The 144,179-nt window shown below is 46.0% G+C and overlaps 1 protein-coding gene, 1 long non-coding RNA gene and 1 pseudogene across 2 annotated transcripts; 1 reads left to right on the top strand and 2 right to left on the bottom strand.

Moving 5' to 3' along the window:
* Positions 1-23,022: 23,022 nt before the first annotated feature.
* On the top strand, positions 23,023-27,639 carry Ppia-ps3 (peptidylprolyl isomerase A, pseudogene 3; annotated as a pseudogene).
* A 29,399-nt stretch (positions 27,640-57,038) lies between these two features.
* Positions 57,039-62,156, bottom strand: LOC134481151 (uncharacterized). The gene is made up of 2 exons (XR_010056460.1): positions 58,121-62,156; positions 57,039-57,669 (listed from the first exon to the last, which is right to left on the bottom strand). It is a non-coding gene; the product is annotated as an uncharacterized LOC134481151 (long non-coding RNA).
* A 12,692-nt stretch (positions 62,157-74,848) lies between these two features.
* Ubl3 (ubiquitin-like 3) lies at positions 74,849-119,485 on the bottom strand. The gene is made up of 5 exons (NM_001015030.1): positions 118,671-119,485; positions 81,921-82,029; positions 79,425-79,511; positions 76,720-76,797; positions 74,849-76,455 (listed from the first exon to the last, which is right to left on the bottom strand). The coding sequence occupies exons 1-5, from the start codon at positions 118,695-118,697 to the stop codon at positions 76,403-76,405; spliced, it is 354 nt and encodes a 117-aa protein (NP_001015030.1). The 5' UTR covers positions 118,698-119,485; the 3' UTR covers positions 74,849-76,402.
* Positions 119,486-144,179: the final 24,694 nt, after the last annotated feature.

Genomic DNA, 144,179 nt, shown 5'->3' with positions numbered 1-144,179 from the left:
TACAAGGGAAATTGAAGTGTTTAAGAACCATCATTAAAAATATGTTTTGAAAAATTTAGTTACACACACCACCAGCATCTCATGCCCCTTTCTTTGGCGATTTATGACTTTCCTGCCTATTTAAACACACATCCAAAGGTTCACAGCTAGCACCGTTTATCTTTCCAGGGCAGGGTTACCTCCCTTGGAATGATTATTTCCAGCTCTATCTGTTTATCTGCAAATCTCACTTTTTTTTTCTTTACACCTAAAATATTCCATTAGGTGTATGCAACACATTCTTGTTGTCCATTCACCAGTGAACGGACATTTGGCTGTTTCCGACCACTGTCTACTGTGAGTGACTGTGAACGGGCAAGTCTCTCTGTATGTAATCGGATATCGTGTCCTTTGGGAGTCGGCTGGGTGTAGTATGGATTGCTCAGGGGGTAGATCTATTTTTAGCTTTTCGAGGAACTTCCTCACTGATTTCCACAGTGGCTGGACAGCTTGCGATCTCGCCAACAGTACATAAGTGCTTCCCTTTCTCCACATCCATACTGACATGCTAAGAAAAAAATCTTAGTCATACTGATGGAGGTAAGATGTAATCACAAATAGTTTGACTATAGTAAAGGGTGTTGAACATTCCTTTTTCAGTAGATAGGGATTAATACAGAGACCCACAACTGGTCAAGGCATAGAGAATAAGACTGAGCTGTGCTCATCTTTAAACGAGACATCTATAGCCCACCCTTCCGCACAAGGTTCGAGGATCGTCTAGGAAGAGAAGTGGGAAGAGTGAACGAGGCAGAGGTGGTGGACATCTAAGGTCAAAGAGGATTTACTACATATGATAGGACCATTGCATGCAAGAATCTGAGGCAGCTGGGACTGCTTGCACAAGGCCTGAACAAGAGCAAGCCAACCAAAATCCCAGCATGGTGGGGGGATGGGCTCACGACATTCCCACCCCTAGTGGAGGAGCCATTAGCAACTGAATGCTGCCGATGAGGGAGAGTCAGTTCTCTGCAGGGTTGTGCTCCATGAGAGGCTACCCATGCCCCAGTAGATGGATCCACATCCATGCACGCACGTGTAGGCAGCACTAAGTGGACTCAGGTTTAAAACACAGACCCCATGATATTCGGAGGGAAAAGTTTTGGGGCTATGGAGGAAGAATTGAAGGAATAAAAACAGGGCTGGGCAGTTTTAACCAAAACACGTAATGGCTGCCTATGAATTTCTCAACTGATAATGATAATGATAATGATAATAATAATAATAATAATAATAATAATGATAATAATAATAAAGATGTCGAGCATAGCACCATCCCAGCGCTCCAGAGGCAAAGGCAGGTGAGTATCTATGAGTCTGAGGCAAATTTGAGGCTAGCCTGGTCTACATATTGCGTTCCAGGATCACAAAGGCTATGTCGTGAGACCCTGTGTCTCAAAACAAAAGCAAACAAACCAACCTCTGGTCTAAGTAGCAGAGTGAGGTAGACAGTGTGATGCCTTCTTGTCCTCTGACTGTTCATGTACTAACCTGGGACTAACAGTGTGTACAACCTCAGATACGAAGCTGAGCTGATTGTCCAGAGATGGGGGTGGTCTCTTGGGTTATCTGGGTGGTCCTGTGTGGTGGTGAGGGGCGCTTCTTAGAAGAAAAGAAGGAAGCAGGAGAATCATTGCTTGGTTTCAGACCCTGGACAAGGGACTGAGGTGCATATTTTACATACAGAGTAAACCTGACCTCCAAGTTCACCCAGCATCCCATCCCTCAATTCCTACCTGGCAGACCCTACCTGCAACCCTGAACTTTCCAGCCCAGGGCCCTTTTCACAGAGGGGCTCTTCCCTATATAATCCAGACTTTGTGAGCTCTCTCTCTCTCTCCTCCTCCTCCTCCTCCTCCCCCTCCTCCTCCTCCCCCCCCTCCTCCTCCCCCTCTTCCTCCTCCCCCTCCTCCTCCTCCCCTTCTTCCTCCTCCTCCTCTTCCTCCTCTTCCTCCTCCTCCTCTTCCTCCTCCTCCTCTTCCTCCTCCCTCCTCCTCCTCTCCTTCTCTTTCCCTTCTATTTCTGTTCACTAGTGCCCTATCTCTTTTCCCCTTCTCTCCCTTCTCTACCCATGGCGATTTCTTTGGCTTCGGTCCTTGGGGTCAGTGAACTCATCCAAGAGCAGCTTCCCAGTAAATATATTTTTTAAATATATTCTTTAATATATTCTTCTTCTTTTTTCTTTTTTCTTTTTTTCCGGAGCTGGGGACCGAACTCAGGGTCTTGCGGTAGCTAGGCAAGCGCTCTACCACTGAGCTAAATCCCCAACCCCTCTTTAATATATTCTAATCTGGTTTAAAATGGGTCGTTTCACCAGCGGCAGAGAAATAACTATCAATCAGTATCAGATGCGCTGGAGAAAGTGGAGCCACGTTGATGAGGTCACTACCTCAGACTTGGACTGCAGAGAAAAGTCCATAACGAAGGACAGTGGTTGACTCGTAGAAGGTGTGGACTCGGAAAACAAATCTGTCCTAAGCAATCCAACGGGAGCATAGGCCGTCCACATCTCAGTTTTATTCCATTACCCTTACGTTTCTGCCTCCTAGAACTCTGGGAAACTCAGTACGTGCTGTTAAGCCACTGACATCGCTGCTGTATTTGGGTTTCTGATGAGCAAACACAGCATGCGTTTTTGTGTGTGCACAGCACAACGTCCCATTTGTTAAATCTGACATCCTTAGTCCTAGCGTCCACATTGCCTTAGAAACACCCAACCATGACTCCTGAAACTTTCTCAAGCGATGCTGAGAAGCCAAAGAGGGTCATGCGGAGCAGCCAGGGCCAGGCGGTAGCACAGCTTCCGGGACAGTTCCAGCCCCTCAGCCCACTGATTCCACCGCGCCCCTTCTGCAAAGCATCGTTCTGGGTCTATTTTTTAATGCTTGTCTTTTAAATGCAGCCCTCATCAGTCGCCCATTGTGTTGGCGGACTCTAGCATTCACTTGTTGAGCATCTGAGACACTCGCACAGAGAAAGCACAGTAGTATTTTGCACCTCAGGCAAAAACTCATGAAACCTGTTCCAATGGTTCCGTTTCAGTGGAGTTTTGCTATTCCAGGCCAGTAGCAACAGGCAGGCACTATCTGCACATACAACTTGAATAATTACCTAATTACAGAGTCCCATTGGGCAGGGATTGGGGGTGCTGGAAACTGTTACAAAGGCTCAGATCCCTCAGGGCAGAAAAGGCTTCACAGTCCACAGCGATTTTGTTAACTGAGTCATGGGCGTGGAATTTGCTGAGTGTTAACCTGCATATAGGAGGCTAGCAGACCAGTTTTAAGTACACCTCAGGCTTGAGTTTCATTGAGAAGATTCTTCCCCAGAACGTTCTTTCTGATGGCTGAAACCCTACCTGTTCAAACCTGCATCAGTGGCAAAACCCAGGCAAGAGCAGAGCTAAACCCAGTGTTCATCCTGCAGTTTGTCTAGGACCCTTGAGCAGCCTGCTTTCCCTTTGGGGCCTGGGGACGCTAGATTCAACAAACAAAGCCTTGCGAGGGACACACACCATAAAAGCACACTGAGTTTATAGAAATTCAAATATAACTGGGCATCGTGTGGTCAGTCTGGGGTTTTCTGGTCTAGCATCTGAAGCCTGAGGCTGCTGAGTGACAGAGAGTCTTAGCTGGTCACCCTGGTTCCAGTCCCTCCCCTATTTCACGTTTTCCCTGTAGGGTTTCCAGAGATACCTCAGAAAAATATCAAGCTGACCTGGATTTTTAAAATGCTTCTTAAAATCTCCTACAGGTCAATTCCACACTCCTCAGACTGGTGTGACTGTCAGGGCTCATAGCCCTGCCCTTTCCAACCTGCGTCTCCACTTCTGGTACCCTTCAGGCAGTGGGTGTCTTTAAGCAACCCCTATAGTCTGCCTTTTTCTGCTGTCTCGGTGGTCCTCCCTGACTTTTAGGGATGCTTCTCGGTGCAGTGTTTAGTTGAAAGTCTAAGAGAAGATACAATGTAGCCCTCACCTGTTTGTTGACTCCTGTGGCAGAGCCATAGAGGAAGTTTCTCTGTGTACCTCTCTCTGTCTCCCTCCCTCTCCCTCCCTTTTTCTCACTCCTCTACTCCTACAGGGTCTCACTTCTTACTTTGTTGGCAAGGCTGAGCACGGAACCCCCAGCCTCACACACTTGACAGGCAAGCCCACAGTTCGAGTCACCCCAGCCTCTTGCTCTCTCATGTACCACCTGTTAAGAAACAGTTTGGGGGGCTGGAGAGGTGGCTCAGTGGTTAGAGCACTGACTGCTCTTCCAGAGGTCCTGAGTTCAAATTCCAGCAACCACATGGTGGCTCACAACCATCTGTAATGGGATCTGATGCCCTCTTCTGGCGCATCTGAAGACAGCTACAGTGTACTCATCAATAATAAATAAATCTTTAAAAAAAAAAAAAAAAGAAGCAGTTTGGGTGGGAGGTGACTGTATGCTTCGTAGTCCCCCTCGTCTCTTTTTTTTTTTCTTTTTTCTTTTTTTCAGAGCTGGGGACTGAAGCCAGGGCCTTGTGCTTGCTAGGCAAGAGCTCTACCACTGAGCTAAATCCCCAACCCCCACTCCTAGTCTCTTAAAGCCATTACCCTTCAAGAAAAAAAAAAAAAAAACAATTTGGCAATCATGAAGCCAAATTACAGTCTTGTAGCCAGCCATACGAATCCCTCTGTGGAGGAGCTCGACAGTGGGGGCTCTGAGTCTTTCCTCTGGGTGGTTTTAGTCCCTCCCTTTTCCTCGCTTTGCTTGGAGCCAACAGAAGTAGTCGTCTAAGAAAGTGAGAAAAGGAGATTCCACGTCTGAGGCAGCTTTGAAATGCCAAGGGGGAACTTAGACCCATGGCTGATTAGAAAATATAACCAGGCTAAAGCTGACTCAGGCAAGCCAGGCTGAGGGGGGCTGACCCTGAGGAAACATTAAGGAAACCCAAACCGAGAGATGTCCTACAGAATATCAGACCAGAGGCTGTCAAAACTGTCAAGGAAAGAGAGAGACTGCCGGGTGGAGGTAACTGACAGGATTTGATGCCTGAATGCAGTATGAATACAGACAAGACCCTGGAACAGGCGAAGGCATCAATGGGAACGCTGGCTGAAAGCAGACAATGTCTCTGCTTCCGCTGTTTTTTGACAAGGGTACTGCCATGTAGGAAGACGTCAGTCTCGTGGAGCCCCATAAGGCACACAAAAATGTGTGTTATTGCAATCTCACTCTAAATTGAAGACTCAAAATGAGCTATTTATTTAAACAAGAAATTAGTCTAATGCATCCTGGCTGAGACACCAACCTGGAGCCTGGAGAGTACCGGGCAAGCGCTCTGCCACCGAGCTAGGCCCCCAGCCCAAGAAATAAATTTTTTTTCTTTTTTTTTCTTTTTTTTCCGGAGCTGGGGACCGAACCTAGGGCCTTGCGTTTGCTAGGCAAGCGCTCTACCACTGAGCTCAATCCCCAACCCCAAGAAATAAATTTTAAAATAGAGTTAAAGAGCTGGGGAGGTGGCTCAGTGGATAAAGCATTTGCTGTGCAAGTGTGAGGAACCGAGTTCGGATCCACAGAATCCAGGTCAAAGCTGGGCATGCGTGGTGGCCATCTATAACCCTAGAGACGGAGAGGCAGAGACAGGAGATCTTTGCAGCAAGCTGGCTAACAAGACAGGGGTGAGCAAACTCCTGGTTCAGTGAGAGACCCCGCCTTAACAAATAAAGGGGTAAGTAAGTTAAACAAAGTCAGATGTCAGCTTCAAGTCTCCACATTCATGTATAACTACATACATGTGCACACATACACGCAGACCACATATATACTCACACGCAGTACACATAGATACTCATATACATTCAAACTCACTCTCTTTCTCACACACACACACACACACACACACACACACACAAAATAAATAAATAAAATAGAATAAAGATACATATTTAAATGGACTCGTTTTAGAAGTAAGGAGTCTTGCTTGTGACAATAATGAAACCAAAAGAACCAGCAAGTGGCACATACACAGAACCACCTAGATCTTGAAGCCTACATTCAGGCTGGACCCAGCCCTGACTGCTTGCACCCTGTGCCCCCCACCCCCCTCAGCCTGGCTTGCCTGATACACTGTATGACTTTGGTCACTGGGTGTCAGCCAGCTAGATTAAAAACTCAGCGTTGCGGCTGGGGATTTAGCTCAGTGGTAGAGCGCTTACCTAGGAAGCACAAGGCCCTGGGGTCGGTCCCCAGCTCCGAAAAAAAAAAAGAACCAAAAAAAAAACAAAAAGCAAAAACAAAAACTCAGCGTTGGGGGTTGGGGATTTAGCTCAGTGGTAGAGCACTTGCCTAGCAATCGCAAGGCCCTGGGTTCGGTCCTCAGCTTCGGGGAAAAAAAAAGAAAAGAAAAGAAAAAAGAAAAAACAGCGTTGGGAGAAATGTAGCAAGCTCACTGGGACAGAGCATGAGAGACTGAAGATCCACAGACACCATAGCCTCCAACCCTGTTCTGGCCAACGTTGAAATAAATTCCACCGCATCACCCCGGAGGGCCCGTCCCAGCAATCAGCACACCATGAGGAATCAGCTGCAGTTGCTGAATGGTGAGATTTTAATTTTTTTCCTCTCAATGTCTTTTCTGATTTTCCTGGACCCGTTGGTTATTTGGGACTATATTATCTAGTTCACGCAAACTTAAACACTACCCAAATGTCTTCTGTGAGTTTTATTCCTAAATCTACTCAATTATGGTTGGGCAGACGCTGTACCATATGACTTTGGTGATCCAAAAGTCATTGGAACTTGTTCTGAGGACTAACATAGTTTATCCTAAGTCCCTAAAAGAATACATATTCTGCCTTTGCCCTGTGCTGACTTCTACATTTAGTGTTCCACACATGACTAATAGTACATGGTATCCATTTTTATTGTAAGTGGATTTTCTTAGTCTCCAACCACTGTGCTGTGGTTATCATAGTTGTTCTTGCTTGGTTTTTGTTTGTTTGCTTTTCAAGACAAGGTTTGTTTTTGTTTTTGTTTTCTTTTGTTTTGTTTTGCTTAGCTCCAGCTGTTGTGGAACAAGTTTTGTAGACCAGGCCTGGAACTAACTCTGTAGACCAGGCTAGCCTCAAACTCATGGAGATCTGCCTGCCTCTGCCTCTTGAGTGCTGGGATTAAAGGTGTGCATCACCATGGCCCAACTTCCAACCACTATTGTTAAGCTGACTCCCTTCCCGTTCAATTTTGACGATTTTTAGCACACATGTCTTTCTGTGGTCCTTTTTCATTATTGCCTAGAGGTTCACAGTGTTTTCATACAAGGTTACAGATTGGATTCGTCCTATTTTCTGTTCTTCTGTCCATTTTGGTACTCAGTGTCTTTGGAAGAATTTATTCAGTTCATTATGTAAATTGTGAAATTTATTGGCATCAAGTCCTTCCTGGCCTTTTCTTGTTGTCTTCCTCCTGATATAGGACTGGCGATGGGTATGCCCTGTTCCCTGCCATGCTATCATCTCATTTCTTTGTTAAATAACATAGCCAGAGACCTATCAGTCTTCCTGTTTTCAAGGAGTATAGGTTCATCTCATTTTTGTTGTTGTTGTTGTTGTTCCCACTTTGCCATCCACTTGCTTTCTACTGCCCTAGTTTGCTTTCTGTAGCAAGTAGAGCTCTATGAGTTACAGACAGCCAGGGCTACAGAGAGACACTGTCTCAAGAAAGAAAGAACAAAAGAGAGAAAGAAAGAAAGAAAGAAAGAAAGGAAGGAAGGAAGAAAGGAAGGAAGGAAGGAAGGAAGGAAGAAAGAAAGAAAGGAAGAAAGAAAGAAAGAAAGAAAGGAAGAAAGAAAGAAAGGAAGGAAGAAAGGAAGGAAGGAAGGAAGGAAGGAAGAAAGAAAGAGCTTAAATTCTGCTATTACTTACTAGCTATTTTTTGCATGTCATTATCATTTAATTAAAACACTTTTCATGGGCATGGTGGCTCCACACTTTTAATCCCAGCACTCAAAAGACAGAGGCAGGCGGATCTCAGTGAGTTCGAGGCCAACCTGGTCTACAGAGTGAGTTCCAGGACAGCCAGGGCTACACAGCGAAGCCCTGTCTCAAAAAACCAAAACCAAAACAAAGGAAAATTCCTCCTGCTATTTTTCCTCAGTTCGTGAATTCTGTATAAGAATTATTAAATCCTCAAGTATCCTGGGTTGCTTTTACCTAACTTATTGGTAACCTTTTAGTTCTATGTAATAGGGGAGAAACCTCACACAGTGTTGACTGCATCTGGCATCAATGCCTTGAAATCTGCTGAGACTTGTTTTTTGCCTGCCTCTGTGACTGTTCCACATACACCTAAAAATAACATATACTTTGAATATTTCAGGGATGAGTTACTAGCTGAGCTTTAACTGGTTGGTAGACACTCAGATTCTTATCTTTGCTGACTTACTGTAAGGCCTTACATAAACAAGCACGCTAAAGTCTCCGACTATAATTACACATCTGTCCATTTCCCCATCAGACTCATGGATGTTTCAGTTTTAGGTTCACACATTATGGCACACAGATATCCCCAATACCATAGTTTATTTAATTAGAAAGAACTCAAATGTTTATCAGCTAGTCACTGGGAAAACGAAACTGGCATCGTCATCAAGTGTTGTTAAGCCATAAAAGGTTAGGAAAGTCCATTACAAGGTGGACTGACCTTGAAGAAGTCATGATAGGTCAAGTAAAGGCCAAAGTCAGCTGGGCAGTTGCATGGTGTGCACCTTTAATCCCAGCACTTGGGAGGCAGAGGCAGGTGGATATTTGTGAGTTCGAGGTCAGCTTGGTCTACAGAGTGAGTTTTAGGACAGCCAGGGCTACACAGAGAAACTGTCTCTAAAAGGGGGGTGGGGTGGGCAAAGGCTATTTATCCTATAATTTTATTTCTTTGAAACAGAATAGGCAACTCCATAGAGACAGAAAATAGATTAGTGATTGCCAAGAACCCGGGGAGGGAGGGATGACTGGGAATGAGTGTCAGTGGCCACTGGGGTTTCTTTTTTGTGATAAAATTTTCTACAATTGGGGTCTGGGGAGAGGGCTCAGCAGTTACGAGCTCTTGCCGTCCAAGTTCAGTTCCCAGCGCCCACGTCACTGAAGCTCACTCCCGTGTAACTCTAGCTCAAGGGATCTGATGGCCTCTTCTGAACTTCTTGGACACACATACACATACCCACACAGAGACACATAATTCTAAAATAATTCCTCACAGAGTTCTAGAATTCGTAACGGCGGTGGAGTGTCCATGTGTGTGCACATCTTCAGTAAATCGCTGAGTTTAGATGGTGAACTTGGGACTAGGGAGATGGCTTACTGCTCACACGGAAAGGCTTAACTCAGCTCCCAAGCGTCCGTGTGGACAGCCAGGTGCTGTGCACACACCTGCGACCCCAGCGCTGGTCAGTCAGCGACAAACGCATTCCCAGAGCTCACTGCCAGCCAGCCTAGCTAATGAGGGAATGTCATTCCAGCGACAGATCCTGCTTCAAAAGGCAAGGTGGACGGCCTCTTAGGATCGCTACCAAAAGGCTGACCTCTGGCTTCCACGTGAATGCTCACATACATGCACACGCATTTACATGTGCACGGATGAACACGTGCACACATCTACTCACACACATCCAACATTTTTGTCTCGCTTCTGGGGATCTAATCCGGGTCTTGTGTGCGCTGGGCCACACCCTCAGGGCAGATGCTTGCCGTGACGTAAGGGAGATGGTGTGGGAACTCCACACCCAGCCTTGCTCTTCCGAAGAATTCCACCTGTGCACCTATGGTAGCTTTGGCGTTTGCTCGGGTGTCCCATCTGCAATTTCTCTGGCCTGCTTCCTAAGCTGCTCGCCGGCCTCCAATCAGTCCTTTTAAATAGCTCTAGTTGGTTATAGCCCTCTGATCCAAGCCTGAGAGTATACACTACTATTAAGATAAGATTGTAATATTACTGAGAAATAAGTCAAATGACAGACCGACAGCCATTATAAACACAGATGCAAAAAAAAAAAAAAAAAAAAAACCCTCAGGGCAACGTGTAGGGAAAGAGACTTGAGCCATCTGCAAAAGGATGAGGCTTGAACCTTCCCCCAGGAATGACGAGGAAAGCAAGCATTGTAATTCCCTCATTCTCAACGGGGAAAGGGGCCAGCATTTGGAGAGACTCCCCTCAAGTTCAAATTCAACACAGTTTGAGCTGGGCGGTGGTGGTGCACTTTTTAAATCCCAGCCTGGTCTACAGAGGGAGTTCCAGGACAGCCAGGACTACACAGACAAAACCAAACCAAGCAAACATCCAAACAACCAAACAAATATTGATGAGTTTAAAACACACACACACACACACACAGAGGGGGGGGCGGGGGATTTGGGGCTGGAGAGATGGCTCAGTGGTTAGAGTCCTGGCTGCTATTGCAGAGGACCCAGGTTTGAATCCCAGCAATCCCTATGGTGATTCACAACCACCTGTAAGTCTAGTTCCAGGGGGTCTCGTGTCTTTTTCTGGCCCCCATGGGTACCGCGTGCATGTGGTACAATAGACCTACATGTAGGCAAAGCACCCATACACATAAAATGAAGATAAAGATAATTTGTTTTTAAACTGGGGGAAAAAGGAAAACATGAACTATTTCCCTCAATCTGAAAAAAGAAAAGTATGTATGAAGTTATTCCCTATGATGCTTGTTGGGCAAACTTGAGTGTTTTTCCCCTAAGATAGGAATACAGGCAAGAGTTTTTACTCACTGTTTCTGTTCGGTTCTATGACGAAGGATGTGGAAAGCACAGGAGAAAACACAGAGAAGGAAAAAGTAAAACCGCCTTTCTTCAAGGCTGGCATGACTGTGCACACAGAACACACACACACACACACACACACACACACACACACACACACACACACACAGGATTAACAAAGCCCTTATCTAAAATAACATCGTCCATACGTCATAAACAAATTTACTAAATTTGTGGGGGACAAAATTAATAGCAAAATCAAATGTGTTTTCTAAAGTAAAAATGCAGAGTTGGATATTAAGGTTCAGTAAAACCTAGGATTGCCTAAAAATCAAAACTAATTTTAAACACATGTTCCAGATGTCTCTACTGAGAGACCCAAGAACTTCTGAGAGAATTGAGTTTAAACGAACAAAAGAGTATGGCAGATCGATCTGGGTGTTAGACGATAATACTGTTAAGTAGTTCTTCCACCTGTCATACACTCCGTGCGACCCACTCAAAACACTGATGAAATACAGACAGGCTGCCCTTAGGATAGAGAAGGACTGCTCTGCCAGAGGTCCTGAGTTCAATTCCCAGCAACCACACAGTGGCTCACAACAGTCTGTAATGAGATCTGATGCCCTTGAAGACAGTGACAGTGTACTCATATACATAAATAAATAAATCATTAAAAAATTCTGTCTGTCAATAAAGAGTTAAGAAGACTAATGTTGCGGCTGAAGAGATGGCTCAGCGGTTAAGAACACTGGCTGCTCTTCCAGAGGTCCTGAGTTCAAATCCCAGCAACCACATGGTGGCTCACAACCATCTGTAATGGGATCCGATGCCCTCTTCTGGCACACGGGTATACATGCAGATAGATAGAGAACTTGGATACATAAAAATAAACCCTTTAAAAAAAAAGCAGAATGGGGGGCTGGGGATTTAGCTCAGTGGTAGAGCACTTACCTAGGAAGCGCAAGGCCCTGGGTTCGGTCCCCAGCTCCGAAAAAAAGAACCAAAAAAAAAAAAAAAAAAGCAGAATGACAAAGAATTAAGAAGCACTAAGCAATTTTAGCCAGATTCAAAATAAATAAACCGACTCTAGAGTAAGAACTACTAAGATAATTAAGAAAGGATGGCATCAGTTGGGCATGGTGGCACACGCCTTTAATATTAGAATTTTGGAAGGCAGAGGCAGGTGGATCTCTATGAGTTTGAGGCCAGCCTGATCTACATTGTGGATTCCATGCCAACCAGGGATACGTAGTCGGACCCTGTCTCAAAACAAACAAAAAAAAAAGGAAAAGAACAAAAAAGAAAGGAAGGAAGGAAGGGAGGGAGGAAGGAAGGAGAAAGGAAGGAAGGAAGGGAGGGAGGGAGGGAGGAAGGAAGGAAGGAAGGAAGGAAGGAAGAAAGGAAGGAAGCTAGCATAATACCGACATAAGAAAGTCCTTCTGGCTCAGTAGACCAGGATTCAAAGTCCAGACACAGACCCATACCTACATGATCAATTTGCGCCCAGTAGCTCTGCTTCAGCCATTCGACAAGGCGAACAAATAAATCAGAACAACTATTATTAGATCAACTGGATTTCTATATAGAAAAACCCGAATCTTGACTCCTTACTTCATCCTGTGTGCCAAAATATTTCTGCATAGATTATAAGTGTAAATGTAAAACCTAAAACTATAAAGTGTGCGTGACAGGTCTCCTTCAGAAAGCTAGAGTAGAAGAAATCACCCGGGTAGGAGAGAAAGACTGTCAACCATCTAACGGACATTCATAGGTCCCCAGAAGAGCACTTGTCAAGCATCTGTAAGAATGAAACAAAACCAAAACAGTAGTAAACTGGACCTTAAATTCTGTTTGTCGGGCTGGAGATATGGCTCAGCGGTTAAGAGCCCTGACTGCCCTTCCAGAGGTCCTGAGTTCAATTCCCAGCAACCACATGGTGGCTCACAACCATCTATAATGAGATCTGATGTCCTTGAAGACAGTGACAGTATACTTATATACATAAATAAATAATTCATTAAAAAATTCTGTCTGTCAATAAAGAGTTAAGAAGACGAATGTCAGTTACAGATTGAGGAAACACTGTATGGGCGCACAAGTGCCATACACATATTTATCTACCCATCATCTATCCATTTATCTACCTAGCTATAATCTAGCCACCATCTATCCATAATCTAGCTTTAGAACATATCAAAAATGTTACGGCTTAAAATCAAAAGATTAACAATGAATACATGAGCATTGTTAATGGCTGAGAAAAAGAAAAAAGAAAAAGAAAAAAAAGAAAGAAAGACCTGACTGTTCCTAGGTTTGTAGAGGACAAGGTTTATTGTAGATAAAAGAGAGAGACTAGCCAGAGGAAGCGACGTCTGGGAAAGTGGATATGACCTTGAACCATGTGAGAGAGGGAGGAAAGAGAGGGGAGAGCCCCACTGACCGAGAAGGGCAGCTTGGGCCGGGAGACTGGCCAGGAAAGTAGAAGAAAGAACCAGATAATCACAATGGCTGGATTATTCAGCCCATGGCCTGGAGAAGCGTAGGGCATGCCAGCCAGGAGGGCCCTGTACCAGAAAGGGACTGAGGAGAGCAAAGAGAACCTGAGAGCCAGCATCCACTCGGATGTGTGAAATGGGTGCATCAGCCATTTGTCCTGAATTTGAGACCTAACACCCAAGATTCTGGCTCACCTTTTATGTTTGGAGGATAAGAAATAAAAGTTGTCACAACCCAAATTAATACATCTACAACACAACCCCACACCTCCACCTTTGAGAACATTGCAGAAGAGAGTGCAGGAGGACTGTAAAACCCAAAGGACCAGGACGTCTGCTTTGAGAGAGAATGTACCCATGTAATCTCAACAACATGACTGCATGTGTAGGATCTGCACAGTGACGTGTCGGGTGAATGCCAGTGTGGATGGGGGAAATGTTACAAACCCTGCCCTAGATGAAGAGCTGCAGACCACCGATCAATGACTAATGGCTGCTGAAAGAGAATCAGTCTTCTCCGAGATGAGCCCCCTCATAGGGTATCCAAGCCAGGGGTTACCCCTAAACATATAAGCACCACTAAACAAACTCAGGAGGGTGTGTGTGTGTGTGTGTGTGTGTGTGTGTGTGTATGTGTGAGTGTGTGTGTGTGTAAGGGGGGGAATAGAAACAATGTAAACAATATACCCATGCATAAACTTCTCAATCAGTCAATCAATAAATAAACTTTAAATGGAAAAAATAAGAAATTGCTCTATATTGTAGAAAATCCTCCCCGCCTTCTGTGCTATTCCATAAGGGTTGCAAAAGAACATCGCGGGCTGGAGAGATGGCTCAGCGGGTAAGACTGCTCTTCCAGGGGTTGGGGATTTAGCTCAGAGGTAGAGCGCTTGTTTACCGAGCGCAAGGCCCTGGTCCCCAGCTCCGAAAAAAAGAAAAAAGAAAAAAGAAAAAAAAAAAGACTGCTCTTCCAGAGGTCCTGAGTTCAATTCCCAGCAACCACATGGTGGCTCACAACCATCTGTAATGGGATCCGATGCCCTCTTCTGGTGTGTCTGAAGACAGCTACAGTGTACTCACAAATAAAATAAATCTTAAAAAAAAAAAAAAAAAAGAAAAGAAAAGAAACACTCAAAAGAACATGGACGTGTAAATGTGAAATGTAGTAACACTATCCCAGAAAGCAACATTCGTGTATGGATGGCCCAAGAGCTAGGGTTAAAGATAACCCTTGCAGCTTCCTGAAGAGAGGAAGGGTTGTGCCCTGAGCTGCAGCAGGAAGCCAGCAGGCACCCCGGGCCCTGGGCTCCTGGCAGATGGACAAGCGCAGCTTGTGGGCTGGGCCTCGGAGCAGCATCTCAAGCCTTCCCATGCCTTTACACTGACTCACTGGCCTGTCAGCAGTTGGCTATTAAATGCTGCCTGCCTGTCTGAAGTCAGGGCTTGCAGCTTTGCTGTAGGCAATCACTTCAGAGGCAGTCTGGTTCATCCACCACCCTAGGGCGCCTCCTGCCCACCATCCCTGGGCCCCACCATCCCTGGGCGCCTCCATTGATTCACTTCCTGCTCCCCGGTTTATGCTGGGACTCGCAGCCCTGACCCCAGGGGCTCTTCTCCTTCCAGGTGCTATTCCTTGGCCTCTCCCAGGTTTGCAGAGCGCATTCCTCCCGTTTGCTCCCATTGCCCTTTGGCAGACAATGCTGGAAGGAAGGTTCCGGAGCCAAGGAGCAAGTTTCCTTTGCTAACAGCGCTGCTGGCTACCTCTCCTGAATACTCTTCCCAGCCTCGGCTAGCCGAGCACTGCCCACCATCCAACACACACAGCACGCCCAAAATCCTCCCTCCTCTCTCTCACCTCTGTCTCCCACCTCGGCAGGGAACTGCCGTGTGGACCATTAACACTTTATATCCTTGGTTTCTGGTGGCATCATCGGGAATCGGGGTAGGGACTCGGGATTTGAAGGAAACGAGAGAAAAATAGTGTGGGCAGGGATGGCAAGAAAATGTTCAGGGTCCCAGGTCAAATCACGCATCAGTGTGGAGGTGAAAGGGGTAAGCGTTATTAATGGATTTCCTATTGCAGACTAAGGCCGGGCGCAGATTTGTCGTGTGCTAGGCTATCCTGCTGAAGTCATCCGGAAGTCACTTGCAAGAGTTAGTTAGTCTTCTCTTCCTTAAAACTGTCCAATGTTCCATGGACCTGACTGGAAACTTTTGTTGCAAGGAAATTTAGTTCCTGCTCAGGGGACACAGAGTGAGAGTTGCACACTGAGGTACTATGTAGAAATCCTTTCACTGCCCAGAATGATTGTCTAGAGACAATGGCAGGGTGCCGTGCAATAAATTCCTTCTGCCCGGTTCCTATTATCTAGAAACCCAGCCTTGCGTTTCACATAAATTAGATCATCTGGAGAAAGTCTTCACCGGGCATTGAAAGGCCTTTGAGATGACACATAGGCTAGAAAGTGGAAGAACTAACCCCCGTACAGGTGAACAGTTCACAGTCCTGGTTATGGTTTATTGGTGTTGAGTTTCGTGAGGTCAGATCACGGGTGTGAAAAGTCAGTATCTTCTTTTTCTTTTTAACCTTATTTTATGCAGATAGGTGTTTTGCGAGCATGCATGTGTGTGCAGTACCTATGGAGGCCAGAAGAGGGCATCAGATCACCTGGCGTTTACAGATGGTTGTGAGCCGCCATGTGGGAATCTAACCCAGGTCCTTTGAAGAGCAGCCAGTGTTCTTGACAGCTGAGCCATCTCTCTAGCCCTGAAAACATCATCTCAATGAGTTTCCTTGACAGTGAACACCTGCAGAGCATACACTGTGAGCCAGGCTCAGAATGTCAGGGTCTACCTAGATACTTGTTCAGTTCACTGTATCTACTTTTCTTTGTTTACAGAGCTGCAGAGCAACCCCAGGCACTGATGGATACTAGGGGAGTCTTTCAAATGAAGTCAGAGAAGGTTAGCAGTTTAACCACCGTCCTGATTACTTTTCTTCTTTTGTGGAGAAGCACCATGACCAAGGCAACTTATAAAAGAAAGCGTTTAATTTAGGGGATCATGTAGCAAAGTCTAAATGCTCAGCAAGGCAGGAAGCATGGCAGCGGGCAGGAGCGCTGGAACTGCAGCTTGAGAGTGTACATCTGATCTCCAGGGAGGAGGCAGAGGAAAAGAGCTTACAGGGAATGGCTTGGGCTTTTGAAACCCAGCCCAGTGATTCAGCACCTCCAGCAAAGGCCACGCCTCCTAATCCTTCTCAAACAGTCCCACCAGCTGGGAACCAAGCATTCAACTATTAGAGCCTATGGGAGCTGTTCTCATTCAAACCACCACACCCACCATTAATTATATGCATGCCCAGTGGAAGACCTAGGGTTCAGACCTTGAATCTGATCTCATATCTCTGGTCCAAACCCTTGGATAACTTGTTCATTCCCAAGTTTCCAGGTACTCCAGAGCTGGCTACTGCTTTTTTTTTTTTTTTGAGCTTTTCCCAGCCTGGCAGTTAGCTGAGGCCTGTCTAAGGGAGAGTGCGATCTGCATTGAGCAAAATGAGAATGGCACAAGCCTTTAATCTCAGCACATGAGGCAGAGGCAGGAGGATCTCTGTGAACTCCAGGGCTTCATAGTGAGATGTTATCTTACCCAAAATGAAACAAAAACCAGAATGAGAGCCAAGCAGATGGCTGATGCAGGATGAGCTGACCCAGACTGAACCTGTCACGGGTTTCCCTTAGGGGAGAAGATGAGGAAATTATACTTTGGGCAAAATGTGCGTAGCCCTGCCTGCTTTTGACTCATGCCTGCGTGTATCCAACTTCTCTGAGATAGTCTTTCTAGGTTGATAAGAGATAACAACTTCAGAAGGGGGATTTCCCGGACTTGTTTATTTTTGTTTTTAGCTTTTCCTTTTTGTTTTTGTTGGTTTGCCTTGGTTTTTCAAGACAGGGTTTCTCCGTGTAGCCCTGGCTGTCCCAGAACTCAAATTGTTGACCAGTCTGGCCCCAAAAAGGTAGTAAATGCGTCTTCACAAGTGTGACTGAGCATCTTGAGATAAAATGATGGTAGCCTTAGAACGCGCCTTCCTTCCGTGATGAGTTTCCTTACCGGGGGGAAGGGGGAGGTTTAATACAGGCTCCAGACCTTAGCCCAGCTGAAGCCATGATGAGAGTTCCATTCAGGCCAAGGAAACCAGAGTGCACGCCACATCACCTGCCAAAAGAGAGCAAAGACCTGATCCATCCAAACCCGTAGTTCCGGGACAGTCCCTGAGTATACTAACCGTGCTTTTTGGCTTCTGCAGTTCTGATCCTGGCTAACTGTTCTTGCTCACTGAAGTGTGTCAGCCAAGGGTGTGGGTTTTGTGCTGAAAAGCTCATCCTAAGAAAGACTCAGGGCTACATTAAGGAGTCCTATTTGGGACCCAGTGTAGTCACTGTCTGGCTAATAATGAGTTCCTATTGGCTTACAACTGTTTACAGGTCATCTTCTCTGATGGACACCTCCCAACATTTCAAGAGAGGCGCTCTGAAGGCAGTCATGGAAAGATAGAGTCAGAGCATTGAACAGCACCAAGGTCACCTAGAGACACCAGAAACTGGAAGAAGCCAATGGGGTTACTCCATCTAGAACCTTCCAAGCTTCCAAGAGGGAACAGCCCTGATGACTTCTGGCTCAAGGCCTCCGGAAGCGTAGAAATGATTCACCTCTGTCGTTTGGAGCTGCCAGTTTGTCGTTGTCACTGGTTACAGAGGCCCCAGTGGTAGCAGAGAGGCCATTGCTCTGTCCATTGAACCTACCTCTCTGTACCCAAGCTAGAATTGGTCATTATGAACTTACAGTCAGTCAGGCCCAGGGGCATCCATACATAAATAACGGGCCAGCATAGAGAGGAGGAGAACCAGGAGGGGGACAAGAGCACAGGACAGAGAGGGAGAAGCCACCATGGATCAGGAGTAAAGAAAATGTGGCCCTGTGGGCTGGCCAATTGGAGTTGAGAGCATCCCAGACGGAACCTAGTAAGTAATAATGTGGGGTTACCAATAGAAAAGTCGATTCTAACAGCATGGAGGGTAGTTATCAGCCCAGCATTTGTGCTGTTTAAGGCCTATTGTAGATATAAAAGTTGTGTGTTTTTCAGCCAGGATCCTAAATACAGAAGGCGGGGTAGAAACCTCGGGCCGGGATTTAAATAATTACTACAACAAAATGGTATGCCACTGGTCACGCAGTCCAGTGGGTTTGACTGTACAAAGGTCAACAGATTTCACACATTTTAAACAATCTGTCAGACCATCTTAGAGCATGGCACAGAAGCCCAGACACGAGTGGACCAGTAGTAGGTAGGACCAGAAGGACTGGGTCTCCTTAGACATGCCTGTCCCTGGCTCTCTACCTGAACTCTGCGATCTCACTCCAGGACCCCAGAGATGAAGACAGCTTTGGGGGAATCTCTTTATCCCTCTTCCCAGGGTGGTCATGTTGAATAAGGCTCCTTCTACTCCTGATTTCCACTTTTAATATGACATCTTTAATTGGCTTATTGAGGACAGATAACTAGACCTGGTCACAGGCCATTCAGTAGCAAGGTGTCCCCAGAGCTGGTCCCTGTAGGCTTTGATTTTTTTCAAAACCTACTTTAATAAGGGTACTTAAGGGCTGGAGAGGTGGCTCAGCAGTTAAGAGCACTGACTGCTCTTCCAGAGGTCCTGAGTTCAAATCCCAGCAACCACATGGTGGCTCACAACCATCTGTAATGAGATCTGATGCCCTCTTCTGATGTCTGATGACAGGGACAGTGTACTCATATAAAAAAATAAATCTTTTTTTTTAAAATAAGGGTTCTTCAGCACTTCAACTTCCCTTCTAACCCACTACCCACCAGAGGTAATGGAAAAGAAAGATTAGGGAAAAGGGAGATATGGACCTGTTTAGAAATAATTCTTTGGGGCAATTCCAGTGTTTGCTGTCAGCAATCCAGTCCTCTGGCAAAACACTGTCAAGAACCAGCAGTTACAAGGGCAATTTAATCCAGACGAAACCATGCATGAGGCTCTGCCAATCAGCCTGCGTCAGCAGAAGCCACCAGAATATCACAAGAAGTTCTTTGGCGAGTTACTCTCTATGAAGTGACCACAAGCAAAGATCAGCAATGAGATGTAAGGTGAACCAGTACAAGAACCTCGTCAGCAAAGCTTAGCAAGGCAGAGCAAGGCAAACCAATGCTCTAGCCTTCATCCACTGCCTGTAAGGTCATATTTAAATTCTTTCTACACATCACCCATCCTTTCATCTGTCTGATCCAGCAAAACATCCTATGACATAACTGAGTTTCCAAAGAAACCAGAAATTTCCACTTCAGGTCCTCCTGAAGAAGCGGTAATGATTAAGTGCGATACCTCTGTTGATCATCTTTTTTTTTTTTAAGATTTATTCCTTTATTATATATAAGTACACTGTAGCTGTCTTCAGACAGACCAGAAGAGGGCATCGGATCTCTTTACAGATGGTTGTGAGCCACCATGTGGTTGCTGGGAATTGAACTCAGGACCTCTGGAAGAGCAGTCGGTGCTCTTAACCGCTAAGCCATCTCTCCAGCCCATCTGTTGATCATCTTTAAAGGTCTTATTTTCTCCCCTCCCTTGGCCCTGAGATTAAACTCTGCAGTATATGGGTAATGGAAGATGTTGGTCGTAGGTGTTGCCATAAAGAAAAGAAACTCACCAAGATGCTAAGCCTTAATTTTCTGAAGGAGCAGGAGGCTCAGTCTTCTTGGAAAAGACTGATCCCAACAAACTTACTTTTATTCAATAATTACACAAAATTAATTGGGGCTGGGAAATGTTTCAAGTACCAAAGTCACCTTGCTTCCTGAGAGGTGACACCTTGCGTCACCCACGCAAATCACAGTCCCTTCCAACCATGGCCAGCCATAATCAAAAGCAAGAAGATACACATATCGCTACAGAGGGTGATCACCACAGGAAATTACAAAACAAAGCCAAAAAAAAAACAAAAAAACAAAAAAACCCTTCCTGAGTTTCCTGCTCATTAATTCACAGGATTCCTCTCCTATCCCTTTCTATGATGCTCACCGGCTGAGCAACTCAATCCTTTTTTTCGGAGCTGGGGACCAAACCCAGGGTCTTGCGCTTGCTAGGAAAGCGCTCTACCGCTGAGCTAAATCTCCAACCCCTGAACAACTCAATCCTACACACACCAAATCACTCATTTTCTCCACTTGTCTTTAAACAGCCTTCTAGATGCCAAGATGGCCGCACACCGAGGACGATGTGCCTGAGGGTGGATTTATCCTTCCCTGTTGGACCCAGGGCAAGAATTTCTTCAGGGGGCTCCGAAGAACACCCTCCCCCATCCCCACCCCCACTTCCACCCCCATTTCCACTCCATTCCCATCGATTCCTGCCTGGCATCTTCTTTGGGGAAGACTTTCTGATCACATCAGAGAGACACGCAAACCCAAGAACTGAGGAAAGAACAGACATTTGGCTGGAAAAGAATCAGAAAAATGGCTCCACGGAAGATGCAGCTGGCTCCACTTTATTACTCATATTGCTTCTAAATCCAACAGTCGGGCCTGAGACTCCTAGGGTATCAGAGTAAGCTCACGCCTGCAGGCAGTGCAGCCCAGTGGTCAGGAGAACACTAATCTCGTTTGGCACTCTTATTTCCCTACCTACCCTGGTGTTTATGGATTCTGTTTCGGGGGTGGGAAGAGCGTTGATTTGACAGAAATACTGTTCCATGCAAGGCTAATCCTTGAGGGATTAGCCTTGAGCTCTGTCCAGTTGGGCAGCCAGCCCCATTGTGGACTGACTCTACCTGGGGGGTTACAGAGATTTATGGCTAACTCTGGCTTCTGAGACTCGCCAGGCTGGAGATAGAGGTCTAGCTCACAGTAGGGTTTCCCGGATTCATTTCTTTTCTTGACTACCTTCTCTGTGAACAAAACCTCAGTCCGTCAGGTGGCTGGGTTTCCTTTCTTGATACTGAGGGGACTGCTAAGCAAGGGAAATGCGGTCTTTTCCCTGCACCTTGCATGTGTATGTTGGGATTCTGTGCTGGCAGCAGCTCCGGGTTGAATTGCGCAATCTCTGCGTTTGTTGCAAGCAGAACAGAAATCTGAGTTTGTCTCTTCGGCCCTGCCCTGGGAGCTCGCCTTGCTCCTCTAGGTGTATAGCGCCCTCTGGTGGTCACATGGACAAAATGCCCAGGGTCTGCAAATCGCCCTCTGCACTCACCCAACTGCCCATTGCTAAGTGCAAGGCTCTGTCTGTTTGAAAGTTCAAGATATAAAAATGCACAGAGTGAAATGTTTTTTTTTATTTTTAAAATATATTTCACTGTTGAGTATTTTTTAAAAGATTTGTTTTATTTTGAATTATCTGTGTTCGTGTATGTCTCTGTGTGGTTACATGCGTATGAGCACAGGTCCCCTGGAACTGGAGTCATAGACAGCTGTGAGCCACCGGATGTGACTGCTGGAAACTGAATTCTGGTCAACACCTTGTCTTTCAAAGGTGATACCAGTGCTGGTTGGTATCTGGATTGGAACGAGCCTATTTTAAGTCATTAAACTGAAGACTGAGGCTGCGGAGGTCTGAGTGTCAAGTTGTCCCTTAAGGAATCATATTTTGCTTTCCAGTGGCCAGACTCTCTAATGCAGTGTTACATTATGACCTTAGCTCCTCAGGCGTGGGGTGGGAGTAAAAAAGCTCGCTATGTCCCTCTTCCTTGCCCTGTGGCTCTTCCCTTCCCCTCCCGAACTGGAAACCCTCTGCACTGGGTTGAACCACACACCTTTGGTTCCTAACAATGGCCATAGAGAAACATTGATTTTTCTTGCCCCAAACAAATTTATAAAAATCTGGTTGTGTTCCAGGGGCCCCCTGGAGGCAGACAGGTGTCATTACATCCCCTCCACCCAGCCATTAGGTAGGGGTACGGGAAGCTATGGTCACTGGGAGCACAAATGGAGCACAATCTTTTCAGTTTTTTGTTTGTTTTTGGGGTTTTTGGGGGGGCTTGGTTTTTGTGGGATTTCAGTGTCCTAATTATTTTTAAACTTCTGCTTCTGACAGTTTTGTTGAACCACAATTTACCTACTTAAAGTGCACAATGTAGGTATTAGCATAGCCACACTACCACGATCATTGCCCTCTTCCCTAAGTAAATCCCACACCCCCGGAAAAGAAATCCTACCCATTAAGGGAATTCCCTATCTCCGGCCTCGTGTCCCCATTAATACACCTTTTCCTATGGACTTGTCTGTTCTAGACATTTTGTATCATAGGTGGCCTTTTGGTCTGGCTTCTTTTACAAAACAAGCTTCTGTTCCTACTTTGTTTACACTTCAGTTTGAATTACCATATCACCCAAAGTGCAACATTTCCATAAAGATGCTATTCGTGATTTTTATACCACAGCAATTGGCAGGGCCTAGGGCTACCCTGGTCCAGCCAGGGAGGCATCCCCACGTTCAAAGAGAAGAATCGAGTCATTCACGTTTCTCCCCAACTCCTCAACTGCCCACCACCCCTCCCTAAGTCACAATTACCAAACCTTGCTCCGTATCCTCCAGTCTCTTGGAGCACCGCAGTTAATCTACTTCCAAGGCTGCTAATGCTGTTTACAGCTGAAATATGCTTATGATTTATGGGAAGAAATAAGACTAATTTCCCCCAAAGAAATGAGAACCGGCAGTTTTGTTTTTCATTTTTGGGAACCATGAGATTTGACTGCGTGGGAGCGGGGCAGACTAGGAAAGAAAGCATCGGCAGAAAGCGAAGCTGGTATGATAAATGGGGAAGGGGTGTTAGGAACGATGGGCCATCAGGAAGTGACTCTGGGAGGCTTAATTGGGTGGTGGGTGGGCCATGCATGGCGCCTCTGAAAAGGGCAATGTAATTACTTATTGTTGTACTGTTAAACGCACCTGCCTCCCTGGCATCTCTCAGCATGGCGATGGTTTTCACTGCACAGAAGACTCTCACTGTTTGTAAGGAAACGTGAATCTTATTATTCTTTAATTATAAGTGTGTGTTGAGCCAACATAGAAGTTATACCGACGTTGAAGTGTCACTCGCTTGGTGACAGCCTGTCCGTCTGCTGCTGACAAGAAAGCTAAGGTACTTTTCAACAGACACTCTGACTGCCCATTCTTCCTTGCTGTGAGAGACTTCGATCAAACCCCAAGATTTGTCAACAAAGTTGGCACTGTGGGGTCACAGGTATAATATATGCTACCGTAAGAAAGGCGTCCTTGTCCTCTGTCACATTGCAAAGCAGAGACAGGCTGCCTTGGAATGCAGCTATGTAAAGGGGAAAATTGTATATTGTAACCAAAATATCACACACACACACACACACGCACACACACACACACGCACACACACGCACAACACACCCTAGACTCTTAGCAGACCACTGTGTCCTCCTGGAGCCTCAATTCTTTAAGGAATTGAAAAATTAGACCAAGAATTTGTATTCTGAATTCACTAAGGAGGCCATTTTGACCACCTGCCAGCGCGATCCCCCTTTGTGGAGCCTGACTTCTCAGGGTCCCAGGAGCAAACTGAGGACCTGCAAGCCTCCCAGCCAAGGAGTCCGGTTCTGGTCCCCGCATGTGAAAGCGCCCTCCTGGTGTCCCTAGCAGCCTTTGTTTGTGTGTGTTTTGTGTCTGGGCTCATCCATCCGGCTCCCCTTCTGCCACCTGTCCCTTCTGTTTACGCCCACCATTCTCAATTTGTCTTCCAGCTCTTTCTGCACCAATTACACCATAGACAGATTTAGTCGATTTCTGGGCCAGCTGCTCAAATACGCCCTTTTCTGCATTGAGAAATACTCAGAGCAGGCCCCCCCGGCCACCCACGAGGATTCCCAGCCTCGGAGTCTGGAAGAAATTCACCGGAACTTTTCCGATTCCGGTGCTATCCCCCAAATTCACTCATTAGGAACAAAGAAAAAAAAAGGGTACTGATTTTTCCAAGAGTAGAAAGAAGATATGGATGTCAGTTAGAGGCCCAGGGGGTTGTGCAGCCAAAAGATGGGAGGACTAGACCCACTTGGAGCGTGTCTTTTCTGAAACTGTACTCGGCAAGAGTTTGGCCACGCCCTCTGGGAACAAGGAGCCACTGACCAGCACCTTGCCGGAAGAGCTGGGTCCCACCCTCAAACTCATGAACTCTTGGCGCTTTACCCCTGGTGCCGTTTGTGCAAAATGCCTTTGTGTTTTCAAGCATGCTTAAGATGGGACCGTCTTTAAGGTCTTTAAGGTCTAGGAAAAGGAGGGCTTTGAAATGGGTGTGATGTTCCAAAGAAGGGAGCCCCTCCATCACTACTGAAATGGGTTTAGAAGAGTTCTGCCAGGGTAGGAGCCTCATGCTACAGGATGGCTTGTTCGTGGGAGAGCTGCACATCCCTTTCAGAGCCACGCATGCTCACAAAGATCCCCTGGCTCCCCCACAGAGGAGCAGGCCTCAAAATCCACCGTGCGAAACGATTTCAGCAGGACCCAGGAATCTGTACCCTGCTGAATTCCATGCAAGGGACGACCTCTGCAGCATTGGTTCTCTGACATTCCAGGTTCCCCAGATGGCTGCTCTTCAAGCTGCCTGGGGAGCACACGCAGAATGTTCCACAGGTCTCCGGGTATGGGAAACCTAGTCTAAGGCACCACAGCAGAAAGGGAGCCATTATGCTTGGGGGCAGATGGAATATCTACAAGCTACTGACATACAAAAGTATCTATTAGTCACCCGATGTCATTGCTGTCCCCTATGCTTTCTGCCTCAGTCTGCTAACCTAGGCCTAATCCTGGAAGCTTCTAGCCTCCATACAATCTAATCTAGGCCTAGAAGGTTTTCAGCCTCTGAGACTTGCAGCTGAATAAGCTCACACTTTTTGTTTTCTGAATTCTAGCTGGCTGGTTCAACTCAGCTGTTGTGTCTCAAGCTCTTCTCCCAGCTGACTTTTTAATCTGCCTTTTCTCTCAGTCTCTGAATTGCTCTGCTTGGCTTCAAACTAATTCTAGCAATCTGTTCTAAACTTCTGGCTCCTTCTCATTCTCTCTCTCTCTCTCTCTCTCTCTCTCTCTCTCTCTCTCTCTCTCTCCCTCCCTCCCTCCCTCCCTCCCTCACCCCCCTCAAGATTTATTTTTATATGAGTACACTGTCTCTGTCTTCAGACACACCAGAAGAGGGCATCAGATCTCATTACAGATGGTTGTGAGCCACCACGTGGTTGCTGGGAATTGAACTCAGGACCTGTGGAAGAGCAGCCAGTGCTCTAACCATTGAGCCATCCCTCCAGACCCTTCTCATTCTCTTGCTCATTCTGTCTTCACCTGCGTCTAGCTTGTTCTCTCTTCACTCTGTCTCTGTAAAACTGTCCTGGTAACACTGCCTCCTTCTCCCTCTTAACTCTACTGCACTGTCTCCATGAACTCTACTGTCCTCTCTTCCTCCCGTACTGTCTGTCTTTCCTTTAAGTAGCTTCCCTTTTCTCTCTCTTCTCCTAAGAGCTGGGCATACCCTATTCTGTCAAATCTTTCTCTGACCCATCGCTTTGTCTGCCTCTCAATTAGACATCCCTTTCAATCACAGGGGCCTCGTCCTGCAAACTAACTTTAGCCTCATTGTCTGGCATCCAAGGTGAGTACCAAGGGAGTGTCTGTATTCCAGTCAGAGGGATTAAAGGTGTGTGGCAAGGGTTGAGTCGCGTCCTAAGTAGAAGCAGGTTCAAAGAACCTGTAACATCTATGGGTGGCATGAAGACCTCTGGTCAAGGCTGAAGGTAGAAAGAATCTGGTCCAGGAGCAAGGACCTCTGGAGGAGAAGAATGCAGTATCACTGACTATAGGATAAACCCAAGGGTCAAGCCTCCTAAACTCCAGCCAGCTCCTGTGCACCCTGATCACACACACACACACACACACACACACACACACACACACACACACACACCTGGTATTATTCGTTCTAAGCCACAAGGCGCCTCCTGCATCAGGGAGGAGAGCAGCCTCTGTGAAGACCCTGCCTAAGACAGATCTCTGATACCAGCTTCTCCAAGTGACACGGGAAGTCAATGGCCACGTGAAGTGTCAGAAATGCAGGCTCCCAGGCTCCACCCACACCTCTGAAAGCACTCGGTCCTCTAAGGAGATGCTCTTGTGACTTATGCACATTTAAATAGCTACACTGTGCTAGAGGTTCTGTTCTGCTCCTAACAAACTCCGTGATTCCCTAGGCTTCGAGAGTTCAGAGAATTCGCCTGTAAGCTCTGCAGGAGAGAAAGCTGAAGCAATGGGATTTGATCCTGGAACCTAGGGCTGTTTCTTTAATCAGAGCCTTTTCTAGTAAGGTGTATGTGGCTCAGTTTGAACCTTTTAAAGGCCAGTGCACGGTTTTTTGTTTTGTTTTGTTTTAACACACACACACACACACACACACACACACACACACACACACAGAGAGAGAGAGAGAGAGAGAGAGAGAGAGAGAGAGAGAGTTTTTTAATGGGCTGGAGAGGTAATTTGGAGGTTAAGGATGATACTGGCTATACCGGCTATTTTTCCAGGGGATCTGGGTTCGAGTCTCAACACACACTGTAGCTCACCACCTTCTGTAACTTTCTGTTTGAAGGGATCTGTTGCCCTCTTCTGGCCTTCATGGACACTGAACTCATGTGGTATACATACATACATACATACATACATACATATATGTATATGTGTGCACATATATATGTGTATATAAATATATGTCTATACAAGCAAAACACCCATATACATAAAATAAAAACAAAAGTGATTTCTAGGCTTTAGCTTGGCAGATGTCGCTGTCCCCTGCTCCTGCTCGCTGCAGCCAAGGTCAATCCCATCCTGTATCTCGATGTTTCAGCCCAGGGTGAGCCCTTAGGCTGTGACTCCTTCCAGCTATTTGCGGGAAAAGTTCCAAGGACAGAAGAAAATATTCATTCTCTGAGCACCGGGGAGAAGGGTTAGGATAGAAGAGTTCCTCTTTTCGTGGGATTATTTCAGGCCTCGTGACGTCACACACCACGCTGGTGCGGGGGCAGGTCCATCTACAGAGAGAAATTTGAGGACGGGGACTTCATCCTGAAGCGTACAGGTCCTGGCTTGTTGTCCGTGGCAAATGCTGGACCAAACACAAATGGTTCCGGGGTTTTTATTGGCACTGCCAAGACTGAGTGGCTGGATGGGAAGCGTGTGGTCTCCCGGAAGGTGAGAGGCGGCGTGAGCATTGTGGAAGCCACCGAGCGTTTGGGTCCAGGAATGGCAAGAGCAGCAAGAAGTTCACCATTTCCAACTGCAGACAGCTCTAATTCTTTTGACTCGTGGGGACATAGGAGATCACAAGTAGCTCAGGAAAGCGCCCCCATACCATCTGCTCACAGTACCCTGTAATCTCTGCTCTCACAGAAGTTTTTGGGGTTCCATATTGTTCATTCCCCTCTAGCTGGGTTGTAGACTTAAGTTTATTATTATGAATACAAACTAAATAAGAAGATGAAACAAAACAGAACAAAACAAAAAGTGGCTTCTGAAGAGTAGTGATACTTTAGCGGGGAAGGGCTGGAACGCAAGACAAATTCCAGCTCCTTGGCAATCAGAAACAATGGCCCCCGTGTCCTTTTAGCAAGCACTAGGGTTTCTCAAGGGAAGTCTTTGCAAATCACGTACCACTCCACTCCTCTCATCCCAGGAGCCACCCTGGGCCTGGGACAGTGACGTCACTTAAAGAAATCGTCTGTTCACTGGCTGGTACCACTATGTGGGCAAGGGGTGATAAGATGCTTCAGTAGGTACAAGTGTCTGCTGGTGGCTCATGCCTTTAATCCTAACATTTTGGAGGCCGAAGCAGATGGATCTCTGTGAGTTCAAGGCCAGCCTAGTCTACCAAGCAAGTTCCTGCCAAAGCTTTGTAAAGAAACCCTGTCTCGAGAACATAAAAACAAACCAACAAACAAACAGTGCTTGCTGTCAAGCCTGGAGACTTGAATTCTCTCTCAAAATCTCACATAATGGAAGGAGAGAATTGACTCCCACATGTAGTTCTCTGACCTCCACATGTATGCCACAGTGGACATAAGACAAAAACCACAGTCTTGGGGCTGGAGAGATGGCTCAGTGGTTAAGAGCACCGACTGCTCTTCCAGAGGTCCTGAGTTCAAATCCCAGCGACCACATGGTGGTTCACAACCATCTGTAATGAGATCTGATACCTTCTTCTGGTGTGTCTGAAGACAGCTACAGTGTACTTATACATAATAATAAATAAAAAAAAATCTTTACAAAAAAAAAAAAGAACTCCAAAAAAAAAAAAAAAAAACCACCACAGTCTTGGGGTATCTGGTTTCCTTCCCTCAAGAGAATACACACACACACACACACACACACACACACACACACACACACACACACCAGGTACACGATCCTCTAGAGAGCACCTGACACACGTACAGGCTTTGACCACTGTGGAGAAGCAAACAGCAAAAGATGGTTCTGCCCCGAGGCTGCGGCCTGGACTCCATGGAAGGGTGTGTGTGGGACTTCATAGACTGTCAAAAGGTGGGGTTTTCTCAGACTGAAGCAGCCTCCCCCATACCCTTCTATCCAGATCTCCATTCTCACTTTTCCGGATTGTGCCCATGGTTTTGCACATGCTAGACAAATAACTCTGTCATTGAGCCGGGGATTTCCTTGTATATATTTGGTTTTGTTTGTTTTAGGTTTATTTGTTTTTCTGTGTTTGAGTGTTTTGCTTACATGTAACCATCTGTACTGTGTACGTGCTCGGCGCCTCTAGAGGTCAAAAGAGGGCATTCCATCCCCTGGAACTAGGGTTACAGATAATTTGGAACTAAGCTGGATCCTCTGTAAGAGCAACCAGAATTCTTACTCACCGAACCATCTCTCCAGCCCCAGGAATGGCTTTGCCCCTTCTCCTTGCACCCCAGAGTTTACCTTTGAAAATTCGAGTAGCTGCTGCCGTAGTCGCCCCTCTGCCTAGGGAACCCATTGAGCAGGGATGCTCTACTAGTGTCTCTCCCACATGCAGACTCCAGGGATGCCCACAGCCTTAGGCACAGGCTTGCTAAACAGCCATGGCTCCCCCTTTAACCTGCTGCCACCAAAATGCTCAGCCACCACAAGTCCTGTGTCTCCTGACACCACCAATGTGTAGGGAGAGTGTGGAGAAACACGCCCACCCGAGCACACAGCCTTCCATACACTGCCCCGAAGTTCTGAAGGTCCGGGTGTTGCTGGAGGAGTATTGAGATGGGAAGGGCTGAGTCATCAGCTGAGCAGTGATGGGATTCCCGCCATCCAGAGTTCTGCTTCAATACTTCATCCAGTGTAGAGCATTTGAGTTCTCACCATCTTCCTAAATAACAACCACACTAAGTATGACCAGTGAGTTGATGAGCGAACTGTAAGCTGGCAACAAAAAGGTGTCCAAGTTGTCTTTGAAGCTAGAGCAACTTTTCCTGAGCCATCTGCCTACATCCGACGCTTTTGTTTGACCTCCCAGCTGTCCTGTGGAAGGACAAGAAGTTTAGCCCAGTGGTGGTGGCGCAAGCCTTTAATCCCAGCACTTGGACGGGCAGAGGCAGGTTGATTTCTGAGTTCCAGCCTGGTCTACAGAGCAAGTTCCACAACAGCCAGGAACACAGGGTCTGCCTGGAATCTGCCTGCATCATGTACCATGTCTTTGGCCCACTAGGCCTGTTCTGCCTTTTTGGGTTTGGTTTTGCTGGGTTTTTTTTGTTTGTTTGTTTGTTTGTTTTTCAAGACAGGGTTTCTCTGTGTAGCTCTGGCTGTCCTGGAACTCACTCTGGAACTGAGATCCGGCCTGCCCCGTGCCTCCCAATTGTTGGAATCAAAAGTGTGTGCCACCACCACCTGGATTCTGTTCTGCTTTTCACAGGAGTCAAATGCGTGTGATGTGACAGCCTGCTGAACACTGGGAGATGATCCGATGTAGACAGCGGTTGCTGTAAAGAGGGATTTGATGCCCTCTGTATGTGGAAGGGTTAATCTATTCATCCCGGCGGCATTATTTCAGCATTTGGGGAGTTCGTGCTCATTGGATAGCCTCACTGCTTAAGAGGAAAATTAAACATGGTTTAATTATAAATGTGCTTTGAAATGCTCAAGGGAAGCTAATTAGCTATATTCTAAAGCCCTTTGACAAATGATTGTCTGGGTTTACACAGGATATTGGTTACTTTTCTGTTGCTGCGACGCCTAAACAACCTGGAGGAGGAAGAGTTCATTTCACTCATGGTTCCAGAGGCATGGTAGTGCAAGGCTCCAAGTGAGTCTTAACTCCCGGGAGACCCCCAAATAAGACAGGAGAACAGAATTCGATGCAAACGCAAGAGGTTTATTTTTCCAGCATGTCAGGGTTGACCCTCAATCAGACCCTTGTGGCAAGTGACTAGAAGGCGACCCCGAATGGCTATAACAAGCAGTTTTTATACTTTTTAGGGGTACGGGTTACACCAGCAAGGTTACGGTTTAAACTTATTGGTTAAGCATATCGACCTTTGAATTTATTGGCTAACAAACCTATGACATGCACTCGAACTTTGGGACCAAAGGGTCAGGTGACTATCAGACAGTACATTCTGTGGATTTTCAAGAATGCCCCTGCTCCTCCCGAGAACTGTGGGTGGAGAATGGAACTTGGCCTAGCCCTGACCCTAGGTGGGAAGCTGGTACTTGGCCTAATCTTGACCTGAGGAAGTGGGTGTAAGGCTGTCGAAAGCCCCTAGGGTCTTTCAGTAGTAAACATGGAGCAGGAAACTGACTGCTTGTATCCTCAGCCACAAGCCTGAAGCAGAGAGCGAACAGGAAGTGGGACTAGACTATAAGTGGTCGAAACCCACCCTCAAGTAACATACTTCCTCCAGTAAGGCTCTAACTCCTAAAGGTTCCACACCCTCCCCAAACAGTACCACCTACTGGAGACAAAGTATTCAAATGGAAGAGTCTACAGGGGACATTGTCCTTCACACCACCATGAATAGATTTGCAAGTAAATCAATATTTATTAGGTTTTGAAGGGATCAGTCTAAGTATGGCAGACAAGATTCTCAAAGGCCTTGCCCCACCCTTCTCCCCTATTCACTCTGCCTTGCTAAAAAACCATTAGGTCACATTCCTGAGGCTAGCCCCCAAGATCTATTCCCTTATTTGGCCACTTCCTCCTCCCGAGGCTGACCACCAGGGTCCAGCTATCAAAGTATTGAAGTCCAGCAATCAATAGCCCCCTTTGGCTCACCTGATTAATGTGTCCAATCATAATTAAAGACCTCATTATAACCCAGCATAGTGGTTTGAATATGCTTGGCCCAGGGAGAGGCACTATTAGGAGGTGTGGCCTTGTTGGAGTAGGTGTGGCCTTGTTGGAGTGGGTGTGGCCTTGTTGGAGTAGGTGTGGCCTTGTTGGAGTGGGTGTGACCTTGTTGGAGTGGGTGTGGCCTTTGTTGGAGTGGGTGTGACCTTGTTGGAGTGGGTGTGGCCTTGTTGGAGTGAGTGTGGCCTTCTTGTAGAAAGTGTGTCACTATAGGGTGGGCTCTGAGAACCTCTTCCTAACCTCCTGGGCTCAGTCTTCTGTTTTGTTTTAGAACAAGGGGTGGAACTCTCAGCATCTCCAGTGCCATGCCTGCCTGGATTCTGCCATGCTTCCCACCATGATGATAATGGACTGAACCTCTGAACCTGTAAGCCAGCCCCAATTAAATGTTGTCCTTTATAAGAGTTGCCTTGGTCGTGGTGTCTCTTCACAGCAATGGAACCGCCAACTAGAAGACAAATGGGGTTTCTCCCTTTACCTTTAGAAACCGCCATTTTCCTATGGACCATGTCCTCATGGTTTAACTCTAAAACTTTTGAAAATTTGGGTTTTAGGCCACGGTGCTTTGAAGTTTTTGAAATTTAATTTTTACACCAAAGCCATCTTTTCTGTGCTTTTAGGTCAGGAGAGGAGTGTGTGTTACAAAGGCAGAGAGAGGAAAGTAGGTTGTATAATTCCCTGGGCACATTTTAAAAATCACTCTACTGAATCCCCTTCTATCACTGTCTCACCATTGGAAAGAGAGACAGCAACTTGTGAAATCAGTGTACCAGGGACGGCAGCTGTCACCAGCTGAGATCTGATTGTTCTTGGGGAGAAGTTTCTCCCGTTGATTCTGGCTAATGAGTGACATTCTTCTATCCTGTGGCCTGAGCTAGCTCATCTCCTCTGGCCCTGCCTCCGGCATGAAATCCCTCCCTCCCTGTGAGCTGCTGTCACCTCAGGTTCAATGCCTATGACAATCTTCTCCTGAGCGACCATCCTGTCACCTGCCATCGATAACATCCTTATCATCATCCCCACTTTTATCCAGTCAACTGACTCTTCTTTAAAGGCTTCCTTGCCCCAGTCAGGGGCCCATTTCTTACTTCCAGACCATAGGGGAAGGAGAGAGTTTAAAAATGGAGGTGGTTGGGTAGTGGTAGTGCATGCCTTTAATTCCAGCACTCATATAGAGGTAGGTACATCTTTATGAGTTCAAGGCCAGCCTGGTCTACAGAGTGAGTTCCAGGACAGCCAAGGCTACACAGAGAAAGTCTGTCTCAAAACCACGCCCTCTCCAAAGAAAACTGGAGATGGAAGTTCCCCCGAGATGAGGTTCACCCTTCCAAAGCAGTTTTATAGTACAATTGTTCCCCGCCATTTTCAGGAGATTGGTTCTAGAACTTTTCTGGTACCCAAGTCTAAGAGCGCGAGGCTCCTTGTTAGGAGATACCCAGCTCTTTGCATAAAGCTGGTGTACACAAACCCTTCTAGACCTTACGTCATCTGCAGATCACACCCACTGCCTAATGAAGTGGAAGGCTAAGTGTGAACTCTTCAGTTCAGGGGCTGATAACAAGAGAAACATTGTAAATGCTCTACAGACATGTTTGCACGGTGGTTGGTGGTTGGATGAATCTGTGGATGTGCGGGGATGCGATTCTTTGCAACAATAACCAATATCTAATTCCAGAACATTCCCCTTGCCCCCAAAAGGAACCCTGGACAGTGTATGGTCTTGATACAATGTAGCATACAATGTCCAGAGGAGTCTCCGTCCACATCCCGACAGTCACACTGGATCAGATTGAGCTTCAGGGATCCAAGCTTCAGTTCCTTTATCTCCCGTTTTGTGGTCAGCTTCGTCGTAGATGAGAATTATGACATGTAAAAGCCAGTAGGCTAAAGCAGATAGACGAACTGGTATGGTCGGGGAATCAACAAGTTTAAATTGGTGTTTTATAACTTCCGGTGTAACCAGAGAACTCCGCTGTGCCTCTTTGAATTACAGTTTCAATTGGGAGATTTGTACAAATTTGCAATCCACAAGAAACAACGCTCAGGGATCAATGTCACAGCTGGGATATTGCCATCGGCAACCCGGATACTGCAGTCCACAACCGGGTATTACCACTCACAGTGCAGTTAGTACCCCAGCATCCAGGATCCCTCCCACTGTCCTTTAGAACCCCATCTTTCCAGGAATCCCCAGAAACACCCCGACAGCGCCTTTCCTGCACCCGAGTCACCTCAGTGCTACCTTTCCAGAGCAGTTTCTCCACTCAGCAGTTGGATTTCCATTCGTGTTGCATGGGTGTCCACAGCTCACTCACCCTCCCGCTGTATAGACACAGCACAGCTGATTCAACCATCCTCCCATTCAGGCTGTTTCTGGCTTGTTTTGTTTTGCATTCGGGCTCTTCCTATAGTGTGAATAAATGCGGACTGCTCTGTTTAGAAAGAACTCACCAGCGAGCTTGTCCATCTCAGAGGGCTCACATCTGCACCTACCGTGCAAAAGCTTTTTTGGGGGGCAGGGGGTGAAGCTTATTCATCTCATTTCAGAGTTGGCAAAATAAGCTTGCATGATGTCCTAGAGGTCACATGACATGGCCAGCAGTTGGGTCAGGCGAATAAATACTTCCTGCCTGTTTCCTCATAGACATGCAGTCACAAATGGTTCCAGATACTAGATTCTAGGGCTGTAAAAAGGGAGAGTTTTTTGTCCTTAGAGGGCTTGCAGGAGAGTAGGGAATCAGGGGCCCAAAGCATTGATACAACACGTGCACTGACCAGAAACAGAAACATTGTAACTGCACAGGGTGGGGCCTAAGCCATAGGGGGACCGTGCCTGGGCATGGGGAGGTGTGACTGCAGTGGGGGGAAGTTGGTGGGAGCACCATGCTGTACAGAAGGGTTTCGCTGAAATTTTCCACTGAGGAAAAAAAATGCTCTCTGGAAAGATTTATCGTCCTAGGCAGATGTTGGGTAGATAGTTTTATTTCCGTGACTAGTCAAATCTACAGGATCAGCAGAGCCCAGTAGAGAGAGAGAGACCCGGAGAAATGCTTTCTTCATGAATCAGATGGAATGAGGAAATCGTGTCCTTTGCTAATAATACCCCAAGAGCCAAGTGTCAGGGGCTACAGTATAAAGGAATGCAAATAAATATCACGCATGCTGACTCCCAGGCTGACACTGGAAAGCAAACACTGCAGTGTGGTGAACGTGCTGGCCATGTTGTCAGCACCGTGGGAGCCACCCAGCACACACTTCCAAGACAACCGCTCCTTTCTCTGCCTTGACTCGGGGAGAGGTGGGTGGCAGTGATTGGTACTTAAGGGTGTCTGTGACATGCGGGGGGTGGGGGGAGTATACAAAGTGCTTCTCATGAAATCAGTGTCACCTTCCCCTAGTTCTCGAAGGAGAATGCGGACCGCCAGGGAGATGAAGAACTTACCCAGGACTGCCACAACACACAGGGCTTTGGATCGCCCTGATGGGGGTGGCAGGGAATGAAGCCACACTGAGATTGGGTGGGTGCTGGGCCCTAATGGAGATGTACCAAAGGCCAGGAAATCCAGTATGTTTATTCTACTGGAGCAGGTTAGCTAGTCTCTGTAGGAGGCCTGTGTAGGGAGCAGTCTCAGGTGCAGTCATTCTGGTGAAAGAAGCTGTTGTTGATACGTATGGCACATGCTGTCCACATCTGCACTGGACCAGGAGAAGACCTAGTCATTCCCAGGGCTCTAAGGCTCTGGGGTCCCTGGCATGGCTGGCTCAAGTCAATATACACTCACTCAGGCCCTCATCCATCCCCCACACAAAACCACTTAGGCACTAGGCCCAGAACTCTATGTCTTGGAGGGAACTGTGAAATGTTGTTTACCTAAGAAGGAAGTGGAGAGAGTCAGAGGTCAATGACACTTGGCTGCTCCAGTCTGTTGGTGATGTTGGAGCCACAGAGAGCAAGGGCTTATTCACTAAGGCCTTGGCGATAGAGCCTCCATGGAAAGAGTTGGTAGGGACATCAGCAAAGCCAGGATCGTGGAGAAAGGTGCACTGTACCATTTTCAGACCCAGAGAGGTCTTCTGTGGGACAGACAGGCAGACAGAGGCACAAGCCAATAAGGCCCCCGGGGCACCAAGATGGATACAAAGGCAGTCACTGGGTAAGGACTCCGAGCTATTCCGGAACAGATTTTGGAAGCTTCTGGCCCTGCCGGGAGGATCTGGGGAGACACTGAGCCTAGAGACTAGAGGCTCCATCGTTATCCAACAAGCGGATCTAAGAGCCACACAGTTGTGTGTTCCTGCAGGCATATGTATACAACATCAATACCACCAGCATCTGTCTGCTCACTAAACGCGTGCTGTGGACATCCCGAGTACCAGGTTTAGAATTTATCCCAGGAGTATTTGGGTCATCTCAGCTTGAGGAGACAGACTGGCTTGAACGCAGCAAGTGCGGAATGGTGGATGCCAATCGAGAGCGTGTGAATTCTAGCCAGTGAGAAGGAAGGTAGGAGGAGCTAAGAGATAGGGCAGTGACACTTTGGGAACACTGTGTGAAGGGTGTCTCGCTCCTTCCTCACCTGCCTAAGGAATTCTCTGATTGGTTTCAACAAAGAGCTGACGGCCAATAGCTGGGCAGGATAGGAAAGGCAGGACTTCCGGTCTAAGAGAGGCTCTCTGGGAGAAGAATCTGAGACAGGAGGATTTACCAGTGTGACGCGGAGGGAGCCGGACGTACTGCGTGAGAGAGGGGGCACGTGGCAGTCGTGGTCTAAAATAAACAGGTTAATTTAGAGTTCGCTGGGAGGTAACCTTGCTGTAGCGCTTAAGCTTTTCTCAATCACAATGTCTCTGTGTCTTTATTCAAATGCTGGCTGATCCAAGAAAGTCCAGCGATACACACTGCTCCTCACGGGCCTTGGTTGGCAGAAAAGCAGCAACCTGAACTTCCCCGGTTTCTAGGACACACATGAACCAGCTTTAGGACACCGCTCAGCAAAGCCACACAGGAAAAACAGTGCTCTCGCCGGACAGCGGACATTGCCTCATCCTGGAGTCTACTGAATTCTGGCCTCAGCTTTTTGGGGAACTGGAAACGAGCGGCTACTGGCAATGTCGCCAAGAGGAAATCACAGTTTGGTTGTGTATGCAGGCCAAAGGTGCCTCAAACTTCTATTCAGATGTGGCAAGGGAGGAGACCAAAAAAAAAAAAAAAGAAAAGAAGTGGTCTGAGGAGAGTTGGCACAGTCTCTGTGAAGTGACCTCAAGCAGTGCCCATAGCGATGCCTGCTGTGAGCAAAGGGCTGATACTCCCTGCACATGTGGAATTAGCATGGACTTCAAAGGCCCAAAGGCCACCAGGGTGGACGGCTCCCACAGCAACTGCCTCGAATCATTTGCACAAAAAATTCCACACACCTGTGTTCATCTGAGAAAAACCAAAGTCTCTCTCGCAGATTGGAGAGAGGCCCAACCTCCTCCAATATCCTGAGGGTGGGCTCCAGCTAGCAAAAGCCTCAGTGTTTGACTTTCCCCGGGGCCAAGCTGCCACCTCCCCAGATGCTACCCTGACCACTCTGGGACTTCCGAGTCCCAGAGTGCCTGGAGCTCAATGAAAGAAACTAAATTTATTTCAGGAGCATGTCCCGGGGGCTTTCTTTCATCTTAAGGATACTATTGTTCCTCAGGCAAAAGGGGAGACAGAGTGGTGGCCAAGTCTTTCTTCTCTCAGCTTTGGGAGGAGACACGGAGTCAGATGTGTTTTAGAGACACAGGAAGTACACACTCTAGCACTTCCTCCTCCCTGCTCCAGTGGGAGACTGACAGCAGTTCTTGTCCCCGTCTTTCTCAAAACTGTTTTTGTTTGCTTGCTTGCTTGCTTGCTTATTGGTTAATTGAAGCAGGGTTTCTTTGTGTATCCCTGGCTGTCCTGGAACTCGCTTTGTAGACCAGGCTAGCCTCAAACTCATAAATCCGCCTGCCTCTGACTCCCGAATGCTGGGATTAAAGGATGTGCCGCCGCAGCCACCACCACTACCATTCCCGGGTATACTCTGTTGTAACCTAATGCAATAAGCTCTCGTGCCTGTGAATAAAATGCCAAGACAAGCACAATACCAAGAAATACCAGTGGAGAAAGCCATTGCTACAGCAGGTGAGAAGAGAGTGGAGGGCTGTTCTAGAGCGTCGCTCTCAACGCGCGGGCTGTGGGTATTTTACGGGGCTGTCTGTGCTCGTATCAGAAAGCACTCCAGGGGTGGGGGCATCCCTGAGCAAAAGCTAAGGTTTAAGGTAGAAGAAGGATATCAGATAGCTACATTCTGGCGCCATGTTTAGCTTGAGGTTATAGAGCATGCGTGCGTGCATACGTACGTACGTACGTACGTACAAAGGGTTAAAATAGACAGGCAGCGGCGCCTCTGGGCGTGCTCAGCTCGCATCATAAAGATGGCAGACAAGCAGCTTTTTGTCGTAAAGTTTTAGTTGAAAAACATAAAATGGGAGGGACGTTCCTGACTTACAAGCTAACGCTGACTCCTTATTTTCTTTCCATGTGGCAGTCAGTCGTTCCTGGTCGTTGGTCAACCTTCCAGTTTAAAGAAGCCCCAGTTTGTTACTGTATCCAGGGATGTTTCCCACAGGCAAGGCTTGAGTCTGAGGTTGAGCCCCCTGTGGCAAGCTCCGGATTATGAATTAACCTGAGACGCCTTTCCCCTCAAGGGGAAAGAGGTCTGCTGGAGGCGTCTTGATCACTTTAAAACAGAATTTCTCTCCATGTCTGATACATGACTGCTGGATGTGACGCCTGGAGCTCCGTCTCAGAACAGTGAGATTGCCCTGAAAGCAAAGAGAAATCACACACACACACACACACACACACACACACACACACACACACACACACACACACTCAAGAATAACGGAACAGAAAGGAGGGGGCTTGAAAACCATGTTCATCCGATATTAGCTTACTGAGCTTACCAACCACCTCGTGATGAAGGAGTGGCAGGCAGGCAATGCAGAAGCGTCAGAGAGAACCACACCGTTGCGGTTGTATTTGGAACTATCACAGTCTGCCCTCTGGGCATGATTAAGTCACATCTTGTCATGTTTCCAAAGCCTTATGGGAATGAGGTTGGAAGGCCAGGATCTTGTCTTCTACTTCAGGCTAAGAAGCAAATGAGGGCTGGCTTCCCTTCCCTGTGTGGAATAGAAATAGAAAGGACAAGCTACCTGCCCCTCTCTCCATCTGCACCCAACACACAGCGGGGTATCCAGGGGGGTGTACATAGCTTACGTCATGGGGCGGGGGAAGGCAGTGCAGAGGCACACAGCAGTCACTTGGCATAGTATTCCTGAAATCAAGTCAGACATGTGTTTGGGCTCTAAGTTGGGGCAGCATCTTGCTCCAGGGAGTCCATCTCTGTGGTCCTTTTCTGCCGTTATAAGAGCAGCTCACACACACTGGTGTGAATAACTTCTTTGTCTTGCCTTCCACCCATAAAACCTCAGAGGCCAGAGTTTTCTTCCTGTTTCGGAACCACCCGTCTCTCATCAGGCCGGGGGTGCACCTGTTCAAACCTCATTCAATCACGGATTTCTAGGGAATCGCTCTGGAGCCAGCAGAAGCCACACTCACAAGCACTTCTGATTCGAGGCCCTGTCTGACTGGCTTGAAGTCAGAGGAGGCTGTAACGACAGCCTTGAGGGACTGAGAGGTCTTCTGACCAGCTGAGGGGCCCCTGGAGGTTGTCTTCAAATTCTCGGAAGCCTTAAAATAAAGCTGCATCTTGAGGAGAGAGAGTCCTTTTGGCTTTCCAGGCCGTCTCTGTTGAGGATAGGGGGTGCGAGTATGAAGCCCGCTAACTCGAAAGTGACATCTCGGTTATGTATATATTTTCTTTAAAGTGTGTTGAAAAGCAGAACTATGTATAACTTAGCCCACTTGTTTCTACTTATCCTTTAACACAAAATGCAGTAGGTCAATGCTTCCTAACATTTTGCCCCAAAATCTCATTAGCCAAACCCATGGCCCACAAGATTTTGTCTGCATTCCCACTACCGGTCTGGCAAAGCTTTGCTGAGATCTCTGTCACCACACTGTGCAAATCCTTTCTTCGGCTTTTGGTAGCTTCTGTCACTGTTCTTTTAGTGGTTCGTTAACACTGGAGACTCAGTGAGCCTTGGCCTGCTTTAGAGCTCACTCGTGTACATCTGTCGTGTGTGTGTGTGTGTGTGTGTGTGTGTGTGTGTGTGTGTGTATCAGGAAATGCATGTGAAGGTCAGTGGACACCTTTTGGGAGTCAGGTCTCCTCTCCCACCAGGCATGCTCCGAGGAATTGAACTTGGGTCATCAGGCTTTGATGGTAAGTCCCCTACGAACTCAGCCTTCTTGCTGACCTGATGTTTACATTTTTATGACCTCTGACACCAATTCTGATGCTGATTATCTATTGCTGTGTAAAGTCCTACCCAGAAACTTCATGTCTTAGGTAATGTTTTAAAAATGGGTACTAGGGGGCTGGAGAGATGGCTCAGCAGTTAAGAGCACTGACTGCTCTTCCAGAGGTCCTGAGTTCAATTCCCAGCAACCACATGGTGGCTCACAACCATCTGTAATGGGATCCCATGCCTTCTTCTGGTGTGTCTGAAGACAGCTACAGTGTACTCATATATAATAAATAAATTTTTAAAACTAATTAAAAAAATTGGTACTAGGAGTCAGGTGCACATATGTACACACACACACACACACACACACACACATTTATTATTGCAGTGCACACTTTAATCTGAGTACTCAGGAGGCAGAGGTGGGTGGATCTTTGTGAGTTCAAAATCAATGTAGTGAGTTCCAGGCCAAGCAGAGCTACACAGTGAAACCCTGTCTCAACAAAACAACAGGTTGGGGGGTTGGGGATTTAGCTCAGTGGTAGAGCGCTTGCCTAAGAAGCGCAAGGCCCTGGGTTCGGTCCCCAGCTCCGAAAAAAAAGAACCAAAAAAAAAAAAAAAAAAAAAAAAAAAAAACCACTGGGAGGGCGCTGGAGGGATGGCTCAGTGGTTAAGAGCGCTGGCTGCCTGAGGGCCCAGGTTCAATTCCCCAGGACCCATTATGGCAGCTCCCAACTGTAACTCCAGACTTAGAGAATTGGGCACCCTCACACAGACATACCTGTAGGCAAAACCACTAATGCAAATAAAAAATTTAAATGCATTATAAAACAAAACCTTCAGGGATTGAACCCAGGACATTGGGGACATGCAAAGTGCCAGGTCCTGTACCACCAGGTCCCTATATCGGGAAATTAAAACATAAAGCAGTATCTTAAGCACCCTTTTCCTGTGAGTTGATTCTTCATAGCCCAGTGCCACTCACTAGGGCCCTTCACACAATCACCTTTAGATGCTGATGGGTGCTCTGGCATTGCTGCCAGGCAAGGTAGAGAGATGAGGAGAGCTAGGGAAGGAGGGTAGAGGAAGAGTTCAGGCTCCTCTTTGAAAGATTACAATGCATGACTAACTTGGCCCTCACAACGACATACTCAGCGGGAGTTTCTGGAAGAAAGCTGAGCAGGAAAGACAGGTCATCAGAAAAGTCACTAGCAGCAGTGTGGAGATAAGGGGGATGGGGGTGGAAGAAGGTAGTCCAGAGAGGGGTATGCTGGCTAGAGAGCCTGAAGGGGTGGGAGCAGCAGTAGGTGAGCATGCATATTCCTGTTGTGTGGGCGTGCCTGCATTTGTGAGTGTGTGTGAGTGGTATGTGCATGAATGTGTGGGTGTGGTTGTGTGTGGTTGTGTGTGGGTGTGCCTGCATTTGTGAATGTGTGTGTGTGTATGTGTGAGTGTGCCTGCATTTGTGAGTATGTGTGTGTATGTGTGTGAGTGGTGTGTGTGTGTGTGTGTGTGTGTGTGTGTAAACGGAACATAAAGCAAAGAGTGATGTTGAACCTCAAGTTTACCTCAACTGCTGTTAAGGTGAGGACCCAGGAGCCCCGCTTTTCCTGAAGCTTCCTGGACAGAGCCCTGGCAGAGAGCAGCTTAGAGTTTGTTAGAGGTTCATTTAGGATTGTATTTAAGCTTCACTCTAGAGTTAGTCTCCTTTCTAAAGTCCCCCAGGAGACACCATCACCAGCCTGTACTGATCTCTGCCTTGCCTTTCAGTCATCAACTGTCCCTCCACTTGGACCAGCTGCTCTGTCCCTGCTTCCTGCCCCTTGCCCCTGTGGACAGGAACTCCTATGCTGGGGCATCGAGTCGAGATTCGGTCTGTTGCTGGGTAGTGTAATGCTAAGTGCAGGCCCCCAAGATCTGGTTGCCCCAGAGCCAAGAGAGTCCGCTCATAGACCCAAATGGCTATGTGACCTTGTCCCCAAGTTATTTCTGGTTGATGAATAAAGATTCCTAAAGCCTCGAGCTGGGCAGAACTGAGACAAGGGGAGCCTGGTGTTCCTGGGTTTAGGATTGGAGGAGACCAGAGGGGAAAAAGAAGACAATGGAGAGAGGAGAAAGGCACCATGGGTTCTGCCCTGAGGGCTGGCCAGTTAGAGTTAAGAGCAGCCCAGATGAAACATAGTAATTAATAACTCAGGGTCATCAATAGGAGATAGATGTTAATAGATAGAGGGTAGATATCTACCCAGCCTTAGGGCTGATAAAGGCTTATCGTAAATATAAAGCCGTGTGTGTCCTGTATCCGGGAACTAAATGGTCCAGGGTGGGGTGGAAGTCCCGATAGAGATGAAGTATTTTCAGTCACAGCATCGCATACCGGGTTCCCTGATGCTCACTTTTAACCTCCACTTTATTTGAGGTCCTAACTCTAAACTCAATGGCTTCCAGTCCTCTTCTGTTCCCAGGACTGGATTTGCTGGAAGGTCTTTTCCTTTCAGTCGTAGACACATGACTACGAGAGAAAGAGTCTCCTTTTGCCTCTGCCACTGTAAACATGGCTTGTAGTGACTTCTTAAGCTTCAGCCTTGGTGACTACATTCCTGCCAGGAAAAAAAAGGGGGGGGGGGTAAAACAAAAAAAAATGGACATACCCTTTCCCTTAAGAATACTGTATGTATGGATGGGGTGGAGATGGCTCAGCGGGTAAGAGCACCGGCTGCTCTTCCAGAGGTCCTGAGTTCAATTCCCAGCAACCACATGGTGGCTCACAACCATCTGTAATGGGATCTGATGCCCTCCTCTGGTGTCTGAAGACAGTGACAGTGTACTTATATATATGTGGAAGCCCATGATCGTGCTCCCGCTGACCGTAAAGGAGACGACTTTTGCTGTGACGTCAGGGACTGCAGAGCCTAGGTTTTTAAGTGTTACGGAGAGGTGGGAAAGATGGGAGAGCGGTGTGAAGAGAGGTGGAACTGAAGACACAACAGCAGTGACAGGTGTGAAAGAGGTCAAAGTCATTGCCCAGGGTGGTCAGCAGGGCGGTGTGTAAGCCTGGAGCTTACCCAGACACAGGCTCAGCCCATTGCTCGAGCTCTGGGCAACGATAGAAGCACAATGTGAGGATTGCTTCGATTTCTGGAAGAGCCAGTGTGGTCCGTGATGCCACTGGAGGCCATCTTGACTGTGGTCTGTGCCCCAGGCTGTGATGAAGCCCGAGATCCATGGGGACATACACGGTCCGTGCTGTTGACTGGGGCCTTGGTGATGTCCTTGGGCTTTGCTCCCCTCTGGGCCACGTTGATGTCAGCGAACTATATAGACCCTGGAGACCATATTGACGCACATGATCTGTGCTGCCACTGGGGGCCATGAGTGGGTCAGTGGTCCTGATACAGCCGAGAGCTGTGTTAGTACCTAATGCCATGCTGATGTCTCAGGTCTATGCGGAGGCCAGAAGTCATGTTAATATTCATGGGCCATGCTGCTACCAAGGGCCACACTGATGTGAATGGCTTGTGCTACTACCCAAGGATTGAGTCTGGGCTGCCACACATGCCATGACTGGGTCAGAGATCCTACCCCAGCCGGGCAGCCGGGCAGCAGGGCGGGGTCTGTGTTGATGTCCATGGCCCGCGTTACCACTGAAGGCCATGTGGATATGTATGGACTATGCTGCAGCCTGAGGCCATGTTGATGTCTGTGGTCCGGGCTACCTTCCAAGGACAGTGTCTGCGTCCCCAGCCCCTGGAAGCTGTGTTAACAAATATGGCGAGGATACTGAACTGTGTCTGCACGATTGACGGCTTCTGGTGGGGGTGTGGGAAAGGAAGGGTTCAGTTCTATTTAAGAGGCGGGCCACTAGAGTTTGACCATGCTCTCATTCATATATATATATATATATGTATATATATGTATGTGTATATATATATGTATATATATGTATGTGTATATATATATGTATATATATGTATGTATATATATGTATATATATGTATGTGTATATATATGTATATATATGTATGTGTATATATATGTATATATATGTATGTGTATATATATATGTATATATGTATGTGTATATATATGTATATATATGTATGTATGTATATATATATGTATATATATGTATGTGTATATATATGTATATATATGTATGTGTATATATATGTATATATATGTATGTGTATATATATATGTATATATGTATGTATATATATATGTATATATATGTATGTGTATATATATGTATATATATGTATGTGTATATATATATGTATATATATGTATGTGTATATATATATATAATGCAAACCGCATTTTTTGTATGTGGAGGGAGGTCACAAGGGCAGGCTGGCACACATGAAAAGATATGAAATTCTCAAAGAATCAATAAAGATATGATTCTCAAGAAACTTTAAAAGGAGTGACAGGATTATTCTTCCAGAACACAGCTATCCTGATTTGGGTCTGAAATGGCCCCGGCGGGCTGATGTATTAGAAGACTTGGTCACCAACTGGTGGCACTGTTTGGGGATGCTGTGGACGCATTGAGGCAAGGAAGTATGGCTGACAGAGGTAGGCCACTGGGAGTGGACTTTTAAGGGCTACAGTCCAGCCCTACTTCTCACCTGAACTCATTTTCCAGTCTGCGCAGATGCAGGCAGCAGCCATCTTGCTCCCACCCGACCGTGAGGCCTCCCAAGTCACCACGCTTCTTCACAACAATGGGCCTGAAGATGTGAGTCAGCATGAACCCTTCCCATTGTTAGTCAGGTACTTGATGACAGAAATGAGAAAGGCAGCTGATACATAGCCTTGCCATGGCCAACTGGGACCACGTTAAAGTCCCGTCCCTCTGTCTCTGGGCTTCACCCCTCACTGGCCATCAGCCGATGGATTTGAAGGTGTGTGAATTAAGCCTCGCCCAGGTGAATGGTTTTGTCAACCTGCCCCAGACACTCGAGGCTCCTGCAGCCTGCTACCTGCAGGCCTAGAGACCAGGAAGCAGCCATAGTAAGCCACTGGGGGCGGGGGGGGGGTGTTGTTTTTCAGCATCCTGATAGCCAAAGTGATTCTCTCCACTTTCACATCTGCTCTCTTATTAAAGCCTCTCACTGTGTCACAGGAACACCTGGGGCTCTACCTCTGTCACCAGGGGATCATCTCCTTAGCCCGTGCCACAACCACTGCCTCTGGCCACTTGGCATCCAGCTCTCTGCACAAGGGTTGGACTCAACTTTGAAAAGGGCCCGTCTCGTTTACCGCAGGGATATGAGCCCACAAACCTAGCCTAGACAGTTCTATTTTGCCCATCCACAGATGGATATCAGAGAGCGGTTTTCATCTCAGGTGCACTTCCCCTTCTGGCTAGCCCAACATTGCTCCTGTTCCCCAGAGAAGGGAACTCACCAGGTGATGAGTGAGATGAAGGGTTGCGTGTGCACAGAGATAATAATACCATACCTGCAGGGTAAATGATGGTCAACAGACAGGCAGCAAGAAACATCCAGGCCAGGCCGCCATTAGGCAACACGCTCACAGGCAGGTATCGATGGCCTGCGTGAGCTGGCTGGGTGCTCTCCAGAGATGCAGACAGAGCGTGTGATCGCCAGCTTAAAGACACTGTTATGAATGTGTTCTCCCTCAGGTGTAACCCCACTGTGTGCTGACTGTATGCTCTCCCTCGGGTGTAGACCCACTGTGCGCAGGCTGAATTCTCTCCCACGTGTATAAGCATCTATGGAAGTTGCTATTGGGGCTCTCAGACCCTCTGACTTGGAGCACCAACAGCCTCTCCAGGCCTCATCTTCTCTTTTGTTCCTTTGATTCAAGATTTTCCATCCTGCATTCACCCTCCAGGGCTGTTTCCTCCCCCCCCCCCCCCACCTTCAGATGCTGAAGTGCTGCCTTCTCTCTCTTGGGTGAACTTCTCACCTGCTTGCTTGGGCTTTGCCTCTGAGTCTCTGGAAGCGCATCTCGGTCCGCATCCAAGCACTTGCCTCCTCTCCCCATTATCCGAGGATTAGCTCAGCCTTGGGACTTGGCTTCTCCCTTGGCCTTTGCTTTCCAGGACGTCTCGGTTTTCAAGAATCACTGTTTTCCTCTTGGAAACGGTAACAACAACAGAGGACAGCACTGTCCCCTGTAAGTGCACATTAACCATCTCAGAGCAGGGTACTGTCACTGCCCTCTCCAACTTGAAGCTTCTCCGTGGCTTCCTACTGTTTCATTTTAAAGCGCGTGTGCATGCGTGCATTTCTACGTGTGAGGGAGCACAGGCAAGTGTGTATAGGTCAGAGGTCAAACTCAAATGTAGTTCCTGGGAACTGTCCACCTTCTTCTGAAGGAGCCTCTAAGATACGGAGCTTGCTAATTAGGCTAGGCTGGCCGGCTGGGAAGTCCCAGGGATCTGCCTGTCCCCACATCCCCAGTGCTGGATGACAAGTGCCTGTCATTATACCTGACCTTTTTTTTTTTTTTTTAAACTTGGGTACTGGGGTCAAATTCAGGTCTTCCTGATGCAGGGCAAGCACTTTACTGAGCTATCCCCTCAGCCCCTAGCTTTCTAAAAACAAAACAAGATACCAGCTCTCAGCCAGAGAACAAGTCTAACGAGATTGATTATCTCTTTGCCCTCTTCCTCTCTCATCAACCAATCTCTCATCCCAAGTGACTCCAAGCTGCGTCACATAGACATAAAGTAGCCAGCTAGGCCTGACAAAAGGACGTTTCATTACTAAGGGCATGTCCTTGAAGGGGGTCCCCTTCCTTCCCAACTGCCCCCGTGTGAACAGCTTTGCTCTGCCATGCCTCTCACAGAGGCACACACTCTGCTTCGCCCTGGTCCCCACAGCAGCACTGTACTTCCCATTGATGCCTCTTCATTCACGATCCCAAATAAACATTTTCTCATTATCTCAAGCCACGGGGACGGGAAACTAACTTGGATCCATGGTAATTAAAATATGCCATCTTGGTGCTGGACGGATGGCTCAGTGGTTACAAGTGCATGGTTCCCTTCCAGAGGACCCGAGTTCAGTTCCCACTGCCTATCCTGGCTCTCCGCTGGCCCCTCCATTCCTGTGCACATAGTCATGCTCACGTATAAACACAGAATAAAAAACAAACCTAATCCAGCTGTGTGGCCCATGCCTTTAATCCCAGCACTCCAGAGGTGGAAGCAGGTGGGTCTCTATGAATTTGAGGCTAGCCTGGTCCACATAGCAAGCTCTGAGACAGCCAAGGCTACTTACACAGTGAGATCTTTGAGTAATATTTGGTTTCAGACCCCAGGATGAGGGACTGAGGTGCGTGTTTTACATATCAAAGCAGACCTGGCCTCCAAGTTCTCCCAGCATCCCTCAGTCCTTACCTGGCATAGCCTGCCCCCAAACCGAGCCCAGGGACTCGGCTGTCCTTCCCACAGAGGCTCCTCCCTACATAATCCAGATGTTCATCGTAAGGCTCCCTCCACCCCCACCCTGGTCTCTGTCTATCCCCCTGCCCCTTTCCCATGGCGACTTCCCTGACCTCCTTGCCTGATTTGCCTGCCTGAGAGAAGTTTCCCAATAAACCTGCATTTAATATAATCTAATCTGGCTTGAACTGGCTTCTTTCACCAGCGGAGAAACAGCTTATCGCATAATACTAATAACTCTAAAGCTATCTTCAACATGCCGCATATTGCGTGGTGGTCTCTTTCTCCGCTACTTGACTACCTGGATGTCTGCTCTCCACCCTGCTTTGTGGAGCAGCCATGTCCCCACAGCCTTTGAATCTCCTCTTCTCTCCTTCTTCAGAGAAGCAGCCCTTGACCCTCCCTGCCACTGTGCTCCTCCTGGGAGCGCTCCCACCGCCACCTTCAGTACGGTGTGGTTCTGTCGTTCATTGCTGGCATTTGGTGAATGAATGAATGGAACTGATGGATGAATAAGTGGAGACGAGGGTGGGCATTGCTCATGAAAGACAATCTTGCAAAAACAAAAACAAAACAACAACAACAACAAAAAAAAAAAAAAAAAAAAAAAAAACAAACCTGCTCTTAATCCAGTGCAGTTCATGAAAGAGATCTGAGGCCAGGTACCTCATGAATGGCGACCATGCAGCCTGCTGAGCAGGAAGGATTTGAAATGGGAGAATTTGAAACTCCTAAATCACGTTCCTCCTCTTCCTAGAAATGTGTGTTATTCCTTTGGGTGGTCTTCGAGAACCTTCTACTAAATAAAATTCAACTAGTTCTCACTTAGTTAAATCCTCAGGTGCTACATGAGTTTCATAGAAAGCAAGTGCGGTCCTGAGTGCATGTGTCCTGTTTGCTTGTGGCCCGTTTGACACAGGCACGGCCATGTCAAAGACCCAGTGCTCAGACCCACGGGAGTGGCAAAGCTTTCCTGGGTTCAGGTTCAGAGGGATGGCAGAACTTTCCTCTGGTTCAAATGCACAGGCTGACCGCGTGTGCAGAAAGTGTCCACTATAGCCATCTCCCCCAGCCCCATTGGCTGCCTCCTTGTTTACAGCCTGACCGCTGTTCTCCTACAGAGATCGTCCTACCAAGATGAACTAACCCCGACTCCTTGCTCAGCTGTAATAACCCTGCCTTCTTGTTCAGCTGCAATAACCTCGCCTTTATGTTCAGCTGCAATAACCCCGCCTCCTTGCTCAGCTGTAATAACCCCGCCTCCTTGTTTAGCTGCATTCAATAACCACACCTCCTTATTCAGCTATACATAACAGTCCCCCTCCGTGTCTATCCGTAGATAATAGCACACCCTCCTTTCTTCAGCTGTGTGCACTAATTCTGTCTCATGATCCAGCCCTAAATCCTTCGCTATCTCCATCTCCCACCCCAGGGGTGAAAACACAGAAAAAAAACAAGAGAGAAACTTCTTCAGAGATTAATGGAAGCATGTGGACATACAGGCTGAGCTATCGTTCAAATCTGCCATCTTCGAAAGCTTCATTCATGCGTTCATCTATTCATCCCAGAAATACTATGGAGAAGTCCACTACGTGCCAGGCACCCAAGCACACAATGAACAAAACAGACATTGCTTTGCCCTAGAATACTGGGAACTCCCTACACTCGACTTTGAGGAGAAGCCCTGGGTCTCCTGTGGCTTCTAGCTGCCCAGTGTGAGAAAGGGGCTCTCGGGGAGAGGTGAGGAATACAGCATATTGTGGGGAGGCGTGGGGAAATACAGACACCATGCTCTCTCTCCTGTCTCCATCCCTCCTCCTCTGCTTTGGGTGGTGGGATTCAGGTGATGGGGTGAGAAGGGGAGGCAGAGCAGATCTCCAAAGGGTCTCCACTGCAGTGTGAGATGGCCTCTTGGCCCCATGCCAGCCTAGGCCCTGGAGGCTGTGTCTCCAATAGAAATATTCAGATTCATTGAGGACAGCAATGGCGGGCGGCAGGAGGCTCAGTTCCACCCGCTGCATCTTGTTACATTTCTTTCCTCTTGTTCCTGATCTCCAGAGTTTACCCATACGTTATTTAGGAGCTTAGAATCCTCATTCCTGCCCACCCCACCCCACCCCCCCCGCCCTTTAATGAGAGTCTGTTCCTTAGAGATATTACACATCCTTCTCTCTTCCCCAGGCCATTACAGAGGGCATGAACAACACAAAGTTACACTGCGATTTCAATAAAAGCCATGTAATCTCTTTCCAAAGCACCACTCTGCTTTAAAAAGTCGATATTCCTCCAGCGGCAATTTCCTATGATGTCGTTAGTTTAACGAAATAAAATCTGAAACACACACACACAAAAAAACCCCAAGTTGTCGGGGTTGGGGATTTAGCTCAGTGGTAGAGTGCTTGCCTAGCAAGAGCAAGGCCCTAGCAAGGCCCTGGGTTCGGTCCCCAGCTCTGAAAAAAAGAAAAAAAAAGAAAAAAGAAAAAAAAAAAAGAAAAAAAAAAAAGAAAAAAAAACCAAGTTGCTACAAGAGCAGCGGCATTCCAGTGTCCCCTTCCTTCCCTCCCTCCGATGATTCTAAGACGTTTCCCCTACCTCACAACATTGTTAGCTAAGTGACAAGGTCAGAAATGCTGTTAAATGTTTAAGGGGAGAAATTAGAGCCTTTTGCTGATTAAACGACAGACTCTGCTTCAGAGCGTGAGCATCAAAACAGGTGTGGGCAGGTTTAGGCTTGGTGGTGCGAACCTATAGAGCAGCACTAGGGAGGCTGAGGCAGGAGGAGGAGAGCTCTAAGACCACTTGGGCAGGATAAGTAGATGTGGTCTCAAGAAAACAAAAGAAAAAACAAAACCCCCAAACCAAGAGGCCAGGTGTGGTGGCCCACACCTCTAATTCCAGCATTAAGGAGGCAGAGGCAGGCAAACCTCTGTGGGCTTGAGGCCAGCCTGCTCTACATAATGTGTCCTGGATCCGCCTGGGTTACAAGGTGAGACCCTATCTAAAACATGGCGGACAATGACAAAAAGAGTTGGGGAGAGTTTCCTGAAGGACTTGCAGGTCTGTTACACAGAGAAACTATGTTTCAAAAACCCGGACACATAAGAAGTACTGGGGAGGTTCAAGTGCGTGTATAAGATTTTGGGTTCCGGGTTGGGGATTTAGCTCAGTGGTAGAGCCCTTGCCTAGCAAGCACAAGGCCCTGGGTTCGGTTCCCAGCTCCGGGGAAAAAAAAAAAAAAAGGATTTTGGGTTTCACTCCCAACCCAGTAAAAGGAAAAACAAGACTACCCCCCAACCTACCCCCCAAAAAGCCCTAAGTTCCTGAGCAGCACCAGTGTCTAAGCAGGTGGCTTCCCTCTACTTTACGCTCCAAGATGGGAGGAAGGAAAGGGTGTCCTAGCAAGAGAGGCTGAGTGCTTGGAAAGGTACCTCTGAGGTAGAGCTGCCTGGAAAAGCCATTCTCCCCTCTCATCAGCCTACTTTGATGTGCCCTAGTCCATCCCCGTGCCAACCTCCGCACTGGCACCCTGGGAAAGTCAGTCACTGGTGACTTCCATGTTGCCAACTCTGAAGGAAGCTTTGGTGTTTAGGGTACAAAACTAGACACTGGTCACTCCTCTTTCCACAGGACTGTGTCCCCAGTACTATCACAGTCAGCGTCAGACACTAACTTGACATAAACCTACTTGGAAAGAGGAAACCGCAGCTGAAGAATTGACCAGATCAGACTGGCCCAAGGAGGCATTTCTTTCTTTCTTTTTTTAAAATCTACTTATTATATATAAGTACACTGTAGTTCTCTTCAGACACACCAGAAAAGGGCATCGGATCCCATTACAGATGGTTGTCAGCTGCCATGTGGTTGCTGGGAATTGAACTCAGGACCTCTGGAAGAACAGTCAGTGCTTTTAACCTCTGAGCCATCTCTCTAGCCTGAGGCGACATTTTCTTAAGTGCTAATTGATACAGGAAGATGCAGCGTATTGTGTGTGGGACCATCTCTATGCAGATGATCATGGACTGTGTAAGAAATGTAGCTAAGAGTCAAGTAGAGGTGATGTATGCTTTTAACCTCAGCTCTAGGAGGCAGGGGCAGGTTATCTCTGTGTTTGAGGCCAGCCTGGACTTCACAGAGAAACCCTATCTTGAAAGAAAGAAAGAAAGAAAGAAAGAAAGAAAGAAAGAAAGAAAGAAAGAAAGAAAGAAAGGAAGGAAGGAAGGAAGGAAGGAAGGAAGGAGAGACAAAGAAAGAAAGAGGGCTGGAGAAATGGCTCAGCAGTTAAGAGCACCCGACTGCTCTTCCAGAGGTCCTGAGTTCAAATCCCAGCAACCACATGGTGGCTCACAACCATCTGTAATGGGATCTGATGCCCTCCTCTGGTGTGTCTGAAGAGGGTGACAGCATACTCACATACATAAAATAAATAAATAAATCTTAAAAGAGAAAGAAAGAAAAAAAGAAGGGGAAAAAGAGAAGAGAAAAAAGAGAATAGTTAAGCAAGTCAGGGAGAGCAAGCCAGTAAACAGCATTCTTCTGTGGTCACTGCTTCAGTTCCTGCCTCCAGATTCCTGCCTCGGCTTCCCACAGGATGGGCTATAACCTGTGCGCCATTAAACCCTCTCCTCCCTGGCTTTTATCACAGAAACAAGAATAGGGGCACAGCAGGTGAGCGCCTGACTTGGTGTCTAAGGCAAGGTTTTCGTGCTACTTCTTGACCTTTCAGGGCTCGCTTGGTCCTTGTCTCTCTGTAGCATGAGCTGCTTTCTCTTTAAGTCATCTGCTCACCAACGGTCCCTGTCCCATCTCAAATGATGGCACAAAGAGTCCTTGAAGTCTCTTCCTCAGTAGGGTCATGCCCTTTCTCTGTGTCTCCGACGAGCGGTGCCAACATCCTCCTGGGTACCATTTCCCTGGTCCACCTGTTGCTAGGTAACTGCAGCTCACTCCTGTGTTCTGTGCTCCTCTACCTAACCACTCACTCACTCTCGTCTGGCAGCATCCTCTTCGCTGCTCTCTGTTCCCTTTCTTGCCTCTTGCTATTAGTGGTCCACAAAGATTCTTTGAGAAGCAGAATTATGTCATTCTCCTGCTTAAAATCCTTCAACGATAGCCCTCCACCCTAAAGAGAAACATCAACAATGTCCCGTCTGTTCTGCTCTCTGTTCCCATCATGGAATGCATCCCATGACTGTCTCCTGCCAGATCCTTTCGAACCCATCACAAGGGCCATGCAGAAATTTCTGGGATTTTCAGAGATCATTCTTGCCCCCAAGGCCTTTGTGTTCACCCACTCCTCTGCGAGACACTCATTTTATTTTCTTGAGTAGCCCCATTTTTCTTTTCACGAATGGCTCCAGTCCTCAGACAACCATGGCTGACTACCTTCTCTATTCTAACGGTTACTTCTCCACCGTGCAAATGACTGTCAGTATATGGGGCGTGTGTGTGTGTGTGTGTGTGTGTGTGTGTGTGTGTGTGTGTGTGTAGCTTTCTTAAACACTTAAAGACGCTGGAGGTAGAACCATGCTATATCCCAGGACATGCTCAGAGAATCCCATCTCTCTTTTGTTTTCAAATTGAAAGAAGCTACATTTAAGAGAAATCTTTTCCGGGGTTGGGGATTTAGCTCAGTGGTAGAGCGCTTGCCTAGCAAGCGCAAGGCCCTGGGTTCGGTCCCCAGCTCCGAAAAAAAAAGAAAAAGAAAAAAAAAAAAGAGAAATCTTTCCCTGCATGTGTCTGTGTGCACACACTGCTGGCAGCATGCATGTGGCAGTCAGAGGACACCAAGGCAGTGCTCCTTGCTGCTGCAAGTGCCAGGATAGCTGGAAGGTTCCAGGCATTCTCCTGGCTTTACCTTCCCCATAGGCATGCTGGGATTCCAGACAAGTGCTACTCTGCCTGGCTCCTCCCATTTTGTGGTTCAGGGCTGGAACCAAGGGCTCGGCTGAGCTCTGCTCCCTGCACAGCCTACCTTTTAAAAGATCTAAGAGGGCTGGGGATTTGGCTCAGTGGTAGAGCGCTTACCTAGGAAGCGCAAGGCCCTGGGTTCGGTCCCCAGCTCCGAAAAAAAAAAAAAGAACCAAAAAAAAAAAAAAAAAAAAAAAAAAGATCTAAGAGGAGAAAAACTTCTACAGGGAGGCAATCAAAACAGTTCCTAGCAGAATAATAGGCAGAGTATCATTGACGTGGGAAGTGGAAGCTGCCTTGGAACCCTCATCTATACAAGCAAAGGGGTTAAGATAAAATGCACATTGCTTTAAAACACACACGCGTACATGCGCACACGTGCACACACGCACTGCACACATGCACAAAATTTCACTTGCCGTCAAGACCAGCTTGAGAGCAGTCCCGGATCCCTCAACCAAAGCCCTAGGGAGTTTTGTAAAGAGAATCTTCAGAGTGAAGGCAGGAGATGGGATTCTTTAAGGTGAAGCTAAGAGATGTCTGGAGTGAGCTCGTTTCTAACAGTCTCTCTACGCGTGTAGGTGTTTTCCAGCCCTCCCGACAGTTAGAACTTTATGCTCACGAGTGAATCATAACATACATGAGGCACTTTTGTCCTGGATGGCCACCTGAGCCTTACCTAGCCTTTTGACCCGGGGGCACCCTGTCTGGTATATGATGCTTCATGCTGATCTAAGCACGCTAATCAAGGTGTCTGCAGCCCATCTCCTCCAACCTTGCAGGGGGTGTGTGTGAGTGTGTGGTGGCAGGATCAAACGAAGCTTCTCACATGGTAGGCAAGCACCCCACGCTGAATTACACCCCAACTCCTTTCACCTGCTTCTCCCCAACTGGGTTACGGACTTTGAGGTCAGTAGGGAGAGTGAAGGACCTGCCCATCACAGGACACATGGTCACCACCACACTCTACACTGTGGGCAGCAGTGGCACTCGGCTAAGAATGGTCCACTGACTTCTCTAGTTCCCACAGCTAGCGGGTGTGGGAACCAACAGCTGAGTCCTATGAAGGTCACAAGGCTGTGACTGAAGCCCTTCACCCTTGGTCTTCCTCTCTGGTGACAGGAACCAACAGGAACTGTGCTTTCACACTCACGAGCTCTGAACTTTCTGAAGGAACGAGGTCAGAGCGGTTTGGGGCTGTGCCAGGACTGGGGTGGGATTTAGAGGCCCGGTTCAGTGCTGCACAAACTATCTGGTGCTTCCAAACTCTGAGCGGGGTGGGTGCTCCCTCCATGCTTGCTCCTGGCTGGACACAAGTGCAGAAGGGCTTCCGGTTCTCACTCCTGCCCTCCAAGAGGAGAAAATGAAAGCCGTGGACACACTTGCAGAGGCCTTCCCTACGTTCTCCTCCCAGTGAACACGATGACGTCCAATCGCAGATGTCCCATTTGTAAATGACATAGGGCTCCCCTTCCCACTATCAAAGCTACTGTTATCGATGCCACCACCAGGGCCAGCGGTCAGGGAGTCTTAGTGAACTCTCACCAGTGGTAGCTTCTGGTGGATTTTACACTTACAAAGAAGCCAATGGACTTCGGGGGAGGGACAGACAGCAATGTGACTTTAAAAGCCACCATGGCCTTTGGGGTTCAGAACTACCAAACTCAAGAACTTTTGTTTGTTTGATTGGTTGGTTGGTTGGTTGGTTGGTTTTCAAGACAGGGTTTCTCTGTGTAGCCCTGGCTGTTCTGGAACTCGATCTGTAGAGTAGGCTGGCCTCGATCTCGCAGAGATCTGCTACCTCTGCCTCCCGGGTGCTTGGATTAAATAAAGGCCAGTGCCACTACTTCCTGGCAACCTCAGATTGTTAGGAATATCACAAATATTTGAAAGAATTACCTTTACATGCCTACTATTTTTAAAGGTATTTTGGATGCCCCATTCCTAAAATTGAGTTTTAAATACAACTCCAGACTGGTTCCACTGGGCTTATGTCCTACCTTATTGGGTTTGCTTCTGTTTCAGAATTCAGATAAAAGCTACCTGCTGTTAAGTTGGATGGCTAAAATATGCAGGTAACAAATATGCAGCTAAACACATGTGGAGATGCTTAAAGCAAACTTCCTTTGGGAACAGATTGCGATGGTTTGTACGCTCCCAAAATGCTGTAAAAAAAGCCACAATCAAATCCCTCACAGGCAATGGCAAATCGGAGGGGCTGCCACAACCAATGCATCTTTCAAAGTCCAAAATGAGTCATGTCGGCCCTCCTAGCCTGGGAGTTGATTTTGAACTCAAAACAATCCAAATCCCACTGTACATCACAATAAAATGCTAATGACGACCAGGTCTTGTACTTGTTGTACGTCTCATGAATTATAGCCAAAGACCAAAGAAACAGAGAGTAGCAAACCTTGTCCCCAGCATCTTAGGGAGTTATGCACTAACAAACAGGAATTTCACTTGTGGTTGTGTGTAGAGGTCAGAGGTCAATATTGCGTGTCTTCCTCAATTCCCTTTCCACCTTAGTTTTTGTATTAGGGTCTCTCGTTGAGCCTGAAGCTCAAATCTCGTTGAGATTTGACAAGATTGGTTCCTATGGAGTGTCTTAGGGTCTGCTGCTACAGCCAAAAGCAACTTGAGGAGAAAAGGGCTAATTTTGCTCACACTTCCAGTTAACAGTGCAACGCTGAGGGAAGTTAGAGCAGTAATTCAAACAGGGCAGGAACCTGGAGGCAGGAACTTGGGAGGGGCCACGGAGGGGTGCTGCTTACTGGCTCGCTCCTCCTGGCTTGCTCGGCCTGCTTTCTTCCAGGATCCAGGACCACCAGGGGGTGGCTCCACCCATAATGGGCTGGGCCCTCCCCCCACCAATCGCTAATTTAGAAAATGCCTTACAGGTTTGTCTGCTTACAGTGGGCTCCTCTGGAGGCATTTTCTCAATTGAGGTTCCCTCCTCCCTGATGACTGGAGCTTGAGTCAAGTTGACACACGGCTTAGCCAGCACAGGGAGTCCCCGGGGATTCTCTGGTCTCTCCCTCCCACGCGTGCTGGCATTACTGGTCTGTGTGGCTACACTGAGCTTTCACATGGGTGCTAAAGACTGAACTCAGGCCCTCATGTTTGCAGGGCAAGTAATGTATCAAATGATCTATCTCCCCAACCATTTATCGTTCCAATTTTAGTATATGTGCTGCCGAAGCGAGCACTCCCCAACCATTTATATATGAATAGATCCAATACATATATATCTGCTGATTCCTTCCATTTTCCTGTATTTATTTAATTATTTTACTTTACGTACGTGAATACACTGTCACTCTCTCAGTCACACATCGGATCCCATTACAGATGGTTGTGAGCCACCATGTGGGTGCTGGGAATTGAACTCAGGTCTGAAAGGGCAGTCAGTACTCTTAACTGCTGAGCCATCTCTCCAGCCCCCCATTTTCCTGTAAATGTCACGATTTTATTCCTCTTTACAGATGAATAACCCCTAGTTGTTTTTGTTTGTTTGCTCCGTTCCTCACGTGATGGCCATTAGGCTGGTCCCCCTTCTCACCTCTTGTGAGGAGGGCAGCAAGTGTCTTTGTAGTGTGTTGGTACGGGGTACTTTGGACAAATGCCCAGGAGTGTTATAGCTGGGTCATATAACAGTTTTATTTTTAGCCCTTTTGAAAAACCCCATACTAATTTCCATGGAGATAGCATCAGTCCGTACTCTCCCCAACAGTGTGTAAGATACCTCCTTTCTCTCTGACCACATAATTTTACACCTCAGGCACCTGACTTTTAATACAGTCTAATTAAGTATTCCTTAAACATAATATAAAGGTGGCGGTTAGTGACCCAGCCTTGAAATGCCATTTCCTCGAGAGTCACTCCTGGTGTTCCTGGAAAACCTCACTCACATGTCTGCAGTCCTGCTCACTGTACACGCAGACGCAGGTCACTCTACCGGAAGTAGTGCATGGGCTGCTCACCTGCTTCTCTTGCGTCCCTCAGCATCTAGCAAATGCCTGATGCACAGTAGGTGTGTTGGCTTGAGTGGAAAATGCCCCTCACAGGCTCAGTTCTCTGATTGGTGGAGATTTTAGGGGTAGAAGGCGCGGCCCTGCTGAAGGAAGTGCGTCATATAAGGGGGTGGGGTTTGAAAGTGCATAGCCCCGCCTCACTTCCAGTTCACGCTCTGCTTCCTGAGCTTGCTTGCAGTAGAAGTAAGGTTCCTTAGCTTCCTGCTCCGGCCATGCTTCTGCCATAATGGACTTTAGTCCTCTGTAACATAAGGCAAAAGAGATGCTTTTATCTCTAAGTTACTTGTGGTCAGGGTATTTTATTACAGTAACAGAAACTGATACAGACGGTGGGTGTTAAGGACTGAAGTGCGTCCTGGGCTCTAGGCTGATATGTTGATGTTTTAACCCTCAGTACCTCCAACAGGCCCTCACTTGAAAACAGGGTCTCTGCAGATGGCATTAGTTACAATGACGTCACAGTAAATCCCAATCCAATATGACTGGTATCATAAAAAGAGATTTGGATACAGACAGGGAGATGTAGAATGAACGTGAAGGCAGATAGGCGTCGGTCAAGTGCCAGGTAGCCTCGGGGGTTGGAGGGAAGCCCAGAGCAGAGCCTCTTTGGTGGTTCTCAGAAGAAAAAAGCACTGCAGACGTCTTGTCTCCAGCTTCTAAAGGCAACAGATCTCTGTGCTGAAGGCGCCTACCCGGAGACCCTCTACATGTAGTCCTAGCAAATCCACAGCTTTGTGATGAGAACCAGCAGGATCTCAGCAGAGACAGCATGGGTGGTGGTGGCCTGTGGTTTCCGTTCCAGGGAGTAGCTCCTGAATTTGATTCTCTGAGCTCCTTACCTCACTTTCACTGTCACCTCTGGTGACATCAATGTGTCGCCATAGGTGACCGGATAAAGCTCTCCTCTCGCATTGTGCAGGATGACCTACTGTACCCAAGAGGCTCATATATTTTATGAGGTGCAGTCAAGGTTGCTATTTGCGAAAGCTGATGCATCCCAGTAATAAAGTGGGAAGCACGCCAGCTCCAGGATACAGCTAAATACAAGGGGTCAAGGCCTGAATGGCGAAGTAAATTAATTAAATGAAAATTAATGTTTTTAAATCTTATGCATATAAACATTTGCCCGTGTTTATGTTGTTACACGTATGTGCACCCTCAGGGGTGAGAGGGGGACATCAGATGTTATTCTCTCCCCTCTTCTCTCTTCCCACCTCCGGTCTTCGTCCTGCCCCCTCCCTCTTCCTTTGTACTTCTGTCATTGGCTGATGCCGGGCCAATATCGGGACCATGCCATTGAGTCTGTGGAACTGCGAACTAAGTAAGCATTTTTTCTTTATAAAACTAACCTTCCCCAGCTTCCGGAAAAAAAAAAAAAAAAAAAAAAAAAAAAAAAAACAAAAAACAAAAAACAAAAAACAAAAAAAAACAACTAACCTTGCCCGGGCTACTCAGTCACATTAACAGCAAAAGAATTAATATGCAATACACCATGAAAAAATAAGTTCCTGAGAAATCTGCTACACAAAAAAATCACCTTGTGAAATTTAACGTAATTAGGCCCAATTTCCTCACATTTGGGAACTAATGTCTCTTCCTCAGAGTGGGGCCAAGATGATGGGGCCCAACCGTGGGAGGCATCCTTAGAGGCCATTGGTGAACTTCCCACGGAACTTTGACTGCAGGACTGGGAAGCCTCTATCTTTGGTCTTATGAAGAAAGGGGTGGGGCCAGATTTCACACAATGACCGAAGTGTTCTGCCAAGTCAATCATTCTGCAGGCTTCATGAGCTTCTGTCCTTTGGCACGGATTAGCAGGGCCTCCAATGAACCCATCATGGTGCATACTCTGTCCAGCCGCTGACCTTGGACCCTACACTGAGTTCTTTCTCTGCTCTGTCACCAATCGGCCTTCGCTATGGCCAGAAGGGCTTGATAGACAAACCAGTAACGGAACATATGTAAGCTGTTTATTCCACCCATAAAGCACAGGCTGGCTCTGAGGAGGAGCCGTGTGACAGGAAAGGTAACAGCCCCCATCCATCATTCAGTGTAAGGATCAGCTGGCGGTGGGGACTTGTTTCCAGCAACTGAATAAGCCATTTCACCTGTGTGCAGTCAACCTTGTGGAGAAAGGCAGCCCGACAAAGACATGGCTGAAGTTGAACTAACGTGTGTTCATGAGCAGTGAGGCTCTTGATGAGGGGCGGGGCTTTCCTTGGAGTCTTGGAAAGGAATATTGTACTCCTTGGTCCAACCTGCACATTTCGGAGCTAAGGAAACCGTGGATGAAGCGATGCTGGTATCACGGCTGATCAGCAGAAGAGCAGAGAAAAGCATCCTGACTCTGTCCTGTGTCTCCATGCATATGATGACCACAGATGTACAGAGAAGCTCTGAGGTGGGGAAGGAGACAGCGCTAATTGTGAGTTAAAGGACCTGGTGCAGGTGGGTACCGGACGAGGAAAAGCCAGAGGCTAACTCGGCCAGGAATGAGTGCAGGCACTTCCTGTTTCCCAGAGTCCTCTCTTCCTGCCAGTATCCTGCCTCCTATTTCCTGCCTTAGCTCATTGGCCATCAGCTTTTTTATTGACAGGTGATGCTTAGATTCTACAGTGTCACACTGAGGGTCTAGCTCAGGGGTACAGTACTTTTCGAGCATGAACAGGGACTTTAATCCCTTCACTGTGAGGAAACAAAAACTATAAACTCTATACAGAGAAAAATGTCTCCTTTTTAGGCTGAGGTACAGAACCTACAGATAGGGAAGGCTAACACCAAAACCAGGTGACCAAGCCAGCTCAATCCGTCTATGGGTTCTTCGGGGAAGGAGCAAGGATTAAAATAAAAAGAGTTAAATAACACTGTAGCATGACCCCAGCAGGTTCTGAGGTGGAAGCGGGTTTATCTTTCTCCTGTCTGCTTTTATATCATTCTGAGTACATGCAAAGAAATAAGGTTAGTTCTAGGTCAAGGCAATAAATAAGTCCTGGATTCAGGGGCTCATCAAGATGATCAGGATCTTGAGCCTACTTCCTTGTCCCAGCCCAAAATCAAATTCCCGCCAAATTCCTAGACGCTGCCCCAAGAGCTCTCCCCAATCAGGCCCAAGCTTAACCAGAAAGAAGTCAGCAGTGTGCATTAGTTAGTGAACAAAGGTTAGACCAAAAACCAGGCCCCCATCTTGGCCAAAGCGCTGTAACAGTCAGCAGGTGTCACACAGAGAAGTCACATGCAATTGAGGAAGTCACAGCTTTCAAGCCAGAAACCACAACCTGGCTGAGCAGCAAAATGGAGGCTTCACACTCGGTTTTGCTTTCCGCACACTTAGCTGAGAGTGGAAATCTCACCTGGGGCCATCTGTCAGGGGAGCCCTCTGTGGAGAACAAAAGCATCAGATCTTCACGGGACGGTTCTGAGGAGCTACCCTCCAGAACCCACTGTGTAAAAAGGAGACTGTTTCTTATTTCTCAGCTAAAGAAGGGTCATTTCAGAAAGTGACTTTGAGATATATTTTTTTGGACATGTCATGTGTGCCTCGTCTGTCACAAGAGGTCCTACAGTGTATTAAGACTGGTGCAGGCTTGAAGCAGAATCCATAGGCAGAAAGGAGAGTAATGAAACGTGAACTCAGAGTTCGGCAGTACTGAATGGCTGAAGTCCACAGGTAGAAACTGGGTCTCCTGCCCTCAGATCCTTACAACCTCTTCCACAACTCGACCCAGGCTGGGTGCCACCTAAACGGTTAGCATTGAGAAAGCTGAGTGCAAGGTAATGAGAGACTGGCAATAGCCAGATGGGGCACTATGGAGATTAGAATGGGGTTACTCGAAACGGAAGCACCCGTCGTCCAAGGAACCAGCCAGACTTCTCCCAGTGAGAAGTAGTAGTGATCTGAGAGCAGATCACTACAGTTGTTTTGTATACCCTCCTAATGTCCATCCCACAGGAAGGCTTTGCCCTGGTCAATGATACCCATCTCTCAGGGCGGATCACAGTCACTCGAGCCTTTCTTGGCTCCCCAAGACGCATAGGAATGGGGGAGGGGCACTGAATAGGATCAAAGGACATTTCTCTATATGTGCTTTGAATGAAAAATCTCCCAATGAAACCTACTGTTTTGTGTAATTAACATATTGCCATCAAAATCATTAAAGAGGCAAGTAATTAAATAACTGTGTGGAACCGTAGGCATCAGCAGCAGGCTTTCCCCTTCCTCCCGCCTGGCAAAATGAGACAAAGACTTCTGAAAGACTTCCTGGGAGTCAGGGGTGATGTGAGCAGGTGGATGTGTAGAGGAGCAGGAAGATGGTGGAAAGGGAACCTTGAAGGGGCATCCTACCAGAAAACGTGTAGGGGATCAGCCGAAGCCCAAGGACAAGCCCACGTGGTGACTTTAGCCACATTCCTCCAGCTAGGCCACACGCGGGGTTCCTGGGTCAAACCAGCGGAGGTTGCAGGGGGGCAGCTCTGGCCAGAGAGCCTGAGCCTGCACACGCGGCTTCCCCTCCTCCCCTCTGCCCACTCCATTTCTTTGACTTCAAGACCACTATAATCAGAGAACTGGCATGTAAGTTTGAAAAAAAAAAAAAAGATCAAAGCCCTAAACGTCAGCTGAGAATCAAAGTGCTGACAAAAGAAAAGCAGTACGGAAACTGAGAGGAAGTGCGGGTGAAGACTGTGGGACTGTTCACACGCGCAGAAGAGAGACCAGACAGACACAGGGCTGGAGAGGGCCGGAGGAGAAGCGGGGCTGGGGTGGGGGTGGGGTAAGGGGGTGAGGGTGGGGTTGACAGAAGGGGCTGGTAAGGGGGTCACAAGACACAAGGATGAGTACAAAAGACAGGTCTGGTGGCCTCTGCTCTTATGGCTCTAGGAACTCTGAGACGGGGTTGGGGCGTGGGGGTTTGCTTTAGCCCAGGAATCCAGTGTCTATCAGGGCAACAGAAGAGAGGAAGAGTGGTGAAAGGAGGAAGAAGGGAAGGGGTGTGTGTGTGTGTGTGTGTGTGTGTGTGTGTGTGTGTGTGTGTACACGCGCACACAAATCTTCCAGATAGAATTCAACCCACAGACTGAAGGTATACCTCGTGTTCTTGGGAATTTTGGTGCTGAAGTTTCTATGCCAAGACAAACTAGGAAATGTCCAATGTCCAGGCACCCAGGGGGGAAAAAAAATCAGTTGCAACAGAAACAACTTAGACGGGCCTGTGATCTCTACAATAATCAAAGACCAGAGATTTGATTATTAAAGGTGGACTGCACACCTTTAATCCCAGCACTCAGCACAGGAAAGTAGATCTCCGAGCCACAAGAACAGGTAATTACCACCAGTCTCTCCTCCTCTTCCTCCTCGCCTTCTACCTCTTCCGTTTCAAAATTATTCTTTTTTTTTTCCTTTTCTTTTCTTTTTTTTTGGAGCTAGGGACCGAACCCAGGGCCTTGCACTCGCTAGGCAAGCGCTCTACCGCTGAGCTAAACCCCCAACCCTCAAAATTATTCTTTCCACAATCCTGGAAAGGTCATAGGAAAGACGTTTCTAATGACAGAGACGCTTTTTGGGTGTTTTGGGTGTTTTGTTTGTTTGTTTTGTTTTTTGTTGTTTTTTTTTTTTTCCCAAAACTGTTTGCCACATTACAGGCAGCTCTGGCTGCCCCGGAACTCACAGAGACCTGCCCACCTTAGGTCTCCTTTATCAGTCCAGCTAAAGTGAAAACCCATATATGAACCCAAGGTTAAGAAATATGGTTCTGGGGGCTGGAGAGATGGCTCAGTGGTTAAGAGCACTGACTGCTCTTCCAGAGGTCCTGAGTTCAATTCCCAGCAACCACATGGTGGCTCACAACCATCTGTAATGAGATCTGAGGCCCTCTTCTGGTGTGTCTGAAGACAGCTATAGTGTACTTATATATAATAAATAAATAAATCTTAAAAAAAAAAAAAGAAAGAAAGAAATATGGCTCTGGACTGGCATGGTAGGGTACGCCTTTAATCCCAGCTCTTGGGACAGAGAGCAGGCAGATCTCTGAGTTCGAGGCCAGCGTGAGCTACATACATACTGAGTCCGTGTCTTAAAAAATAAACTAGGTGCAGGCCAGGGCAGGCAGTGCTACGGTGAGCAAGTATGTGGCAGAGAGATAGGAGCGGAAGAGAAGCGGTTTGTGCATGTCAGGAGAGAAGGAACTGTAAGGAGCCTGAGTGAGAGGCCTGTGCTGTGACCTGAAACCATGGCGATGTTTGGTCCCAAGCTGCCGCTGACGGCCATGTCTGAGTCTGTGGCCCTACCACAGAGAGTCTGTGCCAACGTCCGTGACCAAGGCTACCACAGTTGGGGGCTGGGAATCGCCGCTCAAACCATATTAACACCGATCTCAGTTAAGCGAGAGTAGTTTATTGAACGCACACCCTAATACTCAGCGTTCCAGATCACAGAAAGGCCTTGGAAGCCTAGCTGAGGTACTAGTCTGCTCTCGGGGCAGGCTTTTCATAGAAGAACCGGGTTCAAAAGTGCAAAGGCAAGCGGTGAAGTGCTACAGCGTTTTTGGCTAACTAGACGAGGTTTTATCAGCTAACCTTTAAGCTGATTGGTTCTGAGTGAGAGGTAAGAGGGGTGGTGGACAGGTGGTGAGCAGGGGAATTTCAGAACAGTGAGATAACAGGGTACAAGTGATTCAACCATAACTTTTTGGCTTATTAGAAGCATTCTTCAGTGTCAGCTCTGAATAATTGCTTCTGGGAAGTGGTGCCTAAGAACCTAAACTTAATTTCACCTTATCAGCAAAATGGAGACTGAATACAAAATGGCTACAGTCACGTTAAAAGGAACTGACCTCACCAACCACCAAAGGCTAAGAGGACATCTACGGTTTGGGCTGCTGTCTGAGGCCATGTTGATGTCCAAAGGCTGCACTAACTGGCCGGGCTCCTCACAGCTACAGCAAGGTAGCACAGGTGACCTGGCTGCAGGAGAGCTGTCACTCACCTGGGTGTTCTGCGAGAGCCGGCCCCAGTGGTATGGGCTTGGGAGAGCTGGCAGGCTGACCAAACTCAGCCACCACCCAGGCCCAGATCCAGAGCTTTGAGTTGGCCCATCCCCCAACATCTACCTCATCTGTGACCTGCTGGAACATGTGCAGGGGTCAGACCTGCAGATTCAAAGCCGCAGGGTCTCCGTGACACAGGCCGGCAACAGGACATTCGAGAGGAATCCCTGTGAAGATCCAGTATTGATAGTGTAGTGGAAGTCAGAGGCCTTAAACCAGATCAATGACTCATCGCAAAGGACATTTGCCAGTAAAAGTGTGGGCAAAAGAATATGCAGTGGGACCCACAGTGACAGGTGGCAACTTCCAGAGCAAGATGGCGTTGGCTTTTTAATTTTTAATTTTCTTTTTGGGGAGGTTACAAGGGTGGAGGGCAATGAATGGGATTGGGGTACACGATGTGAAATTCACAAAGAACCAGTAAAACGTTATAAAAACCAAAAAAAAAAAAAAAAAATGTCGTTCTGCCTGTTATCCACTTGAATTCTCTGTATGAACAGAAAGTCCTCCCCGTGCATTTTGCAAAACATTTCTATGCCTTGGAACCTTGGGTGCCTTCAGTTCTTTATAATCCAAATTTCTACAAAAAACAAAGAAATTTATAATTCATCAGATTAGAAATGTGGGAGGGGGGTCCTCTGCCAAGATGATGGTTGAGGTTCACTCATGAGCACAGTGGTGATACTGACAGATGCCAATGGTCTTGGGAAAAGTTCCAGATGCTGCGATCACTGTCCAAGGTTGCTCACATTATGGTCCCTGCTTAGCTATCCAGACTTAGCTTTCTTTTTAAAAAATATTTATTTATTTAAGGTATATTACAGATGGTTGTGAGCCACCGTGTGGTTGCCGGGAATTGAACTCAGGACCTCTGGAAGAGCAGTCAGTGCTCTTAACCACTGAGCCATCTCTCCAGCCCCAGACTCTGCTTTCTTAATTATTCCTGCTCTCGCACCCTCCAGGCTCTGGTCATATTGAGGGGCTAGTCGTCTCCTGGCCAGCCCACACCCCTCACACTAGGGGCTTTGGTATTTCCATTCCCACAATGCCCCTCTTTCTTCTCTGCTGCCCCACCCCCATCCCCAGATCCTTATTCTTCTCAGTTCAGGAATTTCTTTGGACAATGCTAGGATAGAGTCCAGAATCTTCCATGTGCTAGGTGAGAACTGTGCCACTGAGCTACATCCCCAGCCCTGATATTTTATGTATGAAAAAAGTACACACAACACTGAGGATAAGATGCCCTCATATGTTTGAATGCTTATTCTCCAGGAAGTGGAACTGTTTGAAAGGATTAGAAGGATTAAGATGTGTGGCTTTGTTGGAGGAAGTGTGCCATTAGGGGTAGCCTCTGCTGTTACAAAAGCCCAAGCCAAGCCTAGTTCCATCTCCTACCCTCCAACTCCATTCAGATCAGGTCATAGATGTCGCCATGTCTCCAGCACCACACCTGCCTGCCACCATGATGATAATGGACCAAGACTCTAAAGCCACTGGGCCAGCCCCTGGTTAAATTCTTTACTTTATAAGAGTTACCTTGGTTATAGTGTCTCTGCACCGCAAAGGAACTGTAACTTAGATAAACACATAGATGACCATTTACATTTTTATTAGCATTTTTCGTATTTATTACATACATTTAGGATATCATATTACCATCACCATTTCGTTTACATGACCTTTTCTTCCCTGTCTACAGTTCTACAACCATTGAATACCTCCCTCTTCCACTCCCCCTGTTTGATGGCGACAGCTACAATGTTGGCTTTCCATTCTCTGTGTGTTTACTATTGTAGGCGTCTGGCCCTGACTCCTTTCACTCGGCAGCACTGATGCTCATTTCAGAACCTCCCTCCCTCTTTAAGGCTGACTATCCGCAGGCTCTGTGTCCATTCATATTTTTGCCCCCTGTCAGTTCACTGATGGGTGTTGGGTTTGTCCTCGCCTTTGTGAACAACGCTGCCATGACCTGAGTTGGGCAACTTGCCCTTGTTTCTAGGATTTCGCTTAGACAGCAAGTGCGGGTCACTCAGCCCTGATTTCTTAACTTCGGGCTCTGTGTCTACCCACTGTATTCTCGAGAGAGCCTGTGGCTTATCACAATGGCCGCTTCCTCAGCTCTGTTTTCTGGCTTCCTGAGAGTGGAGACCATTTCATCTGACTAGGGGTCTTTAAGGCTTCCCCTAAGGCTTGGGTTGAAAGGAGCAATGGCTGTTTTGAAAGGCCATTTATTAGTCAAGGCTGCAGCACTTTGGTAATGTTTCCGGGCTACTGATGAGAGAGAGAGAGAGCGAGAGAGCGAGAGCGAGAGCGAGAGAGAGAGAGAGAGAGAGAGAGAGAACAGTTATCCAGTAGACCATAGAGTTTGCTTTGTTACTATGTATTGTAATGCTAAATACTGGCCCCCAAGGTCTGGTTGCCCTCAGGAATGAGGAGATCCTCCTGTACACCAAGTGATGCTATGTAATCTTGCCCCTCAACTTATCCCTGATTGGTCAATAAAGATGCCTACAGCTGGTAGCTAAGAAGAAGAGAGGTAGGTGGGGGTTCGGTTCCCAGGCTTGGGGTTTGAGGTAGAGACCACGAGAAGGGAGAAAGGAGAAGATGCTATGGGGTAGGCAGATTGTGAGAGCATGGCCATGAGGGCAGCAATTGGAGTAGGAGTGACCCAGGCAGAACAGGGCAAATGATATCTTGGGGGTTACTGACGAGGAAGTAGACAAGATAGCGTAGAGGGTTGATATCTGCCCAGCTCTACTGCTTTTAAGGCCCATAGTAAATATAAAGATTTTTTTGTCTTTTATTTGGGAGCTAAACGGTCTAAGGTGGAGTAGAACCCCCCTCCCCATTAATATTCACCATCAACAGTAGGCAACCTGTAGTGAAGACTTAGCACAATCTTTACCTGATAGGGAAAAGGAAAGTGGGACCCATACAAAAGAGGGTAGTAGGCATGGATTGTAGCTCTATGTCCAGCCCATGTCCATCCTGGACCTGAGTTCAAACTCTAGCAATCTGAAGGCAAAAGGAGACAGAACTTGAGAAAGGGGAGGAGGGGGAAAGCTGGGGGATGGGGAGTGGGAGGAGGGGGAACCAATCAGGTAAGTCTCTGATGACATCATACCCTCCAGCATACTGCCAAGCCTTTAAGTTCTTGGTACCTTTGGGTGTTAGTCCGAATCCCCCAGAGAAACGGAACTAATGGGATGTGTGCAAAGGAAGGGTTTTGTTAGAAGGAAAGGGCTCCCACAGTTATGGAGGTGGGCAAGCCCAGAGTCTGAAGTGAGAATTTTGTTTGTTTTTAAAAACAAGTTATGTTATGTAAATATGTTTTTGCTTTAATCCCAGGTATGCGGTAAGAAGCCGCTTCACAGCAGGTGATTATGATTTGCCTCATGCACTAGCAGGGGCGTGATTTTTGCCAGCTGCAAATAATTTGATTCTGGGGACTCCGGAGAGGGTATAAATGGGAGAGCACCGAGAGGAGCCATGGAAGCTGCTGCTCCCCATGCTGCTGCTGCTGCTGCTGCTGCTGGTTCTTGTTGTTTTTGCTGGTTTGATATTACTGGATTGTTGAATGCTATGACAATGAAGTTTGGACTTTCCCCTAGGAACCCACTGCCCCTAATCAACAGGAAGTAGTCTATTTTGTTGGCTAAAAGAGATCTATGCACTCCCCTCCCCCAACCTTCTTTCTTTCCTACCTACTGTTGGGGAGTTGGAAGGGATTAGAATGTAATAGGTTGGAAGGGCAGTAGAAGAACCCAATAAAGCAGCCCAGAAAATACACCAGCCAAGGTCTGCAGCCAGTAGGCTGGGGCCCAGACAGCTGATGGTGAATGTTCAGTCCACAAGGACATATCTAGGAAGAGCCTGCGCTCTAGGCTGTGCTTGAAGGAAGAAAAGGGCAATGAATGTCCTAGTTTGAAGGCCAGCAGGCAGCAGAAATCTCTTAATTCAGTACCTTCAACTGCTGGGCTAGGGTCTGCCTGCATGGAACATAGGGGATCTGCTTCCTGCAGATCGTGCGTGTGATTTCCTAATCCAGATGTCTGAAGATAGGATGAGGAAGCAGTATTTTTTTTTCCTGACATATGGAGGGTGCTTATTAAATACTTCCTTTTGCTTTGTTTTTATTGAGATCTAATTTATAGCCTTATCTCAGTTTCTGACAAAAACAGTTCAGTGGAGGAATGGTTGATTTCAGCTCGAGTTCAAGGGCACAGTCCATCATAGCAGGGAAGGCAAGGCAGCAGGAGCTTGAAGCAGCTGCTCGGGTCGCACTGTGTTCCAGTTAGGAAGAAGAAAGCAATGGATGAATGTTTGTGCTCAGCTCAGTTTTTCCTTTTTATATATCCTCCAGGACCCCTGGGGAATGGTGCCACCCACTTGGGCAGGCCTTCACATCTCAACTAACCTGATTGTGGTGGTTTGAGTGAGAATGGCCCTCTTAGGCATATATGTTTAAATGCTTGGGTACCAGTTAGTAGAACTGTTGGGGAAGGATTAGGAGGCGTGGCCTCATTGGAAAAGATGTCACTAGGGTTGGGCTTTGAGGTTCCAAAAGCCCATGGCAGGTCTAGTCTCTCCCTTTGCTGCCTATGGATCAGGATGTAAAGGTACCTGCCACACTCATCACCATGATGATCATGGACTAGCCTGAAACTGTAAGCAAGTCTCCAATTAAATGCCTCTTTTTATAAGTTGCCCAGTCATGGTGTTCCATTATAGCAATAGTAACCTTAATTAGGACACCAATAGGCCCTTGTAGAAGCTAACCTAATCTACATAATGCCTCACGGGTGTACTGGGGCTGGTCACCTAGGTGAACCTAGAACCTGGCAAGTAGACACTTCACACCTATCATTCCAGTCTCAAAATAAGTAACTACCATTAACACAAGATATAGAACATTTTAGGACCCCTATAAAGCCCTTCGGTCTCCTGTGGTTAAAGGAATACCCTACAGGCTAGCCACTCTCTGTTCTTCACAAACTAATTACACAGCCACTGTTGTGAAATGCACACGCTGTTTTGTGACTCGGGAATGGCCTCAAGATGGTGGAAGCAGCCTTCATGTTAAAAAGCAATTGTGTTTTAGCCTTATGTTAGATTAAAGCAGCCATACCTACGCCTGAACCTGCAGCACTGCTTGAACTCAATAGATAGAAGAAATCTGGTTGTCAGGTCACTAAGCAACCCACCCTACTGTTTCCCCGGCTGGCTGATTTACCCAGCCAATATCCTGGTCATCGAGCCAGGCACATTCTTTTGTGGTTACCTAACCTCTCCCCACATCCTGCTTCTACCAGTATATCTTCTGCCTGAGAAAAATTAAAAATTGTCAGCTTGATCAGACTTCTTGACTTGCTGTCCGTTCTTTGCATCTCTTGTCCCCCATTCTCTCCTAGGTGGACCCCAGACGCTGGTCCACTGCCCTCAGGGACGGGGCATGACTCCATGGTAGGTTTCTGGTAGTGACTATGTTTCATCCACAGGGAAGGATTCTGGAAATGGGAGGGTGGGATAGGGAGTGGGAAGTGTTCTGTGGCCCTATGGGGTTCCAGGAAGGAAAGTTGTGGACTTGGGGTTTGGTTGTATGAGATTTCCTGTGGTCTCAGAGCCATGATGGTGAGTGTACCTGGTAGGTCTTATACTTCCCACAGCTGATAGAAGCTGGACAGAAGGACAGACTTCTGTGGTGCAGAAACACCTGCTTCCTGCTTGTGGCAGTCGCTTGCCTGGTCCTGTTCGCATCTGCCATTCCACTGCTGTTATATACATAGCTGCTCCCAGTCATTTGCATAAACAAGACACACAGTTTACGTCACAAGCATTCAAATTTAATTTAATCAATAAGAGACTCAGGCAAACAAAAAGATTAAAATCTCGGGACAGGGAAGGAGCTCAAGTTAGTAGAGGGCTTGCCTGCCTAGCACCCACCAGGCCCTGTGTTCTTTGATCCCCAGCACTGCATAGCCCAGGTATTGGTGACTCCTGTTTGCAATCCCAGCACTCACAAGATAAAGGCAAGATCGGAAATTCAAGGTCGATTTGGCTACATACTGAGTTCAAGGCCAGCTTGTGGAGGAGTGGAGGCCTGGAGGAAACCCTGAGTGTGCTGCTGTTACCATGGATATAATCATACCAAAGACCCAAATCCCCCAGACCTATGGGATTGGCAAAGCCATCCCTGGGTGAGGCTCAGAGGGATGAAATGTCTTCCTCTGATCTGAGCGCAAATGCCGTGTGCAGAAGCGATCGAGCACAGCTTCCTCCTCCTGGATGCCCGTAGCTGGAGACCCCTCTCCTACATAAACCTCCAACTGACATTAGCTAAACCTACTTGTTCATCTGTATGTAGTAAACCCACCTCCACCATTCAGATCCACCATCCAGATTTATAAATGGACGGGCTGAGTTTCTGGGTTGCAGTAATAGTCGGTGCTGCTCCATCAGAGTGTGCACAGTCCACCCTGATCCCGGTTTTGCGGTCCGTGTATCTGGCCTTTCGAATTCCCTTGCCACTCTAGTCAGAGCAACTCAGAAGCTGTGTAGACCATGGTAAGCCTGTCCTACACAAGATCCTGTCTCAAATATAATGCATTCTAAAAGCCTATGTGATGGGTCTAAAAACGATGTGGGTGGTTCACGCGTTATCGTCAGGGACATCCCTTAGCAGAAAAAGAAAACATTCTCAGCTTATAACATCTACAAGAATTCTTGGCAAATCACTTAGCAAAATCAACACCTCTGCTGGAGTTTCTTCCATCTACCCTGCAGCGTCAGGGTGACAGGTCTGCTCCCTGCCGCCTGCAAGGAGTCCAGTGTGTTTGTCTCATCCAGGGACAAATATTTCTTGCAAGGTCTCCAGAGAAACTTTCTCCCGCAACATAACCCTCATTACCAAATCTGTCATGGTGAGGTCTCTACTCGCTGCTAAGCCAATTACACAGAAGGGAAGGGGCTTGCCTCTAGGTTTGGCTAAGGTCCTCCCACTGTGCCAAACCAGAGAGCCACCTCCCTACAGAAGAGGTGAGAACTCAGCCAGCAGGACTGTAAAAGGCATGTGTCTGACTCATGTTTACTACAAAACCCCAGCAACCTGCCTTTGCTTCTGGGTCAAAACAAGCTGAACCATGGTTTTGAAAGCTTTACAGAATGCATTAGCAGTTCAAGAGCTAATCAGAGGCGGGTGAGACATCCTGAGTTTGAGCCCCAGGAACTATTAACAGGTTCCCAGGCATAGCAAACGCCACTACAGAAGTAGTGTTCAGGCCATAACCACATGCAGACAGCACTATCTACCCAAATGAAGATGAAGACCTAATTCATCATAGTCCAAAGTTCTGGAAAAGTCTCTAAATGTACTAACATTATGTTTTGCTTCTGACTTCTTGTTAAATATGTCAATCTAGGACGCAGTGTGTGTGTGTGTGTGTGCCCTTAAAAGCTCATCCTGAGAAAGGCATGGGCTACACTGAGATCCCAAGTAACCAGTATAGTTGCTGGCCAGCTTACAAAAATTTTCTATTGGCTTAACCCACATCCCTGTAGCCTTCTCTGGTAGACCCCTCACAGCAGAATCCCATGGTGGGGATGGTAACTTCCCTTCCCCCTAATAAATAACTGTAATAAAAATAAAATATTCCAAACGATTTTCAGAACTCTTGGCCAAGCAAGATTCTGAGTCATCAAACCTTGATGTTACCTGGAGCGCCTTGCTCAACTCTTTCTGATGTGGAGCTGGGTGGCAGCCAGCAGCAGTAATCTAGATTAGTGACACAGTCTAATTTCTCAGCGCTGGGATGAGCCCAGAGCCTTGCCAAGTAGCCACTCTCTGAGCCCATTTTTAAAAATTTGTCCCATTTAATTGATTTACACTTTTTGAGACAAGGAGGCATCAGCATGTAGGCCTTGGCGGGACTCATTATGTAGACTATGCTGGTGTGGCATTCACGGAGATCTGCCTTTCCAATGCTGGGACTAAAGGCACAAGCTACCACACCCAGCTAGGCCTGTGTTAAAAAACAACCTGGAGCCAAACCATCCATCTTATCTGGGCCAGCTACATCTCATTGAGTCATTAGGCCTTTGCTAATACAGAGTCCGTTCTCCCATCTTGTCTCATCCTGGTCTTCCTTCTGATGTTTATCTGGATGCATCCATGTTATGTCCTCCAGCCTTTCTGCAAGCTGCTCTCTTGAAATTTAGGGTGACTATCCTGGTTCAGCACATTGATGCTTAGTGACAGGGCTGCCATATACATTCTTGGGCAGAGATGCTACCAAACAGCTGGAGACCCGAGGCCACAACATCGACTTTCCTGATGTCGCTCACTCTCAAAGCGTAGCTGTTTCTACGGACCTGAAATTCAAGGACGCAACAGTAACAAACTGGAGAGACTTCAAAGTCCAGAAACTGCCCTGAGATAATTAGTGAGACCCTCAGTAAGTGACCCTCCTAGAGAAGACTACTTGGGGGGTGGGCGATGGGGAAGGGGTTGGGGGACACTGCCCCCCTCTGCAGAGCTCCCCACCAGGTTCCTCCATCTCAGCTGGTGGCTAGTCCCTCAGCAGAGCTGGATTCTCTGGCTTCAATTGCTCTAGCAACTACCCCCGCCCCCAGCGATTCAGCAACCAACTGCCAACCAGCCTGAAGAAGCACTGGTAAAAGCAGGCTGAGTCTCAGCCTCATCACCATCATCCTGACTGCAGCTCTGTATCTGCACAGACGCCTGCAAGCAACCCCAACTGCTTGCGGAGACATTTCGGAAACAGAGTTTAACGGTGCATTCACCCGATTCCTTTCTCTTCCGTGAGTGACAGGACCCATGGTCCTTTCTCCAAACTTTTATTCTGAATTTTTAAAAAGTGGACCTTGTGGCCATGCACACCGACAGGGAAGCAGTCGCTGTCTCTCAGTTCCGTTCATGATTCCCTCTGCACAGCACTTTGTAAGGTATGGGGTGCCAGTCCTCTGAGAAAAGCCCCCAGGGAGTGGGGTACATTAAGAGCCACAGCTGATGGACTATTGCCTGTGCCCAAGAACAGCTTGGCCATTGAAATGGTGCCGAGTGACAGCCTGTGGTTGTGTCTGGCTAACAAAATGATGGGGGGGGGGGGGGATGCCACAACGCTCACCAATGAGGACAAAGTGTGGTAAATTGGCTGCCCCCTGCCCCCAAGTTAGACAGCACAGGCTAAGCCATGCTGAACTTCGAGTGTCATACATAAATTGGAAAGGAAAAAAGGAGTAGAAAGATAGAGAATAGGGAAAGTACCCCCAAATTACAAATGGAAGTCATTCAAAAGGTCTATTTTCTGACAAGTGAGAAAGTTTTAACTTCTCTCCATGTTGAGCAATGCTTACTACTGGCTAACAGAAATGGACGCAGCACTGGTCAAGATGACGTCAGGACAGAGATCCTCTGCATGAATGTGCGCGTCAGATACAACTTCCCTTGGAGAGCGAGCCAATGATTCTAACCAAGACAGCATGCTCAGGCCTAACAAAAAGACGCTCGCTGTGCAGAGCAGTCACGCTGAGCACATGAGCCTCGAGTGTGGTCCATTCCATTTCAGCCAGCAGTAGTCTAAGGTTTGTTTTTTGTTTTTTAAGGGAAGAGTCCTTTGTTTCCACGTATACACTAGTAAACTTTTGGTGTTTTCAGTATAGAATTTTACTTCTAATTTTAATCCTTTTAAATTTGGTACAACTATGGTATGAGGTATTGAGCTGGCTGATTCCTTGTCTAACGAGCTCTGGTGGCTGAAACTGAAGGGTGATGAAGGGGGGACGGGAACACAGATAAAACACAGGGAGGGGCTGGAGAGATGGCTCAGCGGTTAAGAGCACCCGACTGCTCTTCCAGAGGTCATGAGTTCAATTCCCAGCAACCACATGGTGGCTCACAACCATCTGTAAAGAGATCTGATGCCCTCTTCTGGTGTATCTGAAGACAGCTACAGTGTACTTATATATAATAAATAAATCTTTAAAAAAAAAAAAAAAAAAAAACACAGGGAGCCAACTGTGAGTATTAACTGTCCGAAGTGCAGTCACAATGGACCCAAAGTGTTTAGCTTTGGGAAGAGTATCGGGAATCTAAGTGTTAAAAAATGATTAACCAGCAGGTTTGATTTCCTAAAGAACACAGTCACCATGGCTACCTGCCCCATTAACATCTTCCACATTAACATCTTCGGGATAACAAACACACAACCCCAGTGCTGGGCCTCCCACATTAGCCAGCTGACTGGAAGCCACACTGGGGCACTCCCAAGTAGCAACAGAGAAGCCTCAGGAGAGTAGAAAATTAACTGCAAAATAGATGAGACTATGCTTAAACCATCGCTGACCTTTAAATCACCAACAAAATGCACTACAATTTTTTTTTATTTAGTTTACAGAAGAAATCTATTAAGTACAGGCTGCAGAAAGAAAAGGTTTAGTGCTATTTACATTCATTTTAAAACTCTGCTCTATACAAATTTAATTCTGATCAGTATGAACAATATTTTCGTAGATCTACTGCATATAAAGCCTTCTCATGGAAGCATTAACAATGAATAAAGTAACCTGATTGCATTTAAACAAAGATGACCATAGAGACCATTTACATTTAATGCTGCCGAGGGCCAAGAACCCTCATTAAATACAGAACACAACGTAGTCTGCAACTTCATCTTTTAAAAGGCTGGATAAAGTTATTGATATGGAATACTGGTCTATATGCTACACGCCAATCTATATTTGCATTCTACAGTTAGATATTTTATTATGTCTTTTTTATTAAATATAATCTACACATATTTGTAATTTCATCCAGGAAGATTTCTTCCCAGTGAAAAAAATATAAAATCTTTTTTTTACAGGTTTAGATGAAATTAGCTCATGCTTTAGTGCTGTGCAAATTGTTTATTTATAGCATCTCAATCTTTAAATTATTGGTAAAAATAAGAGTGGCGCTATTGATCATGTATGCCTTAAAACTCAGCTTGTGATTTTAATACAATTGCAAGCACTGATTCCGAATGCAAACTACAGAAAGTAACAAAATTAGCATCTGGAGACTTTAAAAGGATCCCTCTGCTCTAGTGAGCGAGTACACTCGGCAGGGTTCGAATGAGTGATGGTGGCGCAAGCTATCAATCTTCTGATACTCAAGTACACAACCGCTGAGGCTTCCCACCAGTTCTGCACAGTGATGGCACCGAGACACTGGCCCCTCCACATTAAGGCTAGGGACACACTGCGGCCCCTCTGTGCTGTCTGCATGAGCCCCCTGTGGGGAGGACTCGGTGGGCAGGCAGCAGGGGCACCCTCTACAGAGTGCTGTGAGCAGCAGGCATGGCTTCTCATTTGCTGTGGTGACAAGAGTCATGCCCAGTCTGACATCCTTCGAGGACAGCCACTGTGGCTGACTTTGGTAGAATTCACCCAGCATGTTAGATTCCTTCCCATTTCCCCGGTCCAACTGGCCTGGTATTAACTGCACTGATGATGGGCGTCCTCCAGGGTGAACTCCACACAGGAGAACGTCTGGGCGCCACAGACATGTGCAGATTACGCTGATGAGGAAAATAATAATGTTTTTAGTGCAAATTGAACTTGCAGCACTCGCCTTCTGACTTCTGTGGAGGAGTCTTTGTGGCAGCAAGGCGGTTTCTGCAGAGAGAGACTTGAGAGACTTGCTATTTCCCCTGGAGACCACTGTGCATTTCAGACTGCTCAACACAGACAAGAGATACAGGAATAAAGGACCAGACTGGAAATGTTCTTGGTTCTTTTTACTTTGTGAGGAGAGATCACAGAGCTCATGAGTGGTTCAGTCTGGATGTGCGGGCGACTGTCCCACAGGTGTCGGAAGCTGCCGAGTCTCCTCTGTCCCCGCAGTGGTAACAGACTGCCACACCTGCGCTGGCGACGATGTTACAGGATCACACAGCAGTTGCTCTCACCAGTTTTCTCCCGGTTTCTCTGACCTGAGGAAACAGGGCCGGCCCCGGTTAGCTAAACTGTGTCTCAGGAAAAGGCAGAGGCACAGTCGAACTGCCTGGGTTTTGCTCGAAGCTTGTTTTAAAGGGTCGTTTAATTTTTGGCATTTTTCAAAAACAGTCAGATTACTTGCTCCACAGGTTCAATTCATAAACAACGACATTCCCTGTCCACCATCCAAATGTCTAAGTGGAAGCAGGCATGAATGCCTGTCTTGATGGCTCAAATGGGGTGCCCTCTGGGGGGCTTACCTTGTGAATTGGGCTCTGGCAGGGTCTCTCTGGCCACCAAATGCATCACTGTTGTTTTGCCAAAAGGAAGTTTTAATGCTATGTAAAAAAGAAGAGACAATCTGTCACAGACACATCATTCTGTTAAATCACTAGCCAGGGCTGAAATGCTTCTGAGTGAGTGCCGACCTTGGCTCCTCTATAGGGAGACATTCCCTCACCAGAGGGAAGGTACAGTTCCAAGGGACTCTCCAGTTATGCCACTGGCCAGACGCCAAACCTGTCTTATGTGAGAGAAAGCAGAGTCACCTCTGCAATGACCTCGTCCACGCCTGCTCTGCAGCCCGGCTTCAGGTCACGCTCTATATACTGCCTACAGACTGCCAGTTGTCAGTGTCACCATCACTGACTCACAGGTATACTGAACGCCATCTAGCAGGTGAGGCTGGCACGTCTCGTCTGCACCCAACTGAGTAACAAACAGCAAGCATGGCAGAAGGTGGAGGAGAAGCCAGACTGGGGCTCCTTCCTTCAGAAGACTTTTCTACACATTAGTCACCATCCAGAAGACAGGATTTCACCTTTTCCTGTACACACAACAACCACCTGGGTCTGAGCTCAGAAGTTACCCTGGAGAGATACGGGCTGTATTTTAGATGAGCTGGCCTGGTAACTCAGAGGCAAAGTGTTTGCACAGCATGCTGCTGGCCTCAGGTGCACTCTAGCCATGCCACACTCTCTCTGAACTACATACATTTGGAGCGTTCCCTGGGCCTCTCCTTTAGCAGAATGAAATTCTATGAGATTAACAAGATTACACCTCAAAAAAGGGGACCCAGGAATGTCCAAAGAGACCCGATGACCAAAATTTTAAACCTGAAACTGACCAAACCACAGCATTTCAATAATGACAGGTGGAGTGAACGGGCGGGCCTCTAGTCTGACTACTCAGAAGGCTGAGGCAGGAGGGCTGTTGGAGTTCAGTGGTGCTAAGCCAAGTGGCACCATATACAGTGAGACCAGTCTTACAAAGTGGGTGGAGAGAGGAGCAAAGGCTGAAGAGACCCTGGCCTCCTACTATGTGTGCCCACAGTGACAGAAAGCTATCCAGAGCCTGTGCCTCACTATGTCCCCCTTCCCCACTGTTTCAACATTGCCTATGACAAGGACATCATTTGTTCCCACCATGGGCCATTCTTTTCCGAGCTGGTGAGATGGCTCAGCAGGCAAAGGTCACCTCAGAAAGAAGCCTGATGCCTGAACCCCAGGGAAAGCAGAAGAACTGACTGCAAAGCTGCCCTCTGTTCTCCATACCTGGGCCTTGTCCCTCACAGGAATAAAATAAAAATATTAAAATATTGTTGTCAAATACTTTTATTCTATTAAAAAAAAGCCAACACAACTGTCTGCCTTCATTTGTAGCTGCAGGTCCTCAGTCTAACTACAGGCTACTGGGCAAGCCTGTAGCTCTCCCATAGCAGCCATGCATACACTGAAGCCAGCTGCCATTGCTGTGTGCGCCCCTGTAACACTCCTAAGCAAAGGGAACCTGCAGCCGAGAAGGCAGCCAGCAGAACGCCAGCAGGGAGCCTAACCAAGCAGCCAGCAGCACTGTACTGTGCAGTGCTCGAACCTGGCCTGACCAAGTACCATTGTGCCCAACACCACCTATCTGAAGCATGAGAGCTGCTTTAATTTGCTTCCAAAAAAGGCTGACAGCTATACAATTGTCTTGAGATGAGTCATTTTACTGATTATTCTAAAAACAAAATTTTTTAAATCTGCAATTTAATGAGAATGAAGCATCTTGATTTTAACAAAAATCCTGTGGCCTTTAACCTGACACGGAAACACCAGGGCTCGTGGGAGCTGCTCAATAACCAGTGTTCAGAGGGAGATGGACAGTCACTCTCATAGTCAAGAGAGGAAAGCCAATTAATGCTTATTAGCTTGTTTTTTTATTAATCTTAATTCAAGATCTTGTTTGACCCATAACAAGAAAAGTGGCCCTATGACTGATCTATGACAAAACAGAGGGGTAACAGTCAACTCGCCTCACCGACAGAGGGCTGCTCTAAGTAGGCAAAACTACACAAAGCGCAGGAAGCAGACAAGTTCTGCCTTAATGGCAGTTAGTTTTTACATGTCTAAAACCTACAGCAGCTTTTAGAGCAAACATAACGCTGGAACAAACCAGCTCCACAGGGGCCTAAGCTCTGAAGAGCCCACTAGGGCCACACTGCCAGCCCTGAGGTCCCGAGCTCTGATGTACAATGAGCTTTGCACTGTGGCCTCTGTTGTCCCATGCAAGCCTGGAGCAACCCAGACGGGGATCTGATCACATCCAACCATCCGCTCCGTGCTTATTAGTGCGGATACACAAAACCGCTCAGTAGCCACACAGCAACCCATCTACCTGGGGAAGAACGGACCGCAGACCTCACCGTTGGCAAGATGGCTGTGTCCACAGCAGCTGGTTACCGAATCCACTGAAAAGGCCCTCGTTTTATAAATGAAAACCCTGCTGTCAGAAATGCACCTAGTCTGTGTGATGATTTTAATGTAACAGTAGCGCACCCAGACCATCCTCCAGAGTTTCTGTCCAGGGAGAAGGCACACCCAGAGTTGGGGTCCTCAGGGTCTCAAGTTATCTCTTTTAGAAACCACAAAGGCACTGTCATTTAAAACAAGCAGCGGAGTAAAGCTGGCAAAGGGACATTGATTACCTCCTAGGGTGACGTTTCCGTGTAGAAATCTGCCTTGATAAATGAGTCGAAGAATGTTCGGGCTGCTGACCTGCTCTTCTTCCCAGTCTGAAAGAAAGGAGAACTGGTTAGACCCAGGCCCACACAGCGGAGCACACTCTAGAGGCCACCAGGAAGGGTGTGGCCGAGTCCCTGCCCGGGCTCTGCAGCCCTTGCTCCTTCCACCTTCCTCAAGTAGCAACGAAGAGCTGCAAAAGCTGTTCTTCGCCCCTCAGAGATCAGAGTGCCAAGCTATAGGCTGACGTTAAGGAAAACACTGAGCCAGAGGTCTAAGTCTTGGTAAAGGAATCTATCATTTGAAAATCAATTTCCATTATCAGTAATTAATGGAATACTATAATGTTCCAGGGCTTGCACTGTTCAGATGTGTGCTCAACAAGTTCCTCAAAGACTTCCTGAGGTGCCTGGGATCCACTGCCATGCTGTCTTTCGCAGAGCCTGAGACAAACGGCTACCAGCTGTAATATGGGTGGCACAGCAGCTCCTGCAGAACCCCGTCTGAAAACAGGCTTCCACAGACTGCTGTTCTGACAGGGTGAGCTTCCGCCCACAGTTCCATTCCCATTAGCTTCATGGTGCTGCAGCAACTGAAGCTCTGGGGTTAGTGAGATCCGAGACTCCCTCCTCACCTTTCCTAGTAGGCTCTGCTCTGCTCTGAGGGGGAGATAACGGATGGACAGAGAAGTCCAGAAGACAGAGTGATGGGAAGAGGGAGGAAAGCCTCTCCTGCATTGCTTCTGTCTCACGGAGTGTTCAAAACAACGCTTGTGTGTGCAGTTGCCGGCTCTGTCCTCTCAGTTCCCCGCACCTGCCCCACACCTGTCCCCTCTCAGCCCCCTTCTCCTCCTGGGATTCTGACTGTCCTCTCCTCTAGATAAGGATCAGGTGAGCCACTCTGCTTCACCAAAATTACTTTGCACGTGCTGCCTTTAGAACCATCACTTATAGCATTTATGGGGAATGTCTGGCCAGGCATTCCTTTGCTGTAAACACAGTGACAGTAACTTTAATCCATCTAGGGAAGACATTAGGATTCTAAGAGGATCTGAAGCCTGAGAAAAGCACAGTGAGGCCAGACATTTTCACTATCTTTCACGGCCTTATGAGATCTGCCCTCACCCTCTGTAAGGCCCAGAGAGACACTTGCAGAACACGGCTTAGGAGGACTCTGTAGTGTCACTGACGTGATTAGCAGACCAGACAGCCAAGGTGTCCACCTACCTGCCAGCCAGCCCCTTCCTCAGGTGCAGGGCACCCAAAGACCTTCTTCTACTGATCCAGAATTTACTATTTTTTTTCCCTTACAAGCTCTAACAAACATTTTATTTACTGACTTTTAGTGCATTATATAATATGGTTTAGATCTAAAGTTTTAATTTAAATAGTTTGTATAAAAGAAGCCCTTTTATGTGCTCTAGTATATGCTGAGTAGATCTGGCAGACTCGGGAAAGAAGGACTTAAAGACCTTTTTCAAAGCGAGTAACATCGAGCTGAAGTGATCAACTTCCAGATCAGATGGGAAGTCTCTTCATGGAGCATTTAACGCTGGCACCTCACCTTTATCATTATTTGGGTTAGTTTAAGGAACTAAAACAACTTTCAAAGTTCCAATTGCTTTTGCTAAACATATTCTATAGACATGGCGTGGCGGCACATGCTTATAATTCCAGGTTAAAGCAGGAGTTCTGCTATTTGGTTTGCCTGATTTGAGAGCAGCCCAAGTAATTTAGCAAGACTTTGTCCAAAAAAAAAAATAAATAAAAATAAAATAAAAATAAAAAGAAAAAATGGAGCTAGGAATACAGCTTAGTGCTGGAATATACAGCTTAGTGACGGAATACTTTCCTAGCATGCGCAAGGCCCTGGGTTCAACCCTCTGCACTGGAAAAAGTTAAAGGAGACGGACTATAGCAGTGTTAGCCAATGGCACACGCCAGGGAAATCACTATGGGCACACTCTGGAAGGGAAAATTCAGGACACACTGAAGAATCTCCTAGACAGGGAGGCAGCAGAGAGGGGAGGAGCTACCACATACACTCCGAGAGCTCACTGTGGTGCATCAAAAAGCAGAACTCATGGAGACTTCACTCTTCCTGGCCCTTCTTCACAGAATGCATGCAGTATGAACTAATTGCCGGTCAAGTCTGCCTCAAGCTTCATTTCCAACAGACTGTGCACAGGAGCCCACGGGCCCTGCTGCTTCTGTGAAGATCGGCTCCTTCCTTTTGGGTTTTGGTACAAATAGTTCACTGACTGACATGGGGTGGATGTGCACTGAGTACACTCTCCCTGCACTAAGGCAAACATGGCCTCCGCATCCCTTGCTCCTTCGCTGCTTTTTTGAGAAAGGCAAAATCTAGGGCATGACCCAGCAAGCATGGGTCTCACGCCCTCAGTACTTTATCAAAACATGTGAAACAAGTCAGGGACAAAGAATAAAGTGGCTGGCACTCACCCATGGGCCAGTTGTCATACACGTGCTTTGCGATGTCAGAGGCAGAGTCGTTTGGGGAGAAGAGGAACTCTTTCGTCTTTCCACTCACCAAGATGAGGCGCAAATTAATCTGCAAGTAGACATGGACACTGAATAAACCTCAGCCTGAATCTACAATCAACTGGATTCTGATCAGACAGAACAGACGTGGGCTCTGAATTAGAACTTGTACTCTAACTGTACACATAACTCAACAGAGGAGGAAAAAGGAACACTATTGCAGGTAAAAAGCTTTTAATGTATCCAGTAAGAATTTAGTGGTGCTTTAAAAATTGAGATTACATTAAAAAAAAAAAAAAAGCTTACTCTAGGAAGAGAGACGAGTCACAGTATAGTGAAGAAGTTCACGCGGGATATCCCTTCCCAAACCCGGGCTTTAGCACTGCACTTCAGGCTGTGCATTCTCAGCAAGCCAAATCCAAGCACTGCCTCAAAATAGGAAATACTCTGGCCTCAACCATCCAAGTGAGGGTGCGCCAAGCAGCACTATGCAGAAACTGTGTTTCCCTGGAGCAAGCTCAGACAGCAGTCTACAAGGCGTACATAAACTGCTAGTTCAATCCCAGCATCCCTCCCTGCAACACTGCAAAGATGTTCCTAAGAAGACATTCCTCTTCAAAACTAAACAGTAAAAAACTGTCACCAGCCACAGACACACACTCTGGTGGGTGTTAAAATGCGAGAGGGGACACATATTGAAAATCTGGGCCTTCCTCTTAATTTTGCTGGGAACTCAAACTGTTCTTTAATTTTTTTTGAAGAGCTATGCATATGGATATAGAAATGTAACATTTTAACACTAAGTTATAAGATATTCCTGGTATCATCTGAAGATTCTTCATTGAGTGTAAATTAAGCCTTCTGGGTAAAACACCAATTTCTTTTATTATTCCTCTTACAATACATAACTGCACATCCTACTCCAAGTTCTCAGCCACTTCGTTTTTAAAAATTGCACCATGGTTAACCACTAAGTTGGTGATACATTTTTCAGCTAAAAAAAAAAAATCAGTTGTCTATTATCTGTTCAGAACACTAGAAACATCTGCCCTTTATGTTTATGGTGTCATCATAAAATAATTACTGTCTAATATTTAGGGGTGGACCACATTTTCTGTTTGACACAGCCCTACTAACCCCCTACCGGTCTGCATCTTTATTACATCCTTAGGACCTATCCTGTCGAGTTCCAGGCAGGCTCGGTCGGGACTATGCGTATGGTTTTTCAATCTTCTAAATGCTCTGGATGGAGGAAAGCAAATGCCAACTCTAAGGCCAGGAGCTTATGCTCTTCCAGGAAGTTAGGAACAAAATGATAACAGCAAAAGTATGCATGAGTTGACAAAGTGACTCCATGCTTGAAGCACCTGCTGTGTCTGGCACATGGTGGGAGTCTAGCCAGCTGGTTGGCCAAAATCTGAGCTCTGGTTTTAAGAATCCTCATGGAGATGCAAACAGGAAAGGTCACAGGCAAGGTGTGAAGCCATGCCCGGGAATTACTGATACCACACTGACCTGTATAGCAGGTAGAACAGCAGGAAGTGATGACTTCTGGGTAGTTCTATGGACATGTGGGTTGTTATCAGAGCTCCCAACGTGCCATGGTTACTACATGCTGTCACTGAGTGATATTCTGAAAGTAAAGCCACTTCTACAGCGACCACACACACATCTGACCTAGCTTTCCAATGAATATAGACCCTCATATGCAGCCAAATAGTATGGGGCTGTTCAGGGCAACGGAAGAAAACCCTGAATTCCAATCACTCAGACAAGCACCTAGCCACACAGGCTTGTATTGTAGTAAGAGTCTACTCAGAAACAGACAACCCTCTTTGAGGTAACAGGCTCCTCCACACAGCAATGAAGTAAAGACTTTTCTAAAGCTTAAACATGACGTCCTTTGTACACTTGTGGAGGACGACTTGGTATGAACGGAGCAGAATGTACCGGAATTCCCAGGAGGTGGCAGATGTACTACATGCTGAGGCAAGGTGACTGTGACCACTGCTTCATGGCTCACAAAATACACATCTGTGTGTGACCCTGTGACATGAGCAGGTCTGGACAGCACGTTCTTCCCAACATCTAATTCCAGTTGTGATACTATTGTTATGTAAGATGCCATCACTAGGGAAACCTGACATTTCTGTAATTTCTTCCGTGTGCTTATGAATTTTAAACTATTTCAAAATAAAAAGGTTCTTCTTCAGCTAGGCATTGCGGTGGAGCCTACAGTTAGTTCTACCCACCTTTGAGGGCATGAGGCAGGAGCATGGAGACTATCCTGGGTGATGTGGGAAATACATGGTCTCAAAAAACCCCCACCAAACGATAACCAACACAAGTGCCCAGCTTCTTAGAAACTAACATGGGATTTAACATGGATCTATTTTGACTATTTTTCTTATTTCCATTCAAAGATGACAATATTTTTAAAAATATATTAAAATAGCGACTTAATTTAGAAAAAGATACAAGCCTGTCCTAGTAGTTTGTACTAGGGCAATATAGGAAATTGAAAACAGACATGTGGCTTTCCTTTTTTTAGAATAGAAGGTTAATAAATGCAGGTTTTGAATTTTGTTCAGTAGTACTACAAAAGAAACAAAGGATGAGAATAAGACTGATTTAAAATAGGGATTATCTAAATATTTTTACAGTACTAAAATATAAGAACCTGGAATTTAACAAACTCGTTTACTTATCCATTCACTCAAATATCTGAACACGCTATGCATTGTGTCTGCATTAGGAAAACCTACTATGAAAGCAGAATTGTGTAATCTTCATTAAAAGACTTGTTATCTTAACCTATTTTTAACTGGATGCACTTGAGTTCTGTGTGGGTATGTCCACATCGGTGCTGGAGCCCATGGAGTCCAGCGGCATCAGGTATCCTGGAGCTGGAGTTATAGGTAGCTGTGACTCACATGATGTGTGTGCTAGGTAGGGCCAACTAAGGTCCTCTTTACAGTGCTTAAGTACTGGCCATCTCTCCATCACTGACGTCATAGTCTTGGAGACATGAAACATGTAAATAAGCGACCATGAAAGGGGCTGACAGGATATAAAGTTAGAAATGCTCGATAAATACCTACTGAATGAGTTTTAATACAAACCGAAGAGCACGGAGCAGAGACCGGAGAGCCAAGGCCCACAGTGTGCACCTTACTGAGAGCCTGCACGTCAGTCACACTGTTTAACCATCTGCCTTGCCCACAGCCCCACTACACAGTAGTGGGAGTGGGAGTGGGGTAGAGGCGTGCCTCCCAGCGCTCGTCCCCATGGCCCTGCCTTTTGTTTTCCAGAATCACTCTGTCTGATCAAAGCACAGGCATCTTAACTGGGTTCCTTGAAACCACTAAGGTCTCTCTCCACTTTGCTTCAAAGCCTGTTCCTTTACCTGGAACGCTTGGCACTCCCCAGCCATGCACGTCCTAAATCTTAGTGCACAGCTCTGCTGGACTCCACTGGCTGTGACCAAACTGCTCCTGTCTGCTGGACAGGGGGAGGCATAACCCAGCCTCTAAGCTTAATCACTGCAGACGAAATACCAAAATTACCCTGTGGAAGAGAACTGGAAAAGAACCTCAAGGAAGAACTGAGAAGTCAAGAAAGTGTTTATGTTCCCCACTGAAAAGGAGCAGTAAAACTATGTGTAAAGCTTCTTTACTTACAGCATCTGTGAAAAAAACATCTAACCCACAGGAAACCCACCCCTGCAGTGCTCACTCAGCCTCAGTGGACTAAGGACCCGAGCGATGAAGAAGCATGCTGACACCTGCTGAACCAAGTCTCTACAGTCTGTTCGCGCCTTACACATACAGATTCTAATCATACACTGCACATCAACCCTGTGTGTGGGAAACTCATTTAGTCATTCTAGAAACACCTGTGTACTCCTAGGTGCGAGAAAAGATCAGAACAGCTTCAACAAATTCCTCTAGACCAGCGGTTCTCAACCTGTGGGTCATAACCCCTTTGGGGAATCAGATATCCTGCATATCAGATATTTACATTACAATTCATAACAGCAGCAAAATTACAGCTGTGAGTAGTAACGAAATAACTTCCTGGTTGGCGATCACCTCGGCATGAGGAGCTATATGAAAGAGTTGCAGCATTAGGAAGGCTGAGAAGCACTTGTCCTAGGAGGTTTTACATTTCCCCATTTACTTGGACTGTGTATTTCCAGAACCATATACCAAACAGTATTTTATATTTTCTGAGTCATTCAACAAATTATTGATTTAAAACAATCCCAGTTACAATTCAAGCCAGAAGCTATGAAGCTGTGAGGATGATCAGATGGTAACAACAGCAAGGTTATTTGCTTTCTCATATAGATTTTTTCTATTATCAGAATAAAGAAATCAGGGTTTTTGTAAGTACAGTTCAGAATCAATATACACAGTACAAAATATCAAAATATAAAGTTTCTAATGCATCACACAGTAAGTGCTAATTACTTAACATAAATTACTGATGTAATACTATAATCAGCCTAGCAAGTCACTAAACATTACTACAGAATACGCTCCATTAAAGTACTTTACAATGCATTTTTATTTTGAAATAAGTTTGGGGAACTTTGGTAAAATTCAAACTCTATGAGAATACTGATACTGCATACACTGGGGGGAGGGTTGGTGGTCAGAGGACAACTCCTCAGGCCTCTGCCTCCTCTTAGGTAGGGTCTCATTGGCCTGGTGCAGGTGTGTGCCAACAGCCCAACCTTTCCACTTAAGTCTTCTCTGACAAGTATTTTACTATCTTTTCCTATCCGCTATGCTTGGAAAGTCTTGCAAATTACTATAAAAGTACAAAAGTTAAAGTTTCAAATATTACAAACTTATAAAGCATGTCTCTGAAATCAAGTTTTGCTTCTGTACTGCATTAGGCCCAACTCTAAGCTACTCATTTAAAATCTGCTCACAGGATACCTACTGGCTGCTTCTGATGGATGTACTAGGCTCTTCCACACTGCCATCTGAGGAACAGATGTGACTGACACTAATGTAGCTGCCCTGGGAGGGACACTGGCTTTCCATCGAGGGAAGTCTGTGTTCTAAAGAGGATTCTTCCATCCCAGCCTCACTAGAAGAAGGGCTGTTCATCCGGGACAGCTGTCCCTGACAAGCAGGCACTACAGGTCCTAAGTAAATGCAGGAGAAAGAGAGTTGCCAAGAGCACAGTAGTAGAGGCCCTTGGGGAAGAAAGAGGCTTTCTCCAGTCTACACTCTCACACACTTCAAAAAGGTGACACCTCTCTTGCCGCTTCCCATCTCCTCTTAAAAACAACAGCAGTTCAATTTTTTTTAGCGTAAGTCAGCCTGAAATCCCAGGAAAGGAAATCAAAGGCTTCGACCAGCACTGAGGTTTCCCAAATGGTTCTAGCAGGCTGCATCCCAACACCTTTACATCTGTCCAGCTCCAGTCACCTAGGTACCCAGGTAAATCCAGGAATGACACCTGATAGAGCTTTAGAGTGTCACACTTGAATTTGTCTTGGTCTTGTACCTTTACTACGATCTTCTGCACTACTCTCTTTGAGGTGTGAACATCCCTTCCTATTTCCATCGTTACCACGTTCTCAGTACTACATCAAATCCCAGGCCTTCGACGACCCCCTCAATTATTTAGCATGGACTTTCAGGTCTGAAAGTAGTCTCAGAATTTCTCAGGCTCAGACAAGAAGGAACCGACAACTACAGTCCTGAGAGGCCAGCCATTAACAGCAAAGCACAATACAGATACCCGGTTTCTCTGCTAGACCAGGGCTTGCTCCTTCTCAATTGAGGCAAAGCCCCTCTTAACCACTCCCCTAGGGCTCCCTAATACCTTACTTCAGTCTTTTTAGTTCCAGCAGGAGGACTTGCTTTTCTCTCAGCATAGAGAATGAGTTCTGACACAAAATACTCTTTAATCTGTGATATACAAATGAAAAACTATTCCTGGTTTTCTCTGCACCATGGAACTTCAGGGGAATAGATTCTAAAAGAAAAAGAAAGTATTCCCTATGAAAGCTGATAAATGTGCTTCCTTAAAACAACCATTAACAATGTATTTAATACCAATACATGGCTAAATCTGTCTTATGTCTGTTTTACTACAATTTAAAAACTAATTATAAAACCCTAAGAAAGTGTCTGTACTGCCTCTCAGGATCTTTCATAAGCCAAAATCTCCCAGGAGGGAGGTCCTTAGGGCACTAAAGACTGATCCTTACAAGGATACATGAAGGTGTATTAAAGCACTAGGCTGGATATAGGAAGGAAGGAAGGAAGGAAGGAAGGAAGGAAGGAAGGAAGGAAGGAAGGAGGGAGGGAGGGAGGGAGGGAGGGAGGGAGGGAGGGAGGGAGGGAAAGAACCAACAAAAACAATCAAAACTCCACAGTACCTTGGCCTTGCTCTCAGCCACTTCAGGAGGCAGTGGGGCACAAATAGCACTTTAAAATGGAAATGTATTGTTTTCAAATGTGTTGCCTATGACATTAATATGAAAACAATTTTTGCTTTTTTACATAAGCACCTTTAAAACATACTCAAATAAGCAGATCGCAGCAGCCACCGTAATCCCAAGAGACTGAAGAAGTCAGAGTGGGGAGCCACACTGGCTGTGAGTAAGACCTTTCTAAAATCACTGAGTTAAAATCACTATACTTAAAACAACCTAGACCTGCTATTAGAGATGCCCAGGCAAGTTTCATATAATCATTATTCAGTATATGTGTCCTATGTATATTATTTTATTGTACATAAAAATCATTATTTTATTTCTAAATTATACACTCCTTTACTGCAAACCAACCCTATATTACTAATGGCGGCAGGGACTTCAACAGGACTCCTGCCCGCTGGGAAGCACTGTTTCTCCTTTTCATTGTTAAAAACAAAAATACCTTCTTTCTTAGCAGTGGTTATAGCACCAAGTCTGAACCATTTCCTCATATTTTCCTAACAGGAAAGATAAGTCACCTATTTGAAACAGTCACCCATGATGTAACAATTCGTTCAAAGACAATCATGGGTAATGGCAGTCCCACCGATTACAATGGAGCTGAAAATCCCATCACTCATGCAGTGAGGTCCTGCCACCAGAAAGTCAGAGCATAGGCAGCAGCATGGCAAATTCCTCATGATGTGGTGACACTGCCATAAATCAGTCACTGTGCTGTCAGCAACACACACGTGTAGCATATACAATTAGGTGAAGCGTATAATGCCTGATAATGACCTTCAACTACTATGTGCTGGCTTGTGTGTTTAATAACAGTATCTTTTGTCATCATTTCAGATGGACCTGCTCCTTCTAAAAAGAACACCCTGCAGTGCAGACATGGCAAGTGGGAGAGCACTTGCCTGTCAAGTGGGTCCTCGGCTTAGTCCCCAGCACTCATCCACACACCCACTCATCCACACACCGTGTCCCTACTCTTGAGCAGTGTCTGCCTTAATTACCTAAAATACCTCAACTTAGACAGTAAGTTAATACGATGACCCTACATAGACTACGCCAGTTACTATAACAAGAAGTGGTTTGCCTATGTTTGCTTTCCAATCCACGAGGGGTTATCTCATAGCTAGACTTAGTCAGGAAACAACAGTTGAAAGACCTCATCTCCAAATCTTTCTGTAGCCAGGCAAAATTATATGTGATGTTGGTTAGTTTTATGTCAACATGATACAAACTAGTCATTGGAGAGTAGGGATCTTTAATCGAGAAAATATCTCCAAAGATCAGGCTGTAGGCAAGGCATTTTCTTTCTTCCTTTTAATATTTAATTATTTTATGTATGCGAGTGCTCTTGTCTTCACTCACACCAGAAGAGGGCATCAGATCCCATTACAAATGGTTGTGAGCCACCATGTGGGTGCAGGAATTGAACTCAGGACAACTCTTAACTGCCGGGCTATCTCACCAGACCTGCAAGGCATTTTATTAATTAGTAAGTCATGGGGGAAGGGTCCAGCCCATCATGGGTGGGGCCACCCTGGGCTGGTGGTCCTGAGTTCCATAAGAAAACAGGCTGAGGAAGCCATGAGGAGCAAGCCAGTAAGCGTCACCTATTTATGGCTTCTGCATCATCAGCTCTTGGCTCCAGGTTCCTGCCCCCATACAGAAGCATAAGACAAATAAACCTTTTCCTCTTCGACGGTGCCTTACCGCAGCAATACTGACCCCAACTAAGGCAGTTTCCAAACAAAATTTCAGAACACACTGGTGAGTTTTTAAACCTTTGGTAATGTATAGAACAGACTGGACTGAGTGATCAACAGTGGACAAAATCTGAGAGAGAACAGGTGACAGGAGAGGACAAATTAGGGTGGGGTAAGTGATAGCTCCAAGCTTTGGTGCTGAGATGTAAGAGGAAGCCAGGAGAATTTCACAGAAATGAGGATCAGAAAAGGGATATTATCTAGAAAAGTTTAAGTTTAGCTTTTTGGCACATCAGTTTTCAAAAATCAGTCTTTAAAGACTTAATTCTGGTGGCACCAAATACAATTCTCACATATTCCATGGATTCTAAAGATGAGGGGCCTTCAACTGTATTATTTGTGACTAAATCTTATTATTAGATCAAAATAGGGGAAATTATACATTTGAAAATAATCCATACAGTCACTGCCTTAAAAAAAGAAGGCATTTTCATTTGGTTTTTGAGACAGGGTTTCCCTATGTAGCTCTGCTGTCCTGGAACTGAAGAGACTCACCCACTGCCTCTCCCGCCTAGCACTGAACTAAAGGCAGCACCACCACAGCTTCTGACTGGAAGGACAAACCATTAACAGACCAGGGCACGTCAGATTACAGCCAGGATCTGCGACAGTTCAGTGACACGTGTAACTAGAAAGAAATCTACTAGAAATTACCAAGAAACCATGTTTTCGACTACTTTTGCTGTTAAACATAAGTAGGTAAAAACAAACTCACTATTCTACACTCTGACACAGACCACAGTGATGACAGAAGACAATTTGCTCTGAGAAGTTAAGAAGGTTTAAAAATCATCTAACTCTTTACAATATGTCTGTCAATTCATTACCCCAGAGTACTGGCAAGCTCTTCTGTTTGTGAAGAAGTAGTTCTATCTGGCTATGAAGAAAGCGATTGTCCCACGCTGCTTGGACTCTGCAGTCCTATTCAGCTTGCATAGACAATTTGCATCAACCTGTGACTAGTGATACTGTCACTTAGTGGTGCCCTGATAGCTATGATCTCATGGGCTCTTAATATTGAGGTTCTCATCTATCAATTAACGTCTGTGGAACACTCATGAATTCTAAATTTAATACAATGGCATTTTATTTATTATCATTAATTAAAATTTAAAATCCAAATATACCCAGGGTTGGTATAACAAATTATTCAGCAGGAGGGCTCATAAAGATACAAACAGGAACAGAATAATTGAGTAATGGACACATCAATGTCACTATGTAATATTAAATACAATCTTTGGGAAAATACAGCACAAAGCTGCATCTGCGCAGGCTTCTTGAGCTAACGGTACTCTCTAGCATGAACACTGGTGCAGTGAGCAGAGCTGGCTGCTTCAGACCATCAGTTTAAAGATCTCAGAATCATAAGCTATACGTGCCACAAATACAGCAGCATCAAAAACATTCATCCTAAGGCAAAGCTGAGTGAAAGCAGCAGATGGTTTCCGAGAAGGGAAGTCTAGAGAACACAGGAAGAGTCCATTAGACTTTGTGAAAGTCACATTTCCTATAATGAAAGCTAAAGTGAACGATGAAGATGGTTCTCCAAGTGAAAAGGAACAGAGTCTCTGACAGAAACCATGGGGGTGGGGGTGAGGGTAGGGATGCTGTGTCAATCACTTGATGACTGACCCCTTAAGTTGCAGACATGGAGGCCAGCACCTCAAGCTTGACTACTCATGTAGGATGAGGGTAGGCCAGTGGTTTGCCCTCTGACAAAGCAACAAAGGAACAAACAACAGCACAGTTGGAAATCTGTCCCCAACCCCCACCCTGACTCAGGAAGTACCAAATATTCACACACTGTGAGATCAGAGTGTGCCTCAAACTAGGGATGTCACCTCCTCCTGCCTTGGTCAGAGTAATCTGATCTTTCTGAGGGTGCCATAACACGTGTGGATCACACTGGGATCCTCAAATCTCCCTTGAATAACCTGTCTCAAACCACTCCAAGGTCGCTAGCAAGCATGACACATCAGTACCTAGTATCATCTCAGTACATTTTGTGAATGATGTAGGAAAGGTGTTTGTTTATAAAAAGAAATAGCTATAACATTTTTATTTCAAAGGAAGTTGGTTATTACCTAGTTTTTATGACATCCAGAGAAAGACCAAAGAAGAGAAGAATTAAACGATGCTGCAAAATGGAGGTGTGTGATAGAACTGGCCCAGGAGAGTAACAGGAGAAATGGAGTTTCTAGTCCTGAACAATCCTCCATGAACAGGACCAACTGTAGACCAAAATAGAAAGAAATTACATCTGTATTAAACGCCCATTTTTCCTTGTCATTCCTGCCTAGGCAATTGCAGGGCAGTTACTTACACGGCACTGTGCATTGGCTGTCACAAGTTTCTACAGGGGATCTCAGTGCATGCAGAATGCACTGGTTACAGACAAGGACCACGCCACTTCATAGGATTCGTCAGATTTTTCAGTGTCCCACAGGGGGTCCTGAAATTTCCCCTACTACACAGAAGGACAGCTGTAACTGGACTTTGACTACAATTATAAACTAGGATTCTATTACCTTTCAGATATTTAATGACCAATTCTTCCAATTACTTGATGATTCTTTCTAATGTAATAAACTAAATGCATGAGCAGGGCAGATCTTAAATTCTAGTAAACAGCACTGAAAACACACTGAAAAGATCAATAGTTGTACTGGCTAATTTTAAATCAACTTGACACAAACTTGAGTCAGAGAGGGGGGAGCTTCAATTGAGGAAATGCCTCTTTAAGATCAGGCTGTAGCTATAGACATTCTCTTAACTATCAATGGGGGATACCACCAGAATGGCTACAGTCACAAAGATGGGCAAGCAAGAGTTGGCACACATGTGGAAACCATAACCCTCAAGAGTGGCTAAACGCCACGGGGTGGCCACTCTGAAAACACCCGCACAGCCATCCTGCTTTAGGTGACTTAGCACCTCCAAGCTCTGTGCCTGCTGTCCTCTCTTCTGACTGTGATAACAAAGCAGAGATCACACCGACTTTCACTTCTTCGGGATTTCTTATCCAATGATTCAGGGCAAAATGACAAGACAGGCTAGATTTCTTGAAATATCAAATTAAAAACAACTAATGGGGGAGGGAGATGGCACACAGGTTAAAGAGTATGTGTTGTAACTGCTGGTGACAGTGACCGACAGCTCCATTTTGTCTGTAACTCTTCTACTTGGAAAAAGGCTGGGGACTTTCTATAAAGATAACAACTTAAAACTGGTGTTAAGTAGTCATTTTCCAGGGGTTTACTCCCAGACATTTTTCTGGAAAGGATATAATCCTATCATAGTTTAGGGACCTTTTCTACGGAATACTTAGATTACTAGAGTGTCTCCAGGATCCAGGAGGCTGTTGGGATCAGGACGGATTCCTGCCTGCTCAAAACCAGCTGCTGTGGCACAGCTGCATGCCACTGACTGTCCCTGAGAGAGACAGGTCCCTCAGCACCTGCGGAGACCCTGAACACCTGCCCTGACACAGACAGGACCCTGACTATCAGCTGCCAGGCCTGTCAGAATAAAGCCTAGTCTTCTTACCTCCTACAGGCTACTGTTCTGATTTTAACTGGTATCCTCCAGATTTAGAGAAATTACAGAAAGACACTGGAAAAAAACCCTTATGTGAGGGAACATGATACACTGTAGAAAGAGACCACAGCTTGGTGTCTTGATGTCTTGAAACAGTGACATATCAATTGCAATTTTCTTTTTTTTTTCTTTTTTTTTTTTTGGTTCTTTTTTTCGGAGCTGGGGGCCGAACCCAGGGCCTTGCACTTCCTAGGTAAGCGCTCTACCACTGAGCTAAATCCCCAGCCCTGCAATTTTCTTACAATTAGTACAAATATTTTCTGAAGACACACCTTACCAAATAAGCTGTAAAGAAAAAAAATTTAACATATTTTTCCTGTTCTTCATATTTTACTTCCTGTTTTGCTTCAACACCAAAACTCCATTTCTTCAGTCAAAGAGGAAGAAAGAAAATCCTGTGCAAGGTTCTCTTTCTACAACAACTGCAGAGGCAGAACTCGATGTGCATCGAGGGAAAGGCATGTGTGGGATCAGAGAATCGAGCATTAAAGATGTGCATGTCTCTGTGCACTGATGTCAGTGTGATGGGGTTGGCCGAGCCTCGCTCTCTGTGCACTGATGTCAGTGTGACGGGGTTAGCCGAGCCTCCCGAGGCTCTTCTTCCCACTGGGTAGACAGTGAAAAAAGAACAATTTTAATGTGAGACCAGCGGTTTTCAACCACTCTAATGCTGTGATCCTTTAAAACGGTTCCTCATGTTGTGGTGACCAAACATAAAATTATTTTGTTGCTCCTTCATAACTGTAATTTTGCTACTGTTATGGATAATAATGTAAATATCTGATATGCAGAATATCTGATATGAAAAATCCCGTGAAAAGAGGTAGCAACCCACAAGTTGAGAACCTCTGTGCTAGAGCAAAGCAAGGTACCGTCACCATCTCAACACTGACATTACATGCTAACCATGTGCACTTGTAAACATGTATGTAACCTAACTATGTACTGTAAAGATTAAAAAAAGAACTTACTGTGAACTCTACATCTTCCTAGTGCTATGAGTCTAGATCTGTATGTGAAGAGTAATCAGCATCAATGAGCATGGCTTCTCCCTTTAGTAGACCCTCAAGGTCTAGCACATATTTAGGCCTGAAAGTCTTGAGTGTGAATTACGTCTGCATGTACACAACCCCCACAACTACACTGCAAACTCCTGGAGGGCAGAATCACGATGCCCGAGGAGTGCCCAGTTCTTTGCTCTCTTCCACTCTTCTCCCCACCTTTTTCACAGTATCTGTGGCAGCGCAAGTAATAAATATCCTCACGAAAGCTCATACAAGAACTGCAGCAGCTGCTCATCCTCCCTAACGTGCGTCAATAAAACCACCTGGGGCCATTTAGAGAGGAAGGGAAACGCCATGATTACCATGGCAGAGCAGGCCTCCCAGAGTCTCAGTGACTGTGTTCCCATGGTAAGCACATAAGGTCCTCTTAAGGATCTACCGGCTACATTTTCACAGTCTCAACGCTAGTCCCTTAGACCATCTCAGGCGAACACCTTCATGAAGCATACATGGCTAGAAAATTCACACAAGACAAAAAGCTTCTAGTGGCCTCACTTGCTACAACATGGCCATCACAAAAAAGGACATTATTTATCATGAGATACAAAGTATCATTTGCAGACTCTTTTAATCTGTTATGGGGGTACTTCTCTGAATTCCATGGTATTCCCCAGATCTCATGATTAGGATTCAAGGAATTAAATCAAACATATTAGAGAGAATCCTTGGATGCGGGAACACATTGTAGAATAAGAAAAACACAGTTCAGTGTTTCCTTTCTTTAAACAGTGACATGTCAATTCAAGTTACTGACAAATAATTAGTGAAAATGTTTTCTGAAAGCACAACTTACCAAATAAGCTTTAAAGAAAACCCCAAATTTAGGATTTATTTAAGAACTCACCAGACTTCAAATATTCAGTACATTGCTTCAAAAACTACTTTTAGTAATATTTGAAGTATTTTAATTGGTGCCGTTAACAGCAGGAATGGTAACACTGCCTACCATGTATAACTATACAAGATCGCTACCCTTCGTTTTGGTTAGCAAATTCCGGCTTCACTGAGGTTATGGACTGCAGCCCTCACTCTATAAGGCTGAGGGTAAGCCTGAACTTCTGATCCTCCTGGCTCCACCTCCTAAATCCTCAAAATGACAGGTATCCCATTACCCAATGTGTAGGGTGCTGGGACTCACAGTCAGGACTTCACTCCTGCTAGGCAAACACTGCCAACTAACCGCATAATCAGCCCTCCAGCTCTATGTCTTCACCTACATCCTTAACCTGTGTCTCGACCTCAGTCTAAAGCGGTTTATGGGGAAGCCCTTCACTGCGGGGTTGTTTCCAGTACTGTGGGATGTACAGAACCTGCAGCTGGATGATGCTCCATTCCAACCTCCCAAAGCCCCGGTCGTAAAGATCTCTCTCCAGATACTGCCAAGTCTCCAGGAGCAAAACTGCTTGGTAACAGGCTTAGCCATGGTGTTGGCCATCAAGAGCACATCTGTTGACAATCTGAAGCAACAGGACGCTTTCACATTTTAAATTACACAGAGGGGGAAGTATTTCAAACTGATGATAAGTAAATGGCTTCGGAAAAAGTCTCAATAGTATCTAAACACACTAAATCATTTAATCATGTTTTCTTGCATATATGTACAAAGACTCTAAGATCAGGATCCTATAACAACACAAAAACTTAGTTGCCCGACTGTAGTCCTTCAGAGTCATACTGGGGGTAGATGCACGCAACTGCAGGAGAGGGAAGTGTCACATCATAATTTTACAAGTGTTTTCAAGCCTGACTTAGGGCCACTTGCCTTCTCGGCCTCACACCTCCTTTCTCCAGAGCACCCACATATAAACTATCATACTGTCCTTTACTTTGAAGCCTAGAGTGCTATGAAGCTTTAACACTGCTTCCAAACTGTTTTTTGAATATTTTTTGTGTGCTTTCATAGTAAGTCTAATTTGAAAGGACATAGCTTGCTTACAATTGTAGATACTGGGAAAACCAAACCAAACCAAATGAACCCCAAATGGCAGACCATACTCTTGAACTGTAATCAGGGTCTCCAGAAAAAAATCTAGAGAAAGCCAAAAATCAGCCATCAAAGAAGCACTCTCATCAGCTGGGAAGGTGGCCACACTCAGGGTTACAGCAGCAATAGCCACAGGAGAAGCCAGGACAGACCTCCCCATGGAGCTGGGTGCTTGGTGCTGACAAGAGAAGCAAGATGCCATTTCAAAGACTTCTGCTGCTGTGTCAGCAGGGCAGCCTGGAAACTCAGACCAAGGGACCCAAGACTGTGCAAGGAACCTGACAAACAATACCGTGAGACTGTGGAAAAGAAACCCGAATCAGATCTACATAGCATCTCAACAAAAGTTATAAATAAAAAAACAAACACAAAATTCCAACAGTACAAAAGAGCATATAAATGAGTTAATTTATGTATTAAATTATGTATTAAATTACGAGATTAGAAAAGCCATATGGTATCAATTTGACAAAGCATTGTACTGCAATAAAAATAAAACATATGAAGTCAAGCCAACCTTCTGATCGGTGTCAATCTGTCACACTGTTGGAGTACCATCATGTAAATGACACATAAGTACACAAGATTAAATGAGGCAGTCAATGAGCACACAAACACATGAGTCCCACAGTAAAAGGGGCTCACACACTGTCAGTGTTTCTTTCCAGTTCCTTTTCCTGGCAGTAGTTGACTGCTGGTTCTAGAGACTGACTGATGAGAACAGTCAGCAGACAATAGACTGAATGCAGTCAAAACCCCCACTCACTATGCCAGTGAACACAGAGACCTAACTAATGGGTAGCCCTGTGCTGTAAGTGGAACAGGCAAGCGTTTAAAATTCTGAACATAAGAATTAGCAATCAGAGGGGGGTGGTGCTGGCACACACCTTTAGTTTCATTACTCAGGAAGTAGAGGCAGGAGGATCTCTGAGTTCAAAGCCAGCCTGGTCTACAGAGCAAGTTCCAGGACAGCAAGGGCTATACAGAGAAACCCTGTCTTGAAAGACAAAACAAAACAAAGCAAAGAAACAAACAATTAAAGATCAGATTATTTTATGAGTTACTCCAATGGAGGGGAGGGTTTTTTGTTTTTTGTTTTTTGTTTTTTTACTGTTCATGAATGAAAAGTAAAAAACTATTATCAAATCAACTAAGGAAAGACAATGTTAAAATTGCAAAATTTTTTAAATTTGAATTTGAATGTCAGAGGCTAGTGTTGTATTATAAAGTGCCGGTCAGTATATGCAAGGCAATGAACTCGGTATCAAAAAAAGATGATTAGGGGTTGGGGATTTAGCTCAGTGGTAGAGCGCTTGCCTAGCAAACGCAAGGCCCTGGGTTCAGTCCCCAGCTCCTAAAAAAAGAAAAAAGAAAAAAAATGATTAAAGTTGGATTTTGTTATGCTTTTCATTTTAACCCTAACTAATAATAACTATAGATCCTGAATTTTAGAACTTCTTAAATAGCTAACTTTTAAGTAAAGAAGAGAAAGTAAAAGGACACCTCAAGATTTACCCAAAATGAAATTAAGTATCTTAAAACTATGATTATTTAACATCATGTGAAACAATTAAAACCTATACAATGAGGAAATATATAAGAGAGGAGACTGGCTTAATTTTGTTTAAACATATATTAATACAATAAATAAAAGATAGATGTCCTAGTCAGGGTCTGTATTCCTGCACAAACATCATGACCAAGAAGCAAGTTGGGGAGGAAAGGGTTTATTCAGCTCACACATTCACACTGCCAAAGGAAGTCAGGACTGGAACTTAAGCAGGTCAGGAAGCAGGAGCTGATGCAGAGGCCATGAAGGGATGTTACTCACTGGCTTGCTTCCCCTGCCTTGCTCAGCTTGCTCCCTTATAGAACCCAAGACCACCAGCCTAGGGACTGCACCACCCACAATGGGCTGGCCCCCCCCTCTGCCCCCCATCACTAATTGAGAAAATGCTTTACAGCTAGGTCTCATGGAGGCATTTCCTCAACTGAAGCTCCGTTCTCTGTGATAAGTTGACACACAAAACTAGCCAGTACAATAGGAAAGGAGAAAAATATTCATAGAGGCAAAATGGGTAGAAAGAAGGCATTAATTAATCTCCCTTAGCATAAGAGCTGAAAGCTGCCACACGAGGACTGCAGACTAACCTTCCTCAGGGCACAGTCAGGCCCAAGAAGGTGGAAAGGAAACAGGCTGGTTTTTAAAGTCAGTTTCCCATCCCCATTACTTGTGTTCCCAGGGAGCCTGACAACTATGTACCTGCAGACTGGCCAGAAGCAAGGCAATCTCAGCTGTCACTCTGCTAAGAGCTCACATGTGATTAGTACTTGTCCGACCATGTGCCAGGCACTAGCCAGGTGACTTGCATCTTTCCCTAATGAGGGGAAGCAACTGTGCTTTAAAGAGTACTTCCTATCCTAGGAAATGCTCATTTCATAATAATTACCTTAAAACACAAACCAGAAAATTGCCGGTAAGATTTGTGAGTTCAAATTTCTGCTTTATCCTTTTGTACATTTCCCCATATTTGTACTTTTATGGACTCCCTGTATTCTTTGCTTTACAGAATGGTTGAAATAAGCGAACATCCAAGATGATGAAATGGTGCTGGAGACATGGTTCAGTGGTTAAAAGTGCTGGCTGCGCAACCACGGGGACCTGAGTTCAGATCCTGGGTCTCACGGCATGTTTATGTTCCCAGTGACACTGAGCTGTGAGGGGCAGGCAGGCAGGTGGGTCACTGTGGCTTCCTGGCTGTCAGGAGAGCCAGGGACAGAAGCTCCTTGTTCAAGGAGACTGCCTCAAAGAAGCAGGGCAATGAGTGACAGAAGACACTAGACAATCCCACCATCTGGCCTCTGCTTGCACACAGTCAGGTGTTTTTTAACACACACACACACACACACACACACACACAAAATTATAAAGTCTGCCATTTTTGTAAACTATTAAAGACTTCTAGAAAACTATTAGAAATATTATTCCAGAATAAATTGGTGTGAACTCAAAGTACAAAACCACATTCTATGTCAGAAAATTATATACATGGCATCCAAAGGGAAAAACTGCTGTAAAGGAAAAAACAGTATCCCACTAATGACAGTTGTCATATCAAGAATGACTAAGTCACTAACCCTTACAGTGTTCTTTTTCAAAAAAAAAAAAAAAAATCAGAAAATGCTTAATGCCAGGCTGGATGACAGGGTTCAGCACTCTGCCAATTCCTACTGATTTCTAGTAATTTCCAGAAAAACAACACAACACAACCAACTACTCCATTAGGCATTGGATCCTGAGCTTTCTGGGTCAGTGTAAACAAGCTGGGATCGTCACAACTGCTATGAGCACAGTGAGTGTATGCAGTGCTGCAGGCCAAGGGTAAATGGAATGCCAATTTACAAGCAATTATTAATGATCTACTCTGCCATCATAATCACCTCCCAGAGTCCTTAAGACTTTGGAGAGATTACATTTTATTTATGTTTTGGCATGTGTCAGGGCACGCATGGAGGTTAGGGGATAACTAGCACAAGTTGGCTCTCTCTACTCTATGAGTCAGAGGGATTGGGCAAAAGCACCCTAAGCCATTAAGTCATCTCACTGGCCCTTGAAGGGAAAAAAGACCAGTTAAAGCCTCACATGCAGGGGTTGGGGATTTAGCTCAGTGGTAGAGCGCTTGCCTAGGAAGTGCAAGGCCCTGGGTTCGGTCCCCAGCTCTGGGGGGGGGGGGGGGGGAAGCCTCACATGCAATCACCACTGTACTACTGGGTATCAAGGCTTTAGCTACCTCATGGACACCAACGCTTCTTATTCCTCAGCTTGTAGCTGACTCACCTTCCTGTCAACAGTCCTGGACTATGAAGGGGCAATGTCTCCAAAGTTATGTCTAGATGTAAGTGTGGAGCACCTCCCTAGCATGCATTCAAGTCACAGAAAAAAAATCTAATTACCTGAAAATCAAAACACAGTCTAACATTCAAAAACATTATCATATTTTCTTCAAAATAAATTATTTTCCCACAATATCAATCATCCATTTGGGACTTTTCTGGAGCACCTAACACAGACTCACTGGGAACACTGAACAAGAAGCCTCTTAACATGGCGCTCGCTCGTTGTAGCTATGTGGCAGGAAAGGCAAGACTTGAGCCAGGTGGCCATGGACCAGTCCTCCAATGGCAGCTACAGCCTTCTGGAAGCGAAAACTTGGAGAGGAGCTGGGCATCGGAAGTGAAAAGCTTAGGTAAATGCACAGTCCACACTGCAGGCCCTGAGACCCACACATGCCGACTTGGGAAAGCAAAGAGAAATACTGTTGGTAAGAACGCTACAAACCAACTATCAGCCAAAGGCAAACATATTTTGATAAAATATAAGAAGTTATAAGTCAGTAACTTAAGTTGCTATTTTTAAATTCAGTCTGCTTAAGCCTGTTTCAGTGAAAATAAAGGAGCCTTCAATCAACACACAATACTCCCATGCTGGAGGAGGTGAACTGGAACCACCTGAGGAAAGCATGCATAAGAAAAGACGTCACAGAATTAGTGACATTTCTCTGATTAATGAAATTAGGTTCACAATTATAAAAGCACCCATGTGTTCAAGATTAACTTCTATTCTGAGTAACTAGGCCTACTCTAAGAGAAAAATAGTATCTTTGAGGTCCCATTTATGATGTTTCTAAAAGTAGAATATGTAATTTTGCTACAGGTTTTGTGACCTATTTCCTTAAATATTACAAGCAATGAAGTTTTTCACCAGTTATATACTTCAGTGCATACACACACACACACACACACACACACACACACAAATGCATTTTACCAGACAGCAAACATAAAGTAGTAAAGAAATTCATGGCAGCAATATAAAAGTGCTAAAGATGAAACACAAACTCTTGTTCTTTGGGTAACAGTAAGATATACAGCAAGTACACAATGAAAGATGATGGTAACTTTATTTCTGAGGTGCCAGGCCAAATACTGCACATGGGTAGAGGAGAGGAGACCAATAGCCAGTCAAATTCAGGCAAGCACATCCTCTCTGATATTTGTGTCGTCAGGACCAGCACTAATGGCTTGAAGTTGGTGACAGAGAGCTCAAGTGGGCTACTGTCTGCAAATACAGCTTTATGACAGCCTGTGTAGCACTGCTGGGAGACACTGGTCTTGTATAATAGCAATCAGCCAAAGTCCCAAGACTGAGTTTTTATAGAATACATTTTATTATCCAATTTTAATGTCTACTACAGAAAAGTCACAAAATAAAAAGGAGGCAGCGCTGCCACACCTTGGGGGAACTGTCTCGCCTACGTTAGAGAACCAGCCCACACTGGCAAGTAGAAAAGACTCAGGAAGGCATCTGCCTCTGCATGGAAATGTTATTAAAAGAAAATCAATTTCTTCCTCTTCCATTAAATACATGCTGAATAAATATTTAAAGAATATTATTCTTAGTTCCCAGATGACATGGTGTGTGGCCTGTCCTGGAGCACAGGAGCAATGGCAATGTCACTGCAGTGTAATTAAGAACCCAACAGCTGTATCAACTGTGTCATACTGCATGAGGCCCTCAGGAAAGGGGCTCCTTGAGAGAGAGAGAGAGAGAGAGAGAGAGAGAGAGAGAGAGAGACCAAAGAGGAGCTGGATGGTGAGGAGGGAACATGGAAAACACCCAAGTTCGTGAATTCTGGCACTGAATTTGTTAGCATCCTGGAATGGGGAAAAGTAAATTTGAGAGTGCCAGAAGCCAAAGAATAGACACAATACACGACTGAACACGAAACCCCCAATTTGACTTTTGTTCATCTAAAGGCTTAATCCCCCTCTGTGGTGCTGTTTCCTCGGCCTGCAGACCTCTAGACCCACAAGCAGGCTTCAGATGGGTTCCTCAAACTACTAAACAACTCTTGACCAAGCAGGTCCAAAGAGAGAACTGCGGGCCGTCTCTACAAGTCCCTCCTCTGAGGGAAGGGCTGAATTTACTGTATGGAGGCCACACAAAGCTTGCTATCTACTCTCTTGTAACGTGGCATCCACCTACAGTTAGCAGGTTTTGTGCAGAACCACACAAACATCGTTTATTACACAACGATGACTCCAGTCCTTACCAGATAGACACTTAGGGTATTTCTACTACACTTTCAGAATGCTGTGCTGGGAACCCTGCCAGCTTTTTTGGAATTTTTTTTCCCCTACTGTCAGCAGGGTTGACTTAGGATGAATGATCCATAAATGAAATATGAATGAAAGCATTCGAACTGTGTGGCCGTCTGTAAACACTGGAACAGCGTCTGTATCAGTAAGGAGTTTAGTGCTACTACTGTGCTACTTACTTTATGGACAGTTCCTGTTTTCTCTCAAAGCTATTTGGCCTTGACCATGCTGCCTGTGGGGTACTTACTTGGGAAGCAACCATTCTTAAATATTTGGTTGTAAGCCTAGCCTTTAACGGCTGAGCCATCTCTCCAGCCCGGAAGCAACCATTCTTACAGAAGCTGTCTTTCCAGACTATAACTGCAAAGGTCTTGTGATGGGCTCGGTTTTAAATTATTGTGTAAAATACTAGCAAATGTGTCAAAACAAAACAAGACAAACAAACAAAAAACCTCTAGGAGTGTGCTTTATAAATGTGGTTTTGCTGTTGGAGAGCAGAGACTGCTGTAAAGTGGAATCATCTATCTTGTCTTCCAAGATGTAGAACTCTTGGAAGTTTTACTGGCTGCAAGCTGTGATTCTCCAAAACAAAAGCCCCACCAATGCTACAGTTACTTTTTTTTACAGTAATCTGTATTCCAAGTCTCACAGCATAGCGAAATTATAGATGCTTTTTTTTTCTTTTCTTTCTTTTTTTTTTGGAGCTGGGGACCAAACCCAGGGCCTTGCGCTTGCTAGGCAAGCTCTACCGCTGAGCTAAATCCCCAACCCCATAGATGCCTTTTTTAAAGTCACATCACCAGATCAATACTAGAATCAGGTTTGTTAAATGGAATATTTCAATACAAATCCACACGTACTTGTATGCACGAATGTATGAGTTTGTATGTGTTTAAAACCTTCTCCAATTCCAAACCAAATAAGGGTTGAGCTGGATAAACAGCAACCAGACCCAGACATACAAAGGTACTTTCTCTGCCTGTCAAAGAGCCACAATGATATCTGATGCAGGAATATGACAGATCTGTCAAGCAGTGAGGGTTAGACGGCATAACTACTAGTTCTACCTTGAACTGGTAACAAAGGTTTCTTTAATGATTTGATCCAGCTGCCAGTTTGGTAGATTAATGTGGATCACCGAGAAACTGTATCTTAGGTCCTTGCTCAGGTTCCTAGTATACCATTTATTATGTGTAAATACACTGCCCAGAAGCTGCACTACACCACCACTTAGTTCCAGCAAGGGAGGAAAATAAGAAAACTACCCCAGATTATCACTCACAAGCTTTCTTATTCACCATCAAGACATCTAAATTTAAACGGAGGGAGAAAGGATACTATCACACACATCCTTTCAGTCAGGAAGAGAAAGTTAATATCTGTAAAGCCTTCATACCACAGGAATTCAGAGACACTTCACATCAATTATTCAGCTAATCTCTTATAGAGCAAAGGAAGAGGAGGGTTAGGTCACTTGACCAGAGAATAAACACTGTTTGCTTCCTTCCTTTCCCTGCCAATAAAAAAGGAAGAGAGAAGCCTAATGAGTTCTCAGAGAAAGCAGATCAATCATTTTAAGGCTATTTCTCTGACCAAGAGCTATTTCTAAACAATGATGCACTTTTTGTAGCTATTAACCTTACCATAATTTAAAAGTGTTTATTTCATACAACATGTATGTTACAAATATGTTTGTGGTCAACACTAACAGCTAGTATGGTAACAGTTTGTATACTCATACAGCAAGACTTAAATAAAACCTCAGAACTCAAAAATTCTTGTGTAAGGTCTTCTCCTTTCTCAGTGTTCATAAAACAAAAGCCATTTACAAACATCCTTCAGTGTTCTATTTGTAAAAGCCTTTGTTTGAAAATTGTATATGAAAGTGACTATCTAAGCTTTGTATCTGAAATCGGATAATAGTAATACTGATGACTTTGAGACATGTTAGGGAATTATGGATGGTTTAAAAATAATTATACTGTGGTTATATAATCATGTATTTTGTCAGTTTTTATGTTCATTTTTCAAAATTATTCTTCCATCAAAAAGACCATCATTTTTTGTAAAGAAACAAAAGGTTAGAAAAGAACCATATTGGCAAATTAGAAACAATTCAGAGAGAATCCAAGGATGTGCCCTTTCACTCAGAATTAATCATCAACCTTCATTAATGTCAAGGAATGGACAGCAAGATCTGAGACCTGTCACAGGGGATAACTCATGGACAATAAGCACTTTTGCCATCCCCACTCCAAAACTTTTCTACAGGAAGCTACAAGGATAAATCTCTTGAGAGCCCCACAAAGTTTTGTCTACACTGTTTGGCTAAAGCCTAACAAGGTCTCCTAACTCACAGCACTGACACAGGCTACTCTTGCTTTGGGGAAAACTTCTAATGAAGTTCTCAGTGCCAGCACATGTGAGCCACCCACAAGGAGGAAGAGCGGGCCCAGCCTCTTCACAGGAGAACAATGTTCCCCATTCCGTGCAACACACTGGCTTGCCACTCATGGTTCCTATTATTTGAAATTGTGTTCAACATTCAAAACTATGCGTGCCTTTTTCATGTGAGCCATTTTCCATTCTATTCTCAGTCTGTCATCCTAACGCCTTTCCTATGAAAAGCGCTAAACCCTACAGATTAGTTCTGGCCATTCTCTGTGCAGTGAGCTTGACCAAATGCTAAAGATCCTGAGTAGAGCTTGTAGCTGCTGCATCTGTGTTAGACGAGTGCTGCCCATGCTGTTTTGCTTTCCTTCTTCCAGACAGGCTGTCACTATGTCTTGCAGCCCTCAGCACTCCCCACTCAGGTGCCCACCTGAGGTCATGGTTCACAGCACCCTGCCAGCCTCTCTATCCCTCCTAAGAAATAGTGTTGTACACCTTTCCTGAGTCCCAGCAGGCTCTGGAAACCAGGCCTGCGGTTAAATCCTGGCTTCATCATGTAGCAGGAAATTGCTTAAAAGTCCCATTTCGGCTTCCTTACTTGTAAATAGAGCAATACCTACCTCAGAGAATTGCAGGAAACTTTTATGAAGTTACCATGTATAAAGCACTTGGACTAGTGCTAACCCATCAATAATCCCTGCTCACTGAACTGTATTTAATTGCTGAAAGTTACACGAGGCAAAAAGACTTAGGTAGGAAAAGGATCTTTAATGAAACTCTGTTTACCATTTCCTTAACCTATTAACAAGATATGGATTTGATTATACCAGCTTTATCAGTCTCCCTTACTCCACTAAACTGACCACAGAGAACAATGAAACATCTAGCTTCTCTCTCTCTCTCTCTCTCTCTCTCTCTCTCTCTCTCTCTCACACACACACACACACACACACACACACACACACACACACACACACACGCACATTAAAGTCACAGAGGTTCATTCACTTTATTGAAAAGGTAGTGTATTACTACCCTGTCTGACAAAGTAGCCATCAGCTACATGTATCTACTTCTTCAGTTAGGTACGGTTCTCTGGCACACTAGCCACACTAGTAGTCCTCAACAGTGTCAGGTGACTAGCTTACTGCACCGATCTACAGGGCTAGTCAACATTTCCGAGTATTCTCTGTGCTAGGTACTGTACTAGGTACTGGTAACCAGACAGTCTCCATCTTAGGCTAGAAAGCCATCATATTTAATAAAGACAAACTAGGTTCATCCCTATTTATGATTAAATCTGTTCCTCAAGGATTGGACTGTCCCATTTGTAACCTTAACTACAAATGGTTCTATACTGCCTATTCTAGAAATCGGCAACCATGTCTTTCTTTCAAGAAGTTGTAATGACCATATTGCAACCCTACCTTCCTTTTAAAAAAGGTTGTTAGAACTACCTTGACAACCTGTTACTATGACTACCTTGTTCCAACCACCTTGCAACCATGTCTGTTTCAGAAGGTCATCATAACCAACTTGTTATGTTTATGTATGGCTCCTGTAACCCCACATAGTTTGCCTTTCAAATCCCCCATTTGTAAACCCCCTACCCAAGCTAAAAAAAACCTTGTCTTCCTCACATCCAATGCTGACCTCTCAAACCTGCCTTAGGGGTTGCCAGCAGTGTACAGGAATTTTTTTTAAAAAGCTTGCTTTTATTAAATGACCACAATGAGCTGGGTCTGTGGTCTTTGTCCTCACATCTTTGGGATTAACAGTATTGTGCTAGGCACAGGCAGGGATATATAAAAACAAGCCAGCTCTGTCCTCAGAATACACTTTGTCCAGTGAGAAAACAGCAATAGTTACAATTGCTAGAATAGAGGTAGCAATATTTATGAGAGCAACTGATTCTGTGGTGCCTACTCTGAATTCTAGACCAATGAGTAACATTCCCACCCTTTAGCAAGCTGCCTTTTCTCTGTGGACAACTTTGTTCATGCAGCCTTGCCCAGTAGGTAATGCTGTGACTGCTCCCTACATACCCCTGAGCCATCAGAACCAAAGACGCCAACATCTGGATAGGATGTTAGTACTGTCCCTCTATGCTTTATTCCAAAGGGAAAAACCATTCTGCTACACTGGTGTTTTTGTCTCTCCAAAGAAACAGCTTAGAAGGGCTGTCTCTATCGGCAAACCAAGTGCCATACCAAGTGTGGTACCTGATGACACTGGATAGCATGGAGAAACTAACACCACAAAAGAAAGGGGAGGCAAATTTTAGGCAGAAAAGATGACTAGACTGCACGGAAAGAGAAAAAGCAGGAAAGGACAAGATTTGTGGACAAGCAGGGCAAACTGTAAGATATGAGACAGGACCATAACCCTAACTGCCAAAGCCTGAATGCTTCCCTGGTCCCATTAGCCAGTGAATGAAGACTGGCCACTGTCAAGCAAAACGGGCAGAGAATGAGAGGTTTTCAAAAAGCAAATCTGGGGAGAGGATGCAAGACATACAGTAACAGAAATCTCATGGAGGCTGAAGGTGGGAAGGGCAATGTAAGGGAACTGTTTTAAGAGACTTGTAGGAAAATAATTGGCTCCAACCACTGACAGACTCTAACCAGCAGAGTAGCATCTAAAAATGTTTGTTGCCCAAATTTATGAGGAAGAAAATGAGATCACTTTAAATTAGTATTAACCAAAGCCAGAAGCACAACTTTCCACTGAAAAGCGACTATAACATACCATGACCATCCCTGTCTCCGAAAACCTGGCTCTTTGAAGACAAGAGAGAGAGAAGGCAGAAGCAAGGGTACGGGAAGATGCCATCCTCTTTGGGCACGAGGAAAGGTGCCAGCCAGAGAGAGCTTAATCCACCTTACCGGCAAAGACAGACCCTGAGATTCTATATTACCAAACTACCCAGGAATAAGGAACTCCAGGTAAAAGGGACCCTCAAATAGCAAGCCTGATGCCTTTGTCCTCCAAACATGTGCTGAATAAAGCACAGAGAGAGTTGGGAAGGCACAAAGAGGCTAAAAACAAAGCTAAGAAGGGTTCTCATCTGGCTTCACTATACTTGAAATCCAGAACTTACCAACAAGAAGCATCTTGGTAAATGCGTCAAACTTCAACTCAGACCTTCCACCAGATGGAGGGCTATGAGAATAAGCTGAATCTGGTCACATGCTGTATCTCACAGAGAAGTCCCTGTGAGAAGATGCCTCTAATTGCTAAGTGAGCAGATGAGCTCCTGCTTGGAGAAACTGTCCGTCAGATCTACAATTTTTTTCATCAGCATCCAAGGAAAAACAATCAGATAATAAAAAACAAGAGAACAAAAACATTTAAACACATACAAAAACACCCAAGAAAACAGAGTGAGAAACTGAACTTACATGCACTTTAGGATTTCCAAGATAAAACCCAGTAACTGAATATTGGAAAGAAAAGATAAATGAATCAGAAGAGAAGTTAGCAGAAAATATCTGAATTGACCCAGGGGTGGGGGACCAGTGGAAACCATGAAATGACCCAACATCAGTATGGCAGGTCTAAGAGGGAAGGCAACTGAATTCACACAGTGTATGTGTATTTACATAGGAATGCTTGTGAAGCCAGCACTCAGCTGAGGAGGAAGGATCATGGGGTTAAGACTAGCTAAAGCGACAAAGAAGGCACACTAGGGAAATGTCCAAGTGACAAAAGGTGGCAAGACAAAGGCAAATTCAAGGAAAGCATCTACCAACTCCTAAGTAACCACCAGAAAAGGCTCTCTATAAATCATAAGGCCTAAAACCAAAGACAGCAAAGAGAAATACTAACCATAAAAACAGTGAGAGGCACCAAGGCTGACTGAAGGGTCGGGGAGGGAGGCGCGTGCCCTGGGAACTACCTTGAGGGTGTGAGGGTGCTCAAGCGACAGAGCCTAAATTTAAAGATGTAGGGAAATGCACATGTTTGCACGACAGAGACCTCATTACACTAAAACCGACACTGAGAGTAGTTTGTTTAGTGAAAGGAAAGTCACCCAGATACAAACCTGGGAATCTAGATCCCAGAGTGTAACCATTAGGATGATCTAAGTGCTGACCTTCTAAACAACAGCATCACTGCTATTACCACTGTTACTATTATTTTCAACAACAATGGTATCTTTGGTTTAAAATAAACCAAAGAGTTAAGGAGGACTAGATGGGACTAAGAAGTAGGAAAGCCCTTCCTGTTTCCTGAGAGTGAAGGCCCAAGTAAAGCACAGAGCATGGTGACCTCAGGGGTAAGCAGTGCAGAGCAGGAAGAAGACTGATAACAAACACACTAAGGAGGGGAGTAAACATGTTTCTAACAGGAAACAAGAAACAGGAAGGACTGATGGAGGGAGTGGAAAAGAGACACAGAGAAGGCAGGAATCGGCTATCATGCTGTAGCAGCAAAGCCCACTGGGTGATACTCAGACTCGATTCAAGACCAAAAAGAGTCACAGAGCAAAGCGTGACAGTGAAAAGACAATCGTGGCTGTAAGGATGGCTCCCATGGGAGGTGGAACCCCCAGGAATGCATCCTCAGGCAACAACCCAGCCTCACAAGCACAAGGCAGGGCTTGAGAGAATGAAAGATCACAGAGTTACCACAAACTTGGAAAGTGTACTTTTTTCAACTGAATGTTGGGGTGTGTGTGTGTGTGTGTGTGTGTGTGTGTGTGTGTGTGTGTGTGTAAGGTCAACAGCAAGGAAGAGTTCAGTGGCTGCCTAACATTCCACAGGCCTGAGTTGGAACCCCAGAATCACAAGAACACAGGTAGAAAAATCCCCAATGTTTAAATGGGGTATAACCCATTTCTAAGTGATCCATGGGTCAACAGAAACAGCACAGTGGAAATCTTAAAGAACAATGAATTATTTTTGAGATTTAAAAATGTTTTGAATTAAGTGACAATAAAAAGAACATACATTAAACTTACATGATCTAGCTAATTTTTTAAAGGGAGTTTTCCTACACAAATGAATGTATGTACTAAGATGGGAGGGCCGCGGCAATGGACGACAGACTGAAGAATAGCAAGTACATTCTGTTAGAGTAGAAGGGAAAAGATAAACTAGAAACTAGCAGAAGAGGAATCTGAGATGGGCTCCTGAAATCACCGAGATAAGGAGACACAGCTTACTGAAAAGCTGGGATCACGAACATCACCAGCTGAAAAAATTCAAGTCAAAGAGAATTTAGTTAACCTATCAGAACCCTGAAAAAGCAAAACCTGACATAGTAGCACTGCAGACAGTACTGCAGGTGCGGAGGAAACGTCACCAATAATCTGCAGAAAACCCCAGCTGGGGGTTGGGGATTTAGCTCAGTGGTAGAGCGCTTGCCTAGCAAACGCAAGGCCCTGGGTTCAATCCCCAGCTCCGAAGAAAACAAAACAAAACAAAACAGCTGGTCCTGCTAGTGAACGCCTTGGAACATTTATGGATAAAATCAATACCCACAACATCTTACCAAAAAATTCTGAAACGTTTCCCAGATCATTTTATGAGGTCAGTGTAACCCTGACACCTAGATCTGCCAAAGATTTTTACAAGAAATTAAAATTGTTAACCTTTTCCATGAACAAAATCGCAAGCGTCAGATGTGAGAAATAAGCTAGCACACTGAAAAATGTGGGGCCGGAGAGATGACTCAGAGCACTTTGCTGCTCTTGCAGAGACCCAGGTCTGATTCCCAGCGTCCACACTGTCATTCATAACTATCAGTAAATCCAGTTCCAGGAGATCCAATGCCTTCTTGTGACTTCCTCAGATACCAGGCAAGCATGTGGCATGGCATGGCATGACACACACACACACACACACACACACACACACACACACACAAGATAAAGTCTTTTTTAAAAGAGAAAAAGCAGCTATGAGTGGTGGCACATGCCTCTAATCCCAGCACTCAGGAGGATGGAGATCCAGGCTAACCTGGGCTATCTAGATACCCCTGGTAACCTGGTGTAGTGAAATAGCTGCATTCAACTGGAAGGTCAAGGGGTTTGTTTTGTTTTTTAATTATGAAATTGGTACCTTCCCATCTATGACTTCAATAATTGACCTATTTTTTGTCACAACAACTACATTCCTAAGAACTTTATTTTAAGGACTACTCAGAAGACAGAAGTCACGTTTGACAAGAGTCATAATACCACTGTTTCCCACAGGTTTACATACCTGCTGTGGTCTGAACGTGCCCTGAAGACTCAGTCAGGCCTTGGGAACTCAATCCCTAGTGTGGCAGTGGTGTGGTGGGGACTTAAAGCGCTTAGGCCTCTCCCCACTTCTCCCAGTCCCCTCTCCTTCACCCTGCACGTGCTCTCTAGACTTACAGCAGCAAGGAGTGAAAGAAAATGATGTTTGCAAATACACAATTAGTTAAGTAACTGACATCTGCTGGAATTAGTTTACATTACAAAGTATATATGATGTTTTATGACTGTATAAAAAATCCCAAATATTTCTAAAGCAAAATTGTACTTTTAAAGAAAATCAAGCATATCACGAGAATAAAGTGTTGCTGAGATATAACGCTGACCTTCAACAGTCTTCTTTACCAGAAAGAACATTTTCTCCTCAAAAGCTAGTCATTACAAAAAGTAAACCCAGTCATGAAATACTGCTCAGAGAAGAGAGAGCATTAAAAACTGCTAGTAGGTTTGACTCGGTCAATAGTCTCCATTGTACATAAGTCACTCCAGTCTGAGGATAGAAGCAAGAGGCTTGGGAGCACTCAGCATACATGGCAACCTATGTGCTGTGTACATGAGGCATTCCGAGAGGCACCATACAGGGAAGGTCTACTGTGTAACCAAGGTAAATATAAGATTCAAGGTGCTCCCCATACACTTAAAGGAAGCCCCCAGCCCAGCTTCTTCTCTAAGCAGGCTTCTCTAAAACCATGCCAATGTCACCAAACATGCCACAAAGCTGTATAACCTGGCTCTCATCTCAACTCTGATCAATTAGCAGTGACTCAAAGATCTGGGAAGGAATCTAAGGCACCAGTAGGAAAATGTGCCCAAAGACCTTAGCAGTGTCTGTCTGTCTGCTTGGGTGGGGAAGGCAAAGAATGCCCACCATGATGCCATCTGACCCAAATCCCTTTCATGACTCAGTGCTCCTAGCTGTGAGACCTCAAGTTTATGGTTCTCTCTGAACCTAGGGTGTACAGAGCACTAGGCAACCAAAGATACACTGAGGCCTTGAACTAAGGACAACATAACAGGGCATTTTACTTTACTGAAGACAGATTCCTGAACAATCTGCACAGACATCATCTGCTCTTCTTAATGTGAATTAGTCTACAAAAAGCTTAATTTTTACATCCCCAGCAAATTTCAGCCAGCAACCATAAACAGAGAAGGGCAGGCAAACACCAGCTGAAACACCCAGGAAGCTTGGTCTCTTACTACACTGGCTTTTGCACTATGCCATCCACACAGATGTGTACATCCATCTCTAAGTCACACTACTCACTTCGCAGAACTAAAGAAATAGAGTAAAATGTTGAGTTACTTATCTATGAACTAAGTATGAATCTATTTTAATCTGCAATCACTAAAAATATTAGCATGTTAATAAGAGTGCTGTTTCTGAACATGCCTGTCTTGTTCTTAAAATAAGCTTCCCAGCAGGGAAGGTAAGTTTATGTTGACATTGATCTTTCTTTCATTATTGTTATTTTATTTGTTCTGTTTTCTGAGACAAGGTCTCATAGGTAGGCTAGGTTCAAACTCATAGTGACCGTGCTGCCTCAGCTTCCCTGTAGCAGGATTACTGATGGGCTTTAAAAGCTTTCCTAGGGCATGAAGAAAAGCCTAGCTCACGAAGAGGCGCCGACCCAGAGCGGGATATCTCTGTCACCTACTAGCTTTGCACTCCACTAGCAACTACGTTATGTTAGAAGTCAGCTACCTAATGAAACTGAATTTATAAAACTGTGAATTAAATAAAATTGAACCTTACTGGATGCTTTTTTTTCCCAAACTAATTTTGCCTTTTGCTTCTGATAAGTTAAATTCACGGCAATATTTTTTTTTTGCAGAGAAGCCCTTTCAACAGATAGGCAATATTTAAACATGCTCTTGGAATGGTCTCTCCACAGCACTGGATCTTTCTGAGCAGCAGGGATTTAGTCTTTGAGGGCACAGCTCTGCCCCTCAGATCTCAATACGAAGCCATAGCAGCTCTATTAGGTGGACAGCACCACGGGGCAGCCACAACCCCTGAGCATCTGTGACCTAGGTGCTGCTACTGGTCTCAGCCCAGAATTCTTACACCTTCCTCAACAAACTCCACTCACGGTTAATCTAGACAGCAGAAAGGGGTGAGGGTGGGGGTGGGGCAGGAAAGTTCACCCACACTATGGGGCCAGAAGATACACAGGCAGCAAGAATGGTCTAATATTTTTATTCTCAGACTTTGACTGACTCGCCTCACTTCATTTTATAAACCAGGGATCCAAAAAGGACAGAAAATGCAGGGCCTGGCATTTACATACAGAACTGTGCAATTACAGTCTTTGCAGTAAACTCAGAACAGAGTCGGCAGCGTTCAAAATGTTGGCCCTAAGCCATCAAAACTCAGCTAGACAGGCTTGTGGCCCACATTATAATCACAGCACTTAAACTGAGGCAGGAGCATTACTAGTGTGGAGCTAGCCTGGGCAACGTAGCCAGTACTTAAATCAAAAAGACAGAAACAAGAAAAGTTAAACTAAGCACACTACATCCTATTTTAACAAAGTAGCAACTCAAAAGGATCACACTGGGTTGTTTCAAAACACAACCTTCATGAACTGGGAAAATGTCACCAAACCCCAGTGCCAGCCCAGGGTGCCAGCCCGGCTTTGATGAAGAAAGTCAGAGAGTATATATGCCCTCCATGTTATGAAGAGTAGCACCGTTTATCACTAAGAGAAAGACATCCCGGCTTTAATATTTAACAGCGTGTTTTCCATACTCAAAGTAATAGTCAAAGCAGGCAGCATAAACTTCCTACCTCCTAGCATGTGTGGGACACTTCTCCTTTCCTCTAAGTAACACACACAGTACTACTTCATGAGTCAAAATGTCTCAACAGTTTTAAAACACCAATTCTGATTTAAACACCATGGAAGACATAACAGATCTAGGACACTTGTCCTTACACCTCACCAAGTATAAGACCAACACCAAAGCACAGGGGAGACCATTCTGAGAAAGGAAGTAGACATGGGCCTAAAACAAACTAAAATCCATTCCGGCTAAACTCTGAGTATCACACACAGTCAGATAAACAACCCGGAGACTCACTCAACAGAGATGCTGCTGACTATGTGCTATTACCAAGTCACACGCTTCTTCAGGTCCTTAGCTTGAAGGGCTCTCCCAGCTTCAACAGGGGAAAAACCGGTGTTTGTGGCAGGAGAAAGAAAAGGATAAATGGAGTCTAAGCAAGGAAGGAACCCGCATTTCGTCTCAGAATACTTTCCCCATGGTGACAGTTCTGCCTTCTGGATCCTGGCCTGGCCTGGCTCCTCCTCACCATCATTGTATGTTAACTTAGGAAACCATCAAAGGTCACACTGAAAGGAAATTTATTTTAGTTATTTCCTGCCCACTAGAGGGCTCCAAAAATATTTCTTTCTTGACTAGAAGAAATAAACCAAGCATTACAATTAAAGTATTCTATGAAGCATATGAAAGGTACTGACAAAACCAATTGCCACCATACCTTTTGCCCCCAGACTACGAACTGTTGATCAAGCAGAGAGAGCACCAGCTGCTCTACAGAGCAGTGCGCCTCACCGTCTACACACATCTCTGCAGTCTCCACCTTTCTGCTTTTAAGACAGGCTCTCATTGTACAGCTCCCGCTAGCCTAAAACTTACTTTGTAAAGCAGGCTGGCCTTGAACTCATAGCACCTGCCTGCCTCTGCCTCCTGAGCACTGGGATTAAAGGTGTGCACACCCGGCTCGCAGGTGATTTAGCAGATAGGGTTTGATGTAACGGATGTCCAAAAGCCATAAAGTGCAATTCTAGTCCAAAGTCCTAAGTTGTCTCCCAAAGGAAGAAACACTTTTATGAACATAGCCTACATGCTGAGACCTTTCCCAATTCAGAGTCCTCATCATGGGCTCCACCTGTCTCCCTCTCAAGTCCTATCACCCACATGTCACTACAAAGACACAAACAATGGCTACAGCCCAAGGAAGACCACAAATTGTGAACTGTTTTCAAAATATAAAGGGAACTACTGTTTAAATATGATGTATTTAATAAAATTCTGCTCCAATATTTTCAGATTTTTTCCACACGTAGGAGAGATACTAGTAAAATGTGTTTCCAACTCTATCACTATCCACAAAGAAAAATCAGCATCTCTTGTAAATAAACTCATGTTCCTAGAACATACGTGTGTGTGTGTGTGTGTGTGTGTGTGTGTACACTGCAGAATGGTGAAAAGAAGGCTCCTTGCGAATTATTGTATAGAAGGTGCAACAAATCACGGACGCATTTTATCCTTCTGGATAAAGTATGTTTTTACAGTAAAGAAAGTAAATTTTAGTGACTCCTACTCACAAAATTAAAACTAGTGTTAAAATACCAGTCACAAAATGAGCTACAATCATAGCCATAAGAAGACTTTATCCAAATGTCAATTGAGTTAGCAATTATCATCCGTCTGGAAGGAATTACCGCAAATGAACCAGGGCAGGGGCTCTAACATCAGTGCCCCGCCCCACCTCCTGGGCAGGATGTTTCCAGGGCTGATGAGCACCATTAAGACGTAAAGGAGCAGAACATTTGTTTCTAAATAGCACTTGAAAGGTTCATATTACAGCACCCAACAGAAAGGCAATTCTGCACTTCTAAGTTCAACCCTGTGACAGATCATATCCTAATCAATTTAGAGTCAGGCTTAAGGAAATGTTTCTTAGTGGGAACATCTCTGCTCCTGAAGAGATGGCTTTCAAAAATCAAAAAGTAATAAACCATCCTCACTTCAAGTCACCAAAGCAAACTCAAATTGTCAGTTTTTGGTATGAGGAGTTTAGTTATGAACAACTTCTAAGGAGGCAGTATTTAATACACACACACACACACACACACACACACACACATGCACGAATGCGTGCATGTGTATATACATACATACATATATGTATGCATGTATATATAGAGAGAATTCTACACACTTATCAAAGATCCTTCTGACAGAAAAACTAAAATTTAAGTAATAGAAAATGGTTGTTTAAAAAGGATTTTCTCAAACAATCATATGGTCCAGCAAGATGAACACAAGATACAAAACCCACTTAGAACTTGGAAGTCTGCACAGGCTACCTCTGAGGCACATCACAAGGCATTCTATGTTTATTACATAATATTGCTTTGCCCTTGCATATCACCTTTAATCAGGGATCTCAAAGCACCACTGAGTCATCAAGGCCTTAACACACAATCTCAAACAGACAATAGTTGTAGTTTCTAATTGTGGCTATTAATAAAACCCTTGCCCCTACGTCAGTCCCTCAATCCCAACACAGCTTCCAGTCATCAAGAGATGGCATCCCCAAAATCACCTCGATGTGTGGTTGGTGCTCTACACCCCACTTTTTCTTTATCAGTGGGCCCAAAGAAAGTGGCACTGCTTTAACTACACACATCTATTCCATTACAACTTCTCTGACAGAATAGATGGCACTCAGGTGGGTGTAGCCTTCACTGCGCTGATGCTATAAAATGGAGGCTTTACAAAGAGCAAATCTTTGCCCGAGGCTATGAGCCCACAGATCACTCATCAAACAGGGGAAGAAGCATTTGCAGTTCTGTGTAGAGACCTCTCCAGGCAACTCCAGAATAGTGGAAAGAGAACCTTGGCAGCCACTCAGGCAGGCAGGAGACCGTTCCCCCTGCACACATCAAGAAGGAAGAACAGCTAAAAGGACAGAGCCGAGTTTAAAGACTCCGGAAGCAAAGGCTGCAAGCAGAGTGGCCACCCGGGAGGCAGACCCAGTGGTTCCTTTGCATTTGAATAGCATATTAAGTGGAAAATCAAACAAACAAAATACCTTTAAACCAAGGTCAAAATACACAATTTAGGGTCATTTTTCTTTTAAACATATGTAAAACAGGTCATCCCTCCATAGAAATATCTGACATTTTAAAAATGCAGTCATTAGCAAAGTTCAATTTTGGGTTCGCACTGTAATTCACACACATTTAAATGTCAACTTGACATAAGTGGGCATGATTACATTAACTTCGATTCTTTCAGAAACAGGATTATTCATCTCCCTGTAACTTGCATTATGTCTGCCCTCAGGACTGCAAAGTGTCACTTCACACTCCCACAAACCCACCCCTCCGCACTGTAAGGCTACACAGTAACTGCCAGTCAACATACTCACACCCTAACATTTAGAAACCAAAGGAAAAAGCCTCAATAAACAAGAGCACTTTTTGTTTCCAGTTCTCAACGCCCAGTGATGCAGGCTCAATAAACATGCTTAACTGGCTTAAAACAAACAATAGACAAACAAGAACCTAAAATGCAAAACTGTTAAATACTTGGTTCCAAGAAACCTTGTAATATCTATATTAAAAATGGATCCCTTACGCGATCAGCCTAGAATTGAAAAAACATTTAAATAGCTCGGATTGTCATAGCTGTTCGGCTAGACGTTTCCAAGGGCTCGCAGCAAGACTTTTTCCGAAGAGGTGCGCCGCTGTCTCTGAAACTATCAAGTGTGCACCTACGTCTGAGCGATCTTGTCTGTCGCTGAGCTAGACAGCCTCTTCCTACCCTAGGTATCCAGCACGGCGCCCGTCCCCGGCTGTGCCCACACAGCCCCTGACGTTTTCTCGAAGCGTTTAAATCCAAGCCTTCAGAGCCTTCTAGCAATCGGGAAGGAATTTCCTCCGCTTCCACTGCATTTCCCTGCCTCTGGCGACTTAGAAAACACAACCGAACCAGTGACTCCCAGCGGTTTAAAAAGAAAAAAGAAAAAGAAAGAAAAGAAAGAAAAAGAAGAAGCAAAACCACAACAAAAACTAGTGCTTCCTAAAAAAAAAGAAAGGAAGGGGGGGCGGATGAGGGGAGAAGAGCCAACTTCTCCAAAACCAAGTAGACTGGCTTTTCCAGAAGTGCCCCCATTTCCCCCCCACCGGGCCCCAGAAACCTTCGCCCCGACGCCAGCGTCGTCTTCCGATTAAATCAGATTGGAAACCACAATACAATCCGAACCTCAGAACTTATCGTTCACTTACCATATCCGCCGGGACATGACTGGACATCTTGCCTTTTGAGAGTGGGCCAGAGGTTTACGCAGAAAACAAAACAAAAACAAGAGCAGAAGTGCTGGAGCTTCGGAAAACCCAAAAGCAAAACAAAAAACAAAAAAAAAACAAAAACCCTTCACAATTCTGATCGGTTCGTGCTGAGCTTTCTCAAAAGGAAAAAAAAAAAGTAGAAGTTACGTGGGAGCACAAGAGCTTCTGGGGCGAGAGGCGCGAGGGGAGTCGATCGTCAGCAGCAGTAGCAGCTCCAGGACCCGCCGCGCCAGGTGGACAGAGCCGAGTGACACAGGGACATGGAGTGGGGTGGGAGGGGGTTAAATGCGCCGTCCTCTTTCCCCGGCCCAGGCGGTGATTCACTCGCGCTCGCGACTCAGGTCCTCATTAAAGCCCCGGCGACGAAGTGTACAGATAACTATGTGGCTACACATCGAGCGCCGAGCTGAGAGCGGCCGGGGCCGCCGAGAAGCTCAGCGCGCGCCGCGGGGCCGCACAGCCGAGCTGCGCGCAGCCGCGCTCAAGGGCATCGACCTCGCCGGCCGCCGAGCCGAGCCGAACCGGGCCGAGCCGAACCGAGCGCAGCGCCGGGGGGCTCAGGCCGCGGGCGCCTCAGCGCAGCAGCGCGGGTCGGGCCACATCGCGTCCGTACTCCGGCCGCCTCCGCCTCGCTGCCTTCCGCGGCGTCTTCCGGGGGCTCCTCCCTTAGCTTGGGAACAGCTCCCCCTCAGAGCCCTGACTCTCCGCCTCCTCCTCCACTCCTCAATCCCACACGCCCCGGCCGCCTCCTGTCATCGCCTCAGCCCAACATGGCGGCGGTGGCGGCTGCTGGTGCCTGAGAGCCGACTTGGGAATAGCGCCCCCTCTCCCCCGCCCCCGTCTGCGCTTGTTCCCTTCGTCACAACGGAACCCTCTCGGAGCATCACGGGAAATGTAGTTCGTGCAGGTGAGGGGAAGGGGCCGCCAGGGCGTCCTTGCGGGCATCAATGCCACGCCCCCGCATAGCAACAGTTCCCTGCATAGCAATAGCTTCCTTGTCTCCAGTTTAGAGGCTCTTGCCCTGCAGTCAGTTCCTACCTGTGTCCAGAAATGCCATGATTACGCGGATTGTTGGAGGAAAACAACTTGCACGAAGAAGTCCCTCGCGCACTGTGTAGACTCTGTTAAAATAGGACATACCATGGTGCAGAAGCATGCGTTTTAATTATTGCAAGTTCTCCACAACCTGCAATCTCAGACCATTTTATTGAGTGAGTTAATCTTTAGGTCTCCTCAACATGACAGTTTGAAGATCAGAAGCAATCATTGATTTCCAATAAGGCCACGGAAGTTCAACAGAAACAAGGCTCTCATGAAGCAGAGGCAATGTTTGAACACACGTTTTCTGAAGTGCCACGGCCATAAAGCTACAATCTACTTAATTGAAATGACCAGAAACTGTATTAGTCACAATAGTGATATCATGCAAAGTCTGTAGCAGAGACTACCTGTAGATTCACCTACTTCCAGCCTAGCCCCTCTTTGACCCGGTGACGTAATTGTATTATGAATTTAAAACAGCATAATATAATGCTGGTGCTAGAAGATTTAGGTGGAAAAATATGTCTGCCACAGATATCGGATCAGAATAGAGAAACCACAGGTATTCAGTTGATCCTTAATCATATCTCAGACCTCTCGGAAGGGCAGTTTCAACACGATACTACGATACTACTACACCCACCTACAGCTGTGACCTCACCTATCAAGCAGCCTTGCCTACCTTCCAGGGCTAAAGTCCGGGTGCTGTTATGTGGATGATTTCATACATGGCACAGAAATCGTTTTGTAAATAGCACACATCTTCTGACGTGAACTGTTGCTACTCATCCTCTTTCTCTCTCGGCACACAAATGCACCAAGCACTCTGCAGCCACTGAGAGTTCAGACGTGAGCTATGCAGTCCCTATCCCCACGGAGCTCACTGTCTAGGAACCTGTGTCATTCCCCATGACCATCTCCCCAGTCACGCTTGTCCTCATCGGATGGGAACTCACAGGACACTTAAGAGGACCTACCTGTCTTTTGAATGGTGGCCTGACTGAAGAAATTCCATGCACTCCTAGGGCCCTGTATCACAGACCCAACTCCCTAAGAATCCAAAGGTAGAGGAAAACAGAGGCCCAGGCTCACTCCAATGCGGCTTCCATATTTCAGCATCTGTGGGTTCTATGGTCTGTTAATGTAGTTTCTCTGTGTGTGTGTTGAATAACCACAGGACCCTTCCCCACCACCAATCCTCCTGGAAATCCAGACAACTGGAACTCTTCAATCCACCAGCAGATTCTGAAGAAGTACTTGATTACCATTTAAAAATGCTCACCAGGTTAATTCCCCGTGCCCCGCCTACTCTCCACCCCCCCATCCTCACTCTGCCAGACCTAAGTGCTAATGAAAGTCAAGAAGCCAAAGTTGGCAGAATGAAGCACCAGCCCCATTGCCAGGGATGTAATGACCCCTACTTGGAGCCCAAGACCTCAGCATGTCTGCCCCTGCCCCTTCTGTATAAGGTCCCCGTCTTTTAAAAGTAAGCTTTCTGAACCTGGTTGCATTCCTAATTACTCAAATAAGACAACAGCAAAACTCATTGGAACCCTTTCCTGACATAATTCAGGCATGAAGGAGCATTGCCGAACACAAAGGGATTTCTCCGCTCTGCCGCCTCTACTGTGGAGAGAGAAGTGAGGGGGTGCAGAGAGCAGCCTGCCTGTCCACAGCAGGGAAGGGTAACATCATCCGGTGCCTCCGATCTATTGTCAGCATCACCCGGAAGGCAGGAATGACACAGCAGTTTTGATAGGGAAAAACTAACCTCACAAGAAACCAAAGAGCTAACTCTGCCACGAAGGAGTCTGTGGTGCTCCTCTGCCTCTCTGACGCTCTTCCGCTCCTCTGGGGAGCTTCATCTTTAATCCCTAAGGGCCCTTCTAAGAATGGGTGATGACATCGTGGGCCCGTCAAAAAAAAAAAAAAAAAGCTACGGTAAATTGTAAATTCATAGAGATGAAAGGGGTTGTCTGCGGCGGGGTCACAGGGTCACTGAGATAAAAAAAAAAATTAGATAATTGGGTCGCGGCAATGGTCACGGCTGGGTATGGTGAAGGAAGCCCATAATCTCCGGGCTGCACATTAGGACCAGGGCGGCCAGGGTTATACAACAAGGCCCTGTCTCAAACAAGACCAAACAAAAATGGGCAAAACTGGGAATATTCTAGAAACTACTGATTGTGCACTTTAGAAATTCTTTTTCAAGCTTTAAAAATGTGTGTGTGTGTGTGTGTGTGTGTGAGAGAGAGAGAGAGAGGGGGAGAGGGAGGGGGAGGGGAGGGGGAGGGGAGGGGGAGGGGAGGAGAGGGAGAGAGGGAGAAGGAGAGGGGGAGGGAGAGGGGGAGGGAGAGAGGGAGGGGGAGGGGGAGGGGGAGAGGGAGAGGTGTGGCTACTTGTGGAAGCCATTCAAGGGCATCAGAGTCTCAGGAAATGGAGTTACAGGCAGTTGTGAGCCACCCTCTGTGGGTGCTGGGAACTGAGCCAGTGCTCATAACCAAACACATCCCTCCAGTCCGAGAAGGGTTTTTTGGTGGTGGTGGTAGTGGGTTTTCCGTTTTGTTTTGTTTTTCTTGTTTGTTTTTGCTTTTGAGACAGTGTTTCTCTGTGTAACCCTGGATGTCCTGGAACTTGCTCTGTAGACCAACCTGGCGGCAATCTGAGATCTTCCCGCCTCTGCCTCCTGAGTGCCGAGATTAAAGGTGAGCACCACCGCCACCTAAATGAAGTTTAATAAATACGTATAAATAAAACTTATCATGGTAACCTTTTCTTAGCTGGACAGTTCTGTGACCTTAAGTCGGTTCCCTCATTTGTGGGAGAGCCTTCCTCACCTTTGCTCTTCTCTTTCCTCTCTTTGACCAACTCCCCTCCCCCACTCCCTGCCTTCCGTTTAGACTACGGTTTCCCACTCTGTTCAGTACCTCAGGTGAAAGGAAAGAACACTTGTTTTTCTGTGAGTGACCTGTTTCCTTTGGCATCTTCAAGGTTCACCCCTGTTAGAGCTGGTGATATTTTTTTTTCCCTTCACTTTTTTTTTTTTTTTTTTTTTGGTTCTTTTTTTTTTCCGGAGCTGGGGACCGAACCCAGGGCCTTGCGCTTCCTAGGCAAGTGCTCTACCACTGAGCTAAATCCCCAACCCCTTTCCCTTTACTTTTTAAGGGGAATTAATAGTCCATTGTGTGTCTAGCTATGGGCAGACCTTCTCACTACTAAGAACTGGCTGGATGTATAAATCATATCTCGATAAAATAAATAATATATCTATATATCTATATATATATATATATATAAAGCAAATATGTAAAAACCTTGATATGTAAATATCTCAATAAAAGTTTCCAAAAGATCACAGGTAGGTGCCTTGTATAGAGTCTAAAGCACGTCTCTCCTCACACTTATCCTTTAAGCGTCTTCCCAAGCAAACTGGATGAAAGTGAGGCCAGAGAACAGGGTGGAGAATGAGGACCGGAAGGCCTGACATGCAGGCTACAAAATTAGCATAGGAGAAAAACCTGCCAGCCAAGGCCGACTAGAAATGGCAGGGGCCACTGGTACAGTGACAGAGATACTCCAGATTGTCTGAAGGTGACCTGTGCCTTGTGATACGGGTCAGGTGATAAGCTGCACACACCCCTGGGTGGGGGTTTAAGATCACTAACTAGACACGTGACTCGTGAAGCAACACACAGAGTTAGGTGAACAGAGGGTGCGTGGAAAAGCTTGCGCCATGCCAACGGCCCCCAAAGCCTCTGTTAGCCGATGTAAAAACACCTCATACAGCAGAGCTGAGAGTTTCTAAATGTCCTTGCTTGGGCCTGCTCCAACCCTTGCTATCCCTGGATATATAAATCATATCTCAATAAAATAAATAGTAAATATGTGTTTTTTATATACATATAAAGTAAATATATTTTTTAAATCTCAATATGTAAATCATATCAATAAAAGTTTCCAAAAGGTCATGGTGTGTCTAATAACCCCTCCCAGTTCTGTTCCCACCAGCTCATGTCTCTGGTCAACTGCCTGTTCTAAGACACCAGGAGCTAGAACCCTTCTGGATGCGCCCACCAAACCCAGATACCCACTCGGAACTAAAGAAATACTCGGTTTATACAATGGAGAAGTCAGTAAGGCAGCTGCAGGACCTGAGTTACGGCACCAGCTCTCACATTAAAAAGCCACATGGTCATGTGACCCTGGGACCAAGGGAGGAAAGGAGAGCTCAGGCTCTCAAGCCAGCTACAGTAGCCAATGGGAGATCTCCGAAGTCATGAGAGATTCTGTCTCAAAAACTAAGGTGGAGAGATAAGGAGATGGCTCTGTGGGACAAAGCGTTTCCCACAAAGGTTAAGGACATGAGTTCAGAGCCTCAGAACCCATGGAAAAGCCAGGTATAGGGGTTTAAGCCTCTGTGGAAGACTCGGTGGAAGCCTGGGAGGTCACTAGCTGGCTAGCCTGGTCTATATAAGATGGTTTAAGACGGTGTTCTCAGCCTTCCTAATGCAGCAGCCCTTTCATTCAGTTCCTCACATTGCAGTGACCTTCCAATTATTTTCGTTGCTTCCTCCTAATTGTAACTTTGCTATTGTTGTGAATCATAACATAAATATCTGTGTTTTTGTTGGTCTTGGGCAACCCCTGTGAAAGGGCCATTCAACCCACAGAGGAGCCACAACCCCTGACCGAGAACCATTCCTCTAGAAAGGTGGGAAGATGAGCACGGCCTGGGAACGCTCTGATTGCTACATGCAGGCCCTGGCCTACAGGCACCAGACTGTAAGAACGTGCATGCGCACTCATACACTTTCACATATCACACAGATACACACACACATATACACATATGCCCACATGCACACAAACATGCACACACTCTTCATATCACACAAATGTACACAAATACATGTCCACACATGCAGACACACATACACACACTCATGCTTTCACATCACACCCACACATACACCCAGTCACACACAGACACAGACATAGACACACACACAGAGATACACACACACACACACACACTTTAAATTTGAAAAAAGGCGAAGGGTGGTTAAGGAAAATACCTGGTATTGTCCTGTGGCATCTATATACATGTGCTTACATATACAGATAAAACAAAATAAAAGCAAAGGGGAAAAAATATCTCCTTCTGTGAGATACTCCTTTAAGTAGTCACCTCACTATGCCTTTGGTTTTTTACAAAATGATCAGCTAGTAGGGCAATGCCCTGAGGAGCAGAGAAAGGCTTCCTCAGTGCCTTGGGGTGAGGGGACCCAGTGGACATATCACATGCCATGAGCTTGGGAGGATCTGAGCTTGCAAAATGGTCTTGGTCACCTCCACCTGAGCTTGCTCAAGGGGATCCAGTCTACATGTGCCCAGAACTCAGGCTCAGATCAAGACACTGGGGCCAAGGAAGTCTCTAGTCATGTAACATCCTTTAGTCTCTCATTGACTCAAGCCAGCATAAGAGTCAAATCCTATCATGCTTATGCAATGACCTAAGATTAGACATATAGGCAAGAGGTTCTCTGAGTTTTGGAAGCCCTTTTTCATGCTATTATGAAAACCCAGTCCTTTACCCCCATCAAAGCTTTTTGATGTCTTCCATTACTCTCCGAGAATAGACCCAACCAGCTCATTTGAATCACCAAGGCCCTGGTGATTTGCCTCCTTCCTCTAGCCTCCCCTAACCCTGGTGCAACTCCAACTCCCAGCAGCCACTGGGGCAAGGGAGTGTTTCAGCCACTTCTCCATGAACCCCTTGTGCTTGAGTACTCAGCACATGTATTCCCTTCCCGACCAGCTTGTTTTTCTCATGCCTGAATGTTAAGTACCTCAGGGTTCTCTGCCTCACTCCCTTTCTGCTCTCAGGCGCCCAGGGCTTATTCCCACAAAGGCGCTCATGCCCTCATGACATGAAGGCTTTAATTTTCATCTAGTCTGTATCTCTTACTGGACTCTCAAGCAAGGAGGGTGGGAAGCATTTTGGGACACCAACTTAGTTTAGTCAATGTCTTGGTAGTTAGATACAGCGTGGAGGGGAGAACAAAGAGCTTCTTCCTTGTCCACTGGGATGCAGCCACAGACACCTTTACAAACACATAATGGGTGGTCCAAGAACCAGGAGGCACTCCAAGAGGATGGCTTGTGTTCTGTCCTGTACCAGTGTCCCACAATGCACTTCTTCCTGGCGTGCCTACACTGCGGGATCATCAAAGGAGCAGTTGTTGATGGAGGAAGAAAGATTAGAGATGACATCATTCCCATCTTCCTCTTTCTTAACTAAGGAGGAAGGGAAGACTTCTTCGGACGCAGCCACGTTCTCTCTCAGATGGTCTGAGAAACAAAGACAGAAGGCCCCCTATGGTGTTGTGGAATTGTTGAGTTACTGCACAGCTTTACATGAAATCATGACAAATATGCTCTGGAGTATAGAACTCACCACTGAATCAACATCATAAGACACAATGATCAGTATTTCTGGTGTTCGTTGTCATAGCACAATTATAGGGTTATTTCATGAAAAAAAATGTTAATGCCAAATCTATTCAAGACATTCTCCAGTTCTGTGTAAGCAGCATATCCTGCTCAGTGCAGGCAACTAAATTCTCCTTAGTACTAATGTTCTAATTGTGTTTCTCTTGAAACCCAGTAAACTCCAGCCCAGTTGTGGCATGTAGTTTTGTGGGTGTTTTAACTTTATTTTTTATTGATAGAATTGTCATCCATCATTATTCCGCACATTCAGATTTTATTGTCTTTCATTCACCAAGGGGGACTGCCAAGTTCTAAGTCTGGCGATATCCTTCTGCAACCCCAGTGCTGGGGAGGCTAAGATTGGAGGGTTTCAAGTTTGAAGCTGGCTTGAGCTCGAGTGAACGGATACATCAGTAAAGCTACTGAAATTGTTTTAATATTTAAAAGAGCTGCATCGAGAATCAATGATATGTTTCTCCAACCCTCCAGCCTGTTCTTGGAGGTTTGCCATTGACAAAGAGACCATGACAGTTGGGAAGTGGATACAACCAAAGCGTGGCCTATCCGTCATGGTTGATTCAGTTCTTGAGTCAGGCCTGTTGGGCAAGAGCCCACGAGTGTGGATTTCACGACCATGTGTCCTAAACTGAATAACATAGTTAGCGTGCACCTTCTCCAGCACACTGACAGAAACTTCAGGAAAGAACCGGTCCTCGCTGGCTCACGGGGCCGTCATAGAAAGAGCTGATTACCTTCTCACTTAGCATCTGGTCTGACTGCCAGGAGCCTGCCCATCAGATTACAGGGTCATCTTTCTGGCAAGATTCACAGATGATTAATTGATCAGGATGCCACCCTTTGACTTGATGCCACAGAGAAGAAAGGACCTGGAGTGAGCTTAGACAGACAGACACACAGACAGACAAACAAGAGAATATCATGAGTCAGAGTGTAGATCCAACCTTCAAACCTGACCAACATTTACCAGATGGGGATGCTGGGTAACTTACTAGTTTTATTCATCTATTAATATTTTTTAAAAGGAAAACAGAAAATTAAAAGTAGAAAAACATATGTTTGGGCCGTTGAGTCGAAACACATATTTGGGGATGGAGAGGTGGTTCACTGGTTATGAGCACTGGCTACTTTTTTTTTTTTTTTTTGGTTCTTTTTTTCGGAGCTGGGGACCGAACCCAGGGCCTTGCACTTCCTAGGTAAGCGCTCTACCACTGAGCTAAATCCCCAGCCCCGAGCACTGGCTACTTTTATTCAGCGGACCCAGTTTCCATTTCCAGAGCTCACACGGTGGCTCACAAGCGCCTGAACATGAATTCTAGGGGATCTGACGCCCTGCATAGGCAAACCATGGAGGTAAAATACTCCTCTACATAAAACAAGAAACACGGTGTGTTTCCACCTGCTCCTGCAGGTTCAGCACCGGTGTGACCACAGTGTCTGCCTTTCCTTATAGAGATCAATGGGAATGCATTACGAGGCGATTAGCTCAAGGACTGAAACAGTAAAAGGAAGAAGGCTGCGAACATGCACTCAAAGCAAAAGCTCCCTGGATGCTCGCTTCACAGAGAAAGGGGTCAAGCCAGGGATTGCTCAGATTCCGACCCATACGATTAGCTGCCAGCATCCACCCTTGCTCTATTTCATGGGGACCCCCTCCCTTCTTCCTTTCTAGTCTCCACCTCTACCTACTTTAGCTTTTCCCCCAACCCCGTCTTCACAAACTTGTCTCAACAAACCGGCCTTCCCCTCCCTTATGGCTGCCTGCTGTCCTCGTCTTCCGACTCTTCTGCTAAGAGTTGACTGCATACTGCATCGTTGCACCGAGGAAATGGTAGAGGAAAGAGCATTGCATGCCAGGGAAGTGGGCAAGTTGGCTCTGCCCCACACAAAGTAGTGGACTTTTCCTTAGAATGGAAACTCGTTGCAACTGCCTTTCTTAAGAAACCAGGCTGACTTATTTCTGGATGGTCTCTCCCACCCTCGTTCCCGTAACATTAAGAATCCGTCAAATTCAGCCAAGGAGCCAACCGACTGCACTGAAAGTATTTGCAGGGGACTGTGAAGCTGCATTTGCAGGGAATAGGTGCAGGCTTCTCTTCTCTCTTGCCATGGCAAGGTGTGCTTGTCATTGCCAACACACTTGGCATCACTTGGGCAGTGGTTCTGTCGGGTTAGGAATTATGTATGAGTGACAGATGACTTAAGGCACATGGGAAGATGTGTGTAGCTTGCCAGGAAATACCGCGGCACGTCATATGGGTACTTGAGTATCTCAGGCATCTGTGCCGATGCCAGAACCACTCAGAAGGACGTCCCTTCGCATTCCGCTGGCGCTCAAAGCTGCTGCATAGGAGCACACAGGAGCCCTTTCCTCCACTCTCACCTGTGTGTCTGTGTCTGGGTGTGTCTGTGTGAATGTGTGTTTGTGTTTATGTGTTTGTGTGGACCTGTGGACGTTTGTGTGTATATGTTTATGTATGTGTGTTTGTGTATGTGTGTGTTTCTCTGTGTGTGTGTGTGTATGCATGTTTGTGTGTATGTTCCATAGAGTTTAATCAGGGTTTCTTGTATGAGTGCTGGAATCCACACGCATGGTGTTCCTGGGAGCAGTATGGTAGGCCCAGGGAAAGCCATGCTTTGAGGCCCCCCCACCTACTTTAAGGGGCATCTGTTTCTCATATCCTGCACACTGCTCCCCAGCTCGTGAGCTAAGACTTCCAACTGCCAAATACCAGGAACATCTTTAATATTTTGTCACCCTGGATCACTGCCCTGATTTCTTGACACCGTGGGCCACTCCCTCACCTGTGACTGGGCTCCGGAGTCAGATTGGATTCCAGCTTTACCACTCACCGGCACCGTGGGCAAGCTCGCTCGCTTGATCACTGACTCTAGATGGAGTGAGAATCTCAGCTCTGAGACATGGCCGACCACAGGATTGGTCTTTGTTTTGGGGACTAAAGGAAGTGGCTTGGAAAGCATTTGGCACAGTGCAGGAGAGATATGTGTTATAGCATCACGATGGGTAGAGTTTTTAAAAGGCATGTGGTTTTCATGTGGGTGTTCCCCTTTCTGGTTTTTGGACCACCTCTTTGCCTGCATTGATGTCTCCTCCTTCATCTTCATTAATGTCCATACTGTGCTTGACCCTGGAATGTTGCTAGTCTCCATCCACATGCCTAACCAAGGTCTCCTTTTCCCTCCCTCTCCCTTGTCCTCCCTCCCTCCCTCCTTCTCCCTCCTGTCCTCCCTTCCTCCCTCCCTCCTTCCCTCCCTCCCTCCCTCTTGTCCTTCCTCCCCCTCTCCTGTCCTCCCTCCCTCCTTCTCCTTCTCCCTCTTGTCCTTCCTCCCCCTCTCCTGTCCTCCCTCCCTCCCTTCCTTCCTCCCTCCCTCCTTCTCTCCCTCTCTCCCTCCTTCTCCCTCTTGTCCTTCCTCCCTCCCTCCCTCCCTCCCTCCCTCTTGTCCTTCCTCCCCCTCTCCTGTCCTCCCTCCCTTCCTTCCTCCCTCCCTCCTTCTCTCTCTCTCCCTCCTCCCTCTTGTCCTTCCTCCCTCCCTCCCTCCCTCCCTCCCTCCCTCCCTCTTGTCCTTCCTCCCCCTCTCCTGTCCTCCCTCCCTTCCTTCCTCCCTCCCTCCTTCTCTCCCTCTCTCCCTCCTTCTCCCTCTTGTCCTTCCTCCCCCTCTCCTGTCCTCCCTCCCTTCTTCTCCTTCTCCCTCTTGCCCCCCCTCCCTCCCTCCCCCCTTCCCTTCCTCTTCTCCTGTCAGTCTGGACATTCCCCACTCCACAGACTGCCAATGTCTCACTGACTTGTCTGATTTCACGACTCAGGCAGAGACTGCTCCCCTGGGCTCCAGCCAGACACCCTGGCTTCCTGCTAGACCTTTTATGGGGTTGTCTGGCTCGAATCCCAAAGCCAACACATTGCAAACCTAAGCATCCCACACTTGTCCCAAGCCTTTCCTCTCCACCATGTCCATCTTTCTTTTCCTTAGCACTTTCCCATGGATCAACTCCAACACCCACATCCTACCGAATCTACCCCTTAATAGATCCTATGCTGACCAGTCACATTTAATACCCATGGTATTTTTTTGTTTGTTTGTTTGTGTTTTTTTTTTGTCCTTAATTTGTTTTTCTCCCACTTTTCCTGAGGTCAATTGCTACCTATGATGCCCTCCCGTGCACCCAGGCTCAATCCATCTAGTAAAGTCTGGGTGCCGGAGGTCCCAAGCACCATGTATAATGGTCACCAATCTGTGGGAAAATGTTAAAAATATGCAATGTAATTATCACAGAGAAAAGGAAAATCCAGTTCACACATTCACTCTTTACTTTAGAAGAATGTTCTTCTTTTCTACATGTGGGTGTATATGTGTCTACATGTCATGTGTGTGCGTGTGTACGTGTGTGTGTGTGTGTGTGTGTGTTTACACGTGTGTGGGAGCCACAGGACAACTAAGAACACAATCTACTTTAAGCTTTTTCTTTTTTTTTTTTTTTTCTTTTTCTTTTTTTCGGACCTGGGAACCGAACCCAGGGCCTTGCGCTCGCTAGGCAAGCGTTCTACCACTGAGCTAAATCCCCAACCCCTACTTTAAGCTTTTTCATTGTCAATGTTTTGAGTCAGGCCCTCTCTCTCTCTCTCTCTCTCTCTCTCTCTCTCTCTCTCTCTCTCTCTCCCTCTCTAAGTAGGTTCAGCCTACTGTGAGCCTCAAGGATCAGATTCCCCTGCTTGCTTTAATTGTGCCATCTCTGCAACCCTCCCTTCCTGTCTTTTTACTGTTAAAATGGCTGCTTTTGAAGTTTGGGCCCTTCTACTGTCCATCAGTGATGGGAGAAGAGTTCATAAGTCCCCACCCCTCACCTCCCAGGGGAGCTAGTAGCAATTAGTGGTTTCCAGAGAAAGGGGAGCCTTTCTTCAGGTGTAGCTGCTGGTTAGTTGCTCACGCTGCAGTAAATAATACCTCACACAGGTTTAAGCAAGAAACCTTGATTAAACTTTGTGGAACACACACACACAGACACAAGCACATGCATACACACACAAACAAACACATATACTCGCATGAACACATGCACACACGCACAAACACTCATGCATACACATAAACACACATACAATCACAAACACATACACACATACACACACAGAGAAACATGTATACAAACACACACAAACACACATGAACACACATGCACATGCACAGACGTAAGAGTAGGAGGAGACTCAGGCAAAAAAAGGTTCAGTGAGAGTGGGAGGGAGATAACAGAGGGCAATGGGACAATGAATCTGATTAAAATAATTACACACACACACACACACACACACACACACACTACATTTTTTTTTCTTTTTTTCTTTTTTTTCGGAGCTGGGGACCGAACCCAGGGCCTTTCGGTTGCTAGGCAAGCGCTCTACCACTGAGCTAAATCCCCAACCCCCACACTACATTATTACAGATTATCTTTAACCTATATGTAAAGTATGCATGTTACACAGAATACAAATATATTGTTTGACGGTTGCTCATCATCCTGTTGGCCAAATGATCTATATATAGTACCCCAGTCCCAGCTCAGGGCTTCTCTCTCTCTCTCTCTCTCTCTCTCTCTCTCTCTCTTTCTCTCTCTCTCTCTCTCAATCTGACTCCAGTAGAGTGAGACCGTTCACACATGAACTGTTCCACAGCCCGTTGAACACACTGTACTACTGATAGCTGGTCCTACCGGGGGGCCTGGATGTCCCTGGTGTCCCAGCATGGTGGTTTGCGTGGGCCTTGGACCCATGAGGACAGCCCCTCCCCCAGTGGTCTGATGAAGAAGGCTATTTTTCAGTTTGCTGTTAATCTGAAAGTACACTGATTCAGCACCAATGAAACATTTTAGAATTGTAACACAGAGAGGGGAAACAGCCAGTTTCTCAGGGCTTCCAAACTCAAATCAGAATCTTTTCAGGCAAGAAGATAGGCTTGGTTATAATATTAACGAAACTCAGCCAATCTCAGAAAGAAAAGAACTGAATGTTCTCCCTCCCTTCCGGCTCTTAGCCTATAGGGTAGCCATGTGAAAGCATCTCAAAGCCTACTTTCTCTGTGTATGTGTGTGGGAGGGAGGGGAATGGTAACTGCTAAGGAGGTGCAAGCGAGCAAACCGGATTGTGAAAATGGACAAAAATGAGAAAGTGTTAAAATTGTTTATTGTATTTTATTTTATTTTAATCTCTTGAGAGTCTTGTACCATCTTCCCAACGGAAGTCCTTTCTTTATTACATTCATTGCATTGTCTTAGGTTGGCAGGGAAACAGAAGGGGGTGGGTAAGGGAGTAGAGGTGCAGGGGTGGGGATGAGATTGGAATGATGTGTGTAGGGGGGGGGTGCTGTTTCTGACTCATGATCAAAGCTGGCCTCTGCCCCGAGTAGGCACAGCCTGGCAGTTTCAAAGTTTCTGCAGGCACTTGTGGGTAGCTTTTTCTCCAAATTCTCCCCTCTGTGGTTTTGTCTCCCTTTCACTTGTCTAACCCCGATGGCACACCCAAGTGATTGACATGAGAGTGTAGTGAGCAGTGCTTCGGTGAGCGGCTCAGGGAAGAGATGGCAATGCTGTGATTGGTGTTTATTTGTTATTGTTTTTCTGTTTCATTGTAGTGTGTGTGTGTGTGTGTGTGTGTGTGTGTGTGTGTGTGTGTGTGTGTTGCACACCTGCCCGGACAGGAGAAGTTGGATTCCCCTGAAGTTGCAGTTACAGGCAGTTGTGAGCCACCAGACACGAGTGCTGGGAGCCAAACTAGGGCTCTACCCTACAGCAGTAGGCTGCCTTAGTTGAGGGGTCATCTCTTTAGTCCCTGCTGTTGTTTGATCTCTTCTTCTTCTTCTTCTTCTTCTTCTTCTTCTTCTTCTTCTTCTTCTTCTTCTTCTTCTTCTTCTTCTCCTCCTCCTCCTCCTCCTCCTCTTCTTCCTCCCCCCTTTCTCCTCCTCCCCCTTCCTTCTCCTCCCCCTCCTCTTCTTTTTCCTCCTCCTCCTCCTCCTCCTCCTCTTCCTCCTCCGCCTCTTCCTCCTCCTCTTTCTCCTCCCCCTCTTCCTCCTCCTCCTCTTCCTCCTCCTCCTCTTCCTCCTCCTCCTCCTTCTTCATCATCAGTAGTAGTACTGGTAGTTTTAATCTGTATAGGGGTTTTGCCCGCATGCATATCTGAGTACCACATGTGTGCCTGGTGCCCTGTGATTTCTGGGAATCAGACCTAAGTCCTCTGCAAGAGCACCCAATGCTCTAAACTGTGGAGCCATCTCTCCCCTTCCCTTTGTTGTTTTAAAAGCCAAGAGGCACACTTCACAATGGAGGGAAGGTGCACTCTGCTGTGTTTGAGCAGACCAGAAATCATCAACACTCAGGTTTACCTTGAAACTGAAACACACATATTCGAAACCACACATATTCTCAAACTTCGAGAGTAAGTAAGTGGCTTCCCTAAAATATATTCTTTTGTACCTATAAGGCACTATAGAAATTTGCACCAGGATGTGTTAGGTAACATTGGGTGCTGACCAGAAGATTTAGTTGCAGCAATATCTGCCTGCTGTCTGTCTGTCTGTCTATATCTATCTATCTATCTATCTATCTATCTATCATCTATCTATCTATCATCTATCTATCTATCTATCTATCTATCTATCTACCTACTGATAGTTAATCTTTAACAAATTATCTTCCCATAGCTGTTAGTGAGCTCAGAGCACACTTTATCCCAGAAACTTCTAAGTGTAGCATCATCTCCAGGTTGGACACTTAGAGAAATGGAAGAGCAAGGGACAATATACCTAGGCATGAAATTTTCAGAACAACCCATTGGTTGTTCTCATTAGAACATCAGCCAACACAAACAAGAGGCAGAAAGAGGGCATAGGTACCCCCCGGCCTATCTTGTCTCTCCTCTTAGGACCCAGGGCAGATGCTAGTCCTCTCCATCCATCTGGTCCTCAGTTCTCATGTTGCAGCTCAGTCGTGAACGGCTTAGTTTCTCTCATTAAAAAGAATCACGCCCACCCCAAGGTGCTGGGAATGTGGACAAGTGCTCGAGGCCTGTGCGCGCTCTCTCACTCTCCCTCTGCCTCCAGAGGTTGTACCAGTAGGAAACAACTTAAAACCTGTGGGTCTCAACCCCTTTGGGGTCTGGTGACCCTTTCCCAGGGGTCGCATATCGGATATCCTACATGTCAGATATTTATGTTACGATTCATAAGAGTAGCGAAATGACAGTTGAAGAAGCAACACCTGGCTGGGGGTCACCACACACGAGGAACTGTATTAAAGAGTCACAGCATCAGGAAGATTGAGAACGGCTGGCCTAGAGTGCTCCCTGGGAGTCCTCTTGAATTCTACCACAGATCTACCATTTTATGTGTGAGGGAGTAGGATGGGGTGAGGCCGGGGCAGTGAGGGCAAATTGAGAGTAAGAAAAAAGGAGTAGAAAGGAAAAGGAGGGGACAGTGATGACATTTGCTAGACCCGAATGACCATCTATGTCACACAGTAAGTAACTGGGGCTTTGCAAATTGTTTCATTCAATCAGTTCTGTCAGAAGCTGGGCGTTCTTGTAAAATGGTTTCCTCTGAGATTAAAGCATTCCATCCATCCTGCAGCAGGCTCCTTAAATGGGAAGGTAAACAAACTCAAAATAGCTTCAGGAAGTCCCTGAAACTGACCATATTTACTAGGTCCCTCCCTAGCAGACTGAGAGTCCCTCACAGACAGAAGGAAGCTGAGCTGCAAAGAAGACACGGAGACCAGATACACTGCCTGTAAGAAGTGGAAACCATCCTCGAGCTGTCTGGAAGAGGTTTAGATCAGAGCCACCTGGAGAAGACCTTCTCTGGCCTGGCGAGCTGTCTGCAGGCCGTGCAGTGTGCTCTGACCTTGGTGAGCTGTCATTCATGCTGGGGTGGGCCTTGGTGATACAGCTGTCTTTGAGTCATTTCTGCTCCTGTAAGTGACCCAATAAAGCTCATTGGTTCTCCACGTTGGATTTGGGTGGTATCTACTTTGGTCTGTTGTGTGTTCCCTTTGTGAGGTGAGTAGATGTGATATGTCTCCCAAGGAAACATTTTGTCACACACACTGTGTGTGTGTGTGTGTGTGTGTGTGTGTGTGTGTGTGTGTCTGTCTGTCTGTCTGTCTGTCTGTCTATTGGAGATGATGACTAGCAACTCCCTTATAGTCCCTGAAGTTCACACCCAACGTCTGTTTCTTTCTGAGAAGCTTGAAGAAGGGAACGGTCAGGCCAAGTAGCATTTAAACAGGGCATGGTGGTGCATGCCCGCAGTCCCAGCTCTTGGGAGGCCAAAGCAAGAGAATCTCTATGGGTTCAAGGACAGCCTGAAACTACGTGGTGTGCTGCGGGACAGCGTAGGACAGAGCGAGACACTGCCTTGAAGGGAAAGTAAAAACCTTTTTTAGAAGTGCCACACGGTAATCTGTACTGACTCAGTAACACAGAGATACAGAGGACTACAGAGTTAAAAACCTCAGAACACAAGCTTCCCATTCGGGTACCCTCATGCCTGTAAGTATGTTTCTCTTCCATAAAAAGAGAAAATGGACAAGAAGTTTCCGGGATCCAGAAATAAGTTACTAGCGGAGTGAAACGCTAGCCTTTGGGTTTCTTCTCTTTTAAGGGTTTGACTTACTCCTCAAATCCACTCTTGGGCTTATCTTTTTCCTAGAAAGCTGTTCCTATCTTTCTATAAATATGATTGTAGGTGGCTCTGCAGTGTGAGCTACTTTTAAACACGGAGTTGATGATTATTGCTTAAAAACGCACCACAATACCAATGTTTGTTGAGGATGAAACAACGGCAGGGTTAGCTGCATCTCCTGGGCAGACCCTGTGACCTTTTACCCGTTCTCAAAGCTCTTTTGCCTTTAAAAGTGTTCTAAAGGAGTGCCTGCCACACGTCCAGCTCGCTCGGGTTTCTTCCAGGCAGCCCACGGAGGCAAATGAATGGTGAGGGTTTTTTGTTGTCGTTTGTTGATGTCGCTGGACACCTGTGCCTTACCTCCTACCTGGTGGTTTTACTGGGCTCGCACTGCATAGTAATTAAATTAACAGGCTAACCTACTATAAATAAGGTCACTCCTTTGGAAGGGACCAATTTACAGGTCCAAAAATACGTTTGGGGGAGGGTTCCCATTGTTATTGTTGGAGACGTTCCTCTTTGCCAAAAAATTAGACGCCATTTATACTTGAGTACAGGCATGTGTTTATCTTGCTTTCCTTGGGAATTCAGACGTGCCGAAGCTCCGGGCTGACACACAATGACAGCGACGAGGCCAAGGACAAAATGAAACCTCTTAATTATAAACCACAGTTAGTTCGTTGTCAAGGGTGTGCTGCGATGCCCCCAACAGCTGTTGGGTGAACTTCTGTGCTCTGCTAAACATCGGAACGCCTCTGAGCTGGCTCCGTGTTCCTTCTTATTTATAGCAGCGTTGATGGGGTTGCTCTCATTCTTGTAAAAACTTCTTTGCTGACTGCAAGATACCACAGAGCTTTTGTATCAAGGAAAAAGACCTACGAGTTTTGGAAAGGGTCGAGTTTTATGGGATAAATCACCATGGATTCTTGAATAAAAATAGGACATTAAAAAACTATTGATTTTTATTTTATGTAAGTGAGTGTTTGCTCGCATGCATTTAGGTATGTGTACTGTGTGCATTCCTGGTGTTGGGGTAGAAATCTCGACTCAGGTCTGGACAAACCACGCCAGGCCAATATGGTTTCACATGGAAAGGTTTAATGAAAGGACGAGACAAGGGAGAGGGATGAGAGAGAAGTGTAGAAGAGGAGAGGAGTAGAGGCCGGCCATGAGCATGTGGAGGGAAGGGGGAAGGGAACGAGGAGAAAAGGGACAAAAGGGGAAGAGGGGAAGAGCAAGAGAGTGAGGAGGGAGCAAGCAGCCCTTTTTATAATATCAGGCACACCTGGCTGTTGCCAGGTAACTGTGGGGCGGAGCTGAGACAGAATGCTAACACCTGGTGCTGTCAGAGGTCAGAAGAGGGTGTCAGATCCCCTGTAATTGGAGATTGGACTTAAACTTGCGGTATGTCATGTGGGTGCTGGGAATTGAACTCAGATCCTCTGGAAGAGCAGCAAGTGCTCTTCACCACTGAGTCTTTTTTTTTAATCTTTTAAAAATGTTGTTATTGGGCTGGAGGGATGGCTCAGCAGTTAAGATCTGTAATGGGGTCCAATGCCCTCTTCTGGTGTGTCTGAAGACAGTGGCAGTGTACGCATATATATTAAATAAACAAATCTTTAAAAAATGTTATTATTGGGGCTGGGGATTTAGCTCAGTGGTAGAGCGCTTACCTAGGAAGCGCAAGGCCCTGGGTTTGGTCTCCAGCTCCGAAAAAAAAGAACCAAAAAAAAAAGTTATTATTTTTTGTTTGTGTTAGCCTATATTTTTAGCTCAGTCCACCTATTTGGCTATGCTAACTAATATGCCCAACAAAACCAGTACAGGTTAGTTTAGACTAAATTGGGAAGACCCCTCTGAAGAGGGACATTTACCTTGAACCTCTCTGGCAAGAAGGTAAGTCAAGGAAGAAGAAGGAGAAATTCAAGGTAGGTATTCAGTCTAAGCTCCACCCCCACAGCTACCTGGCAACAGCCAGGTATGCTCTGCCCCACAGTTGCCTGGCAACAGCGAGCTGCGGCTGACTTTACAGGGAGCTACTTTGCTCCCTCCTCTCGCTCTTACTCCTCTCTTGCTCTTGCTCTCTCTCTCTCTCTCTCTCTCTCTCTCTCTCTCTCTCTCTCTCTGTTCTTCTCTTCTCTCCTCGTGCCCCCTTCCCTGTCCCTTCTCTCCCCATCTCTCCTTCCCCCAATAAGCCCAGGGCCAGCCTCCTTTACTTCAACCCCTTCTACTCTTCTTCTCTCATTAAACCTCTCCACGTGGAACCATGTTGGTTTGCTGTGCTCTGTCCGGGAAGCAGCCCGAGATTTAAACACAACATCCGAGAGCCTGGGTTTTGGTAAAGTTCATGCAAGATTGTTGCTGAAGCTGAGGGGACAGAGCCTGGGTCCTGGCCATAACAAACTGAGCGTGGCCACCCATCCTCAATAGATCAATTAGAGAAACAGGTTAACAGTGAAAACCAGGAAAGGGAGATTCATACCCTGTGGCCACATCGGGGAGAGAGATAAGCAAAGAGGTCCAGCGTCCCATTCCCCCCACCCCCACCCCTACCCCTGTTCATCTTCAGGATTCTAACAGAAGGTTCAGGTTTACTAGAATATGCGTAGCTAAGCAGTCCTGGCCAGGGTGTGGTTCCACTCACCATTACCTGACATCATCCCGGTTCCGCGTGGTCAGACAAGTTATTAGGAATGTGTAAAAGCTCCTCCTTTGGGGCAGACTTCAGGCTTTCCCTTCCCTGCAGCAGGGGAGATTGCTATGCAATTCCGATCCCACCCCACCCCACCCGCCGCCGCCCCTCCCCCCCACAAGCGGGGTGGGGGGTGTTGTTTCAACAGCCTGGTAGTTAAAGGGAAGGGGACACGTGTCTCTGTGAGTTCAAGGAAAGTCCTTGCCTGAGACTAAAGACTTGTGCCGCCACCACCCAGCAGCCAGGGCTGTTTTTAACTGATTTCAGTGAGACTCTGGCAAACTTGATTTTTGTGCATCCCTTCTAGGCCGTGCTAATCTGGACCCCAATAGGAAAGCAACATTCCTACATGGGGCTCAAGGCTGGTTTCCATTCTGGCGGAGCTCCTGCTAGAGGTCCCTGACCCAAGAACAGGGCCCCCTCAGCTGCTCAGTACCCATGGAAATCATAGTCAGGCAACATTTGGAACTCTCTTTTGTTTCCCGTCTGCACTCCCCTTTAAGCTGTTGTTTGACAGGGCCAAGCCATCAGCTTTTCCCTGCAGAAATATAATAATAGTTTTCTAAAAAGTTCTATTCCTGTTAAAGTGCAACCTTTACTAGTTAGTGGTCACTTAACCTGTGTGCAGTGTGCTGTGCTCAGTTGCGGGGTGCTGAAGGGCACGTTCTGAGACACGCAGTTCAGCCATTGCGGGAACATCATAGAAGGCACAAACTAAGCAGATTTAGGGGTACCAGTGACGTAATAGGAGCGCTGTCATTGTACACATAGTCCGCTGTTAACGGAAACATCATCACAGAGATGTGTCACTTCTCCTGAGTTCTCCTTTTGGTTTGTATTCTCCGTGAACCTGGACCACAGCAACCCCTAGGGACTTCTGTGTAAGACCTCCAAGCCTCCAAGGTGCTTGCTGCCAAGCCTGACATCGGAAGTTTGATCCTGGGACCTGTATGGTAGGAGAGACCTGACCCCTGCAAATGGTCCTCTTACTGCATGCTCCGTGCACACATGCGCACCACATAACAACCATGTGTAACAAGTAATAATAATGATAACACAGAGAATTCCTCAGTGCTGACACAGCATGGGCATGAATTTGACTTTTAAAACGTAGTTAAAAGTAACATGAACAGAAACTAAAGAGATGGCCCTTGCAGAGGACCCGGATTTGACTCCAGTATGCACATGGTGGCTCGCAAACATCTGTAACCCAGTTCTACAGGATCTGATGCCCTCTTCTCACACACACACACACACACACACACACACACACACACACACGCACGCACACGCAGGCAAACAATCACAAATAAATGCAAAAACAGTTTAAATGTCAGAATAAAGTTTAATATATTTTAGTTGAAAAGGCAAATATGTGGAATGAAGGGTATTTCCCCGTAGAAGCATAGATCACCAATATCAATTCGGCCAGTTTTTAAATGAGCAAGTTATACATCTAAAAATATAGATGCTGCGACATGACTTTGCAATGGGACAGTATTTGACCATAGACTGATGTTTACCAAGTGTTTCAATGCTCTCACATGGTGACTAGCAAAAAGGGCCAGATGGTAAATTATACAGTTAACTTGAGCTCCAATATTTAAAGTACATTTGAAAATAGCATAATGGCTGGGTCATGGTAGGGTTAGGTCTCAGGATAGAATTTCTTTTTCTGGCTTTCACCTTCCACCTTTCTTGAATGCAGAAGTGGGACTTTTGCATTTGTGATCATTTTAAAGGTTTATTTATTTTTATTTTGCGTGTATGAGTGTTTGCTTACATGTATGTATATGAACCATGGGATGCATGCCCCAACCTCCCACATGCAGTCTTTACATTACATTCTCGTGATGGAGGACTTTGCAACATAGTTGAAGATAACAACAGGTTCCGAATAGTCCGGGTCCAAATAGTCGGGTTCCAGGTTGCCTGAGGCAGCATTCTTTTACACTGGAGACACTCAGAAGCCTCCAGTTACCTGTGATTGATCTCCTAAAATGCTCTCTTGCTCAAGCTTCAAGCAGTCAAGCCCACTGAGGCTTTAGAAAACCCCAAAGGGAAGTTCAAAGAGCTGGGCTGAGCTAAGCAATCAGGATGGAGCTTTCCATTTTTAAATGCACATCTAAAACAACATCAGGCTAAAAGCCTCACTTTAGACAGAGATGGGGGCAGGCTTGCTTTTCTTCCTAGTTCTCACAGCACTTGGCTTAGGGTCTCAGCAAGGACCCCCTAAAGGATGCAGGGTGTAGGCCACCAGCTGGACCTGCTTTTCGTTCCTGGGGCAGTGAAGTTAAATGCACGCATTCTATCTGGAGTGCAGGAAGGAGAATTCTTTTTGTGTCTGTGCCAGCAGTTTGCTTTGGGGTTATAGAAACTGTATCAGTCCTTCGTGAAGGAGACGCAGGTCCAAGACAAAAGGGCAACATTCTTTTAAAGGTCTGACAGAGACAAAGCAGGATTCTTTTCCTCCCCAGAGGACCGGATGGCCCCAGGAGAGGACAGGAGGATGGCGATGCGTGGCACAAAAGATAAGTTTAAAGGGCACAGGCCTGCCTGTTCGATAAGAAGGTTTTATTTTTAGTTTTCTGTTCTCCGAGTGGGGGAAAATGTGTGTCTCTCGCTAGTTGCATCTTTTTACACCTTATTGGTTTTGAGAAACATCAACTTGTAGATATGTGTTTGACTACCTGCGTCTAAGTAACTTTTCCTGCTAGATTCTGCTCCTGCTGCTTCCTGTGAGGTGTGGAATCATCTGGGGGTGTGGGAGGGGGGTTGTGGGGGGGGCGTGGTTTGCTGGTGTTGCTTAAAATACTCATTTATTTTCATCTTATGCGTGTGAGTGATTGTCTGCATATACGCATGCGCATGCCCAGTGCCTCCGGAGGTCGGAAGAAGATATTGAATCTCTTGGAACTGGAATTACAAGACAGTGCTGGGTCACCATTAGGTGCTAGGAATGGAATCCGCGCCGGACAAGAGAAGTCAGTGCTCTTTGCCACAGAGCCATCTCTCCACCTGGGGTTTGGTTGTTTTATAGGATGCTACATTCCAAAGAATTTGATAATGATTGGAGCCATTCAGGCTATGACCAGTCATTCTGGCTGTGCTGTATGTGATCTTGGTGTCGATGACCCCCGCCAGTTCACGCCCCTCCCCCGCGGACCTTCAGTCCCATTCCATTAGAATATTTTTATCTCTGCCCATCAATCATCAGCTCCTCCAAAACACAAATGCAATGAGGGCGCTCTCCTCTCGATTGTTTTTATTCTTTTAATTAAAATCAAGCCCAGAGACCAACGCTTAGATTAGCAAATGCCCATTTTAAGCAAACCTGATGGATGGAATCCCAGCATGGCCAATCCTGTGCATTAGGAAGTAATTATTGGCTTTGCAAGAGAATCCTTCACTTTGTAGAGGAGCAGCTAGAGGATTTGCTGGAAAGCTCAATTGCATTTAAAATAATTGGGCTCGCCTGCATTTGTGGGACGGCCTCCTATTGGGCAAGCACGTAGTCCCCTGCAAATGACCAGAATGTCCAGAGACACTAACCAACTGCTAACGAATATCAGCTGTGGTAATGACTGTAAAGATAACTGGTCAGTGATAGTGTCATTAACAAGGAAGACAAACAGTATTTCCTGCATTGCATGAACTGTGTTGGCTGCAGGTGTGTTGCATGCACTGTGTTGGCTGCAGGTGTATTGAATGCACCATGTTGGCTGCAGGTGTTCCATGCACCGTGTTGGTTACAGGTGTGTTGCATGCACCATGTTGGCTGCAGGTGTTGCATGCACCATGTTGGCTGCAGGTGTGCTACATGCACTGTGTTGGCTGCAGGTGTGTTGCATGCACTGTGTTGGCTGCAGGTGTGCTGCATGCACTGTGTTGGCTGCAGGTATGTTGCATGCACTGTGTTGACTGCAAGTGTATTGCATGTACTGCATTGACTGCAGGTGTGTTAATGCACCGTGTTGGCTGCAGGTGTGTTGCATGCACTGTGTTGGCTGCAGGTGTATTGAATGCACCATGTTGGCTGCAGGTGTTCCATGCACCGTGTTGGTTACAGGTGTGTTGCATGCACCATGTTGGCTGCAGGTGTTGCATGCACCATGTTGGCTGCAGGTGTGCTACATGCACTGTGTTGGCTGCAGGTGTGTTGCATGCACTGTGTTGGCTGCAGGTGTGCTGCATGCACTGTGTTGGCTGCAGGTATGTTGCATGCACCGTGTTGACTGCAAGTGTATTGCATGTACTGCATTGACTGCAGGTGTGTTAATGCACCGTGTTGGCTGCAGGTGTGTTGCATGCATCATGTTGGCTACAGGTGTATTGGTTTCAGGCATGTTGTATATGGGTATGGACTGCATGTGTGTTGTTGCATGTATTGTGTCGGCTGTAGCCGTGTGGTGTTGTGGCTGTGTTACATGTAGCATCTCCACTTCAGGTGAGCAGAATGGTTTGTCAGCAGTGAAGACCCATCTGACATGGGAAGCCAGCTTGCAGCTCAGAGATATCTGCTGAGACTAGCTGGCCTCTCCAGTCCACAGAGGAGAATGAGCTCTGACCCGGAACCCTGAGGTAGGCGAGAGCTGTGGACGGGGTCCGGCAGAACTTACAAGCTGAACATTTTCAAGTAATCTCAGATCTTCCAAATGGAGGGACAGTTTTGGAAAGGCCAGCAACTTGCATCTCTAAATATTATAACATATTATTATATTATTTTTATATGACGTAATATTTTTTGTTTTAAAAATAAGAACAAATGACCATGTTCTGAGGCAGTATTCTGGGCACTTTCTGTTTTATTTAATATGGAACCATGATTTGATGAACCCAAGTTAAACTGTGTTTGAAAGCAGCCCTTATTTAAGCCTACGCTTACTCTTTTTAACTGGATTTTTCTTCCTAATGGCAAGAATTTTACATTAGCGAAGGGAAAATTATTTGAACTCATGGGTAATTAAATATTGACTTTAGTGTATCTAAATTACTGCTCATCTTACAAAGAGATTAGAGCGAGCCATTATTATGTATAATATGACTTCGAAGGAAGATTAAAATCTCATTTCTTCTTCATTTTTCCCCCCTCTCATAGAGTCGAAGCGTCCTTGTCTTGCCTCCTGTCCCTTTTTGATGCATTCCAAAGAAGTGTGTATAAAACATTCCAGGCTCTTTCCCAGGTCAGTGTCCTGTCCTGAGAGTTAAGGGTCATTCTTCTGCCACCTGAGTGGATTTCTTACTCCAAGAAAAAAAGGAAGAGAGCCCACACCAGAGTCCCTCTTGCAAAATCACCAAACGCCCGTGGCCAGATCCAATTTCCACCTACACAGTTTCCTAGAGCCACTTTGAAAACCCTCTGTGATTGGCCACCTCACAACTCCCCTCAGCTTGGTTCTTACACCTTTACCTGCCTGTCCAGGTCCTTACTAACCTAGGATCTATTTTTAGCTGTGTAGGTCATGACCTCAAGGTCCGATGTACAGTATGACATCACTGCTAATTAGTTTCAGTTGTCA

Source organism: Rattus norvegicus, chromosome 12 (assembly GCF_036323735.1).
Source record: "Rattus norvegicus strain BN/NHsdMcwi chromosome 12, GRCr8, whole genome shotgun sequence".
Taxonomy (NCBI): Eukaryota; Metazoa; Chordata; class Mammalia; order Rodentia; family Muridae; genus Rattus; species Rattus norvegicus.
This window is presented reverse-complemented; position numbering and strand designations above follow the sequence as displayed.

What these genes read in the sequence shown, in the direction of transcription:
- Ubl3 (NM_001015030.1), bottom strand. Translation starts at nt 118,697, where the DNA reads ATGTCCAGTCATGTCCCGGCGGATATG. An exon ending in GTCATGTCCCGGCGGATATG is followed by an intron (nt 82,030 to 118,670) that starts GTAAGTGAACGA and finishes GTCTACTTGCAG; the next exon opens with ATTAATTTGCGCCTCATCTT. An exon ending in GTATGACAACTGGCCCATGG is followed by an intron (nt 79,512 to 81,920) that starts GTGAGTGCCAGC and finishes CCTTTCTTTCAG; the next exon opens with ACTGGGAAGAAGAGCAGGTC.